The sequence below is a fragment of the Cannabis sativa genome, chromosome 3, assembly GCF_029168945.1.
Source record: "Cannabis sativa cultivar Pink pepper isolate KNU-18-1 chromosome 3, ASM2916894v1, whole genome shotgun sequence".
NCBI classification, from domain to species: domain Eukaryota; kingdom Viridiplantae; phylum Streptophyta; class Magnoliopsida; order Rosales; family Cannabaceae; genus Cannabis; species Cannabis sativa.
In genome coordinates this window covers 43,995,010-44,137,863 of record NC_083603.1, presented here as the reverse complement: position 1 = coordinate 44,137,863, position 142,854 = coordinate 43,995,010, and the positions used below count along the sequence as shown (strand labels likewise).

At 34.8% G+C, this 142,854-nt stretch overlaps 14 protein-coding genes and 2 long non-coding RNA genes across 21 annotated transcripts; 12 read left to right on the top strand and 4 right to left on the bottom strand.

The window, feature by feature from the left end:
- Positions 1-17,849: 17,849 nt before the first annotated feature.
- LOC115709740 (probable inactive leucine-rich repeat receptor-like protein kinase At3g03770) lies at positions 17,850-21,766 on the top strand. The gene is made up of 7 exons (XM_030637925.2): positions 17,850-19,922; positions 20,010-20,143; positions 20,227-20,470; positions 20,597-20,808; positions 20,902-20,927; positions 21,106-21,217; positions 21,300-21,766. Exons 1-7 carry the CDS (start codon positions 18,566-18,568, stop codon positions 21,504-21,506), a joined length of 2,292 nt encoding a protein of 763 aa, XP_030493785.2. The 5' UTR covers positions 17,850-18,565; the 3' UTR covers positions 21,507-21,766.
- Positions 21,767-29,560: 7,794 nt separating this feature from the next.
- LOC115711280 (argininosuccinate synthase, chloroplastic) lies at positions 29,561-32,277 on the bottom strand. Of its 3 annotated transcripts, none has more exons than XM_061111918.1 (8): positions 32,040-32,277; positions 31,536-31,655; positions 31,358-31,406; positions 31,052-31,234; positions 30,864-30,938; positions 30,577-30,762; positions 30,407-30,495; positions 29,561-30,314 (listed from the first exon to the last, which is right to left on the bottom strand). In XM_061111918.1, the coding sequence occupies exons 2-8, from the start codon at positions 31,631-31,633 to the stop codon at positions 29,762-29,764; spliced, it is 1,233 nt and encodes a 410-aa protein (XP_060967901.1). In that variant the 5' UTR covers positions 31,634-31,655; positions 32,040-32,277; the 3' UTR covers positions 29,561-29,761. The 3 variants fall into 3 exon arrangements, with proteins under 3 accessions (XP_060967901.1, XP_060967902.1, XP_030495480.2); XM_061111919.1 differs by lacking the exon at positions 32,040-32,277 and adding an exon at positions 31,764-31,921; XM_030639620.2 differs by lacking the exon at positions 32,040-32,277 and having other exon boundaries at positions 31,536-31,805.
- Positions 32,278-36,830: 4,553 nt separating this feature from the next.
- LOC115709008 (protein ROOT INITIATION DEFECTIVE 3) lies at positions 36,831-41,567 on the bottom strand. The gene is made up of 8 exons (XM_030637028.2): positions 41,238-41,567; positions 39,026-39,139; positions 38,812-38,945; positions 38,546-38,693; positions 38,035-38,207; positions 37,688-37,809; positions 37,376-37,608; positions 36,831-37,291 (listed from the first exon to the last, which is right to left on the bottom strand). The coding sequence occupies exons 1-8, from the start codon at positions 41,466-41,468 to the stop codon at positions 37,031-37,033; spliced, it is 1,416 nt and encodes a 471-aa protein (XP_030492888.2). The 5' UTR covers positions 41,469-41,567; the 3' UTR covers positions 36,831-37,030.
- A 3,382-nt stretch (positions 41,568-44,949) lies between these two features.
- LOC133035750 (uncharacterized) lies at positions 44,950-47,836 on the top strand. Its single transcript, XR_009686863.1, has 3 exons — positions 44,950-45,763; positions 46,480-46,542; positions 47,618-47,836. It is a non-coding gene; the product is annotated as an uncharacterized LOC133035750 (long non-coding RNA).
- Positions 47,837-48,554: 718 nt separating this feature from the next.
- Positions 48,555-49,280, top strand: LOC133036094 (uncharacterized). Its single transcript, XM_061112574.1, has one exon. It carries the CDS (start codon positions 48,555-48,557, stop codon positions 49,278-49,280), a length of 726 nt encoding a protein of 241 aa, XP_060968557.1.
- A 3,845-nt stretch (positions 49,281-53,125) lies between these two features.
- Positions 53,126-54,464, top strand: LOC133035749 (uncharacterized). Its single transcript, XR_009686862.1, has 2 exons — positions 53,126-53,159; positions 54,235-54,464. It is a non-coding gene; the product is annotated as an uncharacterized LOC133035749 (long non-coding RNA).
- Positions 54,465-60,062: 5,598 nt separating this feature from the next.
- On the top strand, positions 60,063-63,626 carry LOC115711204 (cycloeucalenol cycloisomerase). Its single transcript, XM_030639529.2, has 8 exons — positions 60,063-60,284; positions 60,375-60,517; positions 60,656-60,739; positions 61,223-61,264; positions 61,922-62,032; positions 62,117-62,308; positions 62,668-62,765; positions 62,898-63,626. Exons 1-8 carry the CDS (start codon positions 60,278-60,280, stop codon positions 63,088-63,090), a joined length of 870 nt encoding a protein of 289 aa, XP_030495389.1. The 5' UTR covers positions 60,063-60,277; the 3' UTR covers positions 63,091-63,626.
- Positions 63,627-65,942: 2,316 nt separating this feature from the next.
- LOC115709531 (ribonuclease J) lies at positions 65,943-73,636 on the top strand. 2 transcript variants are annotated; one of them, XM_030637653.2, is made up of 17 exons: positions 65,943-66,268; positions 66,620-66,851; positions 67,065-67,188; positions 67,559-67,615; positions 67,960-68,151; positions 68,225-68,302; positions 68,549-68,731; positions 68,850-68,930; positions 69,907-69,972; positions 70,071-70,163; positions 70,356-70,481; positions 70,915-71,028; positions 71,605-71,700; positions 71,771-71,868; positions 71,953-72,410; positions 72,540-72,994; positions 73,076-73,636. In XM_030637653.2, the coding sequence occupies exons 1-17, from the start codon at positions 66,067-66,069 to the stop codon at positions 73,166-73,168; spliced, it is 2,748 nt and encodes a 915-aa protein (XP_030493513.2). In that variant the 5' UTR covers positions 65,943-66,066; the 3' UTR covers positions 73,169-73,636. The 2 variants fall into 2 exon arrangements, with proteins under 2 accessions (XP_030493513.2, XP_030493514.2); XM_030637654.2 differs by lacking the exon at positions 65,943-66,268 and having other exon boundaries at positions 66,829-66,851; positions 67,065-67,174.
- A 6,685-nt stretch (positions 73,637-80,321) lies between these two features.
- Positions 80,322-81,859, top strand: LOC115708940 (F-box protein CPR1). The gene has a single exon (XM_061111913.1). The coding sequence runs from the start codon at positions 80,548-80,550 to the stop codon at positions 81,721-81,723; it is 1,176 nt and encodes a 391-aa protein (XP_060967896.1). The 5' UTR covers positions 80,322-80,547; the 3' UTR covers positions 81,724-81,859.
- LOC115708939 (F-box/kelch-repeat protein At3g23880) lies at positions 80,625-93,431 on the top strand. 2 transcript variants are annotated; one of them, XM_061111912.1, is made up of 3 exons: positions 80,625-80,763; positions 86,996-87,211; positions 90,647-93,430. In XM_061111912.1, the coding sequence occupies exons 2-3, from the start codon at positions 87,079-87,081 to the stop codon at positions 91,837-91,839; spliced, it is 1,326 nt and encodes a 441-aa protein (XP_060967895.1). In that variant the 5' UTR covers positions 80,625-80,763; positions 86,996-87,078; the 3' UTR covers positions 91,840-93,430. The 2 variants fall into 2 exon arrangements, with proteins under 2 accessions (XP_060967895.1, XP_060967894.1); XM_061111911.1 differs by lacking the exon at positions 80,625-80,763 and adding an exon at positions 82,972-83,415 and having other exon boundaries at positions 90,647-93,431.
- Positions 84,516-86,275, top strand: LOC133035465 (F-box protein At4g22390-like). Its single transcript, XM_061111317.1, has one exon. It carries the CDS (start codon positions 84,591-84,593, stop codon positions 85,797-85,799), a length of 1,209 nt encoding a protein of 402 aa, XP_060967300.1. The 5' UTR covers positions 84,516-84,590; the 3' UTR covers positions 85,800-86,275.
- Positions 93,432-98,100: 4,669 nt separating the features above from the next.
- On the bottom strand, positions 98,101-105,986 carry LOC115708941 (phenylacetaldehyde reductase). 2 transcript variants are annotated; one of them, XM_061111917.1, is made up of 12 exons: positions 105,775-105,985; positions 105,523-105,692; positions 105,247-105,438; positions 104,605-104,767; positions 104,353-104,536; positions 104,176-104,266; positions 99,969-100,092; positions 99,605-99,774; positions 99,310-99,501; positions 98,952-99,117; positions 98,664-98,850; positions 98,101-98,446 (listed from the first exon to the last, which is right to left on the bottom strand). In XM_061111917.1, the coding sequence occupies exons 1-12, from the start codon at positions 105,890-105,892 to the stop codon at positions 98,299-98,301; spliced, it is 1,905 nt and encodes a 634-aa protein (XP_060967900.1). In that variant the 5' UTR covers positions 105,893-105,985; the 3' UTR covers positions 98,101-98,298. The 2 variants fall into 2 exon arrangements, with proteins under 2 accessions (XP_060967900.1, XP_030492829.2); XM_030636969.2 differs by lacking the exons at positions 98,101-98,446; positions 98,664-98,850; positions 98,952-99,117; ... (1 more) ...; positions 99,605-99,774; positions 99,969-100,092 and having other exon boundaries at positions 103,968-104,266; positions 104,353-104,539; positions 105,775-105,986.
- Positions 100,544-103,826, bottom strand: LOC115708938 (putative pentatricopeptide repeat-containing protein At5g37570). The gene is made up of 2 exons (XM_030636963.2): positions 103,295-103,826; positions 100,544-103,013 (listed from the first exon to the last, which is right to left on the bottom strand). The coding sequence occupies exon 2, from the start codon at positions 103,000-103,002 to the stop codon at positions 101,350-101,352; it is 1,653 nt and encodes a 550-aa protein (XP_030492823.2). The 5' UTR covers positions 103,003-103,013; positions 103,295-103,826; the 3' UTR covers positions 100,544-101,349.
- Positions 105,987-111,957: 5,971 nt separating the features above from the next.
- Positions 111,958-114,304, top strand: LOC133035752 (F-box protein CPR1-like). Its single transcript, XM_061111915.1, has 3 exons — positions 111,958-112,061; positions 112,222-112,481; positions 112,712-114,304. Exon 3 carries the CDS (start codon positions 112,724-112,726, stop codon positions 113,888-113,890), a length of 1,167 nt encoding a protein of 388 aa, XP_060967898.1. The 5' UTR covers positions 111,958-112,061; positions 112,222-112,481; positions 112,712-112,723; the 3' UTR covers positions 113,891-114,304.
- LOC133035753 (F-box/kelch-repeat protein At3g23880-like) lies at positions 112,912-124,990 on the top strand. The gene is made up of 3 exons (XM_061111916.1): positions 112,912-112,930; positions 118,234-118,323; positions 119,378-124,990. The coding sequence occupies exon 3, from the start codon at positions 119,395-119,397 to the stop codon at positions 120,559-120,561; it is 1,167 nt and encodes a 388-aa protein (XP_060967899.1). The 5' UTR covers positions 112,912-112,930; positions 118,234-118,323; positions 119,378-119,394; the 3' UTR covers positions 120,562-124,990.
- LOC133035751 (F-box/kelch-repeat protein At3g23880-like) lies at positions 123,138-124,990 on the top strand. The gene has a single exon (XM_061111914.1). The coding sequence runs from the start codon at positions 123,138-123,140 to the stop codon at positions 124,389-124,391; it is 1,254 nt and encodes a 417-aa protein (XP_060967897.1). The 3' UTR covers positions 124,392-124,990.
- Positions 124,991-142,854: the final 17,864 nt, after the last annotated feature.

Below are 142,854 nucleotides of genomic sequence, written 5' to 3'. Positions count from 1 at the left end.
GTTTCTTAATTTTAAAAATAAAAAGTAAAACTAAGTTACCGAACACAATTTTTATTGGTGTTTTCAAAATTTCAATTTTAAAAACAAAAAACCATTTTTAAAATGGTTACCAAAGATACCCTAATTTGTCGCCATTGTTGGAGGTTACAAAGAAGGTTTTGAATCTTCTAAAAAATAAACTTTCTTTTCTCTTGAGTATTTCCCCATGATGGAGAATGAGATAAGCACTACCTTTTTGTATAAACACAATTCATCGTATTTATACATTATTTACATGACATTCTAATACTATGATATTTATAACATAATTAATTACTTAATTTTGTATTAGGCTTTACAATGCTTAATAAGTATTCACAATTGAAAGACAATTAGATTGTATGGAATTTTGTATTAGATGTTTGATAATATGAAAAGTGGATCATTTATGAATATTAATGTTATATGAGTATCAAATATATATTGTTAATAGAGTTGGATTCACAATAGTGTTTACTTTTAGGATAGTTTGGATTCAGCAGTGTGGTGCTTAGGTTATGGTCTAAATCAACATTAGTGTCATAATGTCATAGGTAGGGATGCACATAGGAGCCGGGAGTTTCAAGGAATGCTTCACTTGCTCCATCCTTGACCTCCGCCTAATCCCGGTAAAGGGAGGGCAGGAAAGTGATGGGCACCTGTAGCAGTTCAAATAATAACCAGCACACACACAGCAAAGTAACAGTAGGCACAGTAGTGAAATTCACAGTAGGAGCTATTATTGAATATCAAAACAGAGGAAATAAGCTTCCACACAAGGTAGAGAGCTATGGCAGCTCTCACCTGATGCAGAAGAGGTAGTTTTCTCTTACAAATTGCATAACTGAAAATCACAATCCTTTCCCATACAAAAGGTAGCTCACTACTAAAGACAATTACCAAAATACCCCCTCCTAAGCCAATTTACCTTGCTTACCCCTTCTAGCATAAGTAAACTTAATAGGAGGCCTCACATTCGTATCATTACCCCCCCCCCCCCAAAATCCCGAACCTTGTCCCCAAGGTTAAAATCTGGAAACTGGGTTGCAATGGTGTCAAACTTCTCCCAAGTAGCTTCGAAAAGAGGCAAATCTTTCCAACGAATCAACACTTCGATAGGAGCTTCCGTAGGTGTAGGCCGTTGACGCACATTCAAAAGTTCCGCAGGTTCGACCAACAACTCCAAATCAGCAGTCAATGTAGGAGGTATGGTAGGGGACGAGTGAGCTGAACCAACCGCCGCACGGAGTTGGGACACATGGAAGACGGGGTGAACCGCTGATGATGTGGGAAGGTCCAAATGATAAGCGACGACACCAATCCGTTTCAGAACAGTGAAGGGCCCATAGAAACGAGCAGCCAGCTTCTCATTCTTGCAGAGGGCTAAGGACTTCTGCCGATAAGGACGTAGCTTAAGGAAGACTCGATCGCCAACTGCAAACTCAACATGTCGACGAGAAGAATCAGATGCTGCCTTCATCTTGTGTTGAGCACGCAACAAGTGCATTTTGAGATCATCCAAAAACCCATCTCGTTCTTCCAAATACTGCTCGAGTGCCAAGACAGAAGTGGATCCCTCAGAATACCGAATTAATGCTGGTGGGTCACGCCCATATAACACCTTGAATGGAGTACAACCCAAGGAGGAGTGGAAAGTAGTATTGTACCAGTACTCTGCCCAAGACAACCACTTGGCCCATGCCTTAGGCCGATCAAAAGCCAAACAACGAAGATAAGTCTCGAGGCAACGATTTACCACTTCGGATTGGCCATCAGTTTGCGGGTGGTAGGCGGTGCTATGGTGGAGTTCAGTGCCCTGGAGGCGGAATAGCTCAGCCCAAAAATGACTGAGAAAGACGCGGTCACGATCCGAGACAATGGTCCGAGGAACCCCATGTAACTTGACCACTTGATGAAGGAAGGCTTCGGCAACTGTGCGAGCTGTGAAAGGGTGTTTGAGGGCAATAAAGTGACTGTATTTGCTCAAACGATCCACAACCACTAAGATTGTGTCAACACCTTCTGATTTTGGCAACCCCTCAATAAAATCCATAGTCAAGTCCTCCCAAACCTGTGCGGGTAGATCTAAAGGCTGCAAGAGACCCCCCGGTGACATGGCCAAGTGCTTGTTCCGTTGGCACACTTCACAAGCGCGCACAAAATTCCCCACTTGCGCTTTCATACCGACCCAATAAACATCTTCCCGAAGGCGAAGGTAAGTCCGATACTCTCCCGAATGACCACCGATTGGAGAGCTATGGTATTCCCGAAGGAAATGTGAAATCAAGGATGATGTGGCAGCCAGAACAAGTCGTTTCCGATACAACAGACGCTGCTTCTCGAAGGTAAAACCCAAGACATCCTTTCCTTGTTCCAAATCTGCCACTACTCGAGAGAGGAAAGGATCTTGCTTAATTTCTTGTTCAATCACCGTCCAATCCAACCAAGTAGTAGTAGTAAGGATAGAGCATTCTACAGGCTGCACTCGAGACAAAGCATCCGCAGCTCGGTTACCCACCCCCGGCCGATAGTGGATATCAAAATCATACCTTAAAAGTTTGACCAACCATTTCTGATGTTCCGGAGTGACCAATCGTTGTTCCAAGAGGAACTTCAAGCTTTGTTGATCGGTACGGACAATAAAGCGGCGACCTAGTAAGTATGGCCTCCACTTAAGGACCGCCAACACAATGGCCATTAATTCCTTCTCATAGATGGACTTAAGTTGAGCTCGCGGTTTCAGAATCTGACTGAAGCAAGCAATAGGTCGCCCTTCTTGCATCAAAACCGCTCCTAACCCATATCCGGAGGCATCCGCTTCAACCACAAATGGCTTGGTAAAATCAGGAAGGGCTAACACGGGAACCGTAGTCATTGCTGTTTTGAGAGACTCAAAAGCTTCGGTTGCTGCCGAGGACCAAGCAAAACTATCCTTCTTCAATTGATCTGTCAGAGGCCGAGCAATAGAACCATAATTCTTGACAAACTTGCGATAATACCCTGTAAGACCTAGGAACCCACGTAGAGCTTTAATCGAAGTAGGGAGAGGCCAATCCACCATGGCTTTGATTTTTGTATCATCCACCGCAACCCCGTGGCCACTCACTACATGACCCAAGTACTCAATCCGTCGCTGCCCAAAAGAACACTTCTTCTTATTAGCAAAAAACTGATGCTTAAGGAGAGTTTGAAGCACAAGCTCTAGGTGTTGTATGTGTGTAGCTTCGTCAGGGCTATAGACCAGGATGTCATCAAAGAATACCAGAACACATTCTCGCAGCCAAGGCTTGAAAAGTGCGTTCATCTGAGATTGGAAGGTGGCAGGAGCATTAGTAAGACCAAACGGCATGACCAAAAACTCATAATGGCCTTCATGAGTGCGAAAAGCCGTCTTATGAACATCTTTAGGCCGAACTCTGATTTGGTGGTAACCTGAGCGCAGATCAATTTTAGAGAACACTTGAGCACCATGTAATTCATCCAAGAGTTCATCAATGACCGGTATAGGAAACTTATCTGGAATGGTGGCTCGATTAAGGGAACGGTAGTCCACACAGAACCGCCAACTACCGTCCTTCTTTTTGACTAACAAGACCGGGCTAGAAAAGGGGCTGTTGCTATCTTGAATGATCTTTGCACTTTTCATTTGGTCAATCAACCGCTCAATCTCATCCTTTGTGATCTGGGGGTATCGATACGGCCGAACACTAACTGGTGCTGCGTCCGGTCGTAAGGCGATGGCATGGTCATGTTGTCGAGGTGGTGGTAGAGACCGTGGCTCCTCAAACACGGCATTATAGCGCTGTAGCAAGGCGGAGATGGCTTCCGATGGTTCTTCCTCTGCTGCCATGACTGCCGAATGTCCCAATTCCACCCAAACACCAATCTTCTCGGTTTGTAAAGTAGCCATTAAGGACTTCAGAGAAACTGGTGTTTTATGCAAGGTGGGATCCCCTTGTAAAACCACTCGTTTGTTGCCAAGATGAAACTCCATGGTATGCTCTTGCCAATCGTGTGTGGTTTTCTGCAATGTATTCAACCATTGAACTCCCAAAATCACATCCGTATTGCCCAACGGAAGCGGAAGAAAATCATCCACAATATCAATACTTTGCAAAGTCAATGGAACTCCACGGCATACCCCCGTACCTTTAATTGCTTGCCCGCTCCCAAGTTGCACTCCGTAAGCCTCTGTACTTGTGACTGGAAGCGCCAATTTGGTGGCAAGATCCAAAGTAACAAAATTGTGAGTCGCCCCGCTATCCACTAATACCACCACATCATGTCCATGGATTGATCCCAACATTTTCATTGTCTTTGGAGGAGTTAAGCCCACCACGGAATGTAGAGAGACTTCAACTGTTTGGGCTTCTGTGGCTGTTCCCACCGGAGGAAGTCCAACCATCTCAGCAACATAGTCGTCCGGGGGTTCTTCTTGGGCCTCATCTTGGACAACCACCACCACTAGCTCAGCCTCCTTACACTCATGTCCCCGAAACCAGCGTCCATCACACTTGAAACACACACCACGTTCCTTCTTTTCTCTCAATTCGGCCTCTGTGAAACGTTTGAAGCTAGTTGGTGAAGATGATGATGATGCCGAAGTAGTCTTACTATTGACTGAAGTGGTTGAGTTGAGTATGTTGGGGAAGAAATTACGTGTGGAACCCGTGTCTCAGGCACACTCAATGAACTGGGCCGGTTATGAATTAATCTATTAGACCCGGTTTTATAGTTTCTCACAAGAGTTTGGTTTGCTTCAATTGACTCAGCAAGTTCCATGGCCCTAATGAGCCCATTAGGATGTAATAGGCGTAATGGGCCTTGGATTTCCATTCTCAGCCCATTAACAAACACGGCCTGCAACCCTTGGTCTCCCATTGCTCCCATAGCAGCTGCAAGAGATTCAAACCTCCGACGATACTCTTGCACGGAATCGGTTTGGCGGAGAGCGAAGAACCGATCATAGATTGTCCCTTCGTGAGCAGATCGGAATCGGCGTACCAGCATTAATTTCAATTCGTCCCATGAACCGATAGTATTCCTGGAATTCTCCCAACGAAACCAATTAAGCGCCGCCCCCTCTAAACACATTATCGCCGCCTCTAATTGCTCCGCCAGCGTCAACCTTTGCAACCCAAAGTAACGGTCGGCTCTGTAAGTCCATTCGTCGGGATCGTCGCCTGAATACACAGGTAATTCTATCTTCCTTGCCCGAAACTCCGAACGCCTTCCTCCGTCTCCATCTCTCCCATTCGACCCAACCACTGCCGGCGATGGAGGTCTTTCATTTACAGATCGCCGACCGGAGCTCTGCGTCGGCATCTGGCTCTCTCGGAGTGCACAAAACTCATCGGCCATCCTCGCCTGGCCATTCAAGCACAATCGGATTTGTTCAGCAAGTCCCGTAACAGTTCGTTCCTGGGATTCCTTGGATTCTCCGAGAATCAACTTGATGTTATGAATGTCCTGCTTCACGCTATCCAACCGACTTCAATCCCTTCAACTTTTTTCTCCATCCTCGTCGACGACATTCACCAGATTCGGCCGGCTCTGATACCAAATGATGGGCACCTGTAGCAGTTCAAATAATAACCAGCACACACACAACAAAGTAACAGTAGGCACAGTAGTGAAATTCACAGTAGGAGCTATTATTGAATATCAAAACAGAGGAAATAAGCTTCCACACAAGGTAGAGAGCTATGGCAGCTCTCACCTGATGCAGAAGAGGTAGTTTTCTCTTACAAATTGCATAACTGAAAATCACAATCCTTTCCCATACAAAAGGTAGCTCACTGCTAAAGACAATTACCAAAATACCCCCTCCTAAGCCAATTTACCTTGCTTACCCCTTCTAGCATAAGTAAACTTAATAGGAGGCCTCACATTCGTATCAGAAAGCCCCCTGTTATGGTCTTAACTTCAACGGGGTTCATTAATTGAAAAATACTTAGAAAAAAAAGGATGTAAAAAAGCCTCCCACTCCTAAAAAGATTTCAAAACTTACAACAGAAAATAGAAGGGGATAGAGAAAAGACTTTCATATTGTATTATATGACAATTAGGAGACAGGGTTGGAGTGCCCCTCTCTCCCATGTCGCGACAGGAAAAATTTCCTTCCTCACTGAGGTGTAGAAATCCCGCCCAGGCATGGGCAGAGGGTATTTCTACATCAGTAGCACTAGCATCTGCATGAGCATGAACAATAACATGGACAAAAAGAGAAGGCTAGAGATTTCCCAGGTGAATAGAATACCATGCCATTATATTAAAATATTTGTAATTTTTGTTTTTGACAACAATATTCATAATAAACAAGCCCTACTTTGGGTTTAATGAGGCAAGGCCTAGTGGTGGTGGCTAAAGGCACTAATTTAATTTTTTATTTTTTGGAAAAAAAAGTTTGTTTCTTTTAATGTGAATTTCTAAATGTTCATCTGAGATGTCTCGATCAATGAGTTGAGAAAGAAAAAAAGAAAAAAAAAATCATGGGTTTAATAAAGTTGATCTTTTTCCAACCAAAAATAAAAAAAAAACAAAGTTGATCTTTCAATTCTACCCAATACCCATTTATCATAATCAGTGATGGATACTATTTTTCTTTATTTTGGTGTTTTGGGGGTGTGATTAAAGCTAGTCATGAATAAATCCTCATCATAAATTAAGTCACCTCTATTGATTTTTAATTATTAGATAAAGACATACCATATGATGCTTAAGGCAAAACCAAGAAATCATTGGTCCCATCTTTGTTTTGATTTGAAGGGGAATCTGGCTGTAAAGTCAATTTGTTATGACTCATTCAACTCACTTCAATCAAATCTATTTTCCTCTTCAATTATTACATTTAAAATTTGTCCTCACCATTTTACTTCCACCCATTTAACCCTTTTGTTTTAATGGAAAAGGTGTAGAAAAAAAAAATTGATGGACTCACCTATTTATTTACCAACACTTGTCATTCATAAAATTTAACAACTCACTTCTTTATCAAAAAAATTAGTGTTGAAAAGCAAAGTTTCAAAAGTGATCAAAGAAGACACTAAATGTTGCTTGAACTTATTTTTGATTTGGTGCACATTAAATTTGAAATAATTTTGATTCCTAACATAATTATGGAGAAGATTTGAGTTGCCTTAATATCAGGGATTTTGAATTAAGAAAAGTTGAAAAATAGATATTGGTAAAGTCCTTGTCACTCATGGCATGGGGTACCAATTACTAACTTTACACTAATGTGAGGGCACTACTTTATACATATATATAATGCCTTTCTGGTATTCAACTCATCATGGACAATGATATCATTCATCAATGCATAATTAATTATCATCATATCCTAATGATGCAAAGTATATATTATTAGCTTCTACAGTACCATTGTCTCTTTTATTTAATAGGAGTTTTAATAGATATTGCTTATAAAGTCTACAGCTTGCCCAATGAGTGTTTTTCTACTTTGAGCAATGGTAGTTACTAGGATCAATTGTTTTTCTCTTTCAAAAAGAAGAAGAAAGATCAATTGTTTTTACCACTAGGGAAATGTAAATTATTATTATTTGTCAACCTAAAAGCACAAATTTTGCATAATAAAACTTTTTCTATTAAAAAAAAATTAAATGAGAATAATTTGTTCTAAGGAAAAAAACAAACAATAACAATACGTATAAGGAGAATAAGACAAAAAACGAATATAAATTAGACTTCAAATATGACACGTAAGTGCTAATAAAACAGCATGAAAACATAGCACATAAAAAATCTGAATTTCCCTTGAAAAATTGTGAATTTAGGCTTTTTTTTAAGTGGTGAATTTAGCTTAATACCTTTTTTAATAGAAAAATAACCTCATTAAACAGTCAATGACAAATCTAGTAGAAAAAAAGAGTACCTAAAAATAAGTACCTATCAAATGTCTTTGTATGAGTATCCAATTGTTTATTCCATCAATACACATGCATCTTAGTAAATGACAATCACATTTTCCAAGGAAAATTTCAATTTTTGACCCTAATAATACAACCTATATCAAAATTTATACCCCTTTATAATTTGTACAAATTTAGTCCATTAATTACATGAACTTCCCATTTTACCCTTTTTTTAAAAAAATAAAATAAAAAACAAAAGCTAAAATCTGAAAGTGTATTTCTCTCTCTCTCTTCCCTCTTCCCTCTCTCTCGTGCACCACTCTCTCTACAGGAAAAAATTTGAAAAATTTATGAAAAACGAAGTGAAATCCGTCCACACGATATTATTTGCTGTTGCATGGTTGTTTTCTCGGTGGGTGTTGGTGGAAAACCGAAGCACAATACAACATCACTCAAGAATCTTACACCATTATAATGGGTAAGTTGCATTTTAAGCATTTTGTTTGACTTTATGTAGTTTAAAATTGTTATACGTGTGTTTATTGTTGGAGCTATTTGTTTTGGTACGAAAATTTGAGATACGCGGAGATCCGGTTTTCGATCGATTTACGGGTTTTCCAGTGTTATCGATGATATGTCGATGAAATGTCGATGGTTTGTCGATGATTATGGAGGAAAGGTCAGTGACGACCATTATCGACGTTATGTCGACATGATGTCGACATGTTATCGACATCATGCAACCAACTTTGGGATTAACTATTTGTCGACATTTTGTCGACATGTTTGTCGACGGAGAATGTCGACAACGAGCATTTTGTTGTTTTTGAGAAGTTATCGATATTTTGTCGACATCATGTCGACAAAATATCGATGCAATGGAAAAATACCGTAGATAAAACATAAACATAACATTGACAGAAAATAAACTTCATTAAAAATAACAAAAAAAAAACATAAAAAAAAACAGAAAATAAAAGTTCATAAAAATTAAAAAAAAAACATTAAATAAAACCCCTGAGCAAACCATAACATAAGAAATTATTTTTTTTAAATTCTTTGGCTTGTGGCGAGTGAACGCAATACTTGCATAATGTTCCGAGCTTCTTGGTTCTGGTTGAAGATGCCGAGTTTGCAACGACGGCATCCTTCGGGGAACCCCGGGTGGTGGAGCCGGCCATTCGCCGATTTTGCAAATTCTCTTTCAAGTTGCATGAACACGAACTCGTTCTTAGTTTCGCTCTCTTTCGAAAGCTCGAGCGGCATCAAAACTTTCGCATTGCGGGAGTAACCATGACATCATCCTCCCGCTTCGGCTCCTCGGGAGTTAGGATGGGGTATTTGCCGTTCTTTCTTGGGGCCATATTTGAAACTTAAGAGAATAAGAGAAAATTTTAAGAGTAAGAGATAGGTAGAATACAAGAGCACTTATGAATAAGATTTCCCTTTGCTTTTATAGAGCAGTAAAAATGTTGGGAATGTATGAAAATTTAATGGTCATTAAATGCGTAACTGTACAGGGAAAAACGCATGAAATGGCGTATTTATCGACAGAATGTCGATACTATGTCGACATCTTATCGACAACATGCCAATTTAGTGTCACTGCAACCACATTTGTCGACGACATGTCGACTTCATGTCGATATGTTGTCGATAGGACACGTGTCGACATGCAACGTTTCGATTGAGAAGGGTTGTTGGGAACGTATGTAAAATTTATTAACATTTAATGTGCAACCGTTTCTATTGTCGATATAATGTCGATGGTATGTCGATAGTATGTCGATGACGAGCATGGTTGTTTTTTTGTCGATTGTATGTCGATATTATGTCGACACAATGTCGACAATCGATGCTAATTTACTGGTATTGTGCTTCTCGACATTATGTACATTGATATCGATGGGATGTCGATGTTTATTTTTTGGTGTTTTTTCCTTTACTCACCTTGTTTTGGTTTGCATTGCAGGAGACAAAGTGTTCCTTGTTGTATCGTACGATGGTGTTTGGTTATGTGAGAATTATAATTGGATCTACAAAGCAAATAGCGGCTTGACGTTGATGTTACAACCGAGACAACCCTACAAGAAGCTGCGACAAATTTTATATGAAGAGTTGGAAGTTGATCCGTAGCGTATGATTTAAAGTTGGAGATTTGTTCCTTGTACATGAAGGGAAAAATGGTTGCGCCGAGGTTATTAAGAGAACGCCAAGGCGAGAACGTTTTTAGAGATGAGGGCAACAATGTCAAATACGAGTTTATGCCATTATTCGTGACCAAGGTGAGAAAAGTTGGGAATTCGGAGCCTACGCCGCCTACTAATCCTCTCCTCGGAGTGTGGTAGGGTCTTGCGTTCCGAAACGGATGTTGGGATTGGTGTGAATGAGGAGGTTCCGGCCAATTTAGAGGTGTTCCGAGCCAATTCGATGTTCGGAGCCAATGTAGGGCAAGAACGAAGCGACAGGATTTCATCAGTTTGAAGAGTTCGATACACCCTTCTACAATAACGATCCTATTGTAGATTTGAATATGGACGATGAACATGATTTGGCAGTCGATGAAGCCGTAGCGGGACCATCGTTGAGGTTAGAGTGTGTACCGAGTAACCAAGGTACACGGCAGAACGACAACCTCGTAGTGAAAATCGCACTACACCCGGAACTAGCGGTAGTCGACCGGGCGGGATTCGAAGAACATGCTCGTCATGCAACGTTCTCAACGTTCTCCTCTTTCGAAGTTTGTACCAAGTTCAAAGCTCCCATGTGGACAAAGGAAGATATAATGGAAAATCATGAGCTAACTACTTGTTTACAAAGTAAGGAAGCATGGGTGATAGAGCTTGGTAATTTTTATGAAAACAAGGAAGAGGCGAGACAAGTTGTGGGTAGGTTTGCCCTTAATAACAATTTCGAGTGGATGGTGAAGAAGTCATCCCCCGATGTGTTGTACGTTACATGCAAGGCTCCGGATTGTAAATGGAGATTGAGGGGAGGAAGAAGATGCATTCGACAACTTTGAGGTCCTTTGTATTTCACAATGAACACACATGTAACTTGAATGCGAGACGTTCGGATCAAGTCGAGCGGCACCATGGGTAGTTGGCCACCTTATTAAGGGAAGTACACCAGACGGAACTAAGTACAAGGCTAAAGACATACGAGAGGGACATGTTTGACAACTACGGTATCGGTATGAGTTATGTGAAGGCGTGGAGGTGCGGGGAGATGGGACTTACGTATGCTAGGGGTACGCCGAGTTTTCATACATGAAGCTTCCCGGTACTTGTACATCTTTGGAACGAAGAATCCAGTACCATTACCGACTTGTACTTAGAGGATGAGCGGTTCAATCTTGTTTATATCACTCGGTGCATGTAGAAGGGGCTTTTCTTTTTGTCGTCTTGTTTTGAGTATCGATGGCACCTTGAAGACGAAGTACGGCGGTATAATGTTAGTTGCCTGTGGCATACGATGCGAACAACCAATTGTTGCGGTTGCTTATGGTATCGTTGACGGTGAGAATAACGACTCTGGACGTATTTCTTACGGAAGTTGAGGGTAGCGATTGGCGTGGTTGAGAACTTAGTGTTTGTGTCGGATAGGCATCAAAGCATTGATCATCTTTGTTGAACTCGTTTTTCCGGCCGAATTAATCGTGCATGCTATCACCACATTGTTATGAACGTGAACGCCAAATTCAAGACGATGCTTTTCACAACCAAATATATAATGTTGCTTACGCAGGGTCGAAGACTGAATGCGATAGAGTTCGAGAAGCTTAGAAAGATGAATCGGCCATCGCCGCATATGTGGAGAGTATAGGGTTTGAGAAGTGGGCTCACCCTTATTGTTTGGGCGATAGATACAACATCATGACGAGCAACGCTGCGAAAGCTTCAATAGTGTCACAAGAGTTCGAAATATCCAATAACTACTTTGGTTGAATTTATCGAGGTTCACACTCCAATCGTGGTTCGCCGATCGCCTCGAAAATGCCGACAAATGTGCCACCCCTTTGGCCACGCTCTTCGAAAAAAACTTGGCAAAAATTCATGAAAATGCAAGGTACGGGCGCGTCCAACGAAATGGAGCCAATTTGTATAACGTTGGTAGGACCTGGGTGAAAGAGGTGGTGATGTGAATCTAGTTGAAAAAACATGCACTGCGCGGCGTGTTCACGTTATTGAAACTCCTTGCCTTCATGCATGTGCGCGGCATTGAAAACGAACACAAGTGTGTACACGCTTTGCTCACCTTATTATTCAAAAGAAACGTGGAGGACGATTTACGATGATACCATCAATCTCGGGTGACGAGGATGATTGAGTTCTCCGGAACACATCGAGAATATGAAAGTTGGGGCACTGTGGAAAAGAAGCTGTGAAGTCGTCCAAGAAAAAGCAACGCGGAAGAAGACGGGAGAAGCCGTTTCCGTGCGAGTGATAAAAGGTTACGTACCCACGAAGCCGTGCGGCGCGTGGTGCTCAGGGCCACAACGGAGCAACATGCAAAGCCGCATCCGAGGCGTCTTGTACGTATTCGTTGGGAAATTTGATATATTGTAATGACGCATATTTTGTCATAGTTATTTTTGTTGAGGTTGAATATTTTTCAAATATTTTAATTATTGTTAGGTTTAATAGTTATTTTTGTTGAATAATGTTGATATTTTATATTTGAAACCACGTAGAATTATCAAAATTTGAACGAAAAGAAAATCTATATATACATAACCGTAATGTTAATTACACAAAATATACAATGTCCCAATAATTAAAAATATAATCAGTAGACATTTTGGTAAAATAAATCGACACACCACCGTCGACGAAACATGGCTATCCGGTCGGCGTCACATCGGTCAATCCACGTTGCATCATGAGATGCTCCACATACTCAATGGAATACACGCCACAATCACCACTAAATGCAAAATAAAATGTAAAGTCGATCTAACGTAAAACATATTTTAATACTATAGTACTTTTTTATCGCTATGTGCACAGTTTGCCGACTTCGGAACTAAGTCGTGAGTGGCTCGACTCGCGTGCATTTTTGGAAGCACCGCGATGTCACCGTTAGCTAACGCCATGATGCGGTTGTTATGTGGAAATTCCCCGGTTGCAAGGATTAGCGAGGGCGGCGGTTCGACCAAACCTTCAAGATGGGTTCCATGGCGGTCCAAATGACGGACGCGGAATCACGGTCGTAGACATTAATTTTCCACGGCTACATGTCCACTTCAGCGTGACCCGGTGTCTTGCCGTGGGGAAGGTGCGAACGAAGTAAATAAACTCGTTACCCCTCCATCTCTCAAAGACTTGGGACCGTAATTACGGAGAACAACGAAACAATTAACAAACCATAATAATCTTCCCAAACAATTAACATTTAAAATCTTACTAAAACAATACCTTATGAAACCACGTGCGGTAGTCCGGGATATATTCCTCCCATTTAAAGTTTTTCCTCGGACCCCTGTGGCTCGTCCATGCCTTTCTTGATCATGGCGGTCACGAATGTGGAGAGAATGATACCACCACAGAAATGTCGGTGGATAGTCGGTGCGTCGCCTCCTCAAACATATGCATTGCCGCATCATATCTTGCATATAAACGGAAATATCGATTACACGAAAAATATATTAATTGCACATAAAGTTGTAAAGTGAAGTAATATTATAAAATACTTTACTTACGTCATTCCGTAAGCCATTCCTTTGGTGTGAGCATTATCCAAAAGAATCTGGGCCAGTAATCACCACTTCTCGAATCCGAAGTCGGTGGTTCGGAATGAGTCCAACACACCACTTTCGGAAAGTGGTTAACAATTTCTCGTCCGGTGGCTCCGGGGATCAAAAGTCGAAGATGGCCTATGTCTCCTCTTCATCTCCCGTATAGTCACCGAACCATACGGGAGGCTTTCTCTTCCTCTTCCGACTCTTAACCTTGCAGTTGTGCCTCTATGGACGAATCTCACCCTGCGACTCGGTGTCATGTACATGGATAAGAGGTTGTGCCTCGATCGGAGTCGGCATTTGGAGCTCCCTCATAAGGATCGTAATCGTCGGGGAAGACCTCATCCTCTTCTACGGGGTGAAGCGGTGGTGGTGGGGTAGATGGATCTGCCGGGGGCCTCGGTCTTGAAGGCCGTCGTTGGCGGACGATTCAACATGGCCAATATGTGTACGAGCTCGCTCCATAATTACGTTCGACCACCCTTCGGCTACCATGGTGGTCTCGTATGCCTTCTTGACTCGGCCAGCGGCATACGGACACGAGTGTCGGCCTCGATCCTATCCAACCGAGCCACTAAATCGGTGTACTCGGCACCCGAACGCCTCGATGAAGATGGTGCACCTGGGCCGAGGTTACGAACCGATGGCACGAAAAAATATATATCAAAAAAATACGGTAAGCATACGATAATTCCACAATGTAACAAATATCACAAAACAAAAATAATAAAAAATGAAGACATAAAAAAAAGTTCCAAAAATTGGTACTGAGTGTCTCTTTCCCGAGTGTACGGGACTGAGTCTACGGTACTGACTACTGCCTCACGGCCTCTGTGTCATCCACAAGCATCAACCGGTGTTCTCCACACCATCGTAAGAAATTGTCCTCACAAATGCCTCCTCCTCGTCCGTGGAAGGAGCCCCTTCACCACTTCCGCATTTACGTTTATGGTTTAACAAATATCAAAATAAAACCATTTAGCATTTATTACAAGCATTTATGTTAAATAATTATTCGGAACATAAGTGAAAATCATGCCGTCTAGAAAATAATGCGGCCGACGTCTTTCTTCCCAATATCGCCTTTGCTCGTCCAATAAGGCATCACGGGAACCGAATCCCGTGGTTCGTGCCATACCTCTTGCCAACCTCACGAAATGGCCTCGTACGCCCAATATTGAACTGCGGGTGCGAAGCCATGCCGTGTATTTGCACTCGCGAACATCCGAACTCGGCTTCTTCTCGTAGTTGGCCTTCGTTTCAACATGTCTTTACGAAGCGAGTGCATGAGTCGGCGAATGAGTGCTTCCCCAAAGGAATCCGGAAGAAGAACTCGAGGTCTTCCACATATCTAATGATGTGAGGCGTGATCGGCGCGTTGGCCTCGCGGCCCCGGAAGCACGACTCCACAAACAAGCACAAGCCGAGGGCTTGTACAAGTCTTCGGGTTCGCGGTTGTGAGCGAAGTTGGAGTGCTCTGTCTTCACACTATCGAGCCGGTTGAAATATTTGTTGATCGGTCGGTCGACCCCCGAGCGCGCGACTGCGCAGCCTTCTCCTCTTACAGTGGCCCCAGGAGAAGTCCAAACCGTAATGAGTGCAAACTCCAAGACCCCGAATCGGACCTCCTTCCGACCAACATAAAACCTCATCCTCGACTCCTCCCGAGCATCCACTTTCATTTTGTGGAGCATCAGTGAAATAACAGAGGAGAATGTCGGTGGTACGGCATTCCGGAAGCTCCGAAACGGCTTTCCTTCGTCGTGTTGTTAAGGTTGAACTCCTCAAAGCCGAGCTTTAATTTTGGCAAAAATTCCGGTGCCCTATATGTGACGCGGCCGTGAAATGCTCGGGTCTTTGGAATAATGAGTGCAGGAGCCATACGAAAAAACAAAAACCAAACAAATTTAAATGTCAAAAAAGTTAAGAAATGTCGACATAACATCGACATCATGTCGACATTCTGTCGACATTAACAAACATTCATAACTGGTCGATAAACAGTCGACATACAATCGACATTCTATCGACATTACCATAAGAGCATTGACAAACTACCAACATCGACAAGTTATCGACATACAGTCGACAAATCGTCGACATTTTACCAACAAAATGAGCGGGACTTATAATCGACAAACCGTCGACATACGATTGACAAATTGTCGACATCACAACGATAAACTTGCAAAAGAATGAACCGCAACTTATTATCGACAAAACTATCGACATACGGTCGACAAATTGTCGACATTCTAGTAAGCAAAACTACACAACATCAAAACAATGGTAAAACCATCGACAAGTAGTCGACATTACGTCGATAACCTGTCGACAACAATGTTCAAGCACCAGATACCTACACATATCGACATCCTATCGACATCCTATCGACATTTCATCGACAAATAAGTAAAAACACAGAAAACACCATTGAAACATATCCAACACATACAACATGCAACTATTGACATCTAAATTCGCATATACAATCTAAAACACACAAAATCTGAAGCACATACACAAATTCGCATTGAAATTTCTAAAATTTAAACAGAAAAAAACTTACCTTTTCGTGGTTCAATGGTTCACTTCAGTGAAGTTCAGTGCTTCGTCGTCGTCGTGGTCCTGGATCGTCCTCGTCGTGGTTCGTGAGGGGTTGTGGGTTCGTGCTCGTGAGGAGAACAGAGAGAGAGAGAGAGAGAGGGGAAGTCTGGTTTGTGGGTTCGTGAGTGTGGGAGCGGGTTGTGGGTTCGTGAGGGCTTGTGGGTTGTGGTTCGTGCTCGTGAGGAAAACAGAGAGAATGAGAGAGAGAGGGAACGTCTGAGAGAGGGAAATGTGGGGGGGGGTTCGTGATCGTGAAGAGCGAGAGAGAGAGGGAGCGTCAGAAAGAGAGAGGGAACGTCTGAGAGAGGGAATTTTTAATTTAGGGGGTATTTTAGGAAACTTTTAAAATTATAGGAATAAATTTGTACAAATTATAAAGGGGTATAAATTTTGATATAGGTTGTATTATTAGGGTCAAAAATTGAAATTTCCCTTTTCCAAAGGATCACTTTCTCATTACCCTAAAAAATTTGTTAATCTTAAACAACTAAAAGATTATGATGCTTAATAGCAAATGTTATATTATTATTGATACAATTAAATATTAAGTTTCAAATAATTTAATTTAATACATAATACTATTGACATTACTTAAAAATGGCACTTTGTGATTAGTTACTGATACTTTATAAAAATTATTAGGCACTAGTGATGAAAAAGTTATTTTTTCTAAGTTATACGATACTAAATATTTAATTATACTAATAATAATATGACATCAAAAAAAATATTAAATACCAATAATATATTTTAGTATTTTTTTTTTAAATTATATGAAATTTAATTCTTAATTATACTAATGGTTATAGAGTAGAACCTCTATTTAAGAATACTCTATTCAAGAATAACCTCTAATTTGTTATAAAAAAATCAAGTCCCGATTTGGGTCAGTTATAAATAAGAATAACCTCTAAATTGTAATTAGTTATACATTTTTTAAGTCCCGTATTAACAAAGTATATCTCTATATAAGAATAATTACATCTTAATAAAATATGTACATGTATTTTGTAAATTTATTTATGTAAAATTAATAATTTTATTTTAAATTATAATATATGTATGAAATTATATTTACTCTAAAATATTTTTATTATGATATAGTATTAATGATTATTTATTGTTATTATTGTTACATTGATATTTTTTGGTTTTTTTAATTTTTTTTTTCTAGTGTAACTCTATTTAGTTATAACCTCCCAATTAGAATATAATTTACTTGGTCCCAAGTGTATTCTTAGATAGAGGTTTTACTATATTACATTTTGAAAGGTTAGCATTTTCTCATTTAAAAATACCAAACAAATGACATGTTATAATGTATATTGTATTTGTATTGAATACACCAACTATGAAAACCATTGGAAACGGATCCATGACCTCTCTTCTTCTCTCTATCCCAAGAAACAGAAGTATAGACAGTGTCAGTAGTATTATTGTCTCCATATTCATGATCTCTTTGCCCAATTTGATATTTCCCACACATGCTACTGTGGTAGCCAGCACATTTTGATTTGTTTGATACTATTGTTTAGAGAAAGACATTGTGAACTTATCCTATTATGATCATTATTTCTCAAACTAAAAAAAATAAAAAAAAAAAGCAACAACAACAAATGAAAAAGACAGTAAGACAGTCATTCATGCTTCAACTAGCCACTAAAGAAAGAAAGTTATCTTTTTCATTTTCTTCTTTTTGTTTTTGAACCAAAACAAATGTTATAATATCATTTTCTTGTTGACATCTTAATTGAGTTCTCTCTAGATTTTTTCTTTGCTCAAAAGACTGAAGAGTATTCAAAGTAGACTCCTCTCTCTCTCTCGGTCTCTCTCTTCCTATCTTCTCTTCTGAAGAGCAAAAGTCTAAGCCATTAATGCTTCACTGGCTTCAAAAAAGCACCATGTGAGAGCACTAAATGCAATACTGCATTAAATCCAGGTACCCCACTTATCATCTTCAACTACTACTAAACAAAATCTTTGGAACTTACCTTCTTCCTTGTGGGTTTTGTCTCTGTTACTTAAATCAAATGTGACATGTGCTTTGTAAGCTCTGTGAAAGAGTAAAAAAGTCTCTGCCTTTATTCTGAGTAAATTGCTGGAAAAGCTTGGTTTTTGAGCTTGTGGGGTAAAACTGGTCGTTCTTACTCTGCTGCTTTTTTTCTAAAACGAAGAAGATTCAATCATTGAGCCTGAACTTGCCACCATATTCCTGAAGAGTTTGTCAATATTCCACTGATATTATATTGGTCTCGTTTGCGTTTCCATTAAATGACAGGTCTTTATTGAGTTCTTGGGTCATAACAAGAAAAAGTGAGATCCTTTAATGGGGTGTAGTAATATGCTCTTGATTTTCTTATTTATCTGGAGTTTTTCTTTTCTGGGTACTTACCAACTTCAGTCCTCTCAAACCCAAGTTCTTCTACAGCTAAGAAAGCATTTGGAGTACCCAACAGAGTTAGAAATTTGGCAAGATCATAGCAGAGATTATTGCTTCATTTCTTCAAGTACACAAGTTAACCTCACATGTCAGGACAATGTTGTCACTGAGCTCAGAATTATTGGAGATAAGTCAATTAAGGTGAGTGATTTTAATGGCTTTGCTATTCCAAATCAAACTTTGTCAGAGAGATTTTCAATTGATTCTTTCTTTACCACACTGGCAAGGCTTAATAATCTGAGAGTTCTTAGCCTTGTGTCTTTGGGCATCTGGGGTCCAATTCCAGACAAAATTCATAGACTCTATTCCCTTGAATATCTAGACTTGAGTTCAAATTTTTTCTTTGGTTCAATTCCACCTAAAATCTCAGAAATGGTGAAGCTTCAAACTCTTATAATGGACAACAATTTCTTGAATGGAACTGTTCCAAGTTGGTTTGATTCATTAATTGATCTGAGTATTTTAAGCTTGAGCAACAACAAATTGACAGGTCCAATTCCATCTTCAATTCAGAAAATAACCACTCTCACCAATCTTACTATAGCTAACAATGATATATCAGGGAAATTACCAGATCTTAGTGCCTTAAGAAGCCTTTATGTGCTAGATTTGAGTGGGAACAAAATTACCTCATCACTATCTCCAATGCCAAAAGGGTTGGTCATGCTGTTTCTTTTCAACAACTCATTCTCAGGTGAGATTCCACAGCAATATGGCCAATTACAAGGCCTTCAAAACCTTGACTTATCATCCAATTATCTAACAGGCATGCCTCCAGCTAAACTTTTCTCTTTGCCTAATATCAGTTACTTGGATTTAGCATCAAACATGCTAAGAGGTTCACTTTCGAACCATCTAAGTTGTGGGAGTAAGCTAGAGTTCGTAGATATATCGAATAACAAGTTCACAGGTGGATTGCCTACTTGTTTAAGCTCTAAATCAGATAAAAGACTTGTTGAGTTTGATGGGAATTGTCTATCAATAGATATGCAGAATCAGCATGAACAATCACATTGTGAAGAAGTGAAAAACCAGAAGAGTAATAAACAATCTCGAGGCAATACAGCAATTCTAGTTGGTGTTATTATGGGAATAGTTGTGCTTTCTGTGCTTTTGATTATAGGTTTGCTTATTTTGTTAAAACATTTCTGTCATCGAGGAATGTCTGAACAACACTTACTGCACAAAGCTGTACAAGATAGCTCGGTTTCAGGATACTCCTTCGAGCTTTCGACAAATGCAAGTAGGTTGTCCAATAACAAAATTGTAACACAGATTCAACAAGGATGATGATCAACCAATAATGATGCCAATCTTTTTTGTCTTACAGGTTTTATTTCTCAAGCTGCAAATTTAGCCAGACAAGGTCACCAAGTATGTCAGTCCTTTTCCTTAGAAGAGTTAATAGAAGCTACTAACAACTTTGACAACTCTTCCTTTTTGGGAGAAGGATCTTATGGGCAGGTAATGCTCTCATATAGGATGTATGATATGAAAAACATTGATATCCCCAAGGATCTTTAGTTAATAGTTCTTTTTTCATGCAGCTATACAAAGGAAGGCTAATGAATGGGGCAGAAGTTGCTATAAGGTGCCTGCAATTATCAAAGAAATTTTCGATTCGAAATGTAAGACTCAGGTTGGATCTTCTTTATAAGCTGCAGCACCCACATTTGGTACGCCATTTAGGCCACTGTCTAGATAGTGGTGGCCAAGGAGATTACAATCTGAACAAGGTCTACCTTGTATCTGAATTTGTACCAAATGGGACTTTTCGTGACCATCTTTCTGGTTAGTTCCAAAGTTTTTTGTAAGAAATGTTATTTCTTTTGTATCTGATATTCATTCTCATTTTAAAATGTACAAGCATTGTAAACTACTGTTGTTTTCTCTGACAATATAACTGATAATGTGTAGAGAACAACCTGAGAGAAGTGCTCAACTGGCCACAAAGACTGACAATACTAATTGGTGTTGCCAAAGCCGTACACTTCCTTCATACTGGAATCATACCTGGTTTCTTCAACAACAGACTGAAGTCAGATAACATCTTGCTCGACCAGCATCAAATGGCGAAATTGAGTGATTATGGAATGTCAATAATCTCAGAAGGAACTGAAAATTTTGTGGTAAGGTTCTTCATATCAATTGATTAGTTCTTTTATCTAGCATAATTATTTCGCTCATTCTTTGGTTTTAACTTCTATTTCCTTAATTTGTAGGCAAAAGGAGACAATTATAAATCATGGTAAGGATTTTCTCTCATGTAAACCAGTTTATTCACTCAAATGTTTATTCTCATGTATTGATTGTTTATTCACTTGAGGAAAACTTTGTATAAACTCTCAACTATCTAAACTAGATGGAGTTTTGTATGTAACCAATTTTCGGTTTAACATTTAACAATGGGAAATCTTAATTTTCAGGCAAATGACAAGTTTAGAAGATGATGCATACAGCTTTGGCTATATAATATTAGAAGCAGTAGTTGGGCCTTCCCAATCTGCTAGCAGAGAGGCATTTCTGCTCAAAGAAATGGTATGTGCTTCAAGAGTAACATAATCTGATTCTGATCATATTTGTGCAATAAACACTGATATATCAATGCATATTTGTCTAGACAACTCTGCAGAGCCAAGATGGGCGGAAGCGAATAGTTGAACCAATTGTTCTAGCTACAAGCTCACAAGAGTCACTGTCGATTGTGATCTCCATAATGCAGAAATGCATATCTCCAGATGCAAGTCGTCCATCTTTTGAAGACATACTTTGGAATTTGCAGTATGCAACTCAAGTACAAGCAACAGCAGATAGTGAACAAAAATAAAGAGGTACTCCATGAAACCACAAGATTTGACATGCTTGAAGTAGAAGGACATGTGAAATGAGGAGGTTCAATCTAGGCAGTTCTTATAAGAACAAATAATATGATTCATTTTTTCTTGTTTTAATTATAACATAGATCTCTGTCTCCTTGTATTCTTCAACAAGAAGTCACTGCAGGGTAAGACCATACTATTTGAATATACATCAATTTGTAAATTAAAGAGAAATATCAATCAACAAGTCTTTATGATTTTCCTGTAAGGTTGTGGATTGTTTTTGTTTTTGTTTTTGCATTTTTCCTTTTTTGAGAAAAATGACCTTACTAAAACTTCTAGAGTAAACCCAATAGATAAAGCTTAAGAAAGAAAGAGTACCAAGAGATATCATTAATTAAATAATGTTTTCAATCAAGACCACTAGACAACCAAATATGGTATTTATCTAAAGTAAAAGCAAGCTTAACCAAAATATGAGCTGCACTATTAGTGAGTCTAGAAACATAAACAAAAGAAATAATAATAAACTTACTACAACAATCCATAATATCTCTAATAATACATCTCAAATCTCAATATTTGCATTTAATTCATTAAAACAATTGAGTTTTCCATACCATACAAAATGCAAGTGCAATCACCTATCCAGATTTGGAAGTCTCAAATCTTAATTAGTATTTTCTTTTAAGCTAATTAGTATTTTCGCTGACATGTACCAAATCGTGTCCTGAACTTTTAAGGTCATTGAAAATACTCCTGAACTATTGGGATTGTTGGATTTAAGGACTTTTGTCTAATTTTATTCAATTTTACTACTTCAATGATTGTTTATGTACTAAACCATATTCCTTAGACATGTACTAAATTATGTCCCCTGAACTTTCATTCAGGGTCATTTTCAATGACCTTAAAAGTTAGGGGCAAAAATCCTAATTACCCTTTCTTTTATAATATTATTGAAATGGGACAATTCAAAATTATTATAATACAAACTAGAATTCCCCTACAGAAGTCATATTTGTTAACAATATTTATATAATTAACAAAAATTACACTAATAATTTATCGATTACATTGATGAACATAAATACAAGAAATAAATCTTCATCACATCACCTATAATTTCTTCCATCTACACTGTTTTATATTATATTTACATGTGAATAATATTTGTAAGTCCTAAGTAGGAGTGAGAAAATTTCCATAGTGTTGAGTGTGACCATACTGAAAGTGAAAGAGAAAACCAGAAAACGCCATTCCAAGAACAATTCCACAGGCCAAAGCCCCTGAGAATGAGATCCCACCAATAATACTATTCCCTCTTCTTCCAATTTTGATCACATCATCATCGTCGTCGTTTTCACTCTCCCCACTCAAACAATCGAGATTTTCCACCGCCTTAAACGACATCGTTTCGTGACGATCGGTCAAACTCCCTCCGTCAAATTTCACCATCATTAACTTATTATTGCTATTATCATTTTCACTTTGCAAGTTTTTTTGGGCCTCTCCGTTGTCGTTTAAGCAAGAACAATCAGAGTCTCGATAAGAGGCTTCGAGATGTTTAATTTTGTGAGACATTTCGATCAAGTGGTCTGGTTCTGTGGGTTCGTGATGAAGAGTCAGTTCGGCCCTTAAGAGAGTTTTGAAGAAAGCCAATCTCTGTTCGAAATCGACGATGTCGGAGGGATTATGATGATGGTGGTGGTGGTGATCTTCCGATGAATTAGAAGCAAGTACTTGGCTGAGTTGGGATTCTAATTCTCGGAAAATCTTCTGTAAAAGTTTGTGATCATGTGCCATTTTTGTTTTGTATTTTTGAAGAAATGATTTGAAAAATTAGAAAAGGAGTGAGTGGCGGTTATATAGTACTGGAGAATAACGGAGAATAACGGTTGCACCTCTTCCCAAGTTTCTTCTTTTTTTTTTACTTACTAAATTGAAGTTTTTACTTCTCAATTTAATTTATTTGAATATTATTTTCAGGGTGTTAAACTTTTGGGCTTTTTGATTTTTACACTTTAAAACAATTATTTTTTATATTTTTACAAAATTCTATACAGAAACCCCTATTGCAACTAGCGCTGCAACCTAAATTGCAACAAAAAATCGTATAGAAATCCCTATTGTAACTAGCGCTGTAACCACTTCAGAAACTCAAACCATAAATTTGAAAAAAAAAATTAAAAAACAGTATATGGAATAATTCCCCTATTTTACAGAATATCTTAAATAATTATAACGTATATGACCATAAAAAAAAATTGACTAAAAAAATATTTCAAATAACAAAACAAATAAGTGTGGCACGGGGGAGGACTCGTCGAAGTCCACGTTCAGGAATAACTGAGCCTTTGATTTCTCCATTAACAAGGAATGAGAATGAAGTTGTATGCAAACAAGTCATAATGAGGGAAATCCATCGAATATTAAAACCCATCTTGCCCATTACCGCAGCCAAGTAAGACCATTCCACCCGATCAAAGGCTTTACTCATGTCTAGTTTTAAAGCAGCATATCCCTTTGTTCCTCGCTTTCGATTCTTCAAACTATGAACCATCTCAAAGGCCACCAAAACATTATCAGTAATTAGTCTGTTTGGAAGGAAAGCACTCTGAGTCTCTGAAATAACATGTGGAAGAACATGTTTTAAACGCAAAGCCAAAACCTTGGAGATCAGTTTATACACAACATTACAAAGACTTATAGGTCGAAAGTCCTTCATTGTTTTTGGCTTCTTGATCTTTGGTATGAGAGTAATAAGAGTTTTATTCAATGCAGCAGGGTTGCCTCCACAATTTAAAACATTTAGAACAACTCGCGTGACCAAAGGACCAACTGTTTCCCAGTTATGGTGATAAAACATTGCTGAAAAACCATCAATACCAGGACTTTTATCCGCCCCCATAGAGTTTAATGCAGTAGTAACATCTTCAGGAGTAAACTCATGAAGAAGAAAGTCATTGTGTTCCTCAGTAATGGTGGTTGGAATTGTTGAAAGAACATGCGATAGAGCCCAATGATCTTCATCCGAAGCTTTGAAAAGAGTATTAAAATACTGTGTTATAACCGTAGCAATATCATCCTTGGAAGAGACATAATTGCCATGTTCATCAAGTAATTTAACAATACGGTTATTTGATTTTCGAGATGAAGCTTTGGCATGGAAGAATTTTGTATTACGATCACCCGATTTGAGCCATTCCACCCGTGATCGCCGTCACAAGATGTTTTCATCGTCAAAAGTTTATCCAAGATTGCTCAATGATTGCACACGTCGTGGAGAAAGTGAATCCGGTGCAACATGCTTATCGAGTCATTAACTCTCGTATCAGGCTCTTTTAATGCGGTTCATTTCATATGACCAAACTTGCCATTGTGCCACCGTTGTAAGTTAGTTGAACAAGCATTAAGACTGTCAGCCAATTGTTGAAAAATATCACCATGAAGAGCAGAATTTGTATTCCAATTTGCTGATATAATGTCCGAACATTCTGCATCATTTAGCCAAAGTCTTTCAAACCGAAATCTTGAACGTCTTCTATCATTTTCCAACTGATCAGAAAAATTTAAAACCACACTGATTGCCCTATGGTCAGAACCATAGTAGTCAAGATGCGTTACAGTAGGCAAAGAATGAGAATCCATCCAAACATTGTTAACCAAACACCAATCCAATCTCTCCTTTAGAGCAGTAGGATTCTTTTTACTTCTAGTCCAAGTGAAATCATCACCTAAGTAAGGCAATTCATTCAACCAACATTGGTCTAAAGTTGTTCGAAAAGCAGCCATATGATTATCTTGTCTCAAGGGACCCCCATTTTTGTGCATGTGGGAGAAAATTTCATTAAGATCCCCTAAAACCATCCAAGGATCAAGTGGAGACACATCATGTAATCGCTTAAGAAGAGTCCATGTGTGCTTTTTATTTTCAGTTTCAGGGAAGCCATAAACCAAAGATAAATGCCAACGTGGTCCATCAGTACTCATCAAGTAACAGTCAAAATAATTAACATTCATTGATAGAAGAGTTACATGAACAACATCTTTCCATAACAACATGATTCCACCCTTTAAACCAGTCCTAGGGACCTCTAAACCATTACTAAAATTTAAAGACTGTTTAAAACGAGAAAGAGAATTAACCGAAATTTTAGTTTCCATAAGAAACAATACATGAGGAGCTTGCTCTTTAACCAGCAAGCGAAGACGACGGAATGCACTTGGATTCCCCAAACCACGTGCATTCCAACTGATTATTTTCATGGCGAACCGCGGGATTGCTGAGCAATCACCGCTGGCTTGTCTTGAACATCAGCAGAATCTGAAGTGGTAGAAACGGACTGATGCAGAGTGATTTCATCTGACAAAGAAGAAGTCACTTCAGTTTGGTGAGCGCGGCACCTTTTAAGTGTTTGCCTCATGGAGTTAGTATCAAATTGCCTCTTGAAAGTACGATTCGGATGAGAATTCTCTTGGCCTTGAGATGTTGTTCTCATAGTATGCAAAGCACAGAGCGCAGTGCATTAATCGCCCAGGGCATAACAAAGGTTAAGATTAGGTGGGGAAAAGGAAGGGGTCGTGTCTTGCCAAATGGACGGGTTAGGCATTGGTGGGTATGTTGCAAACACACTAGGTGAATAAGTTGATTGTCCAACTGGTTTATGTTCCACATCTGGCGTGTACACATCAAGTCGTATAGAGGAAGTTGGGTTACTGCTAGATGGAAGAATTGCTTTTCCTTTATTTTTGATGATAGGATCGGTAATGGCTGAGGTATTGGTGGATGAGATATCTGTGGCTTTGTTAAAGGAAAAATTGTTAAGGGAAGGAGGAGTGAAAATGGACATTGGTATAGATTGAGAAGTTTGTGGTTTAGACAACCGATATTAAAACCAAACTTCAGGAACAATATGAGACTTAAACCGGTGGTATTATCGAGGCTTAGTGTTTGATGACCGAATAAAAGGATGTGATCTGGCTTTGGGGATTGATCAAGAGTAGTAGAAGGTCACTAAAGTATTTCTTGCCAATCGAGTGAGTAAAGGCCAAGCATTACCCTTTGGAAAATCCGTTCGGTAACGATCATAGGAATTAGTTGGTAATCTTGATCCTTTTAGTTCAGGCCCGTATGGTAGATCAGGTTCCACTCCTTGGTCCAACTTCTCAAGAAACACATTACACTTTTGATATAGATGCCCAATCAAACCACATTCCATACAATAGTTAGGTAACCGTTCATAACGAAACTCCACCCAAAACTCGTCCTTGATCTTAGGAAGTGTAATCATCCGACCACGCAGCAGTGGTTTGGTAATATCCATTTTAACCCGGAACCTTAAAAAAGGCCCCCAACCTTCATTCAAAGAATCATCATGGACAGCCAGGAATTCACCCAAGATGGAAGCCAATGATTTAGCCAATGAGCGAGACTTACTTAGAAAAGGAAGTCGATAGGCTTGGACCCAAAAAGGAGAGAAAATCATAATGTCTGGAGTAATAGTAAGATATAATGATGGATCAAGAAGGATAATGTGGTTATTTTGGAAGTGCCACGGCTCTTTTTCTAAAGCTCTGATTCGATCTCCCTCACAGCCGAAACACAATAAGAACAAATCAGAATGATGTTCTTTGATATTAACCTTAAACCTTCCATCCCAATGCTCAGCCATCTGTCGTTGGAAAGTAGATAACCAGACTTTCCTTGTTGTAAGTACACGGGCAATCAAAATAAATTCCTCTGGAGTTTCAATATCAGTGCCATCTTCAGTAATGGCAAAAACGGTGCTTTCATTATCAGATAAAGTCATAGTGGACTTCATTTTGTTCAAAAGAGGATTCATTGGTAGATATAAACAAGAAATAGACACAGAATTATACAATAGAGATCAGGAATTCAAGGGTAGTGGGGGATCGAGATGAACATGGGGAGTTGGAAATTCAAATTAACCATGAAAATAACTGAAAAACTGCCACAGAGCATGAACATGGGCAGTACGCTCTTTTTAACTTATGTGAATAAAAAAAAAAAACTTTGGAGAAAAATTTTGTTGGGCTTACTAGCTTAGAGCATTCTCTTTTGTTTTTTTTTTTTAAATAAATTAATCACACTTGTAGCAAACTATTTGGATATTATTTTTGGATGTTAAATTTTTTTAAATTTTACAGAATATCTTAAATAATTATAACGTACGTAACTATAAAAAAAATTAACTAAAAATGTATTTCGGATAACAAAACAAATAAAAGTGTTTCGTTTCATTGTAGAATTTTTCTATTTTATTTTATCACTCTTTTTTATTATTTTTGGTACTTTTTGTTTTAAATATTAATTATTATTCAATAAACTAATTATTATCCAATATATAACTTAAAATTCATAAAAAAGATACTAATATACTAAAAAAATGCAAACATAAATTATAAATTATAAAATATTATTAAAAATATAAGATGAAATACTAAACGGGTTCCCGTCGGGACGGGGAGTGTGATCCCCGTTCCCGCCCCGTTTAACATTCGGGGACAAAAAATAATCTCCGTCCCTGCCCCCTTCCCCATTTAGACGGAGATTCAATTGAAACTTCACAGCTGGCCAAGCAGGCATCTCTCGTAGGTAGAGTGCAATTGATTCAATCGGTGTTACTGGACATTCGTTGTTATTGGATGAGTATCTTTATGCTTCAAAAGAAAATAGTCAAGGAAGTTGATAAACTCTGCAGAGACTTTTTGTGGGATGTGAAAGGTAATTCTAGTAAGATGCATCTAGCTTCTTGGGATCTTTTTTGCAAACCTAAGAATTATGGAGGTTTGGGTTTCCGGGAAGGAGCCAAGTGGAACAAAGCTTCGATTGCTAGATACATTTGGGCTATTTCAACAAAACAAGATAATCTGTGGGTTAAATGGATCAATGCTATTTATTTAAAAAACTAAGATTTTTAGGTGGTTGATAAGAAAGGTGATGTGAGTTGTAACTGGCGCAAACTTCTTAATCTTAAAAGTGTTTTCACTCAAGACACAGTTCTAGATGCTAGAAAAGGGGGAAGATTTTGGGTCAGTAAACTTTACAATTCTCTTCTTACTCTTTATGCTAAAGTAGATAATTACAAAATAATTTGGTGTAGATTATCCATACCAAAACATAGATTTATTCTCTGGCAAGCCTCTCATAATAACTTATTAACAAGAAATCACCTTTTGGCAAGAGGAATTGCCATGAAATCTACTAGCTACCCAGTTTGTGAGGTTGGTGTTGACTATCATAATCATCTTTTCTTTGATTGTTCTTTTCCCCAGCATCTCATGCACACTATCCATTCTTGGTTTGGTATTGCTATTTGGCTAGAATCTTATCTGAATTGACTTTTGTAGTTGAATGCTAATCGAGATCACAGCATGCTTCATAGGGTTGTTGCGGCTATTTGTGCGATAGCAACTTATTTAATTGGTGGAATCGAAATGCTTGTATCTTTGAGCAAAATATTTTTTTGATTTCTTATGTGAACAATTTGATTAGAATTATACTTAAAATGAGATTACTACTTCTTAATAGGAGGAATCTTTTTAAGAGGGATCAACAAATCTTTGATTTTGTTTGTAACATATAAATAAGTCTGCATTTTGTTGTTTTGTAGATACCGATTTATGTAGTATTTTCTGTCATGATTAATAAATTTTTCTCCTTTAATAAAAAAATAATTAAAAAAGTGGTATGTAAGATTATGGTGGACAATTTTTGAAGTTGCCCACGTTAGAGTAATTTTTATAGGAAAATGTGTCAAATTTTATGTAGATAAAAGAGAAAATAAAAAAATATATATTTTAAAATAATGTGTGTATTTTGAAAGCTATGGTATTGCCCCATTTAGAGATGCTCTTACAGCTTGTTCACCATTTGGTGTTCAAGTGTTCAGGGTGGATTAGAAACTTGTTTAGATAAATTTATTTGTACAATGATATGTTCATTATTAAAAGAAAATACAATAAAATTTACAGTTCTAACTTTTATAATCTGAATTAAGAGATTTAAAAACATGTAATGCATTTTAATTTAGACAACTTTTAAGACTAATTGCATTTATTTCTCAAACAAAGGAGAGTTACACCTGGCCTTCATTACAACATTAGTAATCAAAGCTCAGAAGTAAAAAGAAAGAAAGCTAAAGCATCATATGAGAATTGCATGAACACAACCTCAAATGCCCTGACTCAGTGCAAACAGCACTGTTATTGAAAGGAAAGACTATTATATTATATCACATCACATACCCTTCTCAAGCATTGCTCTAACTCTCATTGGAAGCCCATAGAGCCGAATGAAGCCAGCAGCATCAGCTTGATCATATATGTCTCCACTCTCAAAAGATGAAATGTCTTGTCTGTAAAGACTAAAGGGACTACTTCTACTTGTTACAGTCACAGAGCCTTTGTACAGTTTTAGAGTCACTGAACCTGTTGTAGTTTTTGTTATGTTCTTCATGAAAGCATCTAAAGATTCTCTAAGTGGATCAAACCACCTTCCTGCATACACCAACTCTGCATACTTGAGTGCTAGAGAGTCCTTAACTTGAATTGTTTCTCGATCTAGTGTCAACGATTCAAGCTCGAGGGCAGCAGCATAGAGGATGGTGCCACCAGGAGTTTCATACACACCACGGCTCTTCATGCCAACAAGGCGATTTTCAACCATGTCAACTCGGCCTATTCCATGCTTTCCACCAATTTGGTTGAGCTCTTTGAGTAGTGATGCAGGGGAAAGCTCCTTTCCATTGACTGAAACAGGCAACCCTGAGACTATCCCAATCTCCAAATACCTTCAAAGATAAAAACAATATGTATGTTAGTGGTAAAACCATGACAATAATTAACTCAAAATCAATGTGAAGGTGCTCAGGAAGAAAGTTACTCAGGTTCATTTGGTGCATCTTCTGGATCAACTGTTAACATGTACATATCCTTCTTGGGCTCTTTTGCAGGGTCTTCTAGGATGTCACCCTACCAAAAAAGACTTTAATTAAAGGCATGCTTAGCTAGACCATGAACAGATTTATTATCAATGCGAGTAACAAATATTACCTCATGACTAAGGTGCCACAAGTTACCATCTCTGCTATAAATGGATTTCTTAGTCACTGGTACAGGCACATTGTGTTTCTTGGCATATTCAATAGCATCCTCTCTACCAGTAATATCCCACTCCCTCCAAGGAACCACAACATGTAGTTTGGGATCTAGAGCAAAGAAAGTCAACTCAAACCGAACCTGAAGTGAATAAATTGAAACAAAAACAGAACTGAGTAAAAAAAATAAGCACAATGAATGTTTAATTCATGTTTTCAAATGCTTAAAATTGTTAAACATGCCTGATCATTTCCTTTTCCTGTGCATCCATGAGCAACAGCATCAGCTCCAACTTGTTTAGCAACATCAACCATGGCCTGTTTAATTTCATCAATATGTTACATAAATACATCATGACATGAATCAATCAACAACATAACATTGTATATTTCTGTTCAGTTACTCTTTCATTGTGAGAAGAAAAACTCACCTTGGCAATAACAGGTCTGGCCATTGAAGTACCCAATAAGTATTTTCTCTCATAAATAGCACCAGCTCTTAAACAAGGGAATATGTAATCACTTACAAATTCCTCTTGTAAATCTTTCACTACCAACTGACAAGCCCCACTAGCCTTGGCCTTCTCTTCCAACCCTTCCAATTCCTTTATACCCTATAAAAATTCCATGTTCAAGTACAGGAAAGCAATACAGAGAATCAAACCCATCAATTGTTAATTAATACCATCTAAACAACATTCCAACAAAAAAAAAAAAATCAAATTAGAAACACATACTTGACCAACATCAGCAGTGAAGCAAACAACTTCACAACCATAGTTTTCCCTGCATATATTAATACAAATTCAAAGTTCAAAACTTTAAGATATTTTATTCCATAGTTTTGTTAATGAAAATATCCCATTATTGTAAAATACGATTCTTTCTTTGTTTCTTCCAAATTAAACATAGTACCTTAGCCATGGAACAATGACAGAAGTGTCCAAGCCACCACTATAAGCCAGAACCACCTTCGTCAGTTTACCTCTTAAGCCTCTTTGTTCAGTGGCCATTTTTACAATCTCTCTCTGTTTTCTGAGGAAGAAAAAGAATAGGGTTTTATGACAATGAGTCCAAACATGAAAGCTATATATTTAATATATAATAGGAATGTGTGAGGAGAGGAGAGGGTGTCGTTTCAACCTATAATTTCATTGAATCTCTACTATAATATGCAGGTGGACTAGAGCAGTGGAATCCACCTCTTTTTTGATAGAATATATTTTTCCTTGAAAGAAAAAAAAATATATATAATCACGTGTGTAACATAGAGGCTATTTATGTATGTAGAACTTACATATAACCGTATGTAAGGCTATCTGAGGAGGTGTGTATGTTGGAGGTCTTGGGTTTAATTCTCAGGTTATGCATTGTAATATATAAATGCTTAATTCAAAAAAAAAAATATATAAAACTTACATACGATTTCATTACAAAAGGCAAAAATGTTGTTGTAACATGATAAGGTATGTTGTTCGATATTCGAGTCTTAAATTATATATAGTTGTAATATATAAATGTTTAAATAAAAATAATATATGATAAAGGATTCCCATAATAAATAGTTGGACTTCATTATAATGCATGACTACATATTTGGGTGTGTATTCAAATAAAATGAAAGTTGTTAATAATTCAATTTTTGTTTTTGTAAACAACTACAGATTTATAAATAGTTTTTACAAATTTATAAACATTTGTTATATGTTTCTACATTAAGGAAGCGTTTTGTTGGGAGGAATGAAAATATAAGAATGAGAATGAGAATAAGAATAGGAATATGAATGGAATGGAATAAAATTTAAAATGCATAAAAAAATTTGATAGTCATAGTCATTCTTTTTTTTTTAAAATGGAATAGTCATTCCACCAAAATGGTAGAAAGAGCATTCCATTGGAATGCTATTCCAATACTTCAAAATTCAACCAAACAAAGGAATGGAATAAAAATTGTTTCCTTTTCATTCTTTTACCTCTAACCAAACGCCACCTAAGTACTACATTCTATAAAACAAACTTTTTTTTCTTTAAAAACAATATCAAATGTAATTTTTCCAAGGCTCTCTCCTTTCTCCTTTCTTTATGAAATGGAGGAAAAAAAACTAATATGCTTATGCTTTACGTAATTCAGGGAAAAAGAAGGAATATTACACTATATTATTTTATTTTATTCCTCCAATAAAACCAATGCTATTATTACTTCAAAATAAATGAGAATAGACATAATATGTTGGCATTATATTGTCACTTTATATTCTTGAGTGGCACTTAACAGTGGAAATGGGTCAATTGCAACAATAACAAAAAATTTAAGATTACTATTCCCTCAAATTTTATGATTAGATGGCTAAGTGTAATTATTACTATAACTCCATTTTTAGTACTCCATCTTGAAATGGTGTAAGAATGTACATGGTCTTTTTGTTACAATATATATTTAGATGTATTCTCTAATTATTATATCTATCTCTATTTATAGTTATTCAATATTTATTATATTATTTTAGCAAATAATATAATAAATATTGACCGACTAAATAAATATGTATACAATAATAAGAGAATATATGCTAAATATATTCTAACAATAATTAGAATATATTTAGTATATATTACTTAGAATATATTTAGCATATATTCTCTTATTATTGTATATATATTTATTTAGTTAGTCAATATATGATACATTATTTTAAGAGTTTTTTTTATAGTTAAACCCTTTTAATTATTGTTTTGCTTGCATTTAATCCTCAAAGCTCAAATTTTAGTTGTAAAATCCTTTAAACTAATGAACTAGTAGTAAATTTAAGGTGTCATTCGGTTAACTATCACTATGAGCTACTTATGTGTACACTCTTGTACGCATGACCTATTTATATTAGTACACCTAATATTATTATTTAAAATTTATTTTTAAAATTAAATAAAATGATAATAAAATAAAATAAAATATTTAAAAAAAATAAAAAAATATTATAATTTTTGAATTAATTTTTATATTTTTAAAATAATAATATTAAATGTACCAATATAAATTTGACACATGCACAAAAGTATACACATAAGCAGTCTATATTGGCAATTAACTGTAAAAAATAGATGACACCTTAAATTTACAAGTAATTCAGTAGTTTGGAAGGTTTTACCGTCAAAATTTGAGCTTAGAGGGTTAAGTACAAGTAAAGTGATAGTTGAGATGGTTTAACTGCAAAAAAACTCTTATTTTAACAATCAGTTAGTTAATTTTATAGCCTAACATTATGCGTGTATCTTGTTTATATTACTATGATTGATAATGCAAAAGTCACAAAATGAATTTCCTTCATGGTACTTGAGCAGTTTATTGATCGTCATAGTCTTTCGTCTTTCTTGTCCACACACATCGCATTAAAATGGTAAAGTCGAAAGATACATAAAATCTATCAATAATATCATTCGGACCATTCTAGCTCATGCTTCAATGCCACCATCCTTTTGGCATTATGCTCTATCTATGGCGATATATCTTCTAAATATCCTTCCTTCTAAGGTCTTAGATTATTTATTACCTGCACAAATCATTTATCAAAGTGACCCTTCTTACTCGAATTTACATGTTTTCTATTGTTTATGTTTTTCATTATTTTCCTCCACTACTATCAACAAATTATAGGAACAGTCTTTCCCTTGTGCCTATCTTAGTCCGGCTCCAAACCATTGTGGCTCAAATTTCTATGATATGTCTAGTGGAAAGATAATAATTTTTCGTCATGTGCATTTTGTTGAAATTGAATTTCCATTTTTGACCCTACACAAAACCACTCCTACAAATTATGATTTTCTGAGTGATAATATTGATCCATCAATCATGAATGTTATTCTCTCAGAATCTAGCACCACCAAATCCACAACCTGACCCAACCCAACGACCCAACTCTCCACCTATTCCTCACAATGAGGCACACGCTCACACGAGCCCAGCCACCCCCACTTCTCATGCTGCTAAGTCCAGGCCCACTCCTCATGTAGCCTAGATGCTGCAGCAGCCCCCTCCAACTTCTTCTCCTATCTTGGCCTCACCCACCTCACATGGCCCAATCCCTGGCCCGAATTCTATCGTCACATACATCAATGTCAGCACCACACTCCTCTCTTAGGCCTAATAACCCCATGCTACACCGCATGACAACTTGTGCTATCAATATAAGCCAAATTCTAAGTACTCTACCAATTGTCATGCAACCACCACTAAGGACATTTTTCCTATTCTAAAAAATCATGTTAGTGCAGGTCGTGACTCAAATTGGAATCATGCAATGTTGGATGAATTTATTGCTTTAATTGATAATAAGACTTGAGTATTAGTGCCTAGGCCAGGAGATGTGAATATTATTCGTTCTATGTGGATTTTGTGCTATAAATATAATTTTGATGGTTTTTTTGAGCATTATAAGACTCGTTTTGTAGGTGACAGAAACTACAAGAGCAAGGAGTTGATTGTGATGAGAGGTTTAGCCCCGTGGTTAAACCTGCTATCATAAGAGCAGTTCTCAGTATTATTGTCTCTAAATCTTGGTCTATCCATTAAATGGATGCCAAAAATATTTTTTTACATGGTCATCTTAATGAAACAGTTTATATGCATCAATCCATGAATTTTTGAGACTAAAATCATCCAAATCATGTTTGCCTCTTAAAAAAATCTTTATATAGTTTGAAACAGGCTCTTTGCGCATGGTATCAAAGGTTTGTTGATTTTATTGCTACCATTGGATTCTCTCATAATAAGTCCAATCACTCTTTATTTATTTACAAAAATGGTACTAACACTGCTTATATTCTGTTGTATGTAGATGACATTATACTTACGGCTTCATCTGATCACCTTCCTAAGCATTTTATGACTCTGTTCGGTTTTGGGTTTGCTATGAAGGACTTAGGTCCTCTGAGTTTCTTTTCGAGTATTGTTGTTACTCGTCATACCCATGGTCTATTTTTATATCAAAAACAATATGTTGCAAAAATTATTGAAAGTGTCGACATGTCTAACTACAGTTCATGTCCTACTTCTGTTGACACTAAGTCCAAACTTAGTGCCACTGGTGATGCTCCTTTTGATGGTCCAACTAAATACCGTAGTCTTCCAGGAGCTCTTCAATATTTTACTTTCACTGGGCCTGATATATCTTATGCATGTCTAACTACAGCTCATGTCCTACTTCTGTTGACACTAAGTCCAAACTTAGTGCCACTAGCAATGCTCCTTTTGATGATCCAACTAAATATCGTAGTCTTCCAGGAGCTCTTCAATATTTTACTTTCACTGGGCCTGATATATCTTATGACGTGCAATAAATTTGTCTTCATATGCATGCTCCGACAAATTAGCATATGAGTGCTCTCAAGCTTATCATACGCTACTTTCAGGGTATTTATCCCACGATTTGCATTTGTACAAATCCACAATTGATAGACTAATCTCTTATACAGATGCTGATTGGGGTGGGTGTCCTGACACTCGTCGTTCCACTTCTGAGTATTGTGTTTTCCTCGGGGATAATTTGGTCTCTTGGTTTTCCAAACAGCAGCCAACTCTCTTCTCCAGCAGTGCAGAGGCGGAATACAAAGGTGTGGATAATGTTATTTCTGATTCCTACTGGATCGGAAACTTGCTTCTAGAGTTGCATTGTCCCATTCAAAAGGCTACTCTAGTTTACTATGACAATGTAAGTGCGGTATACTTATTCAAAAATCCTGTTCAACATCAACAGACCAAATACATTGAGATGGATATTCATTTCATTCGTGAGAAAGTGGCTCGTGGCAAAGTCTGTGTGCTTCATGTGCCATCCTGTTACCAAATTGCTAATATTTTTACAAAAGGGCTTCTACACATTCTATTTAATGATTTTAGGGACAATCTAAGCATACGAGAGTCTCTTGCTTCAACTGAGGGGTGTGTTAGAATATATTTAGCATATATTCTTTTATTATTGTATATATATATATATATCTTTATTTAGTTAATCAATATTTATTACATTAATTTAGCAATCAGTTAGCTAATTTGTAGCCTACCATTATGCTTGTATCTTGTATATATTACTCTGATTGATAACACAAAAGTCACGGATTTCCTTCACTTTTCCACATATACGTATGTAACAGTTTAATTTGTAAACATATTATTGTTGATATTTTAGATAGCTTTTTGTAAAATCAAAGTCATTATTTTGGTAAATGATCATATGAAAATGTCTTAATTTCTGGAGTAATTATAAAAAATAAAATGCCTCATTACTAATTATGAAGTAACTAGTAACAAACACAGAAATGAACCTTAATTTCCATCATATTCATGGCTGCTACTATGTAAGTAATAAACCATATACAATCTTTGTTCCAAAAATTATACATATATATAACTCTGATTATTGATGGTGGTCATGATCTTGTGATGGTGATCCATTGTTATTGTTAGAAGAAGTACTCTGATCAAGAAAAAGCTTATGATTTCTTCTTTCTCTACAGCTTAAGAACCTAATCTGCATTAAGTCAAGTAAACGTGATTGTAAATGCCTATTCATCTCCATAACATGCTTTGTCATCTTCAATGCCCAAATCCTATTCTTCATACATTTTTCCACTTCCATTTGCATGGCTGCTGCTGCTGCTTCTGGTGTCAACTCTTTCTAATCCCCAAAAATAAAAATAAAAAATTAAAAGAAAAACACATAACATGAACTCACAACAAAGCTAGCTAAAACTAAATTAACCTGTGATTGCTGCAACTTGAGTATTTGTTGGCATGAACCAGTACTGATGCTTTGAAAACTTGATGATGATGATGAGTTGGGAATAAGAGTGATTGTTTCCTTGGAAAATTTCTGATGCTGAGGATACTTGTCTAGTGAAGATGAAACCCGAAATGAGTTCATCGATTTTCGGTTATTATTCGCCATTGGAAGTAGCCAAGACTGGTGTATTACAACCAAGTTGGTTACTGCTCCTGCTTTAAATAAACAGCATATAGTAAGAAAATAGTTAATAATAGGAGAGTGATCATATTAACTGTTGATCTTCTTCACCTTTTTGGTAGTTGAATTTTTGTTTGATTTTCCATGTAGTGATATCCCATATGCAGATGGTGCAATCCTCAGATGCAGATACCAAACTTGATTGACTGAAGGTCAATGCAGTTACTGCCCCACTGCATGAACCAATAACTTGTGCAACTAAATAATGATCAGAGTAGTATTTTTTTGAAAATAATGATCAGAACAGAGTAGTATTGATTCTTAAAAAAAACACACACACAGTAGAAATGGATAGCCTTAGAGGCTAGAGCATCTCTAATGGGGCAACATCTCTAAAGGCTAACTTAGACTTTGATAAAAAATTTATGCATTTGAAACTAAAGGGTAGGAAGTGTTACTTGTGTCCTTGTAGCTCTACTAGTTGATCTTCAAAATGGAGGTTATTGATGAAAATTGTTCCATGTACAGTTCCACATATTAGAATCTGCCCAGTTGGGTGAACAACTATCTCAGTTATCGATTGTGGATAAATAATAGTTCTTGTGATCCTTCCCAACACTAAATCTGACACCTACAAAAAAACACACCCAAACAAATATACATATTTACATTTTAGTTTTTCTTTTATAAATTCTTACTTTTATTTTTTTTAATCTTTACATTAAAATCTACATTTTATATATATTCTTACTTTTGGTTGTTAAGTGTGTCAAAAACCCATTGAGACATATTATTAAAGCACACGTAATAACTAATTATTATATATCTTATTTTTAATTAAAAATATATAAATTTAAATAGAAAAATTAAATTAGTTTTTTTTAATTAAATAAATATTTAATAGTTAAAATAGTACGACTGTAACAAAATCGTACGATAATAAGAAAAAAAAATGGTGGTTATTATTACCTTGCATGTGCCATCTTTGGAGCTTGATACTAAACCTGAACTTGAGCTGACTGATGATGTACTTGACAGACCTGTTATAGGTGAAGAACTATGCTCCAAAGTGAAATGCAATATTGAACTTGAGCTTAAATCTTCCACATCTAGCAAACTTTTTATTAATAGTATATATATACTTGTTTAGTTATGATTTCTTTCTTTCTTTCTTAAACTTTATTTAATTAAATAATTAAGAGCAATTGAAACTTATAATAATCGTCAATCATTACCTAATCATAGACCAAACACATATGATGCCATCCTCTGAACCAGAAACGAAAAGAGACCCATCATCAGAAAACAACATACATGTCAAAGATCGATGATGTGCTCGCCAAGTCTTAAGCAGTTTTCCACTACAAACCTATCAGAAATTTTCAATATGAAAAATACTTATTATAATTATAAGTGTTTTTGTTGTGCTAGTTAATTAATTATACCAACCTCCCATATATAAGCATTTCCAGATAGAGCTCCACCTGAAAGATATACACCATCTTTTGTGCAAGAAAGTGGTCCAATGGCTTCCAATGGATAGCTTCTAAGAGGTGGTTGAGGCTGAAATTTTGAATATATTGTTATGTCATACTTAATTTGTATTACTCATAAAACTCGTAAAATATAAAACTCGATATTAGGTCATAAGTAAAAAAAAAAAAAATTGAGCTCTTAATTTTATTTTATTTTTTTGAACAAAAATAATTCATTAAATAGCAATATCCGCTATCACAATAGACTGAAGAGCAGAAGAAACATTGTTCTCAGTAAAAAGACGATCAGACCAAAAACAAGCACCGCGAGCAAATTTTTGAGCTTTTATTATATAAAGATAAATAATATTTTTAAAAATTATTAAAAAAAATATGTATGTTTTTTAAAATATATTTTTTTATTTGGATTTCTAGAATGAGTGAGCCCTAAAGGCGAATTTAGCCCACTTATGCCTAATGACGGCCCATCATCTTAGAAGGTGCTAGATTTGCATTTCTCTTATTCAAGGTTAACTTCTCATCCTCCAACCTCTCTTAACCTATTAGCTTCCTCAAATAAACTTATATTTTATCGGTTACATTTTCACAAATTTTGCAATGAATTAATTAATTAGGTTTCTATTTTTTTTTTCTCACTCAAATCCTTGACTTCATTGACTAAATAATTTATTTATTTAGAAAGCTATCATAACATTCCAAAACAATAAGATTTGACTTTTGACCGATTATAACGGCCAATATATACTTACTAGGCATACTAGTATGTATAATAGCAATTATTCATTCATTTCACCGAATTAATAGAAAAGTCAATGATATTACAATACTAAATGCCACCTTAGAGTTAGCATTAAATAAAGAAAAAACAAATACTTATTAAGAATAGAAAATGACATATAATTCTATTTGGGAAATGTAAAAATAGTATTATATTTATTATTTAGCATAAAAAATAATTTTGTAGTAAATTTACACTAAATTTTAACTTTATTTTCCAATACACAATTATAAAATTTTGATATAAAATTTAATATCTAATTAATGTTTTATTAAAAAAAAATAAAATTTAATAACTTTATAATCAATTTTATTATTATTTTAATATGTAAGACAATAAAAAAAAAATAATATAAATATTTCATAATTTAATGTGATAGTTAAATATACTTATAAAATAATAGAAATGACATAAATATAAATAAAAAGTAGTGCATTTATTGTGGTATAAATTTTACATTATAGCAAATATTGTGCCTAATTTGGCACAAAATTTGCTATGTGCCAAATTTACATACTTTTTTGCACATTATTGGAGCACACTTTTTGTTAAATGAATTATATTTTAGCTTTTCACCACTTATTTATACTTCAATTGGAGATGTTACCGAATTGAGTTAACATAATTTTTTTGGGAAATTTACAAAAATACTGGAATTTGAGTTAACTTTTACAAAAATACTGTCATACGGAAATCTTTTCAAAAATACTGTGTTTTTGTAAAACACCAGTAAAACACAAAGCAGAACAACTCAAAACAACAGTAGAACACTAGTAAAACACCAGTAGAACACCAGTGAAAACTTAATACAGTATACTGCAGTATGAAACTTATGAAAAAACACAGTAAAAAAGTTAAAAATTCCGCCTAACAGTATTTTTGTAAGAAAATGACAAAAGTTAGTATACCATGTAAATTTCCCATTTTTTTTTATATTAGAAAAACTCATTTGAAAAGAAAAAATATCATACAAAAAGAATAGAAGCCTCAATTCTGAAAACAAGAGAATAACTATGACTATAACTCTTGATAAATTTACCAAAAATAAAGATAATTTATTTGATATTGTAGATAATTGATTGCGGAGTGACTTTTTCGTTTTTGTATGGTTGGTTTAGTCTATTGGTCTTTTCTTGTGTCTATTTCTCTTTAGTGGGTTGGCTCATATGGGTACGTACAACCTCTACCTTTGTTACTTCAAATGATCAAATCTAATGCAACTCTCTATAAATCAAAATGACAATTAACACCTCAATGGACGAACAAACAACAACAAAGGCCAATTAATGTTGTGAAAACAGAGGTATAGCATTAAGAAGAGTTAATCAATCTCTTATCAAAATGATATAATAATTATCTATATATATATATATATATATAAACAGACCTTGTTTAAGTGCCACATGAAGATGGCTCCTCCTCCAACGGAGCCATGCCTATGAATCTGAGAAGCAAAAAGGAAGTGATTTCTCAAGCAGCACAAGCCATGAGGAGGAGAAGCACAAGTTGGTATGTGAAGGAGTTGTTCCCCTGTGCTCATGTCCATTATACTCATCCCTGTTGCCGAGCTCTTGTTGCTGCACACTACCAAAGCTTCATCACTATTACCCATACCCATAATTTATTCTCTTGTCTCTTAATTTTCTGTAAAGAAAAGAATGTCTTTCGTTTGGTTTTTTTGTAGTGTGGAGAGATATGGAGATTATTATATTATACTAATAAATAAGGAAAACATACTAGAAAGAAACGACAACTTATTTAAGAGCGTTTTTGCTTTGCATGCAAAAACAGAACACTTGCAAGGAATGAACGACACTTGGCACTTGGTATTGTCAGATGCGACAAAGTTTGTTATGGTATTCTGGCTCTTTTGATAGTGTTCTCCTTCTTCTAATCCAATGGAAATATGCCACGTCATCTTATCTTTCTAGTGGGTCCGTAAGATTTTCTGTAGTGGTCGGCTATGATTATTAATGTTACTAAAGGTAGACTTTTTATTTTTCTTAATTGTGATGTTTATGGTAGAATTTGGAGATAAGATGAATAAGGTTCAATTTTAAAATTAATTGAGGAGTAGTCTATTCATCTTATATATCACATTTTATTTGGGAAATTTGAATATCTATGCATTAATTGGAGGATAATTTTTTCCCTAATTGAATACATATAAAAATTGAAAATATGTGACAATTTTATCTAAAACCTAATACTATTCCTCCCATAACTCAACCTTATCTCTCTCTCTTCCCCATCTCTCTCTTCGTCTATCTCTCTCTCAACCGACCAAACCACAACCCCCAATCCCCCTCACCACCGCCCAAAGCCTCGGCTCCTCACTACCGCCCAAAATGCCGGTTCCTCACCACTGTCCACAACACCGTAAACACGCACCGATGGAGACTCAAAGCACCATCCACGAACCGAACCCACGCCCACTCGACCGAACCCACGCACGCACGCACGCACGCCATCTCAACCGAACTCACGCACGCACGTCGGCCGAACACCACCGGAGAAGAAGAAGGTCCGATGCCGCGCAAAAAATTCATTTTTTTGGGGTTTTTAAGGTGGGGTATGATCCCATCGGACCCCATCGGACGGGCATCGGGCCCATCGGACGGGGCATCGTGCCCATCGGGCCCCCGACTTCAAAAATCCAAAAAACCCATCGGACCCCAAAAATTTGGCATCGGGCCCATCGGACCCGATTTCAAAAATCCAAAAACATGTCCCATCGGGCGGGCATCGGACGGGCATCGGGCCCCATCGGACCCGACCCCTTAAAAGCCCAGAAAAATTGAAAAAAAAAAAAAAGAGTTTTTGAGAGGGATATTTTTTGGGTTTTGGAAAAGTGGTCATATATTATCAATGTAGAAATTATTAGTTTAGGGAAAAAATATTAGGTATATGTAAGTATAGAAAATCAAATTTCCCTTTTATTTCTATGCATTAGTAATGTGTGACAAACTCTAATAGTATATGTGAAAAAAATTAAGACTAAAGTGGATAATCATATTAATTAAAATTTAATCATCATTTAATTAGTAATAATAAGAATAACAAACACGCAATAATAATTGAAAAAAAAAATAAGAATGAATAGAATATTATAAATTTTAAAAATAATTAAAGCAATAAAATGATAAATTAACTTCAAGATATAGATTGGTTCAAGTTCGATAGATTGATGTGATCTATGACTCTACTCTAGTTCTGCAATACTACCAAATTCTCTTTATTGATTGAACAATAACATGTATAATACAGTCGAGAGGATTCTTTGTTAGATTCTCTTAAAGTGTTTCAACTCTCACACTTAGTCAAGAATTTTTATCATTCACAGAAGATTTTTCATACAAAACTCAAGCCCAATCTCTCTCTTTTCTCTATACTTCTCTCTCCATCTCTGAATCCCTTTCTCTCTCAAACTCAAAGTCTCCTCTTAAAACTCATGGATGTTGGGGTTTGGGATTTTGAGGGTCCCTGAGCACTGTGGAGACCACCGTTTACCCAACAGTGACCAGTGACAACCCTTTAGTGTTGGGCTGAGCTAAACACAAGAGAGAGAGAGAGAGAGAGAGAGAGAGAGAGAGAGAGAGAGAGAGAGCAAATTTGAAAGAGAGTAGTCAGACCTGGTGTTCGTCGCATGGGGTTCATTGGGGTTGTTGGGTTTATCGCGGGGGAGGAATGACTCTGGTTCCAATTGCAAGGGAAGAAGAAGAAGAAGAAGAAGAAGAAGAAGAAGAAGAAGAAGAAGAAGAAGAAGAAGAAGAAGAAGAAGAAGAAGGAACCCCGGTCCTACTGGTCTTGATGGTTCCAGAGGAAAATAAGAAGAAAAAGAAAGGGAAAAACAAGAAAAACAAACAAATAAAAAAGAAAAAAAAAATATTTCTTTTAGAAAAAAATAATTTTTATTTATTTAATTATTGTTTTATTTTATAATTTTTAAATTATTTTTTAAAATATTTAAACAATTAAAATTATGTGGACACTAAAAATTTGTCACGTGTACATCAGTAACACTGTGACATGCCTACTATGGCACTTAACAAAGTCTTTTGAACGGAAGAAGTGAATAGCTAACAAAAGTAAGATTTGAAGAGTTTTACCAAAAAAAAAAAATTAATTTATGTGGTTAAGTATCACAAATCGTTTAGTTAAGATAATTTTGCCACCAATATCTTTTAAATTTTCAAATTCAAAATGATAAAGTGGCACAAAGGGAGGTACCTTGTTACCCAAGAAGGGATGATAATGATAGGTAAGAACTCACATATGGTTTGATTTGTAATAGTTATTTTCTCAAAGTGATTAGAGTGTTAAAACGTCTCTCTATAAGCCTTTACAAGGTTTTTTTTTTTTTTTAGTGTAGCGTAATGGTATTTTACAATCATATATTAGCTTAATAGCTTAAAGGTCCTGAGTTCGAACCCATGACCTCTCCTTTTTCCCATCCATCCTTCACCACTAAGGTAGCCTTTACAAGGTTTTGCTATATAATATAAGTTTTATAATTTTTTTTTTTTGTTGTTATTTTAATTTTTTTGAACAATTTTAGTGTTTTTACAATTCTTTTTCATAATTATATTTAGGGAGTAAAAGAAGGTGTGAAAAATCTCAGGATAAACTAAAATGATTTTTGGCATGTGAACTAAATCTTAGGTGGTTGACCAAGAGTTTTCCCTTTGGTTAGTGTTGACGCGGTTTTTCGTCAAAGGATTTAAGAATATTGTAATCAAACAAGATGAACACGAGCAATTGTAAATTAAAGTACACTGCTTTGTGAAATAAATTTTTGACAAAGATGAATACAGATTTATAGTGGTTCACCCATTTTCAGCAGTAATAGGCTAGTCCACTTGGAGTGTTATTGATCCCAATACTTGAGGAGGGTTCTCCAGAGTTATGTTCTCCAAGAGTTCAATCCATAAGTGAGTTATTAGAATGATAGAGTGAGAGCTCAAGAGAATAATTTTGTGATAATCAAAATTTGGGTCCCTTTACAAGTGACTCCATTCCCCTTATATAGGTTTTCATCTAGAACACAGTTAAATTTTAAAATCTCTTAACCTCAGAAGCACCTTTCTGTAACTATGGACGGGTTAGGTTTAAAATACAAAATGATAACAAAAATTATATTCCAAAATAAATATCTAGAATAATGATAAAAGTTGAATATATATCTTCAAGGTCATGTTGGTAAGTCATGAGAGGCACTTGCAGCTGAGATGAGGACATTTCCTGTAGTACCCTAGAATTAAGGAATGGATTAGCAAAACCCTAATTAGATAATTATGAATAATTGAGGAATTATATTATTATATAATTCAGTATATGTGAATTAATTTGATTAATTATATGTTAAGACCCTGTTGGTGAGCCAGGGGCATTTTAGTAATTATGACCCGAGAAGGGTAAAATGATGAAATTAATTTAATTACGTGCTTAATGGAACTATATTATCATGTAGTATGACTGTGTTGTCTTTTCAGGGGTGTTCTGACAGGTTGGCGCGGTATAGTCACAACCGGGTATTTCGGGCCGAACCGGGTTCGGGCCCGAAATATAAATTGGATTGATTTATTTGGCATTATTATTTATGGGTGATAATCTGAATTTTTATTTGAAAATAATTGAGTATGAATTCACTAGAATGCCCTTGTATGTGTGAATAGGTGAAAATTGGCCTTAGGGGCAAAATGGTCTTTTGACCTTATTTGATTTACTTTAATAAAAGCTGAATTTTGAGGAAATGAAATTAGAAATTCTGGGTTCTCTCTCTCTCCTTAACCCGACCCCCTCTTCCTCTCTCTTTATCATCTTCAATATTTTACAACTTTGAAATTAAGGCTTGGATTGGAGAAAAGTTAAGGAGTTTGGGTGATTTTGGTGCTTGGAGCTTAGAAATTTGTGGTAAAACTTCTTGATCCTTTTTGTTTAATGATTAAATTCTGGTATGTGAATATTTTTTGACTTTAGGTTTGATGTTCTTGATGTTCATTAGAGATTTGATGCATGTTGGTGAATTAGTGGTGATATTGGTAATTTTTAATGTGTTTGAGCTATTGAGACCATATGGATTGCAACTTGAATGTTGTGTGGGATTATTAGAGTTTGTTTTGGTGTTTCCATTATCTTATGCAGCTCTGAATTGTATGTTCTTCTTGAGCTTGTGTTTGAATTTAAAGATTCAAGGTTTGAGCTTGAATTAGTGGGAAATTTAGCTCAATGTTTGGAGGTTAATTTTTATATTGATTAAATCTGATTTTGGTTAAGGATTAATGCATGAATTTTGTATTTTTACCCTATGTTTGGTTGGGGTTCGAAATCTAGGAAAGGTTGGCATTTTAAGACCTTAAAAATGGAGTTTTGGGGTGTTCTAAACCCAGTCGTCGCGACGGGATTTTCGGCCGTCGCGACTGGATTTGGCAGTGAGAAATTCTGTTTTTCTCAATTTTGTTTTGGCCATAACTTTTGACTCGGGACTCCGTTTGGGACGTTCTTTATATCGTTGGAAAGCTCGTTCCGAGCTCTATTTGATTATCTGTGTTTTGAATGCCATGTTTATATTTTGTGAAAGTGAAATTGGGGATTAACCCTATTTGTAAAATCCCGGATTGTGTGACTAGGATTACCGGCACCTGATCAGGAGCACCCAGGGGTTTGGAATCTCTGTTATTGCGGGACAACAGGTAAGACAGTAGTTTGCACGTAGAGTATGCGTGGTGGCACTTATGTTGAATGTGATATATGTGAGTAATTGCAACCAGGATTAGGGTTATTACCCTAACATGAGCGGTTTAATAGCCTAGGGTTATTACCCTAGTGATATATGTTGTGTAATACTATGCCATGTCGGATATATCTATATATTGGAATTATGAATTATGCGCTTAAGGCATAATTAAACTAGACTCGGTAAGCTAGTACCTTGAGTTTAATTTTAATGCGGTCTAGGGTTATTACCCTAGAATATTATGAGTCCAGTGAAAGCATGAGTCAGGGTTGATAATCTTAGTAAATGTCATCTAAGTATATAGAAATGTATTATATGCGTGATTACATAGTATGCAAGTTAGGGTTATTACCCTAAAATTATATATGTTGTAGTAAATATTGAATACACGCATGTATGTTAGAAGTTATGTGTTTAAGACATAACTGGATTAGACCTGGTATGTATCACCAGGATAAACCACCGAAAGAACGTAATACATGGATTACGTATATACATGAATAGGGTTATGCGAGCAAGGCATAACTAGGTTAGGCTCGGTAATCAGAACCGAGGTAAACCCTACTGAGGCCTTATTGTATATAGACGTGTGAGAGCAACACGTAGGTCTACGCCACGTAGACATAAATAGGCATGTGAGCGTAACATGCAGGTCTATAGCAAATAGACAAATAGTGTGGTGACACTAATAATTATGTGTTACATATTGAGATTAAGGGTTATGTGTCAAGGCATAATCAAGTTGGACTCGGTATCTAGAGCCGAGATGAACTATTCTAAGGCCTTATTGTAATTAGACGTGTGAGAGCAACACGTAGGTCTACGCCACGTAGATATATATAGATGTGTGAGCGCAACACATAGGCCTACGCCACGTAGACATAAATAGGCATGTGAGTGTGACATGCAGGTCTGTGACACACAGACATATATGAATGGCATTACTGTTTAAATAGCATGATGAGCATATTATATTTGTTATGATTTATACTGTTTTGTTGGGCTTGGCTCACGGGTGCTCTACTGTGCAGGAAAGGGTAAGTCAGTGGCTGATCAACCATGAGTTTGAGGAGCAAAACGAAGAATGTACATGTTCAAGCCATATCAGACCAAGCGGGTTAAGGGTCTATCAGTGTTGAACTTTTGAATTCTGTTTTGCCGCTTAGGTCGGCTAGAAAGAAAAGACTTGTAATAAGTTTGTAATTATTTTTGGGATCCCAACTATTTTGAAAAGTTTAAATATATTAAAAGTTTATTTTCATTCTGATTAATATAAAAGTTTAAATTCTGCGCTATTTTAATTAGTAATCCCGATTAGGGGATTAGGGTTTCATAAGCTTTTTGGGTAGCGTGCCTAATTATTTAGGGCGTTACAATTTGGTATCAGAGCGCCAAGGTTTTTAAACTTCCCCGTAGGCCAAATTTGAACATGTACATTCGTCGTCAGAGAGAAGCTCGACTCATGGTGCAGTAAGTATTGAGAGTAAATACTTGACTGTATGTGTGATCATCTGTTTACCGCTTTCCATTTTAGGCAGTATGCAAGCATCTAAAGTATGTATGTGTTATGTGATGCCATGCTTTAAATGCTATTTGATTAATAAATATTTGTATGGGGTAAATAGTTGAGTTAGGGTTTAAGGAAATAAGTGCGTAAGTGTGGTATTGGTGCTTAATTCGCTGGGGTTGTTGATTACATGGGTACTAGTAATGGACCCTCCGCAATCATCTAGACCACAGGGCGAGCAAGTAGAGCCTGGGGCTGCCCAAACCAATCCACCGGCACCGCCTCCACCTCCGTAGGATCCAGGGGATAATGCGGGGGTTGGTAATGCTAATCCTCCTGCTGAATAGCAGCAGATGTTTAAAGAAATGTGAAGTGTCATACTTTGTCAAGAAGAAGAGTTGCGACGATTAAAGCAACCGGCACTGCCTGCCCCTGTTGATCAAGTGTTACCACCAGCACCTATGCCAGTGGTGGGTAACCAGGGGTTTGTTATGCCGCATAGGGACTCGGTATTTGAGCAGTTCGTGAAGCTGCAACCTCCGAATTTTCTGGGAGGTTTTGATATAATTAAGGCCGAGCAGTGGATGAGCACTATTACCCGTATCCTGGATAATATGGTAGTGACGGGAACTGAAAGAGTGAACTGTGCAGCCTTCATGTTACCAGATCATGCCCGCGTCTGGTGGGATATCGTGGGCCAAACCCGGGATGTCAGTATAATGACCTGGGAAGAATTTAAAAGTTTGTTTGAGGAAAAGTTTTACTACATCGCTATGAGAAGTTCACACATGGAAGACTTTGTGAAGCTTACTCAGGGAAAGATGTCAGTGGCCGAATACACCCTGGAATTTGACCGGTTATCTAAGTTTGCTGGTGATCTGGTGCCCACAGATTTCACTAGGAAACAGAAATATGTGAGAGGATTGAATGCCACAATCAGTCGGGACTTGAAGATTACCACGTCACATGACGCTTTATATAAGAAAGTGGTAGAGCTAGCCTTGATTGCTAAGGAGGCTGAGCAACATGTAGCAAAAGAGCAGACTGCAAAGGATGCCGCCACGGCATCGAATCCTCCTGCTAGTGGTAATGTCAGTAAGGGGACCGACAGTGGCAACCCTAATCACAAATGGAAGGCTGAGGCTTCCGGAACATCAGGGAGTATTAGAAAGCTTCAGGGAAATTGAGGTGGCTGTCAAGGTAAAGGATCCTCTTTCAAATCATATCTAGAATATTCAAAATGCAATATTTCCATTAGGGTGAATGATGAGCCAAGGTTGCATATTATATTTGATATGGATTATATGAATCGGATGTTCTAGGATTACATAATCAGATGTGTGATCGTGTTAGTCGATGACATCTTGGTGAATTCTGGTTATCTTGTGTCTCTTTCTTGGGGCACGTAGTAGATAAAGATGGGATCATGGTGGATCCGGCTAAAATTGAAGTTTGTTCGGGATCGGCCAACACCAAAATCGATTCTTGAAGTTAGGAGCTTTTACGGGATTAGCTGGGTATTATTGCCCGTTTGTTGAGGGTTTTTCAAAGATTGCTGTACCCTTAACGGGGCTGACCCGAAAGAACCTGAAGTTTGTTTGGACAGATCGGTGTGAGAAAAGTTTCCTAGAGTTAAAGCAATGCTTGATTACCGCTCCTGTACTAACTCTTCCTTCAGATAAGGAAAAGTTTGTGGTATTTTGTGATGCCTCGAGACAGGGTCTCGACTGTGCGCTTATGCAGGCTAGGAGGGTAATAGCTTATGCTTCTCGGCAGTTAAAGGAGTACGAGCAGAGGTACCCTACTCACGATTTAGAACTCGTAGCAGTGGTATTTGCGCTAAAGATTTGGCGGCATTACCTTTATGGCGAGAAATGTGAGATATACACTGATCATAAAAGTCTGAAATACTTCTTTACCCAGAAAGACCTGAATATGAGACAGAGGCGTTGGCTAGAGTTGGTGAAGGATTATGATTGTGAAATCCTTTATCATCCTGGTAAGGCCAATGTGGTTGCTGATGCCTTAAGTAGAAAGGGTCAGAGTCAGTTGAGTACTGTGAAGCAAATCTCTCAACAGTTAGCAAATGAAATGACTCGAGCTCAGATTGAGTTGGTTGTAGGGCAATTGGCTAATATTACTCTGCAATCCACTCTTCTAGAGAGAATTAAAGAAGCACAAAAGCAAGATTCGGAATTGATAAAAACCCAAGCTAGGGTTTTGGCTGGGAAAGCTAGTGATTTTTTTTTTCAGTGGATGAAACGGGAATGTTGAGATTTGGGAATCGAGTTTGTGTGCCTATGGATGAGAACATCAAGAAAGAGATCATGGATGAGTCTCACACGACTCCTTATTCAGTTCATCCAGGGTCGACAAAGATGTACCAAGACCTGAAAACCATGTTTTGGTGGCCAGGCATGAAGAATGACATCGCTGAGTATGTTGCAAAGTGCCTTACATGTCAGCAAGTGAAAGCTGAACACCAACGACCTGCAGGGTTGCTGCAACCACTGAAAACACCAGAATGGAAATGGGAAGATATAGCTATGGACTTCGTGGTAGGTATGCCTAGAACCACGGGACAATTTGACTCTGTGTGGGTCATAGTGGACAGGTTTACAAAGTCTGCTCACTTTTTACCTGTTCGGACGAATTTCTCCATTGATCAGTATGTTGAGTTATATGTTAGAGAAATTGTGCGTCTGCATGGTGTCCCCAAGTCCATTGTGTCGGTTAGAGATCCGAAGTTTACATCGAGATTCTGGGAGAGTCTGCATCGAGCTATGGGTACTCAGTTAAAGTTCAGCACAACTTTTCATCCTCAGAGGGATGGACAATCCGAGAGGACCATTCAGATTTTAGAGGACATGCTACGGGCATGTGTGCTTGACTTTGAGGGATCATGGGTAAAGTACATTCCCCTAATCGAGTTTTCTTATAATAACAGCTATCAGGCAACAATCGGGGTGGCTCCTTATGAACTTTTATATGGAAGAAAATGTAGATCACCCATACACTGGGATGAAGTGGGTGAAAGAAAGTTCTTGGGTCCCGAAGCTGTTCAGAAAACAAGTGAGGCAGTTGATAAGATTAGAGCGTGAATGCTCACAGCTCAGAGTAGGCAGAAGAGTTATGCTAATCCAAAGCGTCGAGATATTGATTTTCAGGTCGGGGACATGGTATTTCTCCGAATATCTCCGATGAAAGGCATAAAACGCTTTGGGAAGAAAGGAAAGCTTAGCCCGAGGTTCATTGGACCTTTTGAAATCCTTGAGAGGATAGGGCAAGTAGCGTACAGGTTGGCTATGCCCCTAGCGCTGGCAGCTGTACATAATGTGTTTCATGTTTCAATGCTTCGGAAATATGTCTCAGACTCGTCCCATGTTCTGAGTTATGAAGCATTGGAACTTCAGCCGGACTTGTCATACAAGGAACAACCAGTGCAGATACTTGATAAAAGAGAAAAAGTCTTGAGAAGCAAGACAGTGGCACTGGTGAAAGTACTGTGGAGAAACAGTAAAGTAGAAGAGGCAACCTGGGAACTCGAGACGGATATGCAGCAGAAATATCCGGAGTTGTTCAGGTAAATTTCGGGACGGAATTTCTATAAGGAGGGGGTAATTGTAGTACCCTAGAATTAAGGAATGGATTAGAAAAACCCTAATTAGATAATTATGAATAATTGAGGAATTATATTATTATATAATTCAGTATATGTGAATTAATTTGATTAATTATATGTTAAGACCCCGTTGGTGAGCCAGGGGCATTTTAGTAATTATGACCCGAGAAGGGTAAAATGATGAAATTAATTTAATTACGTGCTTAATGGAACTATATTATCATGTAGTATGACTGTGTTGTCTTTTCAGGGGTGTTCTGACAGGTTGGCGCGGTATAGTCACAACCGGGTATTTCGAACAGGGTTCGGCCCGAAATATAAATTGGATTGATTTATTTGGCATTATTATTTATGGGTGATAATCTGAATTTTTATTTGAAAATAATTGAGTATGAATTCACTAGAATGCCCTTGTATGTGTGAATAGGTGAAAATTGGCCTTAGGGGCAAAATGGTCTTTTGACCTTATTTGATTTACTTTAATAAAAGCTGAATTTTGAGGAAATGAAATTAGAAATTCTGGGTTCTCTCTCTCTCCTTAACCCGACCCCCTCTTCCTCTCTCTTTATCATCTTCAATATTTTACAACTTTGAAATTAAGGCTTGGATTGGAGAAAAGTTAAGGAGTTTGGGTGATTTTGGTGCTTGGAGCTTAGAAATTTGTGGTAAAACTTCTTGATCCTTTTTGTTTAATGATTAAATTCTGGTATGTGAATATTTTTTGACTTTAGGTTTGATGTTCTTGATGTTCATTAGAGATTTGATGCATGTTGGTGAATTAGTGGTGATATTGGTAATTTTTAATGTGTTTGAGCTATTGAGACCATATGGATTGCAACTTGAATGTTGTGTGGGATTATTAGAGTTTGTTTTGGTGTTTCCATTATCTTATGCAGCTCTGAATTGTATGTTCTTCTTGAGCTTGTGTTTGAATTTAAAGATTCAAGGTTTGAGCTTGAATTAGTGGGAAATTTAGCTCAATGTTTGGAGGTTAATTTTTATATTGATTAAATCGATTTTGGTTAAGGATTAATGCATGAATTTTGTATTTTTACCCTATGTTTGGTTGGGGTTCGAAATCTAGGAAAGGTTGGCATTTTAAGACCTTAAAAATGGAGTTTTGGGGTGTTCTAAACCCAGTCGTCATGACGGGATTTTCATTGCCGTCATGACCGGATTTGGCAGTGAGAAATTCTGTTTTTCTCAATTTTGTTTTGGCCATAACTTTTGACTCGGGACTCCGTTTGGGACGTTCTTTATATCGTTGGAAAGCTCGTTCCGAGCTCTATTTGATTATCTGTGTTTTGAATGCCATGTTTATATTTTGTGAAAGTGAAATTGGGGATTAACCCTATTTGTAAAATCCCGGATTGTGTGACTAGGATTACCGGCACCTGATCAGGAGCACCCGGGGTTTGGAATCTCTGTTATTGCGGGACAACAGGTAAGACAGTAGTTTGCACGTAGAGTATGCGTGGTGGCACTTATGTTGAATGTGATATATGTGAGTAATTGCAACCAGGATTAGGGTTATTACCCTAACATGAGCGGTTTAATAGCCTAGGGTTATTACCCTAGTGATATATGTTGTGTAATACTATGCCATGTCGGATATATCTATATATTGGAATTATGAATTATGCGCTTAAGGCATAATTAAACTAGACTCGGTAAGCTAGTACCTTGAGTTTAATTTTAATGCGGTACAGGGTTATTACCCTAGAATATTATGAGTCCAGTGAAAGCATGAGTCAGGGTTGATAATCTTAGTAAATGTCATCTAAGTATATAGAAATGTATTATATGCGTGATTACATAGTATGCAAGTTAGGGTTATTACCCTAAGATTATATATGTTGTAGTAAATATTGAATACACGCATGTATGTTAGAAGTTATGTGTTTAAGACATAACTGGATTAGACCTGGTATGTATCACCAGGATAAACCACCGAAAGAACGTAATACATGGATTACGTATATACATGAATAGGGTTATGCGAGCAAGGCATAACTAGGTTAGGCTCGGTAATCAGAACCGAGGTAAACCCTACTGAGGCCTTATTGTATATAGACGTGTGAGAGCAACACGTAGGTCTACGCCACGTAGACATAAATAGGCATGTGAGCGTAACATGCAGGTCTATAGCAAATAGACAAATAGTGCGGTGACACTAATAATTATGTGTTACATATTGAGATTAAGGGTTATGTGTCAAGGCATAATCAAGTTGGACTCGGTATCTAGAGCCGAGATGAACTATTCTAAGGCCTTATTGTAATTAGACGTGTGAGAGCAACACGTAGGTCTACGCCACGTAGATATATATAGATGTGTGAGCGCAACACATAGGCCTACGCCACGTAGACATAAATAGGCATGTGAGTGTGACATGCAGGTCTGTGACACACAGACATATATGAATGGCATAACTGTTTAAATAGCATGATGAGCATATTATATTTGTTATGATTTATACTGTCTTGCTGGGCTTGGCTCACGGGTGCTCTACTGTGCAGGAAAGGGTAAGTCAGTGGCTGATCAACCATGAGTTTGAGGAGCAAAACGAAGAATGTACATGTTCAAGCCATATCAGACCAAGCGGGTTAAGGGTCTATCAGTGTTGAACTTTTGAATTCTGTTTTGCCGCTTAGGTCGGCTAGAAAGAAAAGACTTGTAATAAGTTTGTAATTATTTTTGGGATCCCAACTATTTTGAAAAGTTTAAATATATTACAAGTTTATTTTCATTCTGATTAATATAAAAGTTTAAATTCTGCGTTATTTTAATTAGTAATCCCGATTAGGGGATTAGGGTTTCATAAGCTTTTTGGGTAGCGTGCCTAATTATTTAGGGCGTTACATTTCCTTACGTCGTAAAGACAAACATGTTAAGGCCCTCTTTGGGCCAAGGTGATGGACGTGTGAGGCCCCTTTGGGTCGAGGTAACGAGGTTCCCTTTTGGGCCAAGATGACGTTGAAGTCGAGATGACCATTTTGGTCCGAGGTGATGGAGGCGTGATGATCGCCATTTGGTTCGAGGTGATGGAGGCATGATGCCCCATTTGGGCCGAGATGATGGAGGGGTGAGGCTCCCTTTGGGTCGAGATGGTGATGGTGTGATGATGGTGAGAGAGTGATAACAATTAGATAGTTGTTTCTATTTAACAAGTGATTCGAATGTTGATTAGAGGTTGTTTGAAGTCAGAATCGTAGTTGTAAATATGTGTGTGTCGTACTAGCTTGATTCATATTTTTTGGATTTTTAAAATACAGATCATGTTGTGCTGACCCATAAAAAAATATGGGTCGTGTCATGTCGTGCCATAAAAAATATAGGTTGTATTGTGTCGTGTAATAATTTTATAGGGTAGGCCCAACACAGCCAGGGCTGGCCCAAGCATTTTGGATACCTTGTGCAAAATTTTAAAATTGGGCTTTTAAAAAAAAGTGTACATTAAAACTACAATTCTATTACTAGCTTTTTTTTAAAAAAAAAAAAAAATCGTTCATAAATTTTCAATTATAAATTTTTTATTTATGTATATATAATAGAAAAAAAAAATAGGTTTTTTCTTTAAGAAAAAAGAAAAAAATTGGGCCTTAAAAAAATAGGGGTCTTGTGCAATGGCCCAAGCTGCCCAATACTTGGGCCGACCCTGAACACGGCCCGCAAGTCCGATAATTTTGTGTCGTGCTTTATTCGGACTAACCTATTTTTCTTAAATAGACCAACATAATTTCTAATACAAGTTCAAATTCTTGCTCCATATTTTTGTATTTTTATTATAATTGATGAGCTTAATATTAAAATATATGTGTATTTATTATAGATTTTATAACCAGTATGCAAGAGCACGTATCGCAATAAGTAATATTTAATATCAATCCCACATAAACTAATTTTAAGTTGTTAAATACTAAAATATTATCGTTCTTTCAATTGAAGTTAGAAAAAATTTAAAAATTTAGAAAATTAAATCCAAAATTCCAAAGAAATCAATACGAACACTTGGATTTAATTATTCATATGGTTCTTTCGAATATTAATATAAACTATAAAGAATTAGAAGAAAAACTTATTTATAAATATAGGTTCAATTAAATCCCTATAAAAGAGAATTAGTTTATCAACAAGAAATTAATTCATAGGTTTCAATCCAAAAGAAAAAGACAAAAAGAGAAGAGAAAAAAGGTGGCGTTTTGTTGGAGGTAATGAAATGAAATGGAATGGAAAGAAAATAATTTTCATTCAATTTCTTTGTTTGGTTGCATTGTAAAGTATTGGAATGGCATTTCAATGAAATACTCTTTCCACCATTTTGGTGGAATAACTATTCTATTTTTAAAAAGAAGGAAAGATCATTCCAATGTAACAAGAGAAAAAATTTAATGATTTTTTTATCAATTTTTTTATGCATTTTAAATTTTATTCAATTCTATTCCTATTTCTATTCTCATTCACATTCTTATCCTTATATTTTCATTCCTCCCAACCAAATGCCACCTAAATGATTCACGTCTTCAATCCTTCAAGATTCACTTTTTTCTTCCGTTTCTCACCAAGAATGTGTTTCTTGTATTTAGATTTTATCTCTTATGAAGCCCTAATTGAAAATAATGAATTCTCCCTATTTTTGGCTTGAAAATCATTTTATTAATTTGTAAAGCCACATTGGCTCGTAGAAATTTCACGTTGGCTCATAATGTATTCTGTCTAACACATTTTCCCTAACTTGACTATCGTTAGTAAAAATAGCATAACTTTCTCCTCCGAACTTTAAATGAGATGATTTGAGTTGCGTTGAAAATCTCAAAAAGAGCTCTACAAAGTTTATTCCCAAAGATTTTCTAGAATTTACTCAGAACGTGGTTTAATTTTGACTTAAAGTTTCAGCGTCGTGTGAACTAAAGTTGAACCATCACAAAACTCGTGCAAAAATCATTAAATCTAACTCAACTTTGTATCTTCAGTGAGTTTTTCAACAAAAAACATTAAATTAAATATTAATTATAAATATTAAAGAAAATAAATTTAAAACACACTAATAACCAATCAAAATCCCAAAAAAAATAATAATAAAAGTAACTCTATTTCGTAAAGTTAACAGTATTATATAGTTCTAATTACTTTTATATTTTTTCAAACAATTATATAAAAAATAAATACAATAATTTGAATATTACTATTATTTTAATTAATAAATAAATATTTATTATTATTAAATTATTAGGTTTTTCAATGTGTCATGATTTCGAACTAATATATTCGTGCTTATGTGTCGTGTTTTCGAGTTTGTCGCGTCATTTCATGCCTAAGCTCATATTTTTTGTGTCGTGTTGTGCCTAAGCCGATATTTTTTTGCCTCGTATCTAAGCACATATATTTTTTGTGTCAAGTCATGCTTGTGCTAATTTCGTGCAGTGTCAAAAAGTCCAATCTATATCTACTTGTGTCGTGTCGTGCTTAAGTCAGTATTTTTTCGCCTCTTATCTAAGCACATTTTTTTTTGTGTCAAGTCATGCTCGTGTTAATTTCGTGCCATGTCAAAAAGTTCAATCCATATTTACAACACTAGTTAAAATTACTTGTCATATTTTCTTTCTTTGTATAAGAAAATATTTATCCTGGTCTAGTTTTATATTACAAGTGGTCTTTTAGTATTTCAAGTGAAATGGTGATGAGATTAAATTACGCTTGTTTTATTGGATTGTATGGTAAAGTTTTTTTTTTTTTTTTGATTCTTTATTGCTAGTTATGGTATTGAATAATTCTAACCTACATAACAATGACTTTGGAGTTATATTTTTTGATATTAAGGTTTTATTATTTAAATTTTTGAGGTATTTTTTTTCACATATTAGTCAAAATTTTAATATTAAGGCTCATAAATTGGCTAAATTGGAGAGACAATGAGCTTTATTGATGGTAAGAAATTCCTTCTATTGGTAACTCATTTTCAAAGCAAATTTAATACAATAACGTATTCTTAAAAAAATTAATGCTCTACCATAGATCACATTATTTTGTAACGCAGATTAGGGGTATAGATAAATTTTTATAAACTATTCAATTTGAATAATCCGTCCAAATTCAGTCGAAATAATTTGACAAAAAAATACAAGGTGAAAAATCTGATGAAAATATAACTCGCTCAATCTTTATATTGGATGTGTTGAAAATAATATCAACCCATCCAATCAATCCGACCTTGAATAAAATATAACATAAACCGATCAAAGCTACTGATACCCTTATGTTTACTAATAAGTAATGAGAATCAATGGTAAGAGATTCATTTCCTTACATTTGTTTATTTAATTTATTAAATTTAAGAAAGGAAAAACTTGATGAAATAAGGGAAAAAAGAAAAGAAAAACTTTCCCCACCAATTTTCTAAAGAATGTCATTAAGGCTAATGTATTTTATTTCTTAATATCAAATTTATAATAACAACTTTATCCTTTAAAATATATCTTATAAAATAACTGATATATATATTATAGTTTTAACTTAAAAGAGTCATTTAGTCAATTTAAACATTTCGATTACGTTTCCTGATAAAATAATAATAAATAAGATAAATCACTATTATTCTATTTAGGGGTGTTCATTAAACCGCTCATACCGCCCGCACTGCACCACATCGCAAAAAAAATACGGTTCAAAATTCTCTACGGTGCGGTCGCAGTTTGAATTTTTTCTAAACCGCGTGGTGCGATGCGGTTTGCGGTTTTGAATAGTTAATATGCGGTTCAAAATGCACCGCACTGCATATTATAAAAATATTAATTTTTATATTTATTTAGGTCCAATATAACCTAAGCCCATTAATTATTGTATTGTTGAAACTTGAAACTTTTTTTTCATATTTATTTTCAAACCTTATGGTATTCTTGACAAGTGTTGCTCAAACTTTGTTGTATTTGTGATAGTTTAATTATTTAGTGATAATCCAAACTGCAAAAACTGCATAAATCGCACTGCACTGTACTATTTTTTGCAGTGCGGTTTTTGCGATTTTTTAGTTTCGCGGTGTGGGTGCGGTTTGAAAAATTAAAAAAACTGCATGTGCGAATTAATTTAAAAAAACAGTCAAAAAATGCACCATTCGCATTGCGAACACCCCTAATTCTATTTTCAAGCAACTTTAGTAAAATTACGAATTGTATTCCATTGTAATGTATAGTGGGTCCTACGTACTTTATTATCTTTTAATATTTTTTGTAACCGGTTGTTCTAAGTTTATAAGACCGGCTAATAAATAAATTTCTTTTTGATTTATTTTATTATATTTTTGTAATAATAATTTATTTATTTAAGGTACAATTCTTTGTTAAAGTTGACAGGAGCAAGGACAGAAGTACAACAGTTGATGGTCCTCTTTTGTCAGTTCAAAGGGTAAAATTGTCTTCTCAAACGTGGTTTTTGGCGGACTTTGTGAAATAATTTCATAGTACAAAATTCGGCATATGTAGAACGTGGTTTGGTGTAATGTAGTATATTAGATAGATGTTTTAGTACATTAAAAAATTTATTGACCTATCAAAAATGCTTAAGACATGCAAATGTAAATATTTTTGCTGTACTTATTTTAAATTGTATTCTTATGATATAAAAATCTATTTTTGGATATTTAATCTTATTTTTTCTTTGTTAATTAATTTATGTTACTTATTAATTTATTTTTCATCAATATAGTAGTACTTGTTATTAAAATTAATCCCACGTTCTCTGAAGTCACTTTAATATTTTAAATTAGTAATAAGTAAAGTTGTACATAAAATAAAGTATAACTATAATATAAAATTAAAATTTAAAATTTAAAATCAAGTAAAATCAGTAGGTATTAAAAATATTTGAGATGGATACTTTATTTACAATACTTTAATTAATTATTATGAAAATACATAATTGAAAAAGTATAGTTTGAATTATTATTTATTTTTTTACATAACAAATAATTTTATGCTATAACGTTTTTTTTATAACACTAATAATTTTTTTTTATTATTAACTTTAGTATTTTAACATTTATAAAAAAAATTATATTAAAGAATTTAATGAATAAGTGTTGAAATTAAGATTTATAATATTCTTTTTTTAAAAAAAGTACAATATAATTTGAAAAGTTATTAAAAAGTACAGTATAATTTGAAATTAAAAAGTACATCAATCAATATCAACTTTTTAAAAATAATGATTTTTAAATACAATATGAACCGGTGACCAACTTATAAAATTTAACTACTCCTACTTTAATCTTAGCCTTCAGATCGGGTCCCTACAAATATTAATTATGATTATTTTTTATTTATTTAGTTAAATTTCTTCACTACTTTGTTTGGATTCTAAATAGTGTCTACTCCCTTTTCAAAAAATAAAAAATAAAAAAAAATAGTACTCTAGTTTTTTTTTTTGAAATGAGAATAGTACTCTAGTTAACTTGCCATACCTGTGATATTTTCTGGTTACCCATACCATTTTGACTCTCAGGCTCTGACACTGAATAGTCAAACCCATTCCTCCTGAATCTGGATCACATCACCATCATAATTAATAATGGGAGGTAAATTTCAGACTTCAATTCCTTCTATTACAGCTTTTCCTACCATTCATTTTATCCTAATTTTGTTCCTTTGTTGTGCATTTTCCTCAGATTCAGAATCAGCTTCTCCTTCACCGAGTTTATGGTTGGCCCCCAATCCGAGTAAGAGATGGGGAGAATTGTTTTTCCTTTTGTACACTCCTTTCTGGCTCACTCTTTGCTTGGGCATCGTTGTTCCCTACAAGCTATACGAGGTTCGCTTTTACTTCCTTTGTAGTTGGTTGCCAGACTCTGTTTGGTTCATGGGAAAGTGAGGGAACCATAGGCTGGATTTTGATTTGGGCCGTATTATAATAATATTCTTGATTGGATTTGTGTTGTGGTCCTTGCAGAGATTTACGGAATTGGAGTATTTGATTCTGGGTTTGGTTTCAGCTGTTCCTTCGTTTCTTATACCATTAATATGGGTTGGAAAGGTAATATTCTCAAAATGTATATAGTGGCAGTGTATAAGGATGTTAGTCTTGTTGACAATTATGGACTGTATGTGTTGATTTCATATTTGTTTCGTTTTACTTAATAAGTCAATTCATTGTTCAGATATATAAATTTAATAAAAGAATAGAAGAATTTGAAAGAATCAGCTTTCACCCGAAAGTTTCACATACCAGCTTTGAGGACTAGTAAACGCTTGTAAAACCATTTTGGGGTTTTAAACTTCATTTAGTTTCCATTTCCTTACGCAATTTTGGCTTTATTTGTACTCTATGATGACAATTATTAGCAATTAATCTTATAAAAGCACCTGTTTTAATTGGTTTTTGGTATACAATTTTATGGTTTGCTGTTGGATATTTGTTGCAAACATGCAAAAGAGTAGTTGTTATTTTAATATCCGATGCTCTAGGTCATATTTTACTTGTTTTAATTTAACATTTCCTCTCTGAAAAATTTTGCAGGCTGATAGAAGCATTTCATGGAAGGATCGGTATTGGGTCAAGGTAAGTATCTTAAAATATTAGTATGATGACCATGGATTGTTTGCTTAGTACCGGGGACATGCCATATGGTTATTGTGTTTTTTCACTATGGTGATATGTTTTGTCTGTATAAAAAAACACAGTTAAATTGTTTGGATTGGAACATATCAATTTTCACACTTCTGTTAATAATCATTTGTTTCTGATATTTTGTGATCTTTTACATCTTTTTCATATTTGTAGCACTTGTTCTATAAGTGAGGCTTACCAAAATCTTAAATGGGAAAATTAAAGCATAGAGTGTTCACTAAATTATCAAAGTTTTTTAGCTGGTACATATCAAAGTTTTTTAGCCAGGTTCATCTTAAACAAAATAAAACATAGTAATCAGAATATTTCCTAGGAAAAGCAATACTATTCTTTAGGTGTTATTTAGTTTAGTTGGGTCATAGGGGGAATAATTCAGCACTTTTACCTTTCCGTAGTTTATTCGATTGAAGGCTTTTATCATGCAAAGACTCTTTTGGAATTTTGTGTTGAAATGCAGTATCTCTTAAAAATTAGTGATACAGGAATTTGAGAAAGACTTCAGTCTTCATAGATTTTGTGAACTTGTTAGTAGAAAAATTCTTTTAATTTTTTGCTGTGTAATACTCTTATCTGAATGTGTTGAGGCAGGCTACCCTTTGGATATTCATCTTTAGCTATGTTGGTAATTACTTTTGGACACACTACTTCTTCACAGTACTGGGAGCTTCATATACATTTCCATCATGGAGGATGAACAATGTAAGTTTAAATAATGTAGAAGAAATGGGCAATAGGTCTGATTATCATCTCTCCTAATAAGTGTATGTTGATGTTTATGTACAGGTACCACATACAACTTTCCTTCTTGCTCATTGTTGCTTCCTGTTTTATCACGTAACCTCGAACATTACACTTCGTAGATTGCGGCATGCCATTGCTGACATGCCTGAAAGAGTTCAATGGGCTATTGAGGCAGCATGGATTTTGGCACTTTCTTATTTCATAGCATTTCTGGAGACTTTTGCTATTGCTAATGTATGTTACTGCACCTTGCTCTACGTATAGTAGTATAAATAGATTAAGATCCTTCTTTATGGTGGCTGGCATATCAAGCCCAAGCTAGTGATACAGTACAGTTTTAGATTACTGCTGTTTTGACTAGTCTTGGTTATCCCTCTGCATTTGCTGTTTATTGCCTTGGTAGTTTTGGCAATCCCCTTTATTTACCTTCTGTTTCATAATGACAGTAAACCCATATGTTGTTTTCTTCTGCTTCTGTTTTTTTTTGGGGAAGGCTACAGCCCCTTTGGAATTATTCCAGTTAGAGAATAGTGTATTTTAATTCAGCTAATTCTCATACAGAAATTAACAATATTTTGCTGCTCATTGTACAGTTTCCTTACTATGAGTTTGTGGATCGGGCAAGCATGTATAAAGTTGGGTCTTTGTTTTATGCCATCTACTTCGTTGTGAGCTTCCCAATGTTTCTAAGGTAAGAACCTGTTTAGCTAAGATTATTTGACTAATTTCAATTGCGTAATACACATAAATTTGCAAGACAAGTTCCTTTTTAAGTCAATATAGGATTGAGTTCAGTGGACTTTGGTTCATCTTCGTTTTGCAGGATCGATGAAAAATCTGGTGCTCCATGGGACTTACCTAGAGTTGCTATAGATGCTCTTGGTGCTGCAATGCTGGTCACCATAATACTCGATTTATGGCGCATCTTTTTGGGACCTATAATCCCAGTTTCAGACACAAAACAGTGCCTTCAACCAGGACTACCATGGTTCCATGGACATTCCACTGAAGTTTGACCATTGCATCTGCATAAGGAACCCGGGTTTTTGCTAGACCAACCGCAGAATTAACCTGGAACCGAGCTCTATGATTTATTGTGGACCCACTGATGCTGTAGTAAGCTTAAGCCATAACTGTAACAAAGACCTCACTAATGTAGCTTTCCCCCCTTTTAGGGGCAATGAGAGAATTGCAGGAGGAAATGTTTCATTGTGCTTGCCTTTCCTGAGTTTGTTTCACTAGTTGAGTTCTCCCTATTATTCTTTGTTATCATTTCTCACTCAGTTACCATCATTACCAAGTGGCAAATGCATCAAACATGAAGGTCAGAGCATGGCACCATTGGACTAAAATGTTTATTATCCCGTATTTTAATGGGAGTAAGAGTAAATATTTGATTGGAGGTAATGAAATGGAATGGAAAGGAAAGGAAACAATCTTCATTCCTTGATCTGGTTGCATATTAAAATGTTGGAATGACTATTCCATTTTGAAATGGAAGGAAAGACCATTCTAATGTATGATGAGAAAAAATTTAATAATTTTTTATCAATTTTTTCTTTTTATGTATTTTAAATTTTATTCCATTCCTATTCCCATTCTCATTCTCATTCCCATGTTTTCATTCCTTCTAACCAAACGCCACCTTAGTGTTAGGCACTGTTATTGTTTTATGTATTATTTCCTAATTTAAAATTAAGGGTATGAGAATTCGAACCCCTCTATCCTTTCTTTGTAATGAAACTCGAGAAAGTAAATCATTAGTTATGCCACCTTGTTTTAGAATAATTAGGGTGTATTTGAAAGTAACCGTCTAATTAGTAAATAGTTTAATTATCAAGAGTAATTAGTAATTACATATAAATTCTTAATATTTTATTTGAAAATAGTTAGTAATTACACTTGAAAAATAATATTTTTTTTTTTTGATAAATAATACTTAAAATGGAAAGTTGTAATTACTCTTAATTTTCACGAGGCCATGAGAATTAGCCCTTAATTACTTTTAATACAATATTATGTTTAGTATTGACTTATATTAATAAGTTGTGTAAATATGCCATAAACTCGACCTCGCATATCCTCGACCTTAGCTCTGGGCGCTAAACATAGACTCGAACCCTGATATTGACCCTAGCCTGATCTTGGACCCGGTCGACACAGACACTTGCCACAGACTTTAGTCACGACCCCGGACGCCAAATCCCCGCCATGGGCTCGGACTTGGATGTTAGCTTTCGACCTCGATCCAAACCCAGGTTTAGACCCTGACCCGAACCTCAGGCCCATCACCTGACCTCGAACCTAACCCTAATCTCGGACTCCAGTCTTAGACCATTTATAAGTATTATAATACAAGATAATATGAATCATTTCTTATGAATTAATAATATGATTTATATTATATTAAAATTTATGATGGTAATAAATAATAAAATATAAAGTTTTATCCTAACATAGTGTTTCTTCTTATTTAATATACTACGATTCTTATATAGCTTACCAAACGAAACGAGCTATTATTGTGTAAACATATTAAATTATATAATTACCTTTAATTACTTCCAAATTCAATTACACCATAATTTTCTAAATACACTCTTTAATAATTAATGAAATAAATAAGAACTTTTAAAATATTTATTTTTTATGGTTTATTTTTTTAATAATACAATCTTCAAAAAACATCCAATTTTTAAAGTTTTTAGTTCAAAATCACATTTTTTTTTAATAAATAAAAGTTATAGTAAGGACATAATTTTTTTTTTTTTTTTTCATTTAGGGCTTGTTTGGTACGCCGTATAAGGATCGTACTGTATTAAATAATAAATAACACTATGTTTAGATTAAGCAATGTATTGTATTAATTATTACGACCAAATTTTTTTAATACAATGTATGTTGTATTATTTAATACATAATAAATGACCCGTATTAACTTGGATTATAATATTAATAAAGAATTTTGGGTCAATACCGATCCTGAACCAGGACCCGGACTCGGACGGTCGGACCTGAACCCAGACCCGGACCCCGGCCCGAACTCGGACCTTGGACCCAAACGCCGGACCCGGACCCGGACCCCGAACCCGAATCCGGACCCCAGACCTTGACCTAAACCTGGACCCGAACCCGGACCCGGACCCGGACCTAGACCCCGGACCTGAACCCGAACTCGGACCACGAACCCGAACCCGGACCCGAACACAGAACTGGACCCCGAACCCAGTGCGGGTGGTGCAGTTTTTGATTATTTTTTCAAACCAACCCGCACATGCAGTTTTTCTAATTTCTCAAACCGCACCCACACCGCGAAACTAAAAACCCGCACCGCAAAAAATAGTGCGGTGTGGTGCGGTTTTTGTGATTTATGCGGTTTGGACTATCACTAAATAATTAAACTATCACAAATATAACAAACTTTGAGCAAAACTTGTCAAAATACCATAAGGTTTGATAAAAATATGAAAAAAAAAAATTAAGTGTCAACAATACAATAATCAGTAGACTTTGAGTTGAACATTTACATATTGGACCTAAATAAATATAAAAATTGGTATTTTTATAATGTGCGGTGCGGTGCATATTAATAATTAAAAACCTCAAACCGCACTGCACCACGTGGTTTAGGAAAAATTCAAATCGCGATTGCACTGCAAAATATTTCAAACCGTATTTTTTTTGCAGTGTGATGCGGTGCGGGCCGTTTGAGCAGTTTGAGCAGTTTGATAAACACCCCTAAATTCCACGTATGTATGGGGTGTGGTGAAATTATTTTACTTTCGAGTGTTTACAGCGCACGTGCGAGTTCTTACCACCCGTGTCACCGTATGTGTCCGTAAAAATTAAAATGATAAGAAAGATATTTCTGAACCTTACAAAAAAACAATCCTCTGAAACTCTCCTTCTCCTTCTCTCTTTCCCGCTCTGAGCTTAAGCTTAATTCCAGTACTGGAAGATTTTTCTAGGGTTTCTCCATTCTCCTAACACATATGAAGCTAGAGCTTTTGGGAGGTTTCTCTCCCTCCTCCTCTTCTTCTTCTTATTCTTCTCACTCAGCTCCGTATTCACCATTCTTCTCTCCCAAAATGGTCGCCTTGGGTTCTCTTTCGCTTTGTCCTTGTAGTCTGCTATGGCGCCCAAACTTCACTAGGCGCTCTGTTTCCTGCTCTATTGACACTCCCAATGCTGTAGGTGCGTGATTATAGTGGAGGTTATCACTCTTTTTAAATCCATTTGCTTTTTTTACTTATTTTCTCTTGGTTTCATTGTTTGATTTTAAAAATGTTTTATCTGTTTGGTTACTGAGAAATGGAAAAAGAAAAGAAAGTAAGCTATAACTTTGTTTTGTTTTTATTTTTTAACTAAGGAAAGTGATTGTTGTACTAGGCTAAGTAAGTAGTCACTTGATGTATGTCATAAGTAGGGAAATGAATTTTCTTAAGCTTGAGCCTTTTTGTTTATTCACTGAAATTGTGCTCGTTAGGATAAGATAAAACTTAGATATGGTAGTTATGTTTGACATGTTCTTTTTCTTCACTTTAGGTGCTTCTAAATCTAATGTGTCGGCCCAGAGAAGAAAAGGGAGAAAAGAAGGTCCTAGGAAAAGTATGGAGGACTCTGTTCAGCGCAAGATGGAGCAATTCTATGAAGGGCGTGAAGGCCCACCTATTCGTGTTCTTCCCATTGGAGGCCTTGGTGAAATTGGGATGAATTGTATGTTGGTTGGAAATTATGATCGATATATTCTCATTGATGCTGGTGTCATGTTTCCAGAGTAAGTTTTTATACAAAATATGTAAATTACGGTCTTGGTAGTACTAGTTACTTTTAGATTAGTGCAGTTTAATGAATGGTTTTTTATGGAGTTTTCTTCTCCTCAAACATGGTTTGGATACATTTGCGTTTTGCATTGTTTATGTTTGTTTTAAACGTTTCTTGTATTGTGTATCTTCTTACTATCCATAACAATGCTAAAATGTTTTTTCAGCTATGATGAACTTGGAGTCCAAAAAATTATCCCTGATACCACATTTATCAAAAGATGGAATCACAAAATTGAAGCGGTTATCATTACACATGGTCACGAGGATCACATTGGTGCGTTGCCTTGGGTAAAGATTCTAGCTGTTTCTTGCAGTAGCATTTTGGTTGATTCCAAACCTATTAATTATTTTACTCAAAAGAGTCTAGTCCCTTATTCTTTCTTCTGTTTATTTTTCTGTTGAAAGCTATAAATTTAGGCAAGAGTGTTCACCGATTTAGCTTGTGTCATCTAATAATCATATATCTCCTAAGTTTCCCAATAATAAGGGCTGTTCTTTTTTTAAAATGCACGTGAATAATGGCTGACTATGCATTCAGACTTTGGATCCTTCACACTAAAACTTCATTGTCTTTCAAAGTTTATTGTTTTGGTAGTTTAATTCTTCATTTTATTTTGCTACATGTATTTACATTTTGTTCCACATTTCTCCTAAACAGGTGATTCCAGCTTTGGATTCCAATACTCCAATATTTGCATCATCATTTACCATGGAGGTACTTGTCAAAATTTTAATTTACACAATGTTATTTACCTACTGCAATTCACCAAATTTGCTACTTTTGAGAGTATGGATGTCACTTGCAAATGTATTTTTTTTTGGCCCCCTCTTAGAGTTAAATAGTTTAAAGGTAGCCCTTGACACTATTTGTACATTTACCTTCGGTTCTTCCTGTGCCTCGTATCGTTTACTATTGATCATTACATTTTGTTTTTGGTTTTGAAGCCTTTATTTTCTCGTTTCTTTTTTGTTATATATTTATTCTAGTTATAACCAAATTCTGTGAAGATTCTAAATCTGCTCACCATGAAACATTCTAAATTGCTCTTCCTTTAACAGCTTATCAGAAAAAGACTTAAGGAGAATGGGATTTTTGTTTCATCTAGACTTAAAGTATTCAGAACAAAAAGGAAATTTATGGCCGGACCATTTGAAATAGAACCTATACGGGTCACCCATTCTATTCCTGATTGTTGTGGGTTAGTTCTTCGCTGTGCTGATGGTACAATTCTTCATACCGGGGACTGGAAGGTAACACTTTCTTACATGCTTTCTCTATGTCATGTTTTCATTTCCAAGCTGTTTACAGTCTATACTTGAACAGATTGATGAGTCACCATTGGATGGTAAAGTTTTTGACCGTGAAGGTTTAGAGGAACTATCAAAAGAAGGAGTGACATTGGTAAGCCTCTGGTCCACGATTACATACCTTTCTTCCTAAATTTTTCATCATTTAAATGTTGAAGTATGAACTGTTAATTGCCTTTTGGCTGAGGAATATGTATGTGCTTGTTCTGTTGTTGAAGTTTGTGCAGCCTTCCTTCTCTTGGAAGTTTGTACAAGCGAATATGTTAAATGTTTGCAGATTAGTATTTTCTGAAAACTTATTGTCACAGAAAAAGTTATAGTTCTCACTCTTTTCTTTCAGATGATGAGTGACTCTACAAATGTTCTCTCACCTGGAAGGACAACAAGCGAATCTCATGTGGCAGATGCACTGTTGAAACATATCTCAGCTGCTAAAGGAAGGGTTATTACCACTCAGTTCGCATCAAATATACACCGTCTAGGAAGTGTGAAAGCTGCTGCTGATTTAACCGGTCGAAAGCTGGTACTTGTTTTTCTTTTCCCAAAATGTGTAACACCATTTGGGGCTCCATATATTACATTTACTTAAATTAGTGTTTTGAAAATAAATGTCCGGGGTGCTTTTATCATTATTATATCAGGTATTTGTTGGTATGTCTTTAAGGACATACCTTGATGCAGCTTTTAAGGATGGGAAGGCGCCAATTGATCCGTCATCTTTGGTAATACTGCCTAAATCCAAACTTCTTCAATTGTCTTGTCTAAGGACTGTAATAATCCTGCACTTCCCTATTTTTTGGGTCTCTTTTAGTATTTGCAATGTTAAACAATGTTTAAAAAAACGCAAATGAGCCTTGAGGCGTTTTTTTTTTGTAAGGCGAGGCGTATGAGGCGTAAGCCTCAAAAATTTATAGAATCAACACTTTTAGAGCACCTAAGAGGAAGAAGAAACAGCAAGCTTTTTTTTTTTTTTTTTCGTGGGTTGAACTTGAAGCAATATGCAGCAGCTGTGGGCTGCTGTGAAGAAAGAGACGAGCTGCTATGAAGAAGATAAAACTAGGGTTTTATTTTTAAGTTTTATTTGGGCTCACTTAAGTATTTTATTAGGCTTTTTAATTAATGTTTATTGGGCTTTTTAAAAATTTTTCAAGTCTTTTAAATTAGGCAGCAGAAAACTAAATTTAAAATACCAATTTGGGCCTTTTTTTAGGGCTGAAATAGCCCATTTCACACACAAAATTTGAGGCGCACGCCTCTTACGCCTCAACGCCTCACGCCTCAACTCAACGCCTCACCACATGAGGCGTACGCCTCACTTCTTCTCAGCAAGGCGCACGCCTTGAGGCACTGTTCAAACGCCTCAGCTTGAGGCGCGCCTCAAAAACGCCTTTTTAAACATTGATGTTAAATATGCTTTCTTTTGTCAGTCGAAGTTAAATATGTTTGTAAAAGGAATTATGTCCAACATTTTTTCATTTATTTTTCCCTAGGAATTTCGCTTCAGTTTTTTTTTTTTTGGAAAGATTGCTTTCAAAAATTGCGCAATTGGCTACATATCATATGTGTTAGGCATTTGTTTCATCTTAAAACATTGTTGAAAGTTTAAGTTTGTGATGACATCAGTTTTCTCTTTCTAATAGATTCGTCTGAAAACGTTGCTGGACTTTTAAGTTTGTGATAGTTTTCTCTTTCCATTAGGTGAAAGTGGAAGATATTGAAGCCTATGCTCCAAAGGATTTGCTAATTGTCACAACTGGCTCTCAAGTAAGATTATCTTCATAAACTCCACCTCCACTGCAAAATAGATTTCAATACTATCAGTGAGCCTGTTGGTGTTTGTAACTGAGAATGCTATTTATCAGGCAGAGCCACGTGCTGCTCTGAATCTTGCATCTTTTGGAAGCAGTCATTTCCTCAAATTGAACAAAGAAGATTTAGTCTTGTATTCAGCTAAGGTAATGGAACTAAATTTCATTTGTACCATTTTCTAACTTGATTAGCACTCAAATTTTCACTTCTGATCATAAAACTACAAACTTACCAATAAAATGGAGTGCATTTCTCCGATAGTCTGATTGCATTTAGAGATTGTTGAATTCATTGACTGTTTAATTATACCGTTGCTTTCTTTTCTGTTTTTACTTAAGGTGATTCCTGGTAATGAATCTCGGGTAATGGATATGTTAAACCGCATATCAGAGATTGGATCAACGATAGTTATGGGTAAGAATGAGGGGTTGCACACATCTGGTCATGCCTATCGTGGAGAATTGGTTAGTTCCTTTGCATCTCAATTTTAAATCTTTATATGTTTTTTTTTTGTAATGTGTTATCATCTCTAGTGAGCCTGCAATGAAATTTATGTTATAACTTGATGAACTGTAAGTCTGTTACTGTTAGAAACTAGTTATGTAAACTTCTCCCCCTCTTTTTAACACCCATCTGTAACTGCTGAGAAAAACACTTGTATTTTTATTTGATTAAGGTAGCTGGTAGTTAAGCACCATACGTCCATTTACTGTGTTTTAATTATTCCTAGTGTAAAGGCCGTAGAATTTAATTTTCAGTTTACTTGTTAAACGCAAAAAAAAAACAAAAAAAAAATTTACTCTTCTAACAGTAGCATACATTTTTATTATAAAAATGTGCATAAAAATGTGCATTTGTTTCTTGTTTTTATCTTATATACTTCCAATGGTTTTGAAGGAGGAAGTTCTAAGGATTGTGAAGCCACAACATTTTCTGCCAGTACATGGAGAACTTTTGTTCCTCAAAGAGCATGAATTGCTTGGGAAATCAACTGGTATCCGGCACACTACTGTGAGTCAACTCTTTCCTTGCTAAAGTGATATAAATGATCAACAAAAACTTAATTTAGAAATAACATTTGTTCTTGGGAAAATCTTCTGTCATCGTGGTATAACTTTATGATGACCGCTGTGGGAGACTCCGAGACTATTCTGATGTTCTTCTGTTGCTTGATTCTGATATCTTAAGTTACAGTTGTGTGATTGTATGTTCTTATTTAATAATAATAATAAAAAGTTCTTTAAAATTAAAGATTGACTTCTATATCAATTTCAGTTCTTATTCTATTTTTTTTTTCTTTTGTTTAAAGATAAGCTCATTGCACATTGTCGTTAGCATCATATGAACATTGACCATGCCATTGATTGCAACACTGTTCTATAAGAACTAGGATAATTTTCATATCATGAATGGATATTCTAGAAAAAATCTTCTCTCATCATGGTATAATTTTATGAACAATTAGAGACTATTCTGATGCTTGACATAATACAATTCTTTGTTGTATGCATGATACTGCAAGTTTTGAATTTTACTTCTGTAACCTGAAATGCATAGTATATAAAAATGTGAATTCTTTTGCTCCAGGTTATAAAAAATGGAGAGATGCTTGGGGTTTCTCATTTAAGAAACAGAAAAGTTTTGTCCAACGGTTTCATCTCACTTGGGAAAGAGAATTTGCAGGTTTGTGTTCGCTTATGCTCATGTCAAAAAATTATTGGAAATATTCTGACAAAGGTTTTTGGTGATGCAGTTAAAGTATAGTGATGGTGATAAAGCATTTGGAACATCAAGTGAACTTTGTGTTGATGAGAGGTTAAAAATTGCATTAGATGGCATTATTGTGGTCAGGTAGATAAACTATTAAATCTTCTAATGGGTTATGCATATTCCAATTTTCTACTAAATAGCATGCTGATGCCTATTGTTTTGCAGCATGGAAATTTTACGTCCTCAAAATGTGAATGGGCTGTCTGAAAATACCATAAAAGGAAAGATAAGAATCACAACACGATGTTTGTGGCTGGATAAAGGAAAGCTATTAGATGCACTTCATAAAGCTGCGCATGCTGCACTTTCGAGCTGCCCTGTAAATTGTCCTCTAGCTCACATGGAAAGAATCGTATCCGAGGTCTTGAGGAAATTGGTAAGAAAATACAGTGGTAAAAGACCAGAAGTGATTGCCATTGCTCTGGAGAACCCTGCAGCAGTTATCTCGGATGAAGTCAGTGCAAGACTATCTGGCAAGTCCCATGTTGGTTTTGAGACTTCAGCATTGAAAAGAAAGATTGATGGACACCCAAATAAGGGCAAATCAAATAAAGTGCAAGCAGAAGCAGAAGTAGCAAACCGCAATTCAGTTTCGGACATCAATTTGCAACAAGATTTGGAAGGTTCTCATCTGGCTCTATAAGTTTGCATTATTTTGATGCATATATTCTCACCTCTTTTCTGTCAATAATGATTCTTTTTTGTTTATATATATTTACTTTCTTATCTTGGTATGATCATCAAAATAATAGTTGATGGTGTTGAAATGGAACTACTACCCGAAGAAGAAACTACAACTTCGACTTTTGATTCAGACATATTATCTTCTGATTCAAAAGAATCAGATGAGTTTTGGAAGCCATTTACTACTGGGTCAGCAATACCTGTTGACAATGTGGTAGACGAAAACAATGACTCTATTTCAAGTCAGGAACAAAGTCTACTCGAGAATGGTGCTAAAGAAAGCATCGAAACAACAACGGATTCTACACCAAAGCCTTCCAAACCTGTCAAACGCAATAAGTGGACCAACCAGGAAGTTATGAAGTTGATTAAACTGCGAGGACAACTAGATGGAAGATTCCAAGTTGTGAAGGGAAGAATGGCCCTATGGGAAGAAATATCTAAAGAAATGTTGTCTGATGGGATGAATAGAAGCCCGGGACAATGCAAGTCTCGATGGACGTCTCTGGTTCAGGAATACGAGGTTTGTTGCCCCTCCTTCCTGCTTTATGTCGTTTAATTCACAATCTATTATTCTAACTAATACTATTTTCTTTATTAAAAGGATACCAAAAGTGGTAAGAAAAGCAACAAGTCATGGCCATATTATGAAGACATGGACACAATTTTATCCGATTCCGAGGCAATAGCAGCATAGTGGTTGGAAGAAAAGAACACAGTGAAATGAAGGTTTGATGGAGTTTTTGGTAAACATTATTTGTGACCTTAAACAACATAAGACCAGATGACAACATCTCATAGTAGTTGAATCATTGTGTCATGGTTTCAAGCTGTGAAAGCAAGCACTTGGGTCACAACTCACAAGAACAAAGTCGAAAAGGGTATATCATCATCAAGTTATATACATTTTTTTTGTAGCTATAGGACCTCTGTACATCGTCATTAATTGGATAGATGGGCTTAAGGGGTAGAGTGGAATTTTGTTGTGGGGGAAAATTATTAAAGCTGAAAGGGTCGACCTTTCTTATAGTTCTTATAATTTAATTTTCTGGATAAAGAAAATTTTAAAATTCTTATTAAAAGTGATGACTCGAGATCTAATTTTGTTTTTACTATTAAAGATAAAATGTTTTATTTAAATAAAATTAAAAATATTTCATATCAAGACTTCGTTTCTGCTTTGTCCATCATTAAGCTTGAGCTCTTCTTATTTTTTATTTTTTATTTTTTTTCTTAATCCAAAGTGTCTCCAATCTTGACTATCTTTTTTTTAGTTAAAAAATAAATTGATTTTATTTAATTAATATCAAGTACGTACAGATGTTATAAGTTCAAACAACTAAAAATAAAAATATGCATCAAATATGTTATCTATTGTATTTGGTATTAGAGTGAATTAAGACAGGTAACCTTAATATTAAATTATTTATGGATTTGCCACTGCTTATTTTAATGTTTAAAATGCTAAGGGATCTTTGAAATATTTTTAAGGGTAAATAATATTTTGGATTTTGTGTTTTGTAAAAGTTATTAATTGGACCTTATATTTTGTTAAATGATAAAATGGACTTTATATTTTTCAAAATAGTATAAGCTCAATTTTTTAAAAATTTTATTTTTTAATATAATCAAGTTTAAGACAATTTCTAACACGAACATATACAGAAAATGTGACCAGTTTTGCCATAACATCTCTAGATCAGATTGTTATTAAGTTTTATTTTGACAAAAAATTAATTCAAGGTTTTATTTGTACAATTTTAAAAAATACAGAGTTTATCTTTTCATTTAATAAAATAGAGAGTTCAATTGATAACTTTACAAACTACAGTCCAAAAATATATTTACTATATTTTTAATACGCTCACTGAAGTAAATACAGGAGTTATTTTTCCTATTTGTCATAGGCATACATACATGCTAGCTTCTTCTTTTTTACGTGAACATTTATCTATTATTTAGTATTGGCTTCTTCTATTTGTCCTCCTTTTTTCTTTTACTCTGAAAGTTTAAGATTATCTGATAGCTAATTAATTAATTTTAGATTTTCTAACACAAATATAAACACTTTAAATGTAAATGAATAAACACAGAAATTACAAGTTTCCCCTGACAATAGAAACTCATTCAAACTGAATATTTCTTGGGTCCCCAAGAACCGGGTAAAATAACATTCACTATGAAATCATCCAAAATACATTTCCAATTATAATTCACAAATCAAACAATGTAAACTGAAATGATTTCATACAAAAGTAACTAATAAACTTAATTACAATTAAGAATAAAGATCTAAGTCCCCTTATATCTGAGAAGACAAGATCCCTTTGCTTCCAACAAGCTTTCTTCAGCAGATCAGTCTGAACTTTCTTTAGACATTGTAGATCAACATTCCTTCTTCAAGCCTTTATCTAATGAATTACAACCTGAAAACACACAGAATACACATAAAAAGATTTTGCCCTAACAGAGCAAGAATCTCTAAATGATTATATCAAAGATGAAGAAGAAATTAGAAAAAAGCTAGATCAACTTTTTATACCTAACATTTTTGAATAACCAACCTAAACAACAAATAAACCAGCTTAGCCATGTTGGCAAAAAGCTAAACAAAAAATGCAACGAACTAAAACTTGACCTAGCAAAAGATAAATGAAAACAGATTTAACAGATGCATCTAACACAGTCTTAAATGCACAACTAATAAAGCTAAAAAAGATGCAACTAAACTGCCAGTAGACAAACCAACAACTAACATAATTTTCCATAAAAAATATGGCACTTACAATCTTCCATTTGGAAAATTATGGTCAATGCAATCAACAATATAAAAAAGAAACTAACAAAAATCAAAGATGCTAGGCTATCACAAAAAACCAATATCTCCCCCCATTGAGAAAAATGAAACACTCCCACCATGGAAACTATCCCTGGGAAGAGGTCTCTGTAGGAAAAATAATGGAACAACATCAAGATGCTCCCCCTAGACCTGACCAGACATGTGAACACTCAAATGGGAAAACTCCTCTTGAATTGAAAAAAAAATAACCCACAACCCATTTAGAGATAACCCAAGCCCATTAACACAAACAAAAACCAAGAACAACAAAGCTCTTCCAGATTATAACAAAGACACATGTCAATATATAATCTATATTATATACAATACCTTCACTTAAATGTCTCACTACATCAGTAATCTGAACCAAGATTACTTGCACCAAAGAATGGGCATTAGTGAACAATACTAATAACCACTGATTGAAGATTTTATAACTTTAATATGTTGCTAACTGTTTTATTCATAACTATGTGGTCTTAGTTCTCTGTACAAAATGACAAAATCCATCCAATGCATCTTCTTCGTCTTCATCAAAAACGGGAAAACAATTATTTTTGAAGAAGAAACAGACCAACTTGGTGGCCAAAACAAGGGACCAGTGCCCAGGTTGACACCTAGTGCTGGCCTAGTGCCCAAGTTGACACTTAGTGCGGGCCTAGCGCCCAAGTTGACATTTTGACAACCTAGAAAAATTTCAAAGAATTTTTCCGAAAAGTCTTTTGGGCATATTCTCTATTTTCATCAATGATTACGATTCAAGTATTTCAAGGGAGCAAATGGAACTATCTAAGGGCCGAAAATTGGACCCAACACCCAAGTTGACACCTAATACTAGGCCTAGCGCCCAGGTTGACATAACTTGGGCTGTTTCCAATCCTTTTTCCAAAATAGTGTTCTGGCATTTTTTTCGTCATCAGAAATAAGGAAGATACAAGTAAAATTGAAGAGAAAATAACAATTACATGGGCATCAAAACTGAGCCCCGCGTCTAGATTGACAATCAACTTGGTGTGTTGGTTTCGATCATCCAAATGCAAATTCTGCTACGAGAATTCTCTCCAAAATGGTCAAAAATTGGGTGGGAGACCTTGCCCTTGATTTTAAGAATCTTAGAAGTATCAAAACGGCATACCAGAATCTTCGAAAAAGAGCACCTAGCACCCAGGTTGACAAATGGCCTGGTGCACTGGGTTTTGCTTATTCGATTCTAATTTCGTCTCAACCGTTTGTCTAGTTTTTTATAATGACCGAGAGCTATGAAATCATAAATTCAAATTCACAATTTTATATTTCACTTTCTGACAAAGTGACTTACTTGGAAACTGAATAGTTTCAAGTCTCCCGTTTTCACAGGATAACAACATCTTCGAGAAATGGTGACTAACTTTACAAGAATGTAGAAACTAGTTAAGTGATGTCATAATATTACTTAGACTTAAAGTACATCCTAGACACTATTTTGGCTTGCCCTAATGTCCAGGTTGACGTCACATGTTAACCTAGGCTATGGGAGCAGCCCATCCTTCAGTAAAACGATCATAATTCACTCAATATTGATCCAATTGATTCGATTCAGCTTGCGATTCAAATCTATTTCAATGCTCTATCAACTCATGTCTCACACTTGAATTTTAATTATGAAGTTATCGACTCCAAATTTTATCCTCAAGAGAGATACGAATTTAAGCTGCAACTTACCCGAAGTCGGTCACACGTATGCAATTCAAGCTTTAAATATTGACGATTGACCTCCAAAGTTAATTTCACTATTAGATCGTCATCTACACTCAAAAATAGCCTAAATTTATTTTTTCATATTTTATTATTATTTTAATATGGCCTCCTTTCCTATAAAAGGAGAGCTCCACTAGCTCATTTTTCAAGTTCAAAAAAGTACACATAAGGTCAGAGCATCTCTCTCTAGTTTCTCTCTCTAGAAATTAGAGTGCCAAGACTTAGCTATTTTCTGTAATTCATCTCGTGAGAAATAAAACTTGAAGTAGACATAACTCCATTACTGTTGCGATATAGGGAGTGAACTACTATAAATCGTTGTGTCTATCTTATTTATACTTACTTATAATACATTCTCGCCAATCTAGCGAGCGGGTGTGGCCAAATATCTGTGTCTAGATTTTTGCATCAATATGTATATACATGTACAATCCATATTGGCAGCCACATTAGACCATAATGGTTATGTGTTACTAGCCGCGTATGTAAAATGACAAACTAACGGAAATTTTGTGGGACGACACCTTAAAAATGATAGAATAGTAGTTTGATAGGTTTTCTCACTAAAATTTGAGCTTAAAAGGTTAAGTGCAAGTGAAATGAGAGTTGAAAGGGTTTAGCTGCCAAAAAATCATAAGTAAATGCATACCAGTATAAATAAATTTGTTACAGAGTGTTTTAATCAAAATAATTTTTCTTAAAAATTAGGTTGAACCAACTTTAATTTTTTAGTTGTATATTCTTCATAAATTCTTTAATAAACTAATTTGAACTGTTTATCAAATACCTTATATAACAAAACTTTTTTTAAAAACAACATCTATTTTTTAAAAAGTTGTGCCAAACATGCGTCTTTTATCAAAGTAATTTTGTTTTTGTTCAAAAAAAAATTATGCTAAACATGTGTTTTGGATGCCTCATTATAGTTGGTCGATTGATTATTTTTCTTTTGTCATATGTGAATAATAAAGTTGTTATTTTTCACTTTTGTTGAAAGATCATTGACTAATTGTCATTGATAGGTGGACTCTATGAGAGTTTCATTTAGTTTAGAAACCTATTTTACTTTATACTTTTTTGATGCTTTATGGTTGGTGAGTTATTAGACCCTTAGTTGAGGTTGTTGTTAAGATTTTTTTCCTGATTATTGTAAGCGACTTAGTAAACTTATTTTTGTCGATCCTGCTCCGTGAGATATTTTCATGTAATGGATTATGTTCGATTTGACTTTTTCTTTTTCAAATTAAAAAAAACCGAAAAAGAAAAATATAAAGTGAAAATGAAAAGTTTGTAAGCTCTAGAAAATTAAAAGAGTAAATCTCTCTCTCTCTCATGTATTTGTTAAGTAACTATTTTACTCAAAAGCACCGACAAAAAAATAAAAAACAAACTAGCTTTACCAACATTTAAGTGACTTGGTTATAAAAAAGAAATTAAGTGACTTATTATGCATGTTCATAGTATATTTTATGAGTAATTTAATTTTGGAATCACTTAAATTGCACACAATTAATTGAAACTCAAATTAGTGCTTAAACTATAACTAATTAAGAAGAAAGTTATATTTTAAGAGTAATGCTTTGGACTCACTCAAATTACACACATTGAGGTGTGGTGTCATTAGATTAGTTTGCAGCCACATATATAATTTATTAAAGAGATGAGATATTTATGTATAAAATATACTATTTTTGATGTATTATTTCAAAGATTGAATAATTAAATAAAAATAAGATGGACAAGAAAAAAGATGATATATTGTTGTTGGATATATAGAAGTGACATTTTGTTTTAATAAATTTAAGTTGTGTAACTTAATTTGAGTGTATTTGAAACATTACTCATCATATCATTTTCAAAGTTGTAATGATTAAGTTTTATAGCTTGCTCTGTATTTTAGAAGTAAAACAAGGTGAGTTCTTGTATTTTTGTTATTTTTTATTCTTTGTATTTATCTTGAATCTTCTAAGATATAGAAAGAGATTAAAGGAAAGAAGCAACATTAATGTTGATTGGGTCCATGAGAAAAAACAAGATAATACATTATGAAAGGAGATAATAAAAGAGATTGAAGTGATGTGATATATTTTTCTATTTTTGTAATGTTATAGTTGGATTTTTGTAATTAGATATAGGGGTAATTACAATTAAATATTCAAAATTTTGAGTTTGTAATTATAAATCTAATAATTCTATTTATTTTAACAGCATAAATACTTAATGTTAGTAAAATTAAAATTTTTATTCAATTTCGTTAATACAGATTTCATTTTGAATTTATTAAAAAAAGATTTAAAAATAACTCATATTACATGTTTATGTATTTATTGGTAGTGATTTCATATAATTAACCTTTCTCAACTTTATTATAACGTTTCTAACTTTCAATTAAGAAAAAATAATTAAAAGAATACCATTCTATGATTGATTGGCTTAGAAAGCTATATTTTGAGATCTTTCTTTGAAAACAATTCCATTCATACAAGAAAGATATAATTATATCATAAAATCTGTGTTTTAAATTTTTAATGAGCATTTTCTTTTGAGACTTAAATTATTTTAATGCATTGAATGATTGATTATACATAACAATAAATTTTTTGTTATTATTAATTAAAATAATAATAATGAAATCTTATACCAATTTAATTATATTTTTAAAATATATAAAATTTAATATAGTGTAGTATTTATTTATAAAAAAAATATATTTAATTAATTTTATTGAACAATATAATAAATAAATAAATTTAAATATTTTAAACAATATAATTAATAATTTTTTTTTATAAAATATGATTAATTAATTGAATTAATTTTTAATTCAAATTCAAATTAAGATATATAAAAATAATTATTTAACTTTGTTGATAGTTTTAAATTAAATTTAAATATTTAAAATTATTTTTTTTTTTAAAAAAAGACAATTAATTGATTGGTTTAAGGTATTATATGAACCGTTAACTTAAAAAAATAAACAAAAAATAATTGAACCAACAATTTCTGTTAAATAATTTCTTAACAGAAAAAATTAAAAAAAAATGATAAGATATATATAAATATATATATTTATATATATATTTACATTTTTTTTCAATAGACTTGACATTATTTTCAAATTTGTAATAAGTTGAATTGTTGGTCTGAAAGAAAGATTATGAGAGTAAATACACATAGAATTGAATTGATATTGGTGCAAGTACAAATTATTATATATTTAATCTAATAATTATTGTAAAAATATTTTTTTAGAATATGTGAGAGAAATGTATGGTAAAATTGGTCCATGTGGTATTCTCCAACTAAATTGGAAGCTATGGTAAAGTACTATGTGTGAATTTATTAAGAGTTTGAATGTTTGAAAAGGAGAAGCAACATATTTGCACCACAAACAAAGCAAACCTTTAATTTTTCTATATAATTAGCTAACCTCATTTCATTGCCTCTCTTGCCTATAAATATTAAATACTTCTCTTTCCATTTCTTAATCTCAATCTCCAATGGCTAATCCAGAAAAAGAAGTGTTTTTCAACAACAACCATAATAATACTATCTCTTGTGATTTTCTTGAGAACATTCTCTCAAAACTCGATACCAAATCTCTTAAACTATGCGAATGCGTCTCGAAATCTTGGCTCTCTCTGCTAAGAACTCCCTACTTCATCAATCTCCACCTCCATAGTCAACAACCTCATGTTGTTTTCCTCAAAAAAAAGGTAAGGAAATTTTATCACACTTTATCCATTTGTGATGGTGAAAATTTTGCCGAGATTTCTTTACAAAAATTTCCCTTTATTGAGAGGGATTACTCATCTCCATTATTTATGGGAAGTGATAATGGTGTGTTGGGACTTTTCTGCTTTAGAACTGATGTGATTCATTTATGGAATCCCACCATTAATGAGTATAAAGAATTGCCTATTTTTCTTGACTCGAGCTGTGTTGACTCTGTGCTTGGACTCGGTTATGATCCATTAACCAATGATATCAAAGTTGTTAGGTTCACATCTCTAGATGAGAATGGTGTTGTTGGTACCCATAATTTGTTCAAACATGGCAACCAAGTTTGGATTTTTAGTTTGAGAAACAATTCATGGAAAAAAATGGCTATGCCTAACATATTTTCAGAATTTGAAATTCCTATTTCTGATATAACAATTTCTGTTGGTTTGGGTTGTTCCATTGTTTTAAATGAGTGTATTCATTGGATGGTTTGGTTTGTAAACAGAATTGGTTATAACCAATCATCTTTAGGGATAGTTTCTTTTGATATAAGTAATGAGACTTTCAAGCATATAAAGTTACCTAAAACTGTGAAACTTGAAAGAGATTATGGTAACAACCTAGCTAACTTTTCTGGGTTTCTTTCCTTTTTCACTTTGAGTGAATTTCAAGTAGTTGAGATTTGGGTTATGAAGAAATATGGTGACTCAGATTCTTGGTTCAAATATTTGTCATGCAATTTACTCACTCTTCTTCCAAATAGGTTTGGTCAAAGTTGTAGCTACATTCCAGTTGGTTTTTTAAGAAATGGGACTCTTGTAATTTCTTGTACTGAAACTGATTATTGGTATTGTTATGATACCAAAAGTAGGAGGGTTGGAAATGTGAGTAAAAGATTTGGTGTATCAGATTTCACTACTTATGTTGAGAGTGCTTTTAAGTTAAATGATTGAGTAACTATAAATAGTGGCTTGGTGTATTGTATGTATGTGGTTTCATTATGTATGTATTCATTTAATCTTACTGTGTAGCTTGAATATAGTTTCTCTATAATATATTCCAAGTTTATATACATATTCTTTTATTTTTCATTTGTTTGAAGATATAATTTGGTTTCTACTATTTTTTTTTTATCAAGAAAAAAATAAATTTCATTAATCACAAGCAAAATACAAACAAACTATACAAAACAAAAGGCAACACTAAACCGCCCCAACACCGAAATGTATTATAATTTTAAGGAAAATTTACAGCAAAAGTCTCTTAAAAAAATTCTCTTCATATATTAATTAGTTTTTATTAGTATAATTTTAACATCTAATTTTTTTAACTATTATAATTAATATTTTGTATATTAACTATTCCCAATTAAAACATTTTATTAAGATTTTTTTAGCATAAGATTTTAATGGTTCATATGTTCTTTCCACTTTTATAATGTTTTCCATATTTTATTACTTATTTGACAGTTTATTAGTATTGTTTTATTATTAATTAATTTTTTTTATCTTTAAAGTCTAATTAATTATTTATTAGTATTATTATTAATTTTTAGTAAGTTACATAATCTTTGGTTTTTTATACTATACTTTTTTAAAATATATTATACTATTTTCTAGCCTATTTCTGTATATTTATAGTATTTTCACTTTTATTTTTGGGACTTTTTATTTTTACACTTCAAAACAGATTTTTTTTTGCATTTTTACGGAATTCTACATTGAAACCCCTATTGCAACCAGCGCTGCAACCTAAATTGCAACAAAAAATCGTATAGAAACCCCTACTGCAATTAGCGCTGCAACTACTTTAGAAACTCAAACCGTAAATTTTAAAAAAAAAAGTTTAAAAAAATAGTATATGAGGTAATTCCCCTTTATTTTTTTCGTAATTATAATTAAGATCATATAAAAATATTTAAAGTATATTAATTAATTATCGCAACTACTTTAGAAACTCTAACCGTAAATTTTTTAAAAAAAGTTTTAAAAAATAGTATATGAGGTAATTCTCTTTTATTTTTTCGTAATTATAATTAAGATCATATAAAAATATTTAAAGTATATTAATTAATTATCTATTTTTATCTTATTTTAGAATCATATATTAAAGTATATTGATTATATATTTATTTTGTTAGTAGTTTCCCATTCAATAATCTTGATGAAGAAACTATTTTCTTGGTGAGTTTTTCGGCGATAATGCAAATTCTGACGACTTTTTCGGTACCGGCAGCTACTCTGGCGACTTTTCGGGCAACGATCACAACAAACTTTAAAAAAGTCATCGGAATTGGCATAATTGCTGGAAAAATTACCAAGAAACTAGTTTCTTCATCAAGAAAATTCTTCATCAAGAAACTGATTTCTTGGTCATTTTTCTGACGATTTTTTCGGCACCGGCAACAACTCCGATGACTTTTCTAACAACGACAGCTACTCTGGCGACTTTTCCCGTACTGACAGCAAACTCCGAAAAAATCGTCGAAATCGGCATTGTTGCTAGAAAAATTACCAGAAGAAACCAATTTCTTGGTGATTTTTTCGGTAACAATGCCAATTCCGATGACTTTTTCGGCGTTGACAACAACTCCAGTGACTTTCCCGGCACCGACAGCAAACTCCGGCGCATTTTCGGTGATCAAGGTAGTTTTATTTTTTTTAAAGAATATGAACAAAATTTTAATATTTTTTTATAGCAATTCAAAGTGGCATATTCCATACATGTTAAGTTTTTATTTTAAATACCATATTTTTTTTCTTATTACGTTTCATTACCATGTTTATTTAAACTAGTTTTATTTTTCCCATATTTATGTAAATACCTTTTTTTTTTTTGCATTCTAGCCCTTGTTTTAAAAATTAATCTTATATTTTATTTTTCAAATTAAAATTTATCATAAAAGTAATAATTAATTTAGAACACTAACATAGTAGAAAATACAAAATTACAATTTTTAAATAAAATAAAAAAAACATAACATTAAGTTATAAAACTAAAAAGAACAACATAAATAAAAATAAGCATTAAGTAAAATAATAATTTAATAAACGCATGATTTTATTTAAGTTTTCTTTTTTTTTTTTAAAAAAAAAAACATGAATTTAATAGATATTTTATTTTACTAAATTATATCATAAATTAGTTATTTTTGGATTATTAATATAAATAATATAAAATGCAAAATATATTTATTTAGTAGGATATTTGGTGTAAATTATTAGAGTTATTACACCAAAAATTGAAGATCTTATATCAAATTGGTGTAGATTCTACACCAAATTACTCTAACAATTGGAGATATTTTAGAAGGTCGATTTACTTTGTCTTGTTATTCTCTTCTTTTATTTATTTTTTATTTTTTTATTTTTGGTGAAAATCTCGTATAAAAAAACAAATCGCTTATCTTCCACATTAATACTAAATAGATAATAATTACTCTTATTTCATAAATTTAATTATTTTTTATTATAATTTATAAATTAAGAGCTTTACATTATAAAAATAAATAAGAAATTGAACGACTAAATTTTATCCAAAAAAAAAACTGAACGACTATTTTTTTTTTTTTTGAAATCACATTCCTTCCTTCAAATATTATATTTAAACAATAGATTTTTTTTTGTTTGACTTTTTATCGAAAATAAAAAATAGATATTTTTAATTAGAAGAGAAAACATAACTTTAAATTAAAATTAAACAAAAAAGATAATAATAATAAAAAAGTATATGTTGATTTGAAGTAGGAAACCTCACACTATTAATATGTAGTTGTGAAAATTTCACTTTTCTTATTCTTGGCTTCATATCTCAATTCTCAATGTCTTCTTTAGAAATTTTAAAATTTAAGTCTCCAATAATGGCTAATCCTGACAAAGAAGAAGAAGAAAGTGTGGTTTGCAATGATATCGCTTTTGATTTACTAGAGAACATTCTTTCTAGACTCGATGCTAAATCTGTGAAAAAGTGTGAGTGTGTATGTAAATCTTGGCTCTCTCTACTAAGGACTCAATATTTCATGAATCTCCACCTCAACCGTCAACAACTACCTCGTGTTATTTTTCTCAACTATAGAAAAACATCCAACAACCATGATTTATCAATTTGTAGTTTGAATAATGTATTATTTTCAGAGATTTCCTTAAATCAACTTCCCTATTTTGCCATGAATTCATTATCGAATGATCAATTATGTTCTTTATCATTTATAGGCAGTGATAAGGGCATAATAGGAATTTCTGATCACAGGGTTAATATATTCTGTCCCTTGTATTATTTATGGAACCCAACTACTAATGAGTCTAAAAAACTTCCTCCTTTAGATTTTATTGAAGATAAATCTTATCGTTTACGTGGACTTGGCTATGACCCCTTAACCAATGATTTCAAAGTGGTGGTTTTCACATCTCAACTTAAAGAGGGTCATAAAATTGGGATTTATAGTTCGAGAAGCAATTCATGGAAAGCAATTACAATGCCTAACCTATTTCCAGAATTTGAATCTGTTATTGTTACACCATTTATGAGCATGTCCATTAATGTTAATAACTTCATTCATTGGTCTATTTGCTATAAAAATGGTAATACAAGTGATGATAAAGATTTGGAGTTTTCTACAGGAATAGTTGCTTTTGATATAAGTAAAGAGAAATTTAATCTTATAAAATTACCTCAAGTTAAGAAAGGTAATGATGGTGTGGACATAGCTAAAATTTTTGGGTGTCTTTCTATGATATATGTGGATGAAGATACAGTATTTCACGTATGGGTTATGAAGAATTATGGTGATTCTAATTCTTGGTACAAATATTTGTCTTTTAGTTTAAATGAACTTATTCCAACTAGGTTTAGTAAATTTTGTCGAATAAGTTTTTTGAGTGATGAGATTATGTTAGTTAATTTATTTTTGACTGGTTATTTCTGTTGGTATAACTCCAAAAGTAAGATGATTGAAATTTTAGGTGAAAGATATCCAGTGTTTAGATTCACCACTTATGCTGAGAGCGTTTTCAGGTTAAATGAGTCATAATTTGGTATATATGTTTTAAAAAGTGAATTTACATGCACTTTTGCTGGGTTAGTTTTATTTTAGTTATCTTTTGGTATTTCTATAGTGGACATCCTATAAGGGTTAGAAGTGTACTTGTTAGTTTAAGAAGTGGCACACATTATACCATGGGGTGTTACAGTACAGTACATTACATTTTTTTTTTTATTATTTTATATAATTTTATTTAAAGATTTGAAGAAGTCTCCTCACTTATTTGTTGCATCTTTCACACTTCATGCCCTTTTATTTTATTTATTTATTTTTTATTTTTTGCTGAATTATCATTTTACTTCTTTTATACCTATACCACAAAATCAGTAAGATGAGACTTAAAAAATGAATTAAAAGTAATTATGGTACGTTTGAGAAAATGAGGAAGAATTTGAATCCATCGTCTTCAAGAACTCAGAGACAAAGTACCCATATCCCACTTTTGTTGTTGTTGCTGCTGCTGGTGCTCACAAGCCAAAGGCTCCAAAATACCAAAGAAACAAGAACCCATTTTTCGGAAAGAAAAAAAATGATTTTTCTCTATTTTTTTTTTTTTTTAAATTTTCCCCTGTATTGGTAGTATTGTTTATATCAATGTATTTATCATATATACAAATCATTAATTTTAGAAATAATTACGTAATTACATTTTCACGTTTAAAGAATTTTTTTTACATTTTTACAGTTTTCAAATAAAAAAAAAACAAAAAAACTATATAAAAATAATATGAAAATAACATCAAAACAACAACAAAAATAACATAAAGATAACGAAAAATTAATAACAAATTAACATAACTATAAAATAAAAATACCATATTTTCTTTCAATAAAATAAAAGAAAATTGTAAAAATTTTTAAAATTCTATAAAATTATATTTTTATAATTTTTTTATTGTTTTTGTTTATTTGTGAAATAATCCCTTAATTAAATTCTATAATGCACCCCTTAAAAAGGATACACTGATACATTTTTATATGTTTTAGTATACTAAATAATTTTTTAATCAAATTTTTTCTCAGATTAAAATTTTTTTCTAGATGCCGAAACAAATAGAGGATAAATCAATACATTCATTTCATTTTAAGGGGTGCAGTGTAGAATCACCTCCAACTATATAATAGAGTAACTATATAATGGAGTGTTGGTATTCTTTGCTAATTCTCTTTAGATTTCTTCTCAGGATTCTAATGGCTAATCCAGAAAAAGGAGTGCTTTACAACAATATCCCTTGTGATTTTCTTGAGGACATTCTCTCAAGACTCGATGCCAAATCACTCAAACGATGCGAGTGTGTCTCCAAATCATGGCTCTCTCTGCTACGAACACCATATTTCATCAATCTCCACCTACACCGTCAACTGCCTCGTGTTGTTTTCCTCCACAAAAGGAATAGAAGGTTCGATCCAACTTTATCTATTTGTAATTGGGAAAATTTTGTTGAGATTTCTCTACACAAGTTTCCTTTTTTTGAGATGAATAAACCACCGTTGTTATTAATTATGGGCAGCGTTAATGGTGTATTATGCCTTTTGGACTTAACCTGTCAAATGGGATATTTATGGAATCCCACCATTAACGAGTCCAAAAAACTGCCCTTTTCTCCTCAGTTGGGACGAAATCGTTCTATACTTGGGTTGGGCTATGATCCCTTTTCCACTGATTTCAAAGTCGTAAAAGTCTCATCTCTTGATGAGAATGGTGTTGTTGGCCCTAATAATTTTAAAATGGGTAATCAAATTGGGGTTTATAGTTTGAGAAGTAATTTATGGAAAATAATAACAATGCCTAACATATTTTCAGAAGTTGAATCTTACTCTACTTCTGATATAACTATCAATACTCATGTGGGCTGCTCCATTGTTGTTAATGAGTGTATTCATTGGATGATTTGCTTTGGCAATACCACTGATTATGACCAATCATTTTTAGGGATAGTTTCTTTTGATATAAAAATGGAGAAATTTAAGCTTTTAAAGGTACCTCAAATTGTAAAAGTATCCCATGCTAGGAAGCTAGCTAAATTTTCTGGGTGTCTTTCTTTTGTTACTATGAATGAAGTCCAAGTAGTTGAAATTTGGGTTATGAAGAAATATGGTGACTTGGATTCTTGGTTCAAATATTTGTCTATCAATCTACTCAATCTTCTTCCAAGTAGAGTTGGTGAGTATTTTCCAGTAGGTTTTTTGAGCAGTGGGATTCTTGTTATTTCTTGCACTGATAGTGATAATTGGTATTGGTATGATACCAAGAGTAAGAGGCTTGAAAGTATGGGTGAAATAATTGGTGTGTCGGCCTTTACAACATATGCTGAGAGTACATTTAAGTTAAAGGGTTGAGAGTTTGTACGGTCAGAAAATATGGATTTATGGTTCATGGATCATGCATATTAGCAGTTGGAATGTTTTTTAAATGTAAAGATAGTGTTGATTTGTGATGTTGGCTAATAATTCTTCAATGAGCTGCTACAAATCTATTGCTATTTACTGGTTTATTGATGGAACTTGCTGGTTGGTAATACTTTTTTGGACTGTTATTTATGATCCTTTGGGTGCCCCATAACATGAGCCTAACTCTTTGATTGAGCTCCTTGAGTAGGTAGAAGATTGGGCTACTTTGACTGAGACTCCCTGTTAGGTGATCCCTTGAAAAAGTCTACTCTTTGTTTTTTAGAATGGTTAATGAGTTTGTGTTTATTAGTTCATATATGTGTTGTGTTGTAATATTAGATGCATTAGAGTTAGGATGTTTATAAAATGTAAAGACAGTGTTTACTTGACCACTTTACTTACATATAGTTCTACTTGGTTTGCTTCTAAATTCTTCCATTAGCTACAAATTTAGGTTAGGTAGGTACCTGAATAGCGACTTGTATGGTATATTCACTTCTAAATGAAGAATGTATGTGACAAGGGATAGTGGAAGAAAATAAGAGTCAAATATTGTATAATATATGCTTTTAAAAAAAAAACCAATATTGTATGATATATTCACTTCTAAATAACATTAATGCATCTATATTCACTTCTTATGGTAGTTCTCTGATTAAGTTCTTTTAATTTTTCTGTTTGTTGTTGTTTTCTTGATGTCTTAGCTTTTGTTTCGTTTGTCGACCACTCTTAGAGTATCTCCAATTGTATATTATTTTACTAAATTAGTATGAAATCTTCACACCTTATACTAATGGCACACTAAATTATGTACTAAATTAGTGTATACTAAATTCTATACTATTAATAGTGTTGAATTTTGAGTCTATACCAATTTAGTGTTATTTTTTTTTTTTTACATTCTAACTCTTATTTTAATTTATTTTAAAAATTAATCTTACATTTTATTTTTCAAATGAAGATTTATCACAAAAGTGATAATTAATTTGAAACACTAACATAGTGGAAAATACAAAATTACGATAACAAAAATACTAATATTAAATAAAATAAAAATAACATAACACTAAGTTATGAAACGAAAAAGAACAATATAAATAAAAATAAGCATTAGGTAAAATAATAATTTTATAAACGTGCGATTTTATTTAAATTATTTTTTTAAAAAATGTATAATGTTTTATTGATTTAATAGATATTTTATTTTACTAAATTATTTTAAAATTTAAATTTTTACTAGAAGTCATTATATAATCATATCATAAATTAATTATTTTGAATTATTAATGTAAATAATATAAATATAAAACTTTTAAGTAAAATATATTTATTTAGTGAAATATTTGATGTAAATTATGAGAGTTGTTGCACAAAAAGTAAAAGATATTATTAAATTAGTGTGTATTGATTCTATATCAAATTAATGTAACCATTAGAGATTTAGACGGTCTATTTACTTTGTTCTGTTTTTCTTTTCTTTTCCTTTTTCAGTGAAAATCTCGTATAAAAAAATCTCTTATCTTCATCACATTAATACTAAATAGATAATAATTACTCTTATTTCATAAATTTAATTAATTTATTATAATTAATATATTAATAGCTTTACTTTATAAAAAAAATAAGAAATTAAACGACTAACTATTTTTTTTTTTGAAATCACATTCCTTCCTTCAAATACTAAATTTAAACAATAGATATTTTTGACTTTCCTAAAAAAAAAATAGATATTTTTAATTAAAAACATAACTTAATTAAAAAAAAAAAGATAATAGTAGAAAAAGATATGTTAAATGGGATATCTATGGAATCCGAAGTCCAAAGAACTGCCCCTTTTTCTTCAGTTGGGACGAAATCGTTCTATATAGATTTAAAAGTCGGAAAAGTCTCATCTCTGGATGAGAATGGTGTTGTTGACACTAATAATTTTAAAAATGGTAATTAAATTGGGATTTATAATGGAAAAGAAAATAATGGTGTTTACTTTGTCCTGTTTTTCTTTTCTTTTCTTTTTTTTTTTTAAATAAAAATCTCGTATAAAAAGAAAAAACAAATCTGTTATATATCTTGATCACATTAATACTAAATAGATAATAATTACTCTTATTTCATAAATTTAATTAATTTTTATTATAATTAATAAATTGTTAGCTTTACATTATAAAAATAAATAAGAACTTGAACGACTAAATTTAAACAATAGATATATTTTTGACTTTTCTTGAAAAAAAATATAGATATTTTTAATTAAATGAGAAAACATAACTTTAAATTAAATTTTTAAAAAAAGATAATAATAAAAAAATATATGTTGATTTGAAATAGAAAACCTCACACTATAAATATGTAGCAGTTGAGAATCTTACTTCTCATATTCTCTGCTTACTATCTCGAATTCTCAATGTCTTCTTTAGAAACAACATTCTCTTTTGTGTCAATTTCAGAGTCTGAGTCTCCAATAATGGCTAATCGTGAAGAAGAAGAAGAAGAAGAAAGTGTGGTTTGCAATAATATCTCTTTTGATTTACTAGAGAACATTCTTTCTAGACTCGATGTTAAATCTGTGAAAAAGTGTGAGTGTGTATGTAAATCTTGGTTCTCTCTACTAAGGACTCAATATTTCATGAAACTCCACCTCAACAGTCAACAACTACCTCGTGTTATTTTTATCAACTATAGAGAAGCATCCAACAGTCACGACTTATCAATTTGTAGTTTGGGTAATGGATTATTTTCTGAGATTTCCTTAAATCAACTGCCCTATTCTGCGATGGATTCATCATCGGATGATGATGAATCGTGTTCTTTATCATTTATAGGCAGTGATAAGGGCATAATAGGAATTTCTGATAGTAGGGATAATAAATTGAGTCCCTTGTATTATATATGGAACCCAACTACTAATGAGTCTAAAAAACTTCCTCCTTTAAATCTGATTGAAGATGAATATTATCGTTTACGTGGGCTTGGCTATGACCCCTTAACCAATGATTTAAAAGTGGTGGTTTTTACCTCTCAACTTAAAAAGGGTCATAAAATTGCGATTTATAATATGAGAAGCAATTCATGGAAAGCAATTACAATGTCTAACTTATTTCCAGAATTTAAATCTGTTAGGGTTACACCATCTATTAGCACGTCCATTAATGTTAATAACTTCATTCATTGGTATATTTTCTATAGAAATGGCAATACAAGTGATGATGAAGATGATCCGGAAATTTTTACAGGAATAATTGCTTTTGATATAAGTAAGGAGAAATTTAATCTTGTAAAGTTACCTCAAGTTGAGAAAGGTAATAATGGTGGAGACATAGCTAAAATTTTTGGGTGTCTTTCTATGATATATGTGGATGAAGTCACAATAGTTCACGTATGGGTTATGAAGAATTATGGTGATTCTGATTCTTGGTACGAATATTTGTCGTTTAGTTTAAATGATCTTATTCTAACTAAGCTTGGTAAATTTTGTCGAATAAGATTTTTAAGTGATGAGATTTTGATAGTTACTTTATTTTTGACTGGTTATATCTGTTGGTATGACTCCAAGAGTAAGACGATTCAAATTATAAGTAAAAGATATCCTGTGATTGAATTCACTACTTATGTTGAGAGCGTTTTAAGGTTAAATGAGTAATAATTTAGTATATATGTTTTAAAAAGTGAGTTTACATGCACTTTTGGTGGGTTTATTTTAATTTGTTTAGTTTTATTTAGTATTTCTATGGTGGACACTTAGAAGTGGACACACTTCTTGTTAGTTAAAGAAGTGGCACACATTATATATGATGGGGTGTCACAGTATATATATTGTATTTTTTTTTATTATTTTAGATAATTTTATTTAAAAATTTAAAGAAGCTTCCTCACTTATTTGTTGCATCTTTTATACTTCATGCCACTGGGCATCTAATCTATCATATCTTCTTTTTTTTTTTTGGCTGAAATATCATTTTATTTCTTTTACAAAAAATACTGTATTCACCCTATGCCACAAAATCAGTAAAATGTGACTTAAACTAATTAAAAGTAATTATGGTAAGTTTGAGAAAAATGAAGAAGAATTTGAATTCATCGTCTTCAAGAACTCAGACAAAGTACCTGTCCGACTTGGGTTCTTGTTGTTGTAGTTGCTGCTGCTCCAAAACAATGTCATAATTAATAAGGTGTTTTTCCACTATATACTGAAATTTTCAATTTTTTTACTATTGTGAGGCGAATTTTTTTTTCAAAAATACTGTGTATTGTGTTAAGTTTTTACAGTTGTTCTACGATTATTTTTTAGTTATTCCACTGTTGTTTTAAATAATGTATTAGCAGTTGGAATGTTTTTTAAATGTAAAGATAGTGTTGACCTTCTTGACCAGTTTTTATAGTTTTGGAAGCTTGAACTACATGGCACATGCTGCTCTACTTGATTTGTTATGTTGGCTGCTAATTCTTCCATGAGCTGCTCTACTTGCTGGTTGGTAATACTTTTTTGGACTGTTATAACATGAGCCTAACTCTTTGACTGAGCTCCTTGAGTAGCTAGCAGATTGGCCTACTTTGAATGGTCTTGACTGAGAGTCTGAGACTCCCAGTTATTGGTGATCCCTTGAAAAAGTCTACTCTTTGTTTTTTTAGAATGGTTAATGAGTTTGTGTTTATTAGTTCATTAGAGTTAGGATATTTATAAAATGTAAAGACAGTGTTTACTTGACCACTTTACTTACATATAGTTCTACTTGGTTTGCTTCTAAATTCTTCCATTAGCTACAAATATAGGTTAGGTAGGTACCTAAATATGGTATATTCACTTCTAAATAAAGAATGTATGTGACAAGTGACAGTCGAAGAAAATTAGAGTCAAATATTGTATAAATATGCCTCTCTATGAGGTAGAGCCAGGAGCAGTAAGTTCACCCTCAACAAAGCTATACTCCCTTTCCGCCAGTTCGAGTTACCATTGTTGATCCAATATATTCACTTCTAAATAACATTAATACATCTATATTTACTTCTTGGGATAGTTTCCTGATTAAGTTCCTTTAATTTTTCTGTTTGTTGTTATTGTTTCCTTGATTTTTCTGTTTGTTGTTATTGTTTTCTTGATGTCTTAGCTTTTCTTTCGTTTGTCGACCACTCTTAGAGTATTTCTAATGGTATATTATTTTACTAAATTAGTATAAAATCTTCACAAATAACAGAATGTTAGTTGAGAAAGTAACTCACTAAGCTTCTCTTGACACTGCTGACAAGTCATAGGCTCCAAAACAATGCCATAACAAATATCAAAGAAACAAGATCCCATTTCTTGAAAAGAAAAAAATGATTTTTTCTAATATTTTTTTTTAAAAAAATTTTCCCTTGTATTGGTAGTATTGATGATATGAATATATTTATCATATATATAAAGAAATAAGTTGTAGTACAATATTATCTATTAAATTTTTAATGTGTGTTACTATATTATGCATAGAAAATCATTTAATCTAATTACAATCTATTGATTCAAGCTCAATTGATCTAATAGAATTGGATATCCTATTATAATTAGATTGGATTCGGATGTAAATATTAAAAATCTAATCGGATCGGATCGGTTGTTGGATGGGACATCCGATCTAGTGGATAACTGACCAAAATGATCCAATTTTTATCCAATAGTCATCCAATTATATTTATATATTTTTAAAATACATTTATAATTTTATATATTTAATATATTTTATTTAAAAATATATATTTATGGCATAAAAAAACCCATATAAATGTAAAAAAAAAAAAAAAAAAAACCATAATCCTATAGTGTTATTTACTTATACCATAAAAAAGTAAACTATATCCTCAATTCCCATATTTATAAAAATTCTCCTTTTACAAATGGAGTTTTTTCACAAGCTCTAAGAATGCCAAGAGTCCCCTTTGTAGCAAGCTCAATTACTTCTACCTTGCATCTTGAGAAACATTTAGGGGTTTTTTCATTAATGTACAACAAAAATAAATATATTAGGAAAAATGTGCAAAAAAACTTAATTATAAAAACTCATACATTTTAATAACATATTTACTAATATTTATATCATTTAATATAATATTTACTAAACTTACTATAAATATATATGTATACATAATATGATTAAGGAGCATTAATGTGTAGTCATTATATATAACATGTGACTTTAAGTTTTATTATTAAAATATATATGGTATAAGTACATGATGAAAAAAATGAAATTTAAATATAATAATATAAATTATTATAATAATATATTAATAATATTAATAAAATATATAAAATATTAATAAATTTATTAATAAAATATTTTATTTATAATAATATCATTGTTAATGTTTAAATTATTATAATTTATAATTATAAATATAATAATGTATTATGTTTATTATAGTAATATTTTAAATTTTTTTTAATAATAATATAACATGTTTATTTGAAAAAAAAAATAAACACTTTTACACAAAAAATATGCTAAATATTTTTTTGTTATAATATAATGTTAATGATTTATTTTAGTGTGATTTATTATATATTATATTTATTTATAGTATATTTATTATAAAATATACGATTTATTATATATAAATATGTTGTTTTATAAAAAATAAATAAACATGTTTAAAAATAAAATAAAATAAATAATAAACAGTTTAATATAATAAATATACTATTTTTTTTGTATAGTACTATAAATGTTTATTATCCATTTTACTATAATTTATTATAAATATATGTTTATTTTAACAGAATATTTAATAAAAATAATAAACAATAATGTATTAATAATTTATATTTATGTTTATTTAAAATTAAGTAGAAAAAAACGTATATCTTCAAAAAAAAAATTAAATAAATAATAAACAGTTTAATATAATAAATATACTAATTTTTTGTTTAATATTAAATGTTTATTATCCATTTTACTATAATTTATTATAAATATATATTTATTTTAACAAAATATTTAATAAAAATAATAAACAATAATGTATTAATAATTTATGTCTATGTTTATGTAAAAAATTAAGTAAAAAAAAAAACGTATATTTTTACTAGATATAAATATATTTTATATTTATAATTAATCTATATTTTTTTACCAATATATATCTTTATTATTTAATAATAAATCACATATTTATTAAAAAAAAAATAATTTCATAAAATTAATTAAATATTTAGAATAATCATGATTATATATGTATTGATTTTAAAAAACATACCATGCAGTTGTTAAGATGGATTATAGATGTGATTTGTATGCCTAATACACATTTTATTATTTATTAGTAATATCCTTATATTGATTATAGTTTGTAATTATTAAGTTATTTTGAAAGCTTACTCATTAATATCATACAAATTAGCCATAAAAATAGTTATAAAAAGGATAAAAATCTAATTATGGTAATCATTCTCATTAATACATCCAATATAATTAAATTAAAAATTTGTATGATTTTATGTAAAAATGTTTTTAAATGTATACATTGTAACAATTATTTTTTTTGCACATTTTTTGTAATTAATTAAGAAAATGTATATATTTATGTAAAATGCCCAAACATTTATGTAGGTTGATATATATAAGATGAGTATTATTATTGGATACCAGTAGTACCCACCACTTTTTATAGATAGCGCCCCACGATTAATTATCGATATTCTTGAAAAGTTATTTTTTTTAATTTATGTGAAATCCGATACTTAATTACACAGATAGCGATAAGACACTGAGGAGGGTACTTGGTACCAATAATACCTTTTAGCATTTCTCGTATAGACATTTGTTAACTTGAGGGTCAGTGGCTGAAAGAAATGCAGGGAGACTGTTGAAAACCCCATCACATCCATAGACAGCAGAATCAAAAGAGTTTTATTCCATTAAATTTGCTATAAATAAAATGAAGCCTTTGTTGGAATTTATTTTACCAGGATTTTAGATCTACTCACAAGTATGTTGATTAACACCCTAAATATGAACTTTCTAAAACGATAAATAAACACATATAAAGTTAAGAAAACCTTACATTGATGGCAGCGGAATAATGTCTCCTTCCACTCAGATCTCTAACCCTTGTATCCTTTCTGTCGCAGAGTATTATCAAGATCTGAGCCTGAATGTCCTTCTCTTTGTGTGTGATCCTTCACAGTCTTCCAATCTATGATTGAGGTACCACTTGCTGTGTGTGGGCACTACTCTATCACTAAGGTTCGAAATTTATGAAGAAGAAAAGAGAGAGAGTTGATTTCTGAGAAAAAGGTTATTCAATATTGAAAACTTGTTATTTGACTGAGCCATCACTTTCTATTTATAAGCAACTACTAGGTTTAGGTTAGTAATTATTTGGCATTAAAATAATGAAAATATCAATTTGAAAAACCATCCTAAGTGGCCGGCCATAGGTGTTAATGGGCATCACTTGATTTTTGCAGTTTTCACAAATTTTATATCTATTTTCTCAAAAACACCAATTTTCCAATTCTAAACATTTAAATGCCAAAACTAATTATTTAATAACTAAAATAGATTATTAAATAATATTGTCATTTAATTTAATTATTAATTAGACATATAAAGTCTATTAATAAATAAATAAACCTAGAATCTCTTTTCTTTACAATTTCGCCCCTGCTTAGTGAAAATTCACAAATTAGACATAGTCTAACTTTAGAATTATAATTGATTAATCATAAATCAATTATTGAGTCTAACAAGCAGGATAGTCTTAACTAGAATGGGGACCATGGATCTATATGATGAGCTTCCAATAAGTGAACCGAATTTACTAAGTAAATTCCTACTTATTAATTCTTCATTGAATCCACTCTTAGAACTTAGAATTGCACTCTCAGACTTATATAGAGCATATTATATGTTCCACGATATAGATATGCTATCTCATTTAACCACTGCTATAATCTTATTGTGATCAAAGATCCTCTATATAGATGATTTACATCGAGATGGGATAATTTTACCGTTCTCACCCCTCAACGTATTTTGCCCCTTAAAACACTTAGCTACCTGTAAATGATGTTTAGTGATCTAAGAATTAGTCACTTAAACAAGAGCTCATCCATTTACTTCTATTTAGCTAAGCTCGAAGGGAATCATCACTTAACTTCTATACACCAGTAGAAGCTATAGATTCCATATTTATGTTCAGCACTCCCACTCAATCATACTATCATGTTCCCAAAATATACGTATCACCCTGACCCAAAAGTAGGCTTAACTAATAAATCAAAGAACATGAATAGTACTCCTGAGTTGAGCCTAAGCATATCAGGACTTAGATTCTTTTAATCTTAAGATCAACTACTGATATTGACTTGGAAAGATATGACGGTAAGTTTATAATATCTTAACTAAGTTGCAATATCGGTCCAGTCCTATGTATACTCCATACATTCGAAACTAGTATACTTTACTAATGTCCTGGAAAGAACATAACACTTACTCCAAGTGTAAGTACACATCATCGCTGATTATCACATCAGTGTAAATCCAAAACACTGATGAAACAGGGACTTAATCTTTTGATTCATATGATCACAATCACATTCTACTGTGTTGACGATACTGTAATTATGAATAAACATATGATCTGGACTTAACAGATTTTGTGTGTAAATATAATAAACACATTAAACCATTAGCATGTAAAATTCATACAAACATAAATCACTTCAAATTTCTTATATTGATAACTAATCAGATTATAAATGGTTTTATTTAGGGCACAAAACCCAACAGCCTTTACTTTCATTTTCTTCATTTTATGCTCCTCTTTATCTAAGTAAATGAAGACTGGGAGTAATAAAATGAACTTATAATAAAAAGAGGGACTGGTTGTCTAAGTATTGCATTTTAAGGACCACAACTGTAAGGTCTTGTAAACAAATAGTTCTATTAATAATATGATGATGAAACGTTTTGACATATGTAATTATTATGTATACATTAATTAGGCTTAGAACCAGTAAAAATGTAGAGTCAAAATGCTTAGCCTAACTATGTATAAATGTTATTATTATTAATTACAAGTCGACAATCAAACTAATAAAATATATAGGCTTGTTAATGAGATATTAGATATTGAAGAACCCCTTTTCCTTGAGGCTTTCTACAGTGTCTCTCAAGCTCACTTCCAATGGGATGAAATTGACTCCTACACTCTTTGCTTTCAATTCTGATACTTGATACTTTGACATTACAGGTTGAGCCTCATCTTCACTTCTACCAATAATAGTAATAAAATTAAATTATATAAATTAATTACAAAGCAATGCAATTTCATACTATAAAAATATTCTACTAACAACTTGTAACTAAATGTTTGTAGATGTAACTTGAAGTGACATTTAGTAATAAGAAATTTAAATTGTGAATATAATTATATAATTCTATGGATATCTATGTTGCATATATAATTATCTATGGTAAGTGAGCTTACTTTTCAGGAACACTGAAAGCAGGGTAGAGATCTTTCAATATCTTAAAAATATCATAAATGTGTGCAACACATCCAACTAGAGAGTATCTTCCACTAGCTGAAGCAACTTCAAATGCTTGAATGTGTGCATTTGCAACATCTCTAACATCAACAAATCCACAAACACTACATGGAAAAGTTTGAGCTCCTACAAATATATATATAAATACAAACAAAGTAGAATGATCATGATATCATAATGTGATTACAATTTTTACAAATGTATGGAGTGAAAGTACCAAACTTTACCGTTATTAACAAGATTCATAATCAACTCCACACTACTATTAACAATTGGTGACAAGAGAGGACCAATTGCTAATGCTGGATGAAGAGTGACCAAATCAATCTGGTTTTCTTTCGCAAATTTCCATGCAGCCTCTTCTGCTAGAGTTTTCGAAAGTGGATAATAAAGCTGCAGAGGAATAAAAATATACTGTAAACTGAATTGATGCAAACTCAATATGTAAATGAAAGATTAAAGGTTTTGAGGCTGTTACGGGGTAATTGAGGTGAATTGGTTTCCTGGGAAACTTTAAGAAAGAAAAAGTTTTTACTGTTCAGCTAAATTACAAAAGATATTATAAGCATGAAATAACAAGAGTACCTTCAAATTCTGACAAAGAATAGGATCAGAAAACCATGTCTCATCAACAACCACATCAGAGGTAAGTTCTCTTCCATTTAGTAAAACTGAAGCAAAGGAAGATGTTATAACCACTCTCTTTACAGATGGAGCTCTTGCACATGACCTCAGAACATTCAGTGTCCCATTCACTGCTGGCTTTATTATTTCTGCCTGAAAATATGTAGTGCAAAAAACCACAAGTCATTGTTTGTGTAAACCTGCCAAATATTTATATAGGCTGAAACATATATATAAGATATAGACATATGTTTACTTGAGGATCAGTGGCTGAAAGAAATGCAGGAGAGGCTGTATGAAAAACACCATCACATCCTATGATGGCAGAATCAAAAGAGCCTTCTTCTAATAAATTTGCTTTGAATAAATGAAGTCTTTCTTTAGCTCCATCTAGTGCAACCAAATGGTCTGTTTTCTTTGAATCACCTACACCACATATTATCAGTAAACAGATTAGATAGAATTTCAAGAATTATGAGATTAATATCTTTGTTTTTGGCCAAAAAAAGACATAACCCCACAATTTGGCAGTGCTTTTTTTTTCTCTTCCCTTCAGAAGAAAAAGAGAAAAAGCAATGATTTTGAATCAATTTGAAAAGGAGCTAATAAAGAGAACTTACTTAGATTACTGATAGTGGCTTTGACAGTGTATCCACTTTGTAGTAAGAGCTTCACTAGCCATGAAGCTATGTAACCTGAGGCTCCTGTTACACACACCACTTTTCCTACTTCACTCATCTCTCTCTCTCTCTCTCTCTCTCTCTCTCTCTCTCTCTCTCTCTCTCTCTCTCTCTCTCTCTCTCTCTCATGTGTGTTTATTATTCACAGCATTTAGGAATTGTAGTTGTTTCTACATTGACATTGTTATCTGTAGAGAATATGGAGAACAGCTTAGTTCATTGTTTTCAAAATATATCATATGGATAACAGCTCAGTTTCATTATTTTCAAGTCAAAATTCAAAAAAGGATACTTTTCCTTCCAAAGTCAACAAAATAATGCTTTTTGATAGTTGTCTTTCTGCCTTGGTTAATAATAGAAACTACTTAAACCATTGAACATGACTCATTGATATATCAACCATATGATGGAAGAAAGTATTTCAAATAGATGCATCGGTCACATTAATACTGGTGTCTGTTTTTGATGCATAGATAATACAATTGTTTAGATTGACTGAATTGTAAACTGTTCTATAACGAGAAAATGAAGTTTTATTTCATTGAAATTATATGTACAAAACATAGGAATCTATATTGGATAACTTGTACAATTGGGAAACTAGAATTAAGATTAATTATATACTTAATATACAACTAACACCCCCCTCAAGTTGGAGCATAGATATTGATAGTGTCCAACTTGTTACATACATAATCAACTATAACCCCATTCAAAGCTTTCGTGAAGATATCCTCTAGTTGTTCTTCAATCTTTACATGTTTGGTAAAAATCAAAGCATTCTTGAATTTTCTACAAACAAAATGACAATTAATTCCAATGTGCCTAACTCACTCGTCAAACACAAGATTAGATGCAATATGATTAAAGAATTAAAAAAAATGTAATTTGTATTGACAACTTCTAATTATTTAGTGATAGATTTTCTTTAGTTGTGACAAAAAGTAATATTCAATGACAAAACATTTATTAACAGAAAAATAGAAACTCTAGAGCGATTATGTCAACTTACTTTTCAGGATATTCAAAGCAAGGGTCTTTTGGAATCTTAAAAAGATCAGACGTGTGTGCAAGACATCCAACTGGACAGTAGCTTCCACTAGCTGAAGCAACTTCCATTGCTTGAACGTGTTAGACAATCATATGCTTGCAGTTACAAGAGGAAGAACAGCTGCTGTATGCCATGCAAATTTGCACGCAATTGTATAATGGCCTGGGAAAAGAATTTGAAGAGAATGCACAAAACTAGGTCCCTCTTGCTCTTAGCACCAACAGTTGAGAGTAATGATATTAATTTATCCAGTGTAACCGAAAAAATCACTCAGCCTTGTGTACTAAGCCAACTGCAACCAGGTACTTTCTTAACTAATTTCTCTTTCATTTTGTTCCTCACCAGGGAAACATCCAACCAACGGTCTGTGGCAGCATAGATATTTGAAAGGAGAACATAATTACCAGCATTTTGAGGTTCAAGCTCAATCAACCTACTGGCAACTAACTCACCTAGCTCCATATCACAATGTAGCTTACAGGCCCCAAGTAGAGCACCCCAAGAGGTAGCACTAGGCTCCATGGGCATTGAACATAAAAGCTCATAAGCTTCTTTTAACCTTCCTGAACGGCTGAGAAGATCAACCATACAAGCATAATGATCTCGTGAAGGAACAATGGAGTACTCATTTTCCATTAAACGAAATAAGTGCCTACCCTCCTCGACCAGCCCAGATCGGCCACAAGCTGTCAGGATTACTGTAAAAGCCACCTCATCAGGAATTAAACCTTCATTTAGCATCATATTGAAAAGGGAAATGGCCTGTTCCCCACAACCATGTACAGATAGCCCCTGCATCAATGAACAATACGAGATTAAGTCTCGCTTAGGCATCTGATCAAACAAGTTTTTTGCTCTCTCTATGTTTCCACATTTAGCATTCATGTCAACAAGAGCTGCAAGAACATGAGCTCGACCAAGATCAATTGAACTTTGAGTGACATAATTATCAACCCATTTTGCCAACTCCAAACTTCCTTCCTGAGAACAAGCTGACATCAAGCTCACCATTATAAACTCATCCGGTTTAACATTACAAGAATCCATTTCAAGAAAAATGTCCACAGCCTCTCTGGCCTGACCATTCTGAGCATACCCAGATATCAATGCCGACCACGCAACTATATCTCTATTAGGAGCTTGGTCAAACAAAACCCTTGCAGAAGCCATATCACCTGATTTTGCATACCCATCAATTAAAGTGGTAAAGGAAACCACATTCTTCTCAGGCATCTCTTCAAAAATCCTCCTAGCACTACCCAAGTCACCCAATTTCACAAACCCTCCAATTATGGCATTCCAAGAAGGCACATTTTTCAACGGCATCTCATCAAACAGCTTCTTTGCCTCCACCAAGTCTCCATAAATAACATACCCAACAACCATAGCCGTCCAAGTAACCACATTTCTCTCAGACAAACAATCAAACAGCTTACGGGCACAACCAATCTCTTTACACTTGCCATACAAATCAATCAAACTTGTACTCACAAAAGCATCACACTCAACCCCACACCTCAATGCCAACCCATGGAAGGTCCTTCCTTCTCTAACCTTTCCCTCACTTGCACATGCCTTGATGACAGAAGGGTAAGTGTATCTATCTGGAACAGCCTCCTCTCTCTTCATTCGAATAAAAACCGAAATGGTTTCAGCAGAGCAAGACTTCTGGCAGTACCCTTTAATGACAACATTCCATAGAAAAGTGTTGGGGGAGAAAACACAGTTGAAAACGCTGGCAGAGTAAGATAGAGTGGATAGAGTCTGAGAGAGGCAAATGAATTGAGATATGATAGTGTGGTCTTGCTCTAAACCACTTCGGACAATTTGGGCATGGACTTGTTGAAGATGGCTTGGAGTTTTACAGGCCTTGATGAGAGCTTGAATTGAGGGCAACGAGTGTAGAAAGTTTGGGTATGGCATGGGATAAGCGACTGAATTTATCATTGAAAAAAAAATGGTTGAATTCAATAATGTTTGAATAAAAAAAGAACCAAGAAAATTACAGAGAGAAACAAGTGACCACAACTGGCAGCCCAAAATTACAATAAATTTATTCTTACAGAACATCAAATTTGGTAGCAGCAACAAGTTCCACACTTCCAGTTTTTAAACATAAGAACTATAAATTTATTAAAGAACATCTATTTCTATTCAATTTTGATATATATAGATATATATATTTATATATACATAAATGTGGGATCCTTTTTACCTTTGAATCAAATGAAGATGTTTCCGACTGCGATGGAGAAATAGAGAGGATGAGGTTGAGCTTTTCGGCTGTCTTTGTTTATTAATTACAAAGAAATTCTAAAAATATTGATGTTACTTGATTTGGGAGAAATCTTTGAAGGTGGAAATTTGGGTTTTTTGGAGCTAAAAAGATTAAAATAAGCCCTTGGCGAGAGCCATTTCAACATTTTCAGATACTATTTCGAGCAATTCAGAGAAATGTGACTATAAGACTCTTCATTTCCATCTCCCCAAAATCTAGGGTTATTGTCAGTTCATTACCTTCGAGAGACGAAGGAAATAGATCATATTTTGCAGAAAGCTCAAAACCCCGCCCCAAGTCCATGCCGAAACAGAGCAATTTCGGAAATGGCGTTGTTGAGTTGGAGTGACGTTTTTCAGTAAAACGACAATGAATCCAAAACGTCTCTTAAGCCATTTTGATACAGATGAAGAAGGGTCATGCAATCAATTGCAAGTGCAAACAATAAAAATAGAAACTTTTCTCCTTTTGTTTGTCTTCTTTGTTTTCACTTTGATTTTCTGTTTCTCATGTCATCTGGGTCAATTCGAAGGTGGTTTCATCAGTGATGATCACTGAGAATCAATGATATTCATTTAGAATAATAATTATAATAATAATATATCAGAGGTGCACAACATACTTTTATTTTGAAGATTATCATACTTGTACTTGTACATTGCTGAAATGGATAGAATTCTAATAGTTTTTGAGGCATTTAGCCATATAAAGATCATACAACTTAGAAGTAACATTGTTGGGAAAGACTTTTCTTTATCAGATCAGATACTATAAAGACCCTTTTCTTTAAGGCTTTCAACAGTGTCCCTTAAACTCACTTCCAATGGTATGGAGTGTAAAATTCCTAAACTTTTCTCTATCAAATTTGATACTTGGTAAGTTTGCATGAGAGGCTCATCGATTTCGCATCTGCCAAACAATAAGAACTATCACTTTAATACATATTTAGTGATTAATAATTAGGTCATAATAAGCAAAAAATTTAGTGTTGTTACCTTTGAGGAATGGTGATAGTAGGGTAGAGCTGTTGTAAAATCTTTAAAAGCTCAGAAATGTGTGCAATATATCCACTTAGGAAATATCTTCTACCGACTGATCCAGCTTCATATGCTTGAATATGTGCACTTGCTACATCTCTAACATCATGATATAAATAAACTTTATTGGGAAATGTCTCAGCTCCTGCTTATGAAAATAAGTTAGATTTAAATCTTAAAACACAGAAAATGGCAAATAAAAATAGATACCATTTGTGAGATTCATGATGAGATTAACACTATAATTCATGGTAGGTTGTAAGAGAGGGCCAAGTGTTACTCCTGGATGAATGGTGATTAAATCAATTCCATTGTCTTTTGCAAATTCCCAAGCAACTTTCTCAGCTCTGGTTTTTGAAGCTGCATACCACATCTTTAAAAACAAATAAAATATGAAAGATTAGACAAAAGAGAAGAAGAGATGAGCTAAAGCATCAAGGCTAATTAGGATTTTTACCCCTTAAATTTTAACATATACCAAATCATGCTCTCTGAACTTTTTTAATTAAAAATTCATCCTGAACTATTGGGGTTGTTAGATTTAAAGACTTTTGTCTAGTTTCATTCAATTTTACTATTTTAGTTATTGTTTATGTACTAAACTATGTTCCTCAGACTTTGATATCTACCGAATCATGTCCCTCAAACTTTGACATGTAGTAAATCATGTCCCTGAACTTTCAACTATGTTAGAATTTTTTTACTAAAATTAGATAAAAGTACTTGAATTCAACAATCTTAATAGTTCATGAAGCATTTTTAACGACCTTAAAAGTTCAAATGGCATGATTTGGTACATATCAAAGTTTCAGAGGAAAAAATCATAATTACCCTAAAATCAATTACTCGCACCTTCAAATTTTCACAAAAAACAGGATCAGAAAACCATGTCTCATCAACTACTACATCAGGGGTTCGAGGTTTGCCATTGACTAAAACTGAAGACATAGAAGATGTTATAATCACTTTCTTTACAGATGAAACTTTAACACATGATCTCAGAACATTCAGTGTTCCTTTCACTGCTGGCTCTATTATTTCTGCCTGAAATAAAATTCAATTTTGAGAACCATTACAAACTGATTGAAACTTAGTTCTTTCAAAGTTTATATAGGAATATTTTTGTACCTGTGGATCAGTGGCTGAATGAATCACAGGAGAAGCTGTATGAAAAACCCCATCACATCCACTGATAGCAGAATCAAAAGAACCTTCGTCCATTAAATTTGATTTGAACAAATGAAGCCTTTCCTTTGCTCCATCTAGTGCTAGTAAGTGTTCTGTTTTCCTTGGATCATCTACACATGAAAAGGGCTTAAATAAATAAATATATTTATATAATAAGAATTACAAAAATCTGATTTTGGATTGGGAGCTAACATGGGTCACGAACAGAAGCTTTGACAGTGTAACCATGTTGTAGTAAGAGGTTAACCAGCCATGAAGCTATGTAGCCTGAAGCTCCAGTCACACACACCACCTTTCCTTGTCCACTCATTCTTTCAATATTTTCAAATCTCAGAGATAAGAGACTCACTATGTTTTAACCAGTTGACATTTTATAAACATATTCATGAAGAGAGAAGTAGAGAACAAAAATTAAGGTAAAATAAAGAGGTAAAATAAAGGGTAAATACGATTTGGACCTGTATTTTGCAAAAGTTATTGATTGGACCTTCTGTTTTGTTAAATGATAAAATGGACCCTGTATTTTCCAAAATGGTAAAAATAGGATCTTGAACTAATTTTTTGTCAAAATAAAATTTAATAATAATTCGATCTAAAAGTGTTATGACAAAACTGTTTACATATATTCTATATCTGTTCGTATTTTCAAGTTGGTTATATTAAAAAAAACAGTTGTCACAAATTAAATTAAGAGCTCGTTTGGAACATGGTATTAGGTCGTATTGTATTGTATTGTATTATATTGAATTGGATTATATATCATATTTTTATATAATACTATGTTAAACTTTAATTTATACTAAAATATTATATATTTAGGTGTCCATAAAAGCTAATACCACATATAGTTTTACATAAAAATATTACATAAAATACAATTCAATATAATACAATACAATACAATGCGACCTAATACGGCGTTCCAAACGAGCCCTAAGGGTCTTATTTATACTATTTTAGAAAATACAGGGTCTATTTTGTCATTTAACAAAACAGAGAATCCAATTAGTAACTTTTGTAAAACATAGGGTCCAAAATGGTATTTATAAAACGATATTTTAGGCTTGCATAAAGTTAGTATCTATCTGTCTATTAATTTTGGACTTTTCTATATCATTGTTTAATCAAAACATGAGAGCTAAATAATTATAAAAAATTGATTTCTGATGATCTCCCATTTAAATAATGAATAAATAATAGCTAGTGGCCAATGTGTTTTTTAGTCTCACTTTGGTTTATTGATTTGATTATCCAATTGCATATAAAGTTGTCGTTTTAGTGGTATTGCCGTATTCCATTAAACTTTTTCATCACTTTTGTTTGCCTGAGTTTTTTCTATTTTTTTTTTTTTGGTCTCGTATAGCATTATTTCAACCTTTTATCTTAGATGGGGTTTAGTTAAAGGTAATTAAATGAAATGAAAATGAATTGATTTTTGTTCTATTTTTTGTTTGGTTATATTTTTAAGTATTATAATGTCATTTTACCATTGAATTTGGTGGAATAGTACTTCTATTTTAAAATAAAAGAATTTATTCTAATTTAAAATGAGAAAAAATTTAATAATTTTTTTATTATTTTTTGTGTATTTTAAATTTTATTTTATTTTATTTTTGTTTTTATTCTCATTTACAATTTATTCATGTGTTTTTATTTCTCCCAACTAAAATACCCTAAATGTAAGAGAAATGCTAAGAGATGACTTTAAAGTGTCAAGTGCCACATATAGCATTATTGATGCATTATTTTTTATTTTTTATTTTGTTTGAAAATATATTGATGCATTATTAGATTAATATGAATCTTTAAATATATACATGAACAATCTTAAATGAATGTAGAATATCCTCTATTTTCATATATAAATATACATATATATTGAACATATATATTTATATATTCTAATATTCTCTCACTTAATTAGTATTTAAATTTACTACTTAAATCCAATATTATTTATTACATAATAAACATATAAATCATAGTAACAAGTACTCATTAAATAGCGAGTATTAGCTTTCATATATCACAATATATTTATTATATAATAATGTACTTAGTGGCAATATACTTAAGAGAATAAACTTTAAAGTATGTTTATTCTAGTCCTCTGAAAATAATTTTCTCAGATTAAAATTAATTAGATGCACATGAATATGAAAAAATATCGAAATTAGAGTTTCATTGAATAATTTAATTGTACAAAAAAAACTACAAAAGGAAAAATTGAATCACATGTTTACTTTATGATCCTTGAATTATGTTGCAACATGCCTTTAATCAACGATACTGCAATTATACAATTCAGTGTTGTGTGCTTAACGACAACTTATCACGTATTTTTATGGATAAATACTTAATGTTGATATACTAGCCTCGACTACAACTATTATAGTTCTTAGTCATAAATACTATAACTGAATTTATTGTAATTCTTAATGGCCTTGTTGTCGAGCAAATTTCGCAACACCAAATATATATGATATTATCAATAACAGAAAGAAAACTATATGAAGAACAACTGCGAGTATTCAACCTAGAGTGGCGAGTACTCAAACTGGGAATGAGAAATGCTTCACAGAAAACTGGAAATAACAATAAGACAGAGGATTATAGTGGTTCAGTCAGATCACGGTCTGCTTAGTCTACTGTAGCAAGAGTTTCGTAGGTGCCATTTCACGGTGGATCGCCCCTTTATATACAAAGCAGGTGTCTGATCAGTTATACAAGGATTGCATTCATTGTCAATCCGTTTTTACACATTGAATTACAATAATTAAACTAAACAACGTTAACATTAATAAATGAACGGCAGTTACTAAGCTCATCAGCGTATGCGTCTTCCGAATCTGCGAGTTGACTGTTCATATTCCGATGTTAAACTCGCAGGTCTATCATTACGTTTAGGATGTCTGCGTTCTTAGATAGTCGCCTTTGTGGACATCGCATGACGAGCTGACAGAACCTAGACATGCGAGTCTATATTGGTTTATCGAGGCGACAGGGTCTTTGGGACCAACGCGTATTATAGAAAGTCGGTCTTCGTGTTTATATAAGGATATAGAGAGGGTACTCGCACATAGTTCGATATATGCGAGTTATTCTCTTGTCCCATATAACACGAGTTATGATCGTGCGATCAGACTTTGGTCATGCTTGCTATATCTCGCTGATTCTATCTTGGGCGAGGTTTAAAACTTCGAAGAGACTCTCATGGACATCTCAGCTTTCATTGGAAATCTGAGTACACGTGTCCTCTAAACAGGTGTTTGGTCTCAAGTTTCTAGGTGAGAGAAATCTCACTATAACAGGCTTGAAAAATATAATTCTGAACTCTAGGCCTAGTATGAAACTCTATAATACATCATAAGAGATGTATCCTCAAAACAATAAATGAATCTGACTTCTATATTGGAAAGAAAATTAAGGTTCTCCTCGATACAACCTAATGGTAATCTTAAGAATGTAATTAAATATTGATTTATGTGAATCAATATAATGAGTGAAGTCATAATTTAAGTGGTTAACTAAATTTCCAAAATATCAATTTATTTCAATAAAGTATCTATAAATATAATCTTTAGTATCTTAAAGATATATCATCACTTTGTATGAAAATGTAAAGTGTTCTTAAATTAAGTTATTATGATATAACTTAACATTCCTATTATTCGTGTTTCTAGAAGAGAGACACATGTACTTCCAAGACCAAAATTCAATTAACAAAGGCCCAATTTATAATCCCAATAAAGATAATGGATTGAATTTATTAAGTCGGGCCATCTAGGTTCTATGACAAGAAGAGTCCAACAAAGAGAGCATCCGAATACCCACTAGTAATGCTTCCAGAAAGATGATAAATAGCCTCTAGATGTCAAGGTTAATTCAGTGCTCATTTAATAAAGAATCCCATCATATCAGGACTTTGTTTCGAAAGTTAATTCCAAAAATCAAGCATTCCATACAAGGAAATATGGTGATTATCAAACAGTCATCAAATTACATTTATTATACGTGGAAATGACTCACGTTTTCCACCTGTTGTCAAGTAAATTACACGTAAGCATATAACAATAGCCTCATGTGCTAGGCCTCATCAAATCGACCTAAATGTCATTTATATAATTTGTATTTACTCCATCAGTGGGCCACATTTATATAGATATCCTAAGCCAATAAATATAATGATAATCCTTCATGCAAAAGGTTGAAAATTTATTTCTTACAAGTTAAGGCAAGAAATAGGGTTCATAAAACGTGAACAAATACTTGTGTAGTACTCAAAGGCTTTTCTAGCTAAATAATATTGACTAGTGAACTAGAGCTCGTTAATACTCGAATCACGTCAAAATCCTCGTCTAAATCTTTATATTTTATTTATTTTCTTTAGTTTTATTATATTTTATATTTGTTTTTCAATATCTCAGTAAATATTTTGATGCTTTCATTGAGACTGAAGAAAGATTTGATACCAACGTTCCACACTATAACAATGGTAGTCACCAGAACCACCGTCTCTAAATCGACTGCTCATGGTGCAACTTCGACCATGGATGATGTTGATCCACCTCTACCACACATGCCAAGAAGGGTGTAGCTAGGGATAGAGAAACGTCTAAAGTGGACAGTCGTCCTGCCACAAAGAATCAGCAGTGGGAGAAGCAAGTGATCCTATTGACGAGGATGATCAAGAAGACCAGCATGGTGATCCTAAATATGATGGTAATAATAAAAATGAGGACTAATATTATTACGAGCGAGATCTCGAAGTAATTCGGATGGCTAAGGAGCTTCTTGAGACTAAATAAAAATTGGCAGCCCAGTAGGTATTTTCTCGTCAAATACAAATTGCAAACCCAAATCAAGCTCGAAGATGAAGATCTTGAAGAAAATGATCTTGAGGAGCCTACTCTAGAAAATAACACTACAAAAAAGGCTAATCTTACAGATCCTGGAACTTCTGATCCCACAAGGGACAAAGGAAAAGGTGTTATGAAGGAACCTGCAAAAAAGACTGCTCTAAATTCTCCAAGGTTCAACAAGAACGTATCCAACCAACCTACACAAAAAAAGAAGGTTGTCGATACTCTAGGGCAAGGTCACCCGATTGATCCACAAGGCAGAATTGCACAGCAGAAAAAACTACCCTGGTGATTTTGTTAAGCAGAGTGAAAGAATGAAAGAAATTTTCCCTGAAGATAGTATGTCAATAGCAGACCTCCAGGAAAGCTTGAATGCAAAAAGAGATCAATCAAAAGGCAAGAAAGAAAATCCTTGTAGAGGCGATCTCAGGAATAGTATCAACCATGAAATCTGGGAACGCGAATACCCGGACGAACATACTAGGCGGCTGGATTATCAAATTACCGCATTGACTAAGCTCATAGAATGTTAAGCCTGGAAACAAAGCGAAGCCGTGTCAGATTCGGAAGAGGAGGATTTGAAACCGCATACTAAAATAATAATAGAAGCATCCTTGCTAGAAAATTTCAGAATGCCACAAATGGAATTATATGAAGGCAGAACGTGTTAGGGTTTATGCCCTGAAAATCTTGTAAAGACATTTTTGATTATTAACAAGAGTTGAATATCTTGACATATGCATGAATATTAAATTATTAATATCTAATATTGAATAATTTATATATAAATATCAAAAAAATTCTTTATTCATATATGAGATTGTGATTTGTAGTTGTACGAAGAATTAAAATCACGTACCCATGAATAAAACAGTCAACAACATAGTAAAGTTTAGGAACCTTTAATCAATGGTTGCTAGTGCGATTCACTAATGCCCGTTATTCTGTGCAAGTAATCTCGATTCAAATTACAATTGATAAAGTTGTATATTAAAGCAAGAGTTGCAATTATAAATAAGTGGAATTTGCTAAGAGGGATAGATTAGTTATGAGATTATTAGATCAATTGTAAAGTGTGATCTTTGTATCATGAGGTGACAACCCTAGTTGATTTGTAATGTTTATTGATTAATGATTTTTTTTTTTTTTTGAAGCTTTTTCATTTTTACATTTCAAAATAATTTTTATTTTTTTTATTATTATAGAATTCTACATAGAAACTCCTATTGCAACTAACGAAGCAACTTGAATTGCAACAAAAATCCGTATAACAACACACATAAAAATCACCAGAGAGAAACCACCTTAGAAATCCAAACCATAAATTTGAAAATAAAAAATAAAAATACTATATGGGGTAATTTCTCTTTTTTTTAACACAATGAATTCTTGATAAAAAAAAAATAAAATTAGTCTTTCTATTTTTACACTTTAAAATAATTTTTTTTTATATATATATTTTTAAGAAATTTTACATAAAAATCTAATAACAACTAATGTAACAACCTACATCTTAATCAAAATTCATATATCAATTCACATGGAACAAAATGCAACTTGGGGTGTTGCCCTAAAGTCTCAACTCAGTCTCTATTAAGATCCATCTTCAAGTAAAAGGTAAAGTAATACATTTTCATAATAAAAAATGCAACTTGGGGGTATTGCTCTTCAAACCCATATTTGAATATTTCTATATAAATCTATTTGATATGTACATTGGAAAAGTTAGAAATTTAAGCTAAATTTTAACTATGGTGAACATAAATTAACAATTAAGGAAGAAGAAGAAGAAGAAGAAAGGGCGAAATCGAAGAGAAGAGAAGAGAAGAGGAGATGTACCCGCAAACGCGGAGGCAGTTAGCAGTGACGGCGGCGTTGTTTGTGGCAGGAGTGTCGTTTATGGGCGTGGGAGCTCACCTTGCCTATTCCAATCTCGACGCCGAACAAGCTCGCCTCAAAGCTCGTAGGGATTTCGTCAAAGATCGCCTCAGAAAACTCATCGACGAGGACGACTGAACTTCTCACAATACTCTGCAAGTAAGCATAGGCAAAAAAAAAACGACAACATTTACTATACACTTTTGTCTGTCGTTTCTTAATACTCTTTCTCCTCTTCTTCTAGGTTTGTTCCTCGTTTTGATATGTTAAATATGATTTATATGAATTAACATGGTAAAGCAAAGAAACACTCGTGAACAAAGTCAACGACCCATTTTCTCTCTAACTAACTAAACTCCTCTGTTGTCTTATCTCTTTCAATTTCTCAGTCTGGGTCTCCAATGGCTTCTCTCCAAAAAGGTGTGTTTTACAATTACAACGATATCCCTTGTGATTTTCTTGGGGACATTCTCTCAAGACTCGATGTCAAATCTCTTAAACGATGCGAGTGTGTCTCTAAATCTTGGCTCTCTCTGCTAAGGACCCAATATTTCAACGATCTCCACCTCAAGCGTCAACTACCTTGTGTAGTTTTTCTCCATAAAAAGGTTAGAAGGTTCGATCATCATTTATCCATTTGTGAAGGGCAAAGTTTTGTTGAGATTTCTTTACAGAAATTTCCCTTTTTTGAAATGGATCAACCACCGTTGTTATTATTTATGGGCAGTGATAATGGTGTATTAGGCCTTTATGACTTAAGAACTAAAGCTGTTTATTTATGGAACCCGACTATTAATGAGTCTAAAGAACTACCTCCTTCTCCTGAGTTGGGAAGTAATCATTCTGAGCTTGGGCTTGGTTATGATCCCTTGACCAGTAATTTCAAAGTGGTAAAGGTCTCATCTCTTGATAAGAATGGTATTGTTGGCACTGGTAATAAGTTTAAAGAAGGTAACCAAATTGGGATTTATAGTTTGAGAAGCAATTCATGGAAAACAATGGCAATGCCTAACATATTTTCAGAATTTCAATCTTCCTCTACTTCTGATATAACTATTTATACATCTTTAGGTTGCTCCATTGTTGTTAATGAGTGCATTCATTGGATGATTTGCTTTGGCAATACAACTGTTCATCACCAAACATCTTTAGGAATAGTTTCCTTTGATATAAGTATGGAAAATTTTAGGCTTATAAAGTCACCTCAGAGTGTAAAAGGACCTAATGTCAAGAAGCTAGCTAACTTTTCTGGGTGTCTTTCCTTTTTCACTTTGAATGAAGTCCAAGTAGTGGACATTTGGGTTTTGAAGAAATATGATGACTCTGATTCTTGGTTCAAATATTTTTCAGTCAATTTTTTGAGTCTTCTTCCAAATACTTTTGGTCAACATTCTAGCTATGTTCCTAAAGAGTTTTTGAGTAATGGAAATCTTGTAATTTGTAGTTCTGAAGCTGATTATTGGTATTGGTATGATACCAAGAATAATAGGATTAAAAATATGGATGAAAGATATTGTGTGTCGGGCATCACCACATATGTTGAGAGTGCTTATAAGTTAAAGGGTTGAGAACTCCATGTGGATATGTTGTTCATCGATGATGCAAAGACTTACAGCACATGGTTCTCTACTTGGGTTCTGTGACTATTGAGTGGTTTATAATTGATGTCACTTGCTGGGGTTGCTGATGCATTTTTGGACAGCTGTTTCTGGTCCTTAGACATGAGCCTAACTCTTTGGTTTAAGCTCCTAATGTAGCTAGCAACTTGGGGCTGTACTTTAAATGGTCTTTATTCTCTCACATTTGTTGGACGACTGTTCCCAAAGTTACATTCTTTATGATTGATGAGTTTGTTTATATTACTTTGCCTGTGTTGTGAGCATGTTTCTTGAGTTGAGTTTGATAATTTGCTATAAAAAATGCTTAAAAACAATATAATAAGCTATAAATAAAAAGTGGAATTTCTAGATTATAATTTCAAATTCAAACTTGAGAGTTGCCTGGAGTTGTACTTGGTTTGATTTGCTTCTAAATTCTGCCATGCAAGTCAGTTACTTCTGAATTCTGAGGAGTTAGCTTCAATTGTTGGTTACTGAACTTTGTTTTGCTCTGGTTTGGAGCTTGCTCTCAGTGCTTCTTTCTAAGGTATGGCGTATGGCTGCTTTTTTCTCAAATTGGTTGAAAATAAACCAAACTAGTACTTTCTCATATCTTGATCTCTAATAGTCTTTCATCTTCTAAATAGTATCTATCAGAAGCATTTAATCTAATATTAGAAAATCCATTGTTGATCTTCTAAATAGAAATGATGCTATGAATATGACAGCCTACTTGTTATAATAAGCCAAGAAAGTAGAAATGAGGTGTACTCGTATTTCTAAGAGATTTATATCAGAGAAGAGATGAACTGTTTGCTCAAATTGCATCGTATTATAAATCTACTCCTACTTATTCTACATGTATTTTTTCTTTTTTGGCTTATTTATTCAATGAATATCATAAGTTGCATCATTTTGATGAAACACTTTCCTATTTATGCTTGCTAACACTCAAACTTAGGGGTGTTTATTGGATCTTTAATGGATTTGGACACATCCGATCCAGTTTAATTATTTATTAGATGTTGGATTTTATCAACCGATCTCATCCAATTAAATTGAGTCAACCTATCCGACCCGATCTAATGGATGCCCGTTGGATGCATCAATTGGTTTTTATTGGATTATTTTTTTAAGTCAACATTTTGACTGAATTTCATTTAAAAAATAAATATATATATATAATATAATTCAAAATTTAATTCTCATAATAATAAAACACAAATATATAAAATTAATAAATATATTTTAAAAACATATAAATAAATTAATATATAAAATTAATAAATATCTATTTATTTACTAGGCGGTTACTACGTGCAAGACACGTTGTATCATCTATTTAGTATAATTTTTATTATAATTTTGACTAAATCTTTCGTTGTATATTTTTATTTTTTGAGCTCTTTTGTTACATCCAAAATATGATATATAGTAAAATGATTGTGATAAATTTGTCATAACAATCTTTCTTTGTATTTAGAATTTTGTAATCTAAATTAGATTATACATAATAGTTATAAATAATTTTTAGATAAAATTAATTTACGTAAAGTAATAAAATTGAATTTACGGATTTGAAAAAAATTTAAAATACAAATATTTACATATGTTGGTTATAATATTGTCATTAAATATTGGAAATTTACGATCTTTACAATTTTTTTTAACTCTAACTAATGAAGAAAATGTAAATGGATATGTACAACTTTTTGTAATTATATTTTTTTTAATTTATTCTTATGTGTTCAGAGAAATATTAAAATAATATATTGTTATAATCAATTGTTTTTTATCTTTATTTATTCTATAATATAATTAATTATTATTATTTGAGAAATTACCATTTTCTCCCTGTTGTTGCTTATTGTAGTTAAGGATTGATTATAAAATTAATTATTTTTGTCGTTGACAAAGTTAAGACTTAACATAAAATTAATACATTAAATGAAAGAAATTATTATCTTCAAAAATTAATGGCAAATATATATATATAAATATAGTGTATTGTAGTAATTATCTTTGAATAATTTTACAGATATATTTGTTGCAAGTATGATTAGTTTTTCATCGATTATGTTAGATACTATTTGGGCTTCATCACCGACAAAGCGAACCCCACATTGTTAAACAAATTGGCTTGAAACTAAAAATTAAAAATATTTGATAAGTTTATATATAATATAATTTAACTAAGGAAATTTAATTTATTTTAATAGAAGTTGAAATTAGTAAGATGCTTTTTATTCTATATGTTGTTGTTATATTTTTTGGTGGTTTGACTTATATTCGACGGTTTATATATCTACATTTTAAATGTTAAAATATTTTTAAATTTAATAAGGAATTTGCATAGAAGCAAAAATATTATAAGTATATTAAAAAAGAAATGGGAGAATGTTTGTCAACCGAAGTCCAAAAGGGGTTTAGGCTTTAAGGATTCGATGCTTTTTCATCAAGCTATGGTTGCTAAACAAGTTTGGCGGTTACTCCAATCGCAGAATTCGTTGCCCGGACGTGTCTTGAAGCACAAGTATTTTCCGCACACATCAATACTGGAGGCTAAAGATCGCCAAGGTTCGTCTCATTTATGGTCAAGTCTGATATGGGGGTTGGAGTTGTTGCGGACGGGGATGAGGAAGGTAGTGGGGGACGGGCAAAGTATTGACGCGTTTCGGGATCCTTGGATTCCCCGGCCTAGAACGTTTCGTCCTGTAACGGTTATCCCTACTGGTAGTGTGATGGTTAATGATTTGATTGGTGTGGACGGGTCTTGGGATATCCATACTTTGTCCCAATATTTTTTGAGGTTGGATATAGATGTCATCCTCGGTATCCCGTTGGGGAGTGGTTTATGTGAAGATCGGTGGTGCTAGCATTATAATTATAATGGTTGCTATACAATAAAAAGTGGGTATGCGGTTACTCTTGATATGGTGAGTGAAAGGAATGGATGCTCTTCTGTGAATCAAGCTCAATGGTGGAATGGGATGTGGAATTTAAAGGTACCACAGAAAGTCAAAATATTTCTTTGGAGGATGTATCATCGGGCTCTCCCAACTAATTCCCAACTTCTCAAACGTAAGATTCCTGTTCAGCCGATGTGTCACAGATGTGGTGAGGATACGGAGACTCTGCAGCATGCTTTAGTTTTTTGCTCTTCATTGCTTCCAATATGGTCTAAGCTTCAGATTTGGAATCTTCTATACCGAGGTAGGAATGGGTCTTTAGCGGAGTTGCTTGTTTATCTTTTTGATGAGCTTGATCAAAATAATTTTGCATTGTTATCAAAGATTTGGTGGTGGATGTGGTATGATAGGAACTATGTTCTGTTTGGGAAAAAGTAGTCTAGATTGGAAGTGGTTATTGAGTTAGCTAAGGAAGCTTTGGAGGAGTTTCAGGGGGTGGAAGTGAGTGCCGGAAGTTGGGTTTTGGGGGCCTGTGCTGCTGGTTTTCTGGTGTGGGTGTCGATTCTGCTGGGTTTGGGCAGGGGCAATCGAGGAGGGGGGACGTGAGACTTGCTGAGGACGGTGGTACCCGCCTGTATTGGATGAGTTTGTGTTGTTGGTTGATGCGACAGTCACTCCAGGTAGGGGATTTGCGGGGTTTTGGGGGGGTGGGGTTATTCGAGGAGGCGAGGGTGTGGTTTGGGCGGCATGGGCTGTTGGTGGTGTCGGGGAGTTTCAGGTGGTGGTGGCGGAGCTCCTTGCTATGCGTACGGGTCTATTGTGGGCAACCAGGTTGGGGTTCAAGTTGGTGAGAGTGGAGACGGACTCTTCTGTAGTTAGCTCTTGGATTAATTGTCCTGATACTATTATTATGTTTAAACCAATTGTTGAAGAGATTATTTCTCTTTTAGCTGTTGTTGGTGGTGGTTCTTGTTGTGCCATTTCGCGTGATGCAAATGGTGTGGCCCACGCACTAACAAAGTCTGTTACAAGTTCTATAGAGGTTCATTTGTGGACTGATGCTTGTCTTAAATTTATTAGTGCTCCTGTAACAGCTGATTTGATTTGAGTTAATAACATGCTTTTCTTAAAAAAAAAAAGTGATCTGGTTTAGTTCAAGTGGTTGAATAGAATTCTAAAATGGTCACTGAACAAGAAATTATAAACATTTTGAATTAGTCAAACTACTGGTAATGAATTTATTTAATACCATCTCAAATAATTTAATATGGATTGATTGAAGTATTGAACATGGATTTCGAATTATACAACTATTTTTTTCTTTTCTTTTTCTTTTATAACAAAATTAAATTAAATTTCAATAAAAGAAAGGGAAAAGTCAATAGTCGTTGCTTCACATCACAGGTCTATCCATAAAAGAGAGGCAAAGAATGAAGATTGCATATTCAGTTCTCACCAACCTCACATCTCACATCTCTGTGCTTCTTTTCTAAGGTATGGCTGCTATTTTCCTTCTAAGAAAAAAGTTTATGGATATCAAGTTTTATTTTTTCTGGGTTTGTTTTGAAAGTTTGAACTGTAGTAAACTACAATTTGTATAGGAGAACGTTTTGTTTAATACAATAATTAACAAACTGTTTCGGGTGTGTTATATTTTGTTTATTAAATTTAAAATTTTTATAAGTTTTAATTTAAGAATGTGAGTAACTAATTTATTATTTATAAATAATTTATTTTTTATAAATATATATTACTCTTAGTGTTCAAAATATATATTGTTTGAATAAATTAAATTAGAATTTTAATTTTAATTTCAATATAAAATTGTATTAATTGTTAAAATATATATATATTTTTTTGAGTTATAAAAAATATATTTTTTAAAATATGCTTCCTTGAATAAAAATATATTAATTAATAATTAGAAATTAAAAAATAAATAGAAAATTATAAAAAAAAGAGGAAAGGAAGTTATGATTTTATTTTTTTACATAAAAAAACTGATAAATATTTAAATATATTCTATGAATAAGCAGGTTGTATATAAATTTTATATTATTAATTAATTTATTTATTATATATATAGATATTACTTATTAATACCTGTTAATGGGTAATAAACAAATTTAACTATAAGAATAAAATATATATTTAATATATTAAGTTTTAAAATATATTTATATTTTATGTATTATATTTTTAAATTACTAATTTTTTTTATATTATTATCGTAATTGTATTTATAATTTTTTAAAATTTTATATAAATATGTATAGATTGAATTGAATCGATTATTTTTACATGTCAATTAACATTCAATCTCCACAAGTGTAAATTTGGATTTTCCAATCCAATCTAATCCGCTCAAGTACGAATATGGCAACTTTGCAAATTAGATTATAGATTGTATCATGCAGATTAGATTGGGTTGACTATTTTATGAACACCTCTAATTTTATCTTTACACAATGCCATATTAATTAACATTTATTTTTCTCTTACTCTAATCTTAATCTCTCTTACTAACTAATCTCCTCAACTGTCTTAGCCAAATCTCTTTCTCCAATGGCCAATGAAGAAAAAGGTGTGCATTACAATTACAATGATATCCCTTGTGACTTTCTTGGGGACATTCTCTCAAGACTCGATGTCAAATCTCTTAAACGCTGCGAGTGTGTCTCTAAATCTTGGCTCACTCTGCTACGGACCCCATATTTCAACGATCTCCACCTCAAGCGTCAACTACATTGTGTAGTTTTCCAACAAAAAAAGGTTAGAAAGTTCGATCACCATTTATCCATTTGTAATGGGGAGAGTTTTGTTGAGATTTCTTTAAAGAAATTTCCCTTTACTGAGATGGATCAACAACCGATATTAACAATTATGGGCAGTGATAATGGTGTATTAGGCCTTTATGACTTAAGATCTAAAGTGGTTTATTTATGGAACCCCACTATTAATGAGTCTAAAGAACTAACACCTTCTCCTGAGTTGGGGTGTAATCATTCTGAGCTTGGGGTTGGTTATGATCCCTTGACCAATGATATCAAAGTGGTAAAGTTCTCATCTCTTGATGGGAATGGTGTTGTTAGCACTTGTAATAAGTTTAAAGAGGGTAATCAAATTGGGATTTATAGTTTGAGAAGCAATTCATGGAAAACAATGGCAATGCCTAACATCTTTTCAGAATTTGAATCTTCTTCTACTTTTGATATAACCACTTACACATATTTGGACTGTTCCATGGTTGTTAATGGGTGCATTCATTGGATAATTTGCTTTGGCAATACAACTTGTTATGGCAAATCATCTTTAGGGATAATTGCTTTTGATACAAGTAAAGAGAAATTTAATCTTATAAAGTCACCTCTAACGGTAAAACCACGTAATTTTAGGAAGTTAGCTAATTTTTCTGGGTGTCTTTCTTTTTTCATTATGAATGAATTTCAAGTAGTTGACATTTGGGTTATGAAGAAATACGGTGACTCAGAGTCTTGGTTTCAATATTTATCAGTCAATTTACTTAGTCTTCTTCCTAATACACTTGGTCAACGTTCTACCTGTATTCCAAAAGGCTTTTTGAGTAATGGGAATCTTGTAATTTCTTGCGTAGAAACTGAAAATTGGTATTGTTATGATACCAAGAGTAAGAGGGTTAAAAATGTGGGTAAAAGAATTGGTGTGTCGGCCTTCACTACATACGTTGAGAGTACTTTTAAGTTAGATGATTGAAAATTCAGTCCATATGGATCTATGGTTTTGTCCCATCTTAAATATATAGAGCAGTAAATTCAAATTTGTGATACTGATTGGAACTCTGCAGTGAGCTACATACAAGCTTATCACTATATATTTACCAGTTTATGATGACACTTGTTGGTTTGTAATGCTTTAATTCAGACAATTATTTATGATCATTTGAGTGATGACCCATGACATGAAATGATGATCGAGTTTGTGTCTTTTATTTCCTTTGTCTGGTTTTCGAGTTAATTTCCAAGCTCTTTATCTATGTTGCTGGTTGTTTTCACGGATGGACATGCATTTGGGGTTAACAAAATGGTAGATAAACAGTTTTTGAAGTTTTTGGTAAAAATTAAGGAAAGTGTTCTCATAAATGAGTGAAAATAAGAGCGAGAAAAAAATTAAACTTTAAATCAAGTACAGAGTGAAAATATAACTCGTAACTATTTAATCACAAACCATTTCAAAAGATTACACATATTTTGGGATCCTGTAAATTTTTAAAATTAATCAGCTAGTAGACCCAACCCGCGTGGTCTAGTGTGGCCCGAACATATACAATTCACTGCCAAGCCTTCGAACTCATGGCTGATCACAAACAGATTTACCATTTCCTGCACAGTAGAGCACCCGTGAGCCAAGCCCAGCAAGACAGTAAAATATCAATATACACAATAATAAAATGCTATATAACTACTGTTGTCATTGCATCTATTGTCTATTTGACATAGACCTGCGTGTTACGCTCACACGCCTAATTATGTCTATATAGCATAGACCCACGTGTTACGCTCACACGTCTATATACAATAAGACCTTAGAATGGTTTATCTCGATTCTGATTACCGAGTCTAACCTAATTATGTCTTGAATGCATAATTCTTTACTTCAACATATATAGCATGACATTACACTTAAAATCGTTTAATCACTAGAGTAATAACCCTAGGTCATATATCCGCTCACTTTAGGGTAATAACCCTAATCCCAAATTCTCATTTAATCACAATTGTAATATCACACATGAGCGCCACCGCGCTTAACTCTACGTGTTAATTATTGTCTTACCTGGTATCTCAAGTATGTGGAGATTCCAAATTCCCAGGTGTTCCTGAACAATCGTCGGTAGTTCAAGTCACACATTCCCGAGATTTTATAAATAGGGTTAATCCCAAAATTCACTTTCACATGATCACAAAATTTGTATCGTTAGAAGGAAGAAGAAGAAGAAGAAGAAGAAGAAGAAGAAGAAGAAGAAGATGATGATGATGATAGGTTGGGTTGGGGGGTTCTGGTTCGAGAAGAAAGAGAGAAAGTAAATAAAAAGAAAAAGAAAAAAAGTTTTTTATTTTTTGGGGGTTCTGGTAGAAGAAAGAGAAAGAGAAAGAAAAGAAAAAGAAAAAAAATTATAATTTGTAAATTATTTAAATTATATTTTTTTATTAATATTACGTGGATCACTAAAAACGTGCTACGTGTATACATAGGTAGTTCCGTGACAATTAAATGAGATTTTTTTATGAAAAGGGTAAATAGCTAACAGAAAGAAGATTTGAGTAGTTTTGCCAATAAAAACTCGATTTAGGTGGTTAATTGTTAAAAAATATAAAGTACAAGTGGTTTTGCTGCTAATATCCTAAAATAATAAAAAAATTATATAAAAATAATTAGAAAATAATAAAGAAAAATAAATAATTAATAAGAGTATAATATAAAAATACATTAAAAATCATATTTTTTTAAAGAGATATTGCAGTATAAATACCATACACGTTTTTAATTTTATACACTTAAATACGACATGTTTTTTTTCGACGGATTAAATACCTTTAATTACATTTTCGTTACTTCTGTCACTACATTTCTGTTAAATCCTATTCAATTATAGAGTATTTGTAGCATAAATACTTGATGTTTTAAATTTCATACACTTATATACTACATGTTTTTTCTTCTGACGGATTAGGGGCGTCCTCGTCCCCGCCCAGTTTGCATCCCTGCTCCCAACTAGGAGTGTTTGCGGTGCGGTTTTTGACTATTTTTTCAAACCAACCCGCACATGCGGTTTTTCAAATTTCTCAAACCGCACCCGCACCGCGAAATTAAAAACCCGCAAAAACTGCACCGCAAAAAATAGTGCGGTGCGGTGCGGTTTTTGTGGTTTATGCGGTTTGGACTATCTCTAAATAATTAAACGATTACAAATACAACAAACTTTGAGCAAAACTTGTCAAAATACCATAAGGCTTGAAAATAAATATGAAAAAAAAAAGTTAAGTGTCAACAATACAATAATTAGTAGACTTTAATTTTTTTTTTGAAAGAATAGTAGATTTTAAGTTGAACATTCATATATTGGACCTAAATAAATATAAAAATTGGTATTTTTATAATATGCCGTGCGGTGCGGTTTGAACCGCATATTAACAATTCAAAACCGCAAACCGCACCGCACCGCGCGGTTTAGGAAAAATTCAAACCGCGACCGCACTGCAAAAAATTTCAAACTGTATTTTTTTTCGATGTGATGCGGTGCGGGCGGTTTGAACAATTTAGGCGGTTTGATGAACACCCCTACTCCCAACACATTAGCAAAAAAAAAAAAAAACCTAATCTCTTTGACTCTCTTAACTAAATCTCTTTCAATTTCTCAGTCTCCCATGGCTAATCCTGAAGAAGGAGTTCAATTGCCCTTCGACGGCATCCCTTGTGATTTTCTTGGGGACATTCTCTCAAGACTCGATGTCAAATCTCTAAAACGCTGCGAGTGTGTCTCTAAATCTTGGCTCTCTCTGCTACGGACCCCATATTTCATCAATCTCCATTTCAAGCGACAACAACCTTGTGCAGTTTTCCTCCAGAAAAAGGTTAGAAGATTCGATCACCATTTATCCATTTGTAATGGGGAGACTTTAGTTGAGATTTCTTTACACAAATTTCCTTTTTCTGAGATGGATCAACCACCGTTGTTATTTTTTATGGGTAGCGATTATGGTGTGTTAGGTTTTTATGACTTAATGGATAAAGTTGTTTATTTATGGAACCCAACTATTAATGAGTCTAGACAACTGCCTCAGTTGGGACATAATTGTTCTGAATTTGGGTTAGGCTATGATCCCTTGACCAATGATATCAAAGTGGTAAAGTTCTCATCTCTTGATGGGAGTGGTGTTGTTAGCACTTGTAATAAGTTTAAAGAGGGTAACCAGATTGGGATTTATAGTTTGAGAAGCAATTCATGGAAAACAATGAAAATGCCTAACATATTTTCAAAACTTGAATCTTCTTCTACTTCTAATATAATTGTTTATCCACTTATGGGTTGCTCCATTGTTGTTAATGAGTGTATTCATTGGATGATTGGCCTTGGCAATAAAACTGATTGTGACCAATCATCTTCAGGGATAGTTGCTTTTGATATAAGTATGGAGAAATTTAATCTCATAAACTCACCTCAAATTGTAAAAGGGAGTAATGTCAAGAAGTTAGCTAACTTTTCTGGGTGGCTTTCATTTTTCACTTTGAATGAAGTCCATGTAGTTGACATTTGGGTTATGAAGAAATATGGTGACTCGGACTCTTGGTTCAAACATTTGTCTGTCAATTTACACAGTCTTCTTCCAAATAGATTTAGTTCCCATTCTAGGTGTATTCCAAAAGATCTCTTGAGCAATGGGAACCTTTTGATTTCTTGCACTGGCTCTGATGATTGGTATTCGTATGATACCAGGAATAAGAGGCTTGAAAATATGGGTGAAAGAATTGGTGTTAGGGGACTCACTACATATGTTGAGAGTACTTTTAAGTTAAATGGTTAAGAATTCTGTATTGACAGACATGTGGTTCTTGGATGGTGTGCATCTCTCCTGTGTGTGATAATACTTTTAAATTGTGAATACATTGCTTGTGGTGTATGTGATTATATTTATAATTATACAATATGTATGTATATGTATTTAGAAACTTGAGAGTTTCATGCTGCTCTACTTGGTCTTGGTCCTTCTCAAATTTGTGATGTTTGCTGCAAATTCTTCAATGAGTTACAATTCTTTGACTATTGACTGGTTTATAATTGATGACACTTGCTGGTTGCTGGTGCATCTTTGGACGGCTGTTTCTGGTCCTTTTGGTTCGTTTGGATTGCTCTGTTGTTTTTAAAGTGGGGAGGGATTAATTGGATGGTATGCTTTGGAATTACAAATGATTATTTCCAATTCTGTTTAGGGGCAGTAGCTTTTGATACAAGTAGGAGAAATTTAAACTTATAAATGTTCCTCAAATTACAGAAGGATGTTATCTCGGGAAGCTATCTATGCTTTCTGGGTGGTGTCTTTGTTTTTCCATTAATGATGTATACCAAAGATCAGTTGAAATTTGGGTTATGAAGAATTACGGTGACTCAGATTCTTGGTTCAAATATTTGACACTCAATTTACAGCCTTCTTCCAAATAGGTTTGATTTTGATCCATATTAGGGCTGTTCATCCGATCCAATCCGCACTTTTTTTGGTCAAACAACATCCAATCCGCACTAAGTGCGGATTTCATTTTTTAGATCTAATCCAATCCAATCCGCACTAAGTGCGGATTTCATTTTTTAGATCTAATCCAATCCAATCCGCACAATAGCTCAAATCCAATCCGCAAAAGTGCGGATTGGATCGGTTACTTTGGATTGGTTACTTTTTAATGTTAAATTATTTAATATTTATGAAAAAAAATATTTTTTTTCACATAACTAGCAACAAAATAAAACAAATTATAGTTATTTTATGTCTCCAACAACACATTAAATAAATAAAATAACAAATAACAAATTCAAAGGAAGAAAAAAAATTGTATATATATAGAAAATATTTAATTTTATTTTAAATTGTATGTAAAAAAAAAATATATATATAAGAATAGAATATATATTTTATCTATTAAGTTTTACAATATAATTGGATTATATGTATTAGACTTTTAAATTACTATTTTCTTTACATTAAAATATTATTTGTATGTATAATTTTTTAATTTTGTTATAAATATGTGCGGATTGGATTGGATCAGTTACTTTTACATGTCAATCAACATCTAATCTGCACAAGTGCAGATATCCGCACTTTGCGGATTGGATTGGATCGGCTATTACCCTAATCCATATTCTTCTAGTTGCTTTCCAAATTATGTTTTTTTTAATGGGAAATTTTTAATTATTTGCGATGACTCTAATGATCTGTATTCGTACGATACCAAAAATAAGAGGCTTGAAATTATGGCTGAAATAATTGGTGTGTTGGACTCCACTATATTGGGACCGGATTTCGTCCCGTTACTGTACGGACACGGATTTCAATCCGTGATGTACTGTAACCGTTGGATGGGTAGTTAATTTGATCCAACGGTTGGGGTTCATGTAGGGGTTCATGTAGGGGTAATTAGGTATCAAAAAATGGCTACCGGTTACTTTTTTTGAAATTTAAATTTATTAAAAATGGAAAAGTGAAAAGTGACATCTATCCATCAATCAAGTCTAATCAACCGTCGTACTCCTCCACTCCTCCACTTCTTCACTTCCATTTTCTTTCATTGTTCTATTTATCATTCGTTTTTCCATTTTCGTCTCTGCTAGGGCAAAGTTCTTCCTCTTCCATTTTCTTTTCATTTTCCATTTTGTTTTTCCATTTTCTATTTTCGTTTGAGGTAGTAAAAACCATATTGTACATTGTGGTGACTGTGGTGTACATTACTCGAAGTGCCATTGTTGGAGTTGTTAGAGGGGGGTGTCGACGGTGAGTTATACATTACTCCGTTCTACTTTACATACATTTTCTTATTGACAGAAAAGAAAATATATTTTTGAAGGGAATGTGGTGTTTTTCCATTTTCGTGTACTTAATAGTTTCATTTTGTCTCGTGTGTGGAGGCCGAGGTGGTGAAGCGGAGTTTGCATATCTTCGTGGAGGTATTTCTTTGTCTCTCTCTCTCTCTATCTCTCCGTCTCTCGGTTCCGTGTTTAAGGGAGTTTGCATTTCTTTCTCGTGTCTCCCCCGTGCATGTGTTGTGGTTCTTAAAGGTGGAATGTACCGTGTGTTATGAGTTTTTTGTTTTAGTTATTTATGAATATGTGATTTGGTATTTTGATTGAGTTTGTTGCAATAAAGAGTTGCATTGTTTAAATTGAATTAGTTGCATTGTACTATAATTTAGGGGTTTTGATTTGGGTATTTTGATGTATGTATTTTTGGAATGTGTTAGTTGATTCGGTTGGATTTTAAATATTTGGGAATATGATAAATGGAGATTTTTCGAGCAATATGACAAAAAATAATGCATGAGTTCTATAATATTAAATGGATGGTCTTTTAGTGATCTTATGATTGTGGAAATGATTTGGCTTTATTTGTTGTTTTTGGGATAAAATATGAAATCATCAAATATTGGTAAGTATGGTACCCGATTTTAGAGGCACTATACTCATACAATTTAAAGATCGTAATAGAAGTAGGAGATTAATATAAATAGGAGATATTATGAAACCAAACAATTTGTATCAAACAAAACAAGTTGTGTATTGAACTAAAAACTGAACACACATAAATTAGGAATACTATTAAAAATTCGGATAACAATAATCGAAAAAAATATCTCGTTTAAAATTTTTGCAACCCCATCAAAGCTTAATGTGCATGCTTGAGGGTATTGTAATCCAGCCTCGGTCTTACGCTTCCTTGTCAATTATTTTTTTCTTTTTTCATGAGTGTACGTATCAAACTCCTAAACACCTTCAATTGACCTTCGCATTGCCTATAAACACAAATTTTGTATAATCTTTTGGGCCATACAAAAATCCTTAGTAAATGCTTGTCCTTTTTCAATTACAAATTTTGTATAATCCTTTGGCCATACAAGAAACTATATTTTACAACTTGTAAGAAAGATGTGATTCGAATTCAGTTTAGTGGCTTGAGAGGATCAAATTCTAGGTTGCTACTTGTATTTATAAAACAAAATACTTTGACAACTTTCTTTCTTAGATCTTTGTAGAGAATGGGGAAGTTTTCTGTACTAATTATGCTTCTTCTTTTTTTTGTGCCTTTACTGCATTTTGCATAAGTTTGGTACTGTACTTTGTTGGTGTTTTGTGTCCACGGATTTCCTCCACCATGAGTGAGAGGTCTCAATATATTTGGGAGGAGGTCACCCGTGGACATGTGAACCTTTTTGTCTCTTTTCCAAAAAATTAGAAATTGTTGTAATGTTTTTGACCATTGGCAAACTTCATGCTTAATTGAGGCCCTAAGAACCTCAAGATCTAGAGTTCCAAGATTTAATTGAGAAGGTCAATAATTTTTTCTAAATTTTATGTTACATATGTTGGCATCATTGTATGTTAAAAGTGAATACTGTATAACTGACTTTACTGTGATGTTATTGTAATAGTATAGTATGTAAGGAAAATATGCTTACTTGTTGCGAAGGGAGACTAACAAGTTACAGAATCCATTATTTAGGCATATTGGTACATTGTACTTAACAGTTTCCATGTAGTATGTTGTTACTGGAATTTCACAACACCAAGAAGTGTAATTTAGCTGGTAAAAGATAGAATTGTTTGAGAGATGATAAATGCGAGTATTCAACCTAAAACGGCGAGTACTCCGATAGGAATGCGATAATGTACAATAAAGCCGGAAAAAATACGTAAGACAATGAAATATAGTGGTTCATCGGATTTTGTTCGCTTAGTCCACCGTAGCAAGCGGATTCGTAGGTGCATTTTCATGGTGGATCACCCCTTTATATACAAAGCAGTGTGCCCAATCTGCATACATGAGGAACACATTTATTGTTAATCCATTATTTACACATTGAATTGTCATGAATAACCTCAGACAACGTTAACATTAATAAATATATGACAGCCATCGAACTCATCAACGTATGCGTCCTTCGCATCCGCGAGCCGACCGTTCGTGTTCCGTCCGTCGAGTTCGTAGGGTCGCACGTACGTTTGGAACGTCTGCGTCCTTAGGTGATCGCTCGATACGGACGTCGCATGCTGAAGTTGGTAGCATCTGGACATGCGAACTTACACTGGTCCGTTAGGGCTATTGGGTCATTGGGACCAAAACTGCATCATAGGGTATTGGCCTCTATACTTGCCGCGGAGGTATGTAGGAGGTACTCGCACATGTTCCGACATATGCGAGCCGGGTCTACCCCGTATGACGAGGATTACAAGCATGCTTAAGCGGTATGAATTAAGTCGCATCCGCGATACCTCGCCGGTTTTATCCCGGGCGAGGTCTAAACTTCGAGAAGCCTCCCTCGGACATTTCACCTTCACCGGAAGTCCGGATACACGTGTCCTTCAAAGAGGGGTCTGGTCTCGAGTTTCTAAGTGAGAGAAATCTCACTATAACACATGCCCCTAGTTTCGCGATGTGACTCGAGCGGCCATCGAGGGAAACCACTCGCTCGAGAGACAGTGAAAGGTTGTCACGAGGAGGTGACCTTTTGGTTGTCCCATCGAGGGTTTCGAAAAATGACGGCCGTAATGATTAATTTTCATTATCTCTAGGATGCCACGTCACGAAACTCTTCTGGTTCGTGTAGCGTGGCCATAGCCGGCCGTTGGATTGGGCGACCTTAGGCATTCGGTTGCCACGTGTCACAATCCCAATAAATAAGTGGATAGGGTATTTAAACGCTTGATACGAATCAAATATCCCATTTTTCCCTCCTTTCTCTTAACTTCTCCCCAAAGATATACAAAAATTTTAAAAAGGAAATTTATTCCAACTTTTCTGTCATTTCCCACCGCATTTTCATTCTCAGAAGTGATCGAGAACAACCGCAGGAATCGAAACTAAAGGTTAGCTTCTAAATCCCTGCATTTTCGTTTTCTCGCTTATCAAGAAAATGTTTTTCTCGGTTTTGGGTGTTCATGGAAAACTCTTTTTAGGAAGGTATGCTAGTGGGTATTTATGTGTTTTGGTAAATGATACCGGGTAATACTCATAGTGTAGGCCGTAAATTGACATAATCGCAAAAAACCGATCACTAATGATTCACGTCCTCGAATGCTCGCGGATATTTGGATGAACAATTTGAATACTCGCGAGGGTTCTACGAACAACTTGAATAATCGCATGTTTCCAAACTTATTTCTCGTTTAACTCGTTGATTAGACTTTTTAGGATCTTTTCGTGTCGTGAAATTTGAGTGGTAAGAGTATTAATCGCTTTTTCAAATGGTGGGTGTGTCACGCATTCTAATGGCCATATACGCGATTATATGTCCTCGAGATACCGTGATACGCCCACCATTTGTTGACGTGCGTTAATACTCGAATGATCGTATTTTTGGTTGGTAGGTTGTCTCGAAACGGTGGGTGTCTCCCGCAACTTCGTGGTTATGCTCGAAAATGCATACTTCGAGTCACCGGGAAACTCCCACCGTTTCTGAGGTACACCGCACAACCGAGGATGCGTGAATTACTCGCCCAAAGATAGTTACGTTTCTTCTCGCATATCGATGAAGGGTCGCCGCACGTAGTCCGACTTTCTTGTTGAATGCGACTTTTATAGTTTATGCGGTGAGATCACTAATCTTTATCCTTTCACACATTTATCACGCCGAAAAGATCTTGTATCTTTCGCATGAGCGATCTATCTGGATAGCCGGCGGCTCGGATCGGGAGGTCGCGCCTTCGACGGGGAATCGACCAGAGAGGGACGCTTTTCTCCTACGGACATCTCCGAAATGGAGGCCGCGAGATAGAGTTAGGTCCTATGTCTTCCGTGGAGATCGAGAAGATGGTACACGGAGCCATCGAACCCGGGGCAATCGACATCCGAGATAGCGAATCCACAAGTTGTCGCACGCGACTACCTCATCCGTACGAGGTGTGCTCCCGACATCGAGGTCGAGGAGGTGGAGGAGGATGGACTACTCCCCCGCGAGTCGTGGGGAAGAAGAGGAAGCGAAGGGAGCGGGACGGACTCGCTGACGACTCCCAACCGAACGAGCCTTTCTCATGCGAAGACCTAGTCTCGCGAGTCGTCAAGTCCGACTTCACCACTTTCGTGAGGTTAAATCCGTTGCGCTTGCGTTTCAAAGTCCCAAACCCTCTCGTAGAGCGCATCTTCCGTTCACCAACCCCCGCGATCATCCCTACGGAGGACGTGGTCATCTCAATACCCATTCTTCGATGTGGTGTAACAGCCCCATTTCATCCTTTCGTCGCAGCCATTCTTAGACGCTATGACGTATCGCCTTTTCAGCTAACACCCAACAGTTATCGCACTGTTCTAGCCTTCTATGCGATGTACATGGAGTACGCCCATAGAGCTCCGTCAGTAGAGGAATTTAGTTATTTTTATGACATAAAGAGCGTGGGCCTTCATAACGGCTTCTTTTGCTTTAGTAAATGGGCGACTTCTGAAATCAACGGAGTTGAGGGGATGGTTTCGAACATGGGTGATTGGAAGTCAAAATGGTTCTACGTTTTTAAGGTTCCTGGGATCAGAACCGACTTTAATCGCGTACCCGCATGTCGCATATTTGTTGACTTAGATAAAGTTTGTTACTCGTTTTTCGAGATCTCTTGCTAACTCGTTCTTTTGTTGTCATCGCATGTACTGGCTCGACCAACGCTTAACGCTCATAAAAAGTGGGGTAGCCGAAATTCTTGGGAGTCTTCCGTACAAGATCGCGACCGGCGATTACCGTGTACGACCGCCAAATTGCGAGAACACAAACCGATCCCCGAGAACGCGAGTCTTCAACGGAGCCGCATATAAAGAACCATCCGAGAGACAAGCATGAGCGGATAGATAAACGGCTTTCCAAGCAAACTCCTCGAGAAACTTCAGGTAACTCGTCCTTTCGCTATAACGTGATGAGTAGAGTCGTGATTTTTTACTTATCTGTCTTTTATGCTTGCAGACATGACTTTCCTGAAATCTGCCCCTGTCCTGAAGATCAAGCAAAAGGGTGGGACACCGGCATCTTCACCAGTCGTCGCACGAAGAGGAAGAGCGATGTGATGACTTCGCTCGCCGCATTCCTCCAAGAAGTTGGCCAAGACCACTCGTGATAAGGGAAGAAGGTTGTCATCGATTCTCCGTTCGCCCTCGCGACTTCCCCGGCTATGCAGAAAATTACCGGCCGAGATTCCTTATGAGGAACTTGTTTCTCGATCAACCGAATCGGCCGCACAACCGTGGCTTTATTTATGAAAGCCGTGGCCACGCCTTCGAAGGAAACCGACTCGCCGAAGAGGCGTAACGCTCATTTTCGTGAAAACATAAAGAGGTCAAGCAGGAGGTGGCCAAGATGGAGGAACTTCACAAGGAGCTCGAGGAAGCCAACAGTGGCCAAAGAACAGTTGGAGCTCGAGCTCGAAGTCGCAGGACACGATCGCCGAGATGGCTCGCGACTTGCAGGCCGAGAGAGAGTGGGAAAACAAGATGATCGGGGGCCGTGTCCGATTACATTTATACTACTCTCTCCAAGGTCCCCGACTTCGACTTCTCGCCGCTTGGAGATGAAGCCGCCGAAATGGCCGAAGCCTTTCGCTCGATGTCTCCTACCCGACTCAAGGCAACCTTCCGCATGAAATCGAGGGAGCGCAGGCCGAGGAGGTCGAGAATGAAGTTGTGAGCAAGATCGTGGACGAGGCCGCTCCCGATGAGACTACTCCCGCCGCTTGATTATTTTCTATCTTAGTTTCACTTTTGTTTTGTCGTTTTTTTTTATATATGCTGGTATGCGGTACTCGCACTTTTGTACTTAAAGAATTTCCTCTTACTTTTTGGACAAATTTCTATCCTCGCGGGGATAGTATGCATTTTAATATTTACGCAAGACATGGGTACTTGCGATTTTATTTTCAACTTTGATCACAACTTGGTGTGACCGCGATTATATATATATATATATGCGACTTTAATTACAAATTGGTGTAACAAAGTAGAAAAAATCTTAACAGCACTTTTATTCAAACAATCGCAATACATGCGGTATACATGCCCCTATACTTAGGAATTATATTGAATAATAAATGTCTAAGTATAAGTACTCGAATCAAAGGACGCGAATATTACCGATAATAGAATTTCAAGCTCTCGCTATTCCATGCTCGTGGGATCGCTGGTCCCATCGAAAGTGTTGCGAGTCGATAAGTGGCATCACCAATTTGATCTCGCGATCATGTACGCGTCCTTCCCAATTGTCTCCGAAGACTCCGTGGGATTGGACTTTGGTGTTTGGCATTACTTTTCTTAGGACTGTGTCCCCTACTCGCAGGGTTTTATCTTAACCTTCGAGTTAAAGTACCTTGCAGTTCGTTGTCGATAAGCCGCGTTTTGTAGTTGTGCTTTATCACGCTTTTCTTCTAAAAATCAAGGTAAAGCAACCGATTCTCGTTGTTCCGCGAGATATCCAAAGCGTCTCTCGCGCAAGGATCCGCCCCAACCTCTATCGGCAACATGGCCTCGCACCCATAAGAAAGTGAGAAGGGTGTTTCGCCGGTTGTAGATCGAGGGGTCGTGTTGTAGACCATAAGACTTGCGGTAATTCATCCCGCCATGCCCCTTTGCGATCTTCTAGTTTTCCCTTTAGGGTGTGCTTAATTATTTTGTTGATCGCTCTACCGTCCATTACTCGGCGGTAAGCCGATCGCGGAAAAGGCTTTTTTAATCCCCAAATCATCGCATAGCCGCCGCATTTCTTTACGCCGAACCGTTTTCCATTATCCGAAATGAGCGTATGCGGGATGCCGGCGCAGATGATGGAAGTGTAGACGAACTCGCGCAACTTCACCGCGGTGATAGTCGCGAGTGCTTTTGCTTCACCCACTTTCGTGAAATAGTCAACCGCGACTACAACGTATTTGACTCCGCCTTTTCCTCGGGTAACTCGCCAATTAAATCAATTCCCCATATTGCAAAGCGGCCGTGGACTCGTGATAGAATGGAGGTTACTCTGAGGCTTGTGCGTGTAGGTGGCTATTCGCTGACATCTATCACACCTTTTTGCAAATGTGAGGGCATCTTGTCGCAGTGTTGTCAAGCGCAATATCCTTGCCGCATGATCTTTAAGGCAAGGGAATTACCTCCAAGATGATTGCCACAAATTCCCTCATGTACTTCTCGCAAGATATAACCGCATTCTTCACCACCGATACACTCGAGAAGCGGTTGACTAAAACTTCGCGATACAAGCTCGGTCATATATCACATACGGGCCGCTCGTTGTCGCAATTTCCTTGCTTCTATTTTATCATTAGGTAAGACCCCCTTGTCGAGGTATGCGACGATAGGACTCATCCGTAATTTCGAGCGTCATCGATCTCCATGATTGTTCCTCGATCTATGGTTGGATGTGACAATACGTCTACCGGAATGACGTCGAGTAACTCGGCTTCTCCGGTGGAGGCCACGGGCCAGTGGCGTTCGCATGGGCATTTTGAGTACGCGTACTCGAGATATAACTACATGTTTGAATTTCGCATGATTTCACGGACGATGGCTAAGTATTTAACCAATCTTCCGCCTCTCGCTAAGTATTCTCCACTTACTTGACATACCACGATTTGAGAGTCGCTAAATGCTTGTAGGTATTCGACTTTCATCTCGAGGGCCAATTTCAGACCTTGAAATTGTTGGGACTGATTAACAATATCCCACTACCAGAACCCTCATTATTTGAGGCCCCATCGACATACAACGTCCATATGTCTTTGCCTGTCATGACGACGTCATTTCCACCGTCTACAACCGCTATCTCTCGTTCTTGGTAGCTCAAGTATAAAATCGCGAGGGCTTGCCCCTTGATCGCAGCTTCGGTTTATACCGATATCGAATCCGACTCAATTCCATGGCCCACTTCAATATTCTCCCTGATGCCTCTGGCTTCGCTAAAACTTGCCTTAAGGGGAAATTTGTCAGAACTTCAATGCTGTGAGCCTGGAAATAAGGTCGCAATTTTCTTGACGATATTATTAAGGCAAAGGCTAGTTTCTCCATCCGAGGGTAACGTGTCTCGGCGTCAAGAATCGCTTATCGACGTAGTACACAGTGGTGTCGATATCCTTGGTCCTCGCGACAAGTACCGAACCGACCGCATACTCGGAGACGGCTAAATAAATTGACAAGACCTCGCCGGCAACGGTTTTGATAGAATTGGAGGTTGCCCCGTATGCGTCTTTAACGCCCGAAAAGCCTCGCTCGCACTTCTCATCCCATCGGAACCTCTCGTTACCCTTCAAGCATCCGAAAAACTCTTTACACTTGTCAGAGGATCTGGATATGAATCGGTTTAGAGCCGCGACTTTGCCTGTGAGGCTCTGAACCTCCTTTGGCTTAGTCGGTGATGGCATTTCTACCAACGCTTTAATCTTCGCAGGATTGGCTTCTATTCCTCGTTGATTTACCATGAAACCGAGGAACTTTCCGGAACCCACTCCAAAGACGCATTTTAAAGGGTTTAGACGCATCTTATATCTTCGCAATATGCCGAACATGGCTTGTAGGTGCGTGACATGGTCCTTCGCATGTTGCGATTTTACGAGCATATCGTCAACATATACCTCCATTGTCTTTCCAATGAGGTCCGCGAACATCATATTTACTAGCCTTTGATAAGTCGCACCGCGTTTATTAAACCAAAGTGGCATTACCTTATAACAAAGATAGTCCTCGATCGCAATGAACGAGGTATGTTCTTGGTCCGGTTCGTACATCGGGATTTGATTATATCCCGAGTATGCATCCATGAAGCTTAAAAGTGCGTGACTGCGAAAGTGGCATCGACAAGCCGGTCAATGCTAGGAAGAGGAAAGCCGTCTTCGGGATGTGCTTTGTTCAAATCTGTAAAGTCAACGCAGTACGCCATGAGCCATCGGGCTTTGGTACCGCACTCGGATTGGCATAACCACGGGATAAAATGACTCCCGTATAAAGCCGCAGTGCAAGGAGGCTGGCCAACTTCTTCTTTCCGCCAGGTACCTCGCGGGGTCCATTTTGCGGCGCTTTTGTCTGACACCTCGCACTTCGGGGTCAATGTTCAAGCGATGACACATGACCTGTGGAGATATCCCGACCATATCTGAATGTTTCCAGGCAAAAATATCAAGATTTTGTTTTAGAAAAGTCGTTAATTGTTCTCGCAATTGTTTATTTAATCTAGAACCAATTTTCAAAACCTTGTTATTGTCTATAGGATCTATAGTACCTCGATTGTATCTTCCGCGGCTTGGGCGCGCCGTGTGATCAAGGATTCTCGGATCCAAGTCCGGTTTGTCTATATGCGTACCTCTTCGATCCGAAGGATCTCCCGGCGAGGTGGTGGTGCGTCCAAAAGGTGGATAACGTTCACCGTCCTTTTTCTCGCGAGCTTTACAACGCGTTGTAACATTCTCGAGAGTCGATTGGACTCCCCTCATCGATCCTACTCCAGAAGGAGTGGGGAACTTCATTGTTAGATGATAGATCGAAGTTACGATCTTCATCTCCTTTAAAATCGGCCGTCCAATCACGGCGTTGTATGCCGAATATTGATCAATTACTGCGAAGTCGGCCATCGACTTGGCGATTATCGGGGCGTTCCCAAAGTGATCGGGAGTTTGATCATCCCCCTTATAGCTATGACATCTCCCGTGAAGCCATAGATGCTCGATGTCATGGGCCGCAAATCTTTTTCTTGTAGCCCCATTTGTTTGAAAGCTTGGAAGTTCGCAGAATTTACCGAGCTTCCATTGTCGACCAATATGCGATGGACGTTATCTCCACCTATATTGGCAATTATCACAAGCGCGTCAGAATGCGGGTGGTGGACCCATCTCGCATCACTCTCCATGAAGACAATGTCCTCGCAGTCTCTCTTGAAGAGCTCGGCCGTTCACCAAGATTGTTCACGTTGGTAAGCGGCTTTTCCTTGGCTTCTCTGGCATACCGCTCTTGGGATTTGCGAGAGTCGCCTGCGATGTGTGGTCCTCCGATTATAGTCAAGATATTGCGAGGTGCTCTAGAGCCACTCGCATTCTGATTTTCTTCTTTGTCATCCGCTTCGGGGATGACTTTCCTCGTTTCTTCTATACTTATCGAATTTTCCCCGTCCGATTAATTCTTCAATCTCGTCCCGCAAGACCCAACATTCAAGGGTAGTGTGACCGATATCCTCGTGGTACTTACGAACTTCTTGGGGTCTCTTCGGTCGCGATTTCCCCGATGGGGGGCGGCTTCGAAGACGCCGTTCTTTTCCTCAACCGCATAGATGTGGTCTCGAGGGACGGCGAGTTCAAGATAGTTGACGAAGCGAGGTCCTCCTTTTCTTTTGGGCGAGGACTCCTTTTTAGGTGGCGACTTAGCCAACTTCGGCTCCGCGGTTTGCGTGGATCTGCGTCTTCTGGGGCTTCGGCCCCTGGAATTCTTTCCTCGCGGACCGCGGGATCGCGACCGCGGTATGGGTGATCGCCTGTTCTTGCCCTTTTCCAATTCCGCCAGGAGAGTTCTCGATTCTCTTATGAGGTTCGGCCATGGCGAAGAATTCTACCAAGGATTCTGGCCTTCGAGCCTGCAGCTCTTTCCAGAAGTCGGTTCTTGGCAGGACACCTGTTATTAACATGCACACAAGCGAAGACTCGGGAGCCTTCTCAACTTTTGTTACCTCAGCGTTAAAACGCTTGAAATAATTCTGCAAAGACTCACCAGATTCTTGCTTGATGTTTGCCAAAGTCGTATAGGCTGGCCTATACGTCATCGTGGCCTGGAAGTGTGTGAGAAATAGATCGACGAAGTTCTCCCATGTCGATATCGATGCCTCTGGCAATTGGGTGAACCAGTCATGGGCATTCTCTTCAAGCGTAGCCGCGAGAATGCGACACTTCGCGAGTTGCGCACCCGGTCCACTTCCATTATGGTGTTAAATTTCTCTAGGTAGTCTAATGGGTTAGATGTACCTTTATACTCGAGGGATCTCGGATAAACGGAATCCCTTTGGAAGTTGGGCTGTCGCACTTCGCGGTAAATGGAGAGGTGCCGTGCGCCTTGTATACGGCTTACGCCGTCGTTCGAGCATTTTCAAAGCTTGCGAAGCATACTTTGATCGATTCCTCCCGTCGGCAGAGGTGGAGTCGCTACAACGGCGGGGCTCGCAGCCCATCGCGGCAAGGTTGGAAGGGATGTTAATCCCCGTGGTCGCGATCGGCGCGATAGGCGGGTTGGCAATCGCGTTGACACCCCGATCGCCCATATGGGGGTCATGGAGTGTCTCCGTGTCGCGCGGGCCGCGGAGCGCGCCCTAAAGACAGCATTGAGATGATCACGCAGATCACCTCGGTGTACACGGTAGCGTCCTCCCTGCTGCGTTTGCACAGAGCCGGACCTCGTATATCTGCTTGGAGTGCGGTTATGCGAGGATGAAGAGGCTGATTCCGCGTCGTTATCTCGAAGATGACGACTGCGAGGATTGCGGCGCTCGGGATCCTCGTCGGTTCGCGTGCTCTGGTTAGGCACCCTTGCATATTGATCTCTCGACGTCGGGTGATTCAAATCCAAGATTTCAGGATCAGTTCTTCGCTCCCTGCGTACACGGTTAGTTTGACGTCGAGAAACTGTTACCTGAGGGTTTTCATTATGAACGGCAGGGACCCGAGGAGGGTGTCGAGCCGCGACCGTCCGTCTACCTCGGCTTGTAGTGCTCGCAGTTGATCCCGGATTGCGGCGTATTGACCGCCGTGAGCTGGACCATTCCTTCGGACACGACCGCCGGGGTGACAGGGGGAAAGTGCATGGTTGCCGGCGGTGTGGATGTGCCTCCAGCTTGAGGACCAGTTGTTTCTGGAAACAGGTTGAGTGGTCTGACGTTACTCCTTCCTACCCCGCCGTTGATGACGTCTACAGGCGGCACTCCGGTTCCAGGCAATGGTACGTTCATCGTTCCAATGTTGATGGATTCATTGTTAGCTCTGTTAGCGTGATTTCCAGCCATGTTGAGTAATGTTCTTTGAGGTAAATAAAATCTTACAATCGGATTCCCACAGACGGCGCCAAATGTTGTTACTGGAATTTCACAACACCAAGAAGTGTAATTTAGCTGGTAAAAGATAGAATTGTTTGAGAGATGATAAATGCGAGTATTCAACCTAAAACGGCGAGTACTCCGATAGGAATGCGATAACAGACAATAAAGCTGGAAAAAATACAGAAGACAATGAAATATAGTGGTTCAGTCAGATTTTGTTCTGCTTAGTCCACTGTAGCAAGGGATTCGTAGGTGCATTTTCATGGTGGATCACCCCTTTATATACAAAGCAGGTGCCCAATCGGTTACATGAGGATCACATTTATTGTTAATCCATTATTTACACATTGAATTGTCATGATTAAACTCAGACAACGTTAACATTAATAAATATATGACAGTTACTGAACTCATCAACGTATGCGTCCTTCGCATCTGCGAGTTGACCGTTCGTGTTCCGTCTGTTGAGTTCGTAGGGTCGCACGTACGTTTGGAACGTCTGCGTCCTTAGGTGATCGCTCGATACGGACGTCGCATGCTGAAGTTGGTAGCATCTGGACATGCGAACTTACACTGGTCCGTTAGGGCTATTGGGTCATTGGGACCAAAACTGCATCATAGGGTATTGGCCTCTATACTTGCCGCGGAGGTATAGAGGGAGGTACTCGCACATGTTCTGACATATGCGAGCTGGGTCTACCCTGTATGATGAGGATTACAGTTATGCGGTATGAATTAAGTCGCATCCGCGATACCTCGCTGGTTTTATCCTGGGCGAGGTCTAAACTTCGAGAAGCCTCCCCTGGACATTTCAGCCTTCACTGGAAGTCTGGATACACGTGTCCTTCAAAGAGGGGTCTGGTCTCGAGTTTCTAAGTGAGAGAAATCTCACTATAACATAGTACATTTAAGAAATAGACTATAGTACATATAATGATAGTATGTTATATAGGAAGAGATGCTTACCTGTTATTGTACACATATAGGAAATTAAGTGTCTGGATGTCATGAATACACTGAAATGTTAGACGATTGCATGAATTATTCAAAGTCTTTGTCTTCCAATATTTTAGTGTTTTGAATGTTTGTTAATTTAAGTTATTTTGTCTTGTGTAATAGGTTTATAAAATGGTATTTAAACGGAAGAGGGGAAAGCTGCAGACAAAAAGGATGCAGCAGAGATAAAGAAGAAGGATCCGAAGGAAGCTTGGCCGAAGTACTAGTGAGTTATTTGTGGCAGTTATTTTAGTGGTAATATTTTTTGGTTTTGAAAATAATATTTATAATTCCATGTGAACCTTTAATTGATGCAGCCAAGCCAATTTCTATGCTTATGCTGATGCACACAAAGAGAAACCTAAAGCAGATGTGAGTGACTTGGACTGTGTTATGGATCTTTTATTTTTTATCTTTGATTTAGCGTACTTTTGTTAATAATCGAGTCTTAATATTGCAGGTGCTTCGTAGTTTTAAGGAGCAATTCAAGCTTCTTACCGATGAAGAGATTGAGAATTGGGCTGCATACGAAGTCGAGGCTTCCCCCTCCAAGGTTGGTGGTAGAGGGAAAGGGAAGAAGGTGAAGGAGACATTATCTGCTGAGCCAGGGATTGACAACAACGAAGGTGTGGGGGACGTTCAAGTTTCTGGTCGTTGCTCATTCGAGCGTTTGGGGAGAATAGTCCCACTGCTGAACGAGGCTCAAAAAGAAATGGTGAGAAATGCCGGTTTCTCAACATTTTTAAGGGAGGATGCCCCGTACATAGACGCTAAGATAGTTAGTTGGCTGATCGATCACGTGGATCCAACCACTTCTACCGTGGAGATATTTGGAAGAACAATCCAACTATCCGCCAAGCCGTTCGAGGATGTCATGGGAATCGGGATGGCGGAGAACCCGTGGCAACCGAAAGTGAGCGTGACCTCAGTCGAGTTTGACGTCCTCTTCAAGGCCAAGGACTATAGGTATTCCCCGACTTTGCCGGAGAATGAGCTCGGGGAAACCGGCGATGGTGACTACCCGTTTCTCATTAAGTTTCTCCTTGTCCGTATTGAACCGTGTGTTCGCCGAAGAATGGTACCGAGGTCGCACTAGCTACATGCATTCTTTAGTTGACATAAGGTCAATTAAGAAGAAGAATTGGGCGGCTTGGGATATCGATATCTAATGAGCTCTCTACACCTAAGATAAGACGAAGAACACCAAAAATGTCTCCGGTTGCACGATATTTTTAAGGTGTAAGTTTTCGAATTATCGTGATGGTAGTAATTTTATTCTCTCGTGTACCGGTGTGGTAATATATGTATGCACTTTTGTTTGGTGGCGGCTTGTATATTTGACGCACGTAGATCGGATCTGCTACTCACGTGGACCGAATCCGTGGCTCCAATTGACTTTTGGACTACAAAACACCGCAAGTCGTTGTACAAGTGGATTCGAGACTGTGGTGGTCACACAAGTGGAAAGGTACATTTAGTACTTCAATTTTCTAATGCGTTAGAATTTTATTTGAGAGATATGCTAACTAGTTTTTTTGGTGTACTAAGCGGTGAAGTTGACTAACACGTATGTGTTACCGCCAAGTTTTGAATCCGTGCGGTTGGGCAACCCACAAATGACGCAATATACAAAGTTTGTGTGAGTTGAAAGATGAGGTCTTCGGCTTGATTTGAAGGTGAGCAGCGCAAAAGAGGCATTGCGAAGGTACTCTCCACTTACCTCGGGAAGGGGACTATGAAAGAAGTGTTGGAGATACCCGAGACGAGCAAAGTTCGGCGCTCGCTTTCGTTCAACGGGGAGATCGAGAAGAAAGATGACGTCCGTGTCGAGGAAAAGGATGGTGAAGCGGACGAAGGATGACGTGGTTGTCGAGGAAAAGGATGGCGAAGCGGACGAAGGATCAATTGGAAGAGGATGTCGATGATGTAGAGAGTGTCCCTTCACTTAATCTATCGAAGAGAAGGTCGTTGTTCCAACTAAGGTGGTTGTTTCGATGATTCGTTTGAGGTTATGAACTTTTGGGGAGAAGATCTCCCCGCTATTGTAAAAGAGGAAGTTGAGCAGCGGTGAAGGATGATTTTGATGATGTCATGCGTTCGAAAGATTCAAAGAATCCGGAGGGAAGGTGATTGGGTCCGTCCACCGTGAAGAAGGGTTACTCAAATCAACGGTACGAGTTGTTCCGTTACATTTTCTCTAGCGCCAATGATCCGAGGTAATCTCATGTGTCATGATTATCGTGTACGTAGTTGATATTAGTACATTCGTTTCGTTGTTGATTATTTGTTTGGTATTTCAGTGAAGTGTTAGCCCATTTTGGGAAGGTCGAGGTCGAGCGGATGTATTTCAAATGCATGAAACCGAGACCGATATATCACACGTTGTACGTAGAAGTTGGCATTTGGGTGCTTTGAAATTTTTAGTTCATTATTTTAGTTAATGCCATTTACAAATTGTATGAATGACAACATAATCGGATATTGTTTGTGTAAATGTCGGCTCATTGATTGCTTTGCTCAAATCATGAATTTTCGAGAGAAGAAGCGCAACGGCATTGGAAGTAAGAGAACTTGGTTTATGCCCACCGTAATTTCGGTATGAAATTTGATATTTAAAAGTGGACATGAATCTTTTGTATTTGTCTTGTAAACTCGTTAAATCTATGTTTTTATTTAAAATGTAATCTATTATGTGTGCTTATTGTGCAGAGCAAGTTACTTGGAAGATCGATGACTGTGGAGAGGATGGCGAAGCAGCAAGAGTGGTCCACTCTTTATTACGATGCAGATTTGAGTTTATGTCACACTGTAATTTGCATTTTCTTGAAACTTTTTTGTTGAATCAAATGTGTGTAGTTCAATTTTCCGATGACGTTGTTTGTTTTACTTTGTCGCGTATGGTGGTACCCCTACCGGATACCGAGAGTGCTCCGCACCGGTTTGCGGCGAATGTGAGCATGGTTAATACAACGGTGGAAATTAGGGACTCGTTGTCTTCGCAATGCATAAGAGGTCACGTCGGAGCACTGCGTAGAGATGGTATGCACGTGTGTACACGGTTTGCCGTTTTATTAGTGTAATTGCACTAATCTCAACCGTGATTGTTTTAATTTTTTTGCGGCTCCGGACTTTGGACCAATTGTTTGCCCTGTCAAGCCGGGAGACCCGAATTTCGGCGAGTTTGTAATTATTTCTTCAAGCAAGGACTACCCACAACAACAAAATGGCCCCGATTGTGGAATGTTTGTAATGAAGTACATGGAATCA

Bases quoted from the DNA above. Each gene is read 5' to 3' on its own strand.
- LOC115711280 (XM_061111918.1), bottom strand. From the start codon at position 31,633: ATGGCCACTGAACAAAGAGGCTTAAGAGGTAAACTGACGAAGGTGGTT. The intron at 31,235-31,357 runs GTATGTGTTTCT...GAATTTTTATAG, and splicing joins TCACTGCTGATGTTGGTCAA to GGTATAAAGGAATTGGAAGG. The intron at 30,315-30,406 runs GTAACTTTCTTC...TTATCTTTGAAG, and splicing joins GATGCACCAAATGAACCTGA to GTATTTGGAGATTGGGATAG.
- LOC115708940 (XM_061111913.1), top strand. From the start codon at position 80,548: ATGGCTAATCCAGAAAAAGAAGTGTTTTTCAACAACAACCATAATAAT.
- LOC133035752 (XM_061111915.1), top strand. From the start codon at position 112,724: ATGGCTTCTCTCCAAAAAGGTGTGTTTTACAATTACAACGATATCCCT.
- LOC115709531 (XM_030637653.2), top strand. From the start codon at position 66,067: ATGAAGCTAGAGCTTTTGGGAGGTTTCTCTCCCTCCTCCTCTTCTTCT. The intron at 66,269-66,619 runs GTGCGTGATTAT...TCTTCACTTTAG, and splicing joins TGACACTCCCAATGCTGTAG to GTGCTTCTAAATCTAATGTG. The intron at 68,152-68,224 runs GTAACACTTTCT...ATACTTGAACAG, and splicing joins TTCATACCGGGGACTGGAAG to ATTGATGAGTCACCATTGGA.
- LOC115709740 (XM_030637925.2), top strand. From the start codon at position 18,566: ATGGGGTGTAGTAATATGCTCTTGATTTTCTTATTTATCTGGAGTTTT. The intron at 20,471-20,596 runs GTTAGTTCCAAA...GATAATGTGTAG, and splicing joins TTTTCGTGACCATCTTTCTG to AGAACAACCTGAGAGAAGTG. The intron at 20,928-21,105 runs GTAAGGATTTTC...CTTAATTTTCAG, and splicing joins GGAGACAATTATAAATCATG to GCAAATGACAAGTTTAGAAG.
- LOC133035751 (XM_061111914.1), top strand. From the start codon at position 123,138: ATGAACACCCCTACTCCCAACACATTAGCAAAAAAAAAAAAAAACCTA.
- LOC115708939 (XM_061111911.1), top strand. From the start codon at position 87,079: ATGCCAAATCACTCAAACGATGCGAGTGTGTCTCCAAATCATGGCTCT. The intron at 87,212-90,646 runs GTTCGATCCAAC...TGTCAATTTCAG, and splicing joins CTCCACAAAAGGAATAGAAG to AGTCTGAGTCTCCAATAATG.
- LOC115708938 (XM_030636963.2), bottom strand. From the start codon at position 103,002: ATGCCATACCCAAACTTTCTACACTCGTTGCCCTCAATTCAAGCTCTC.
- LOC115708941 (XM_061111917.1), bottom strand. From the start codon at position 105,892: ATGAGTGGACAAGGAAAGGTGGTGTGTGTGACTGGAGCTTCAGGCTAC. The intron at 104,267-104,352 runs GTAACAACACTA...ATTGTTTGGCAG, and splicing joins ACTATCACCATTCCTCAAAG to ATGCGAAATCGATGAGCCTC. The intron at 99,775-99,968 runs GTAAGTTCTCTT...TATGTGGTGTAG, and splicing joins AGCCACTATCAGTAATCTAA to GTGATTCAAAGAAAACAGAC.
- LOC133035465 (XM_061111317.1), top strand. From the start codon at position 84,591: ATGTCTTCTTTAGAAATTTTAAAATTTAAGTCTCCAATAATGGCTAAT.
- LOC115711204 (XM_030639529.2), top strand. The intron at 60,518-60,655 runs GTTCGCTTTTAC...TGGTCCTTGCAG, and splicing joins TTCCCTACAAGCTATACGAG to AGATTTACGGAATTGGAGTA. The intron at 61,265-61,921 runs GTAAGTATCTTA...GTGTTGAGGCAG, and splicing joins AGGATCGGTATTGGGTCAAG to GCTACCCTTTGGATATTCAT.
- LOC115709008 (XM_030637028.2), bottom strand. From the start codon at position 41,468: ATGGGTATGGGTAATAGTGATGAAGCTTTGGTAGTGTGCAGCAACAAG. The intron at 38,946-39,025 runs GTTGGTATAATT...AATTTCTGATAG, and splicing joins GAAATGCTTATATATGGGAG to GTTTGTAGTGGAAAACTGCT. The intron at 37,292-37,375 runs GTTAATTTAGTT...TTTGGGGATTAG, and splicing joins TCAAGTTGCAGCAATCACAG to AAAGAGTTGACACCAGAAGC.
- LOC133035753 (XM_061111916.1), top strand. From the start codon at position 119,395: ATGGCCAATGAAGAAAAAGGTGTGCATTACAATTACAATGATATCCCT.
- LOC133036094 (XM_061112574.1), top strand. From the start codon at position 48,555: ATGCCAGTGGTGGGTAACCAGGGGTTTGTTATGCCGCATAGGGACTCG.